The 144,179-nt window shown below is 36.6% G+C and overlaps 4 protein-coding genes across 9 annotated transcripts in view; 3 read left to right on the top strand and 1 right to left on the bottom strand.

Moving 5' to 3' along the window:
* LOC139697655 (uncharacterized) overlaps positions 1-3,703 on the top strand; it is an 18,354-nt gene extending 14,651 nt beyond the window's left edge. For 2 of the 5 annotated variants that reach the window (XM_071596455.1, XM_071596459.1), the window contains exon 7: positions 3,364-3,703. The gene's annotated coding sequence lies outside the window, so the exon portion shown is untranslated. Of the gene's footprint in view, positions 231-2,354 lie in introns of those variants that run through there. The other 3 variants (XM_071596457.1, XM_071596458.1, XM_071596456.1) reach the window with 2 other exon arrangements.
* A 1,322-nt stretch (positions 3,704-5,025) lies between these two features.
* On the top strand, positions 5,026-22,920 carry M6 (neuronal membrane glycoprotein M6). 2 transcript variants are annotated; one of them, XM_071596417.1, is made up of 6 exons: positions 5,026-5,391; positions 11,630-11,789; positions 13,796-13,955; positions 14,322-14,472; positions 16,768-16,916; positions 19,543-22,920. In XM_071596417.1, the coding sequence occupies exons 1-6, from the start codon at positions 5,388-5,390 to the stop codon at positions 19,669-19,671; spliced, it is 753 nt and encodes a 250-aa protein (XP_071452518.1). In that variant the 5' UTR covers positions 5,026-5,387; the 3' UTR covers positions 19,672-22,920. The 2 variants fall into 2 exon arrangements, with proteins under 2 accessions (XP_071452518.1, XP_071452517.1); XM_071596416.1 differs by lacking the exon at positions 5,026-5,391 and adding an exon at positions 6,453-6,583.
* A 3,782-nt stretch (positions 22,921-26,702) lies between these two features.
* SAK (Sak kinase) lies at positions 26,703-39,837 on the bottom strand. The gene is made up of 15 exons (XM_071596631.1): positions 39,701-39,837; positions 39,501-39,596; positions 39,211-39,421; positions 38,925-39,037; positions 35,534-35,626; positions 35,292-35,435; positions 34,507-34,650; positions 34,211-34,428; positions 33,189-34,113; positions 32,217-32,359; positions 32,025-32,140; positions 30,515-30,645; positions 27,517-27,687; positions 27,278-27,442; positions 26,703-27,193 (listed from the first exon to the last, which is right to left on the bottom strand). The coding sequence occupies exons 1-15, from the start codon at positions 39,737-39,739 to the stop codon at positions 26,960-26,962; spliced, it is 2,943 nt and encodes a 980-aa protein (XP_071452732.1). The 5' UTR covers positions 39,740-39,837; the 3' UTR covers positions 26,703-26,959.
* Positions 39,838-40,060: 223 nt separating this feature from the next.
* Hsp110 (heat shock protein 70Cb) lies at positions 40,061-108,803 on the top strand. The gene is made up of 13 exons (XM_071596328.1): positions 40,061-40,313; positions 63,305-63,503; positions 63,593-63,715; positions 68,090-68,323; positions 70,592-70,836; positions 71,818-71,894; positions 73,477-73,732; positions 91,944-92,071; positions 95,107-95,414; positions 100,844-100,978; positions 101,068-101,304; positions 105,054-105,335; positions 107,681-108,803. Exons 1-13 carry the CDS (start codon positions 40,198-40,200, stop codon positions 107,837-107,839), a joined length of 2,499 nt encoding a protein of 832 aa, XP_071452429.1. The 5' UTR covers positions 40,061-40,197; the 3' UTR covers positions 107,840-108,803.
* The last annotated feature ends 35,376 nt before the right edge of the window (positions 108,804-144,179 follow it).

Raw genomic sequence — 144,179 nt, 5'->3', positions numbered from 1 at the left:
TTGGACCAAGACTCAATTTCACTGTAGTGCCCATCATCCAACTCCAGGGGTTGGCCATTGAGGTGGTTTCCCATTTCCTTCCTCAGTTGTGTGTTAATGTGACAACAACACTGATTCCCTCCCCCTCCTCCCTCCCCAGACTAGGGTTTAGATGCATTTGCAGCCACCTCACTGAGGAATAGATACTGCACGAAGTACCTTTTGTCTGGCTTCTAACCTTTTACCTATCTGGCATGAGTGGCAGCATCAAGAGCAAATATCATTGCTCCTGCCAGCATAGGGTTAGGGGTCACCATAACGCATAAGAGCTTTCACCACATCATAGTTGTAGTCCATGGGGAGGTAAAAGTTAAATTACCTAGTGAGGTACTCTTTTTTATACAAATGAAATAAAGAATTTCAGAACAAAAATAAAAGTATTAAGCACAGACAATAAAATTAACAGCAAAAGAATATAATTTAGATTCAATGCATTGAAATAATGAGATCAAGAATTTAGGGATTTGGAAAAATCAATTCTGCCAGCATTGAGTTTGCATTTCTTAGCACTCAGTTGTTAGAAGAATGAGATAAATGATTGTGTTATTGTATTTTACCTGGAATCTTCTCCCGGAGTTCTATTAAGGAAGCTCAATGAATCATATGAGGTCAATAAAGACAACGTCAATATCCATTCTATATTTTATAAATAATATGGCAAGGCAAGGATGGAGGCTTCTTAGAATTTATTGTTAATAAGCAATATCTCATATCAAAGAGGCTCAAGTGTGTGTATGAATCATTTGCATAATGTATCCACTAGAATAATGATTACTGTCACTCCTGACAAAAGAGAGAGTAATGTCAATACTACCAGGTGCAGAAACTCTGCAGTTTCTGAGATTAGCAGTCTTTGTGGTGTTATTAGTAATATTCTAATAATGTTGGTAAATTCAATGAGTGCTCTGTATTTTATGGCGTAATTGCCTGATCACAGCCTACTAGATGAAACTAATTTTACTCTACATTTCTCATTAAAATATTTTGTGCAAAATATGATGATGCAAAGTATGATTTTCAATTGTATGATTGCATTCAGGTTTCACATATGTAGATTCTGCTGCTGCTAACAGTGGAGAATTTTCTGCCTAGGTGTGCATTGGCTTTATCTAAGAACTTTGATTTTTGCTAGAATAATTAATTGACTTCAAATATACAGGTATTCATCCATTTGTTGGACTCAATTGTTTACTCAAATTCAATCATACCACATTTTGAATGGTAAAGCTCATCTGAGCAAAGAAGAGCAAAGACTTAATACTTTAGGTATCCTTGTACACAAAAAAGTATAAAAATGTAAAGGTTTAATATTGTGGTATTATCCTGGAAAAAGTAGGGATCCATGGGTACATATGTATGTGCATCCTTTGAATTACACTGTAACTAGCTGCTTACTTCTAAGGTAGGTAATTGCAATTATTTTAGTTATTGGAATCAGAAAGTGAAGTCACTACTACTAGAATAGCCTTGCATTGAATGTGGTTTTGATTCATCTTTTACATGTTGTGTTAAAGGACTGCAACAATTAGACAATGGGGAATCTGATTTGATTTTGGAAAAAAATTAATTTTTAAAGATTTAATAGATAATTGTTGTAATATACTCAATTGAAGATGAAAAATACACTTAGATGTTGGAGTAACATAAATATCTGAGTAAAAAAATCCAAACAATATTTTAAAACAATATTGGTGCACAAACTTAAGCATTGAGGAAATTGAACAAGAATATTGAAAGAGATTTTCCATAATGGAAAAAGTTAAGCCTATGTGTCCTGTTTTATGCTTGGAGGTTGAATCTGCCATTCCTTCCTTTCCACATTCAAGTAGATAAAATATATTTGAAAACTACTTTTCAATTTTTGCATAGTAAGAGGGGGGACCCAAAAATAACAGGAATGTTGTTATAGACCCTTTAGGTCTCATTAAATTTTGTTCACCTTCAAAGTATTCCCCATTGACCACAATGCACTTCTCCAGATGATGCTTCCATTTTTAAAAACATTTATGAAATTCATTTATTGGGATGTCCTTCAGGCCTTCTAGCAATTTTTGTTTTACCTCCTGCACAGTGTTAAAATGCTTTCCTTTCATGTCCCTTTTGAGTCTGGGGACCAAAAAGAAGTCACAGGGAGCTAAATCCGGTGAGTGAGGGAGGTGAACAATCTATGTCATGCCGTTTTTTATGAAAAACTGCATCCTGGAGAGGGTGGTATGAGCCGGCGCGTTGTCCGCCGGCAATTTCCTCAACAGGAAACAAAATGCTCTTCATAATCTGCCATCATGTTTTTCGCCAGAATGAAAAAGTTGTTTCAGCTCTCAAGGACGGACCGATCCAGTCACAGCGATGGTGCTGCGCATACTGACACAGGAGGCGTGAGCCTGACGTACGACCGGCCGAACAAAGGCTTCCCCTACTTGTGCTCTCCACTGCAGCCCAATTCCCATTACTTTTGGGTCCCCTCTCGTTAAATTTTTTTTTTTGGAGATGTGATTTTTCATCTACCATGCACCGTAGAAAAAAGTGAAATTCTCATTGTTGAATCACTATGGAATCTGCATTTAGTTTTTCATTAGCAGGATGGTGCTTGTATTGGAAAAAGACCAGAAAGGTTTTCTTGATGTAAGATTCATTTAATCTGTATGGAATGAAAATGAATTTTTTTCCTATCGGCTTCCCTAAAAGTCTATTGTAACATTTTTTTAGAAAAATAATAATTGAAGTCAACTTCTATAGGTAGGGTAATTATGATATGTTATATGATATGCAGTTTTGTGTGGTTCAGAAACTCTGTTGTTGAAGCAAGATGACAATTGTACATTAAAGTCTTTTGAAATATAAGTAGAAGGGTAGAAAACGTAAAATACATGGAAAGGAAAACAAATGATGACATAGTAGCAATTGTGGAGGAGGCGAGAGGATTGTTGGGAGAAATCCAAAGTGGACAGGAAAGATGGATGCAGAACATTGTGATTGGTAATGGAATGCTGAAGACTCTTGTGTTATAGAGGAGGATGTAGGCAAGTGAGGTAAGGAAAAGAGTAGACATTCTGAAGGAAAATAAAGGGAGGTAGAATGAATGTGGAATCAAACAGGTTATTTTATAGTGGGGTGTCAGTTTGTGTCTTGTTACATGATGCTATGAAAGGTAGGCATATCATGTCTGCCCACCTTGAATGGCAAACTATTAAATGATAATTATGGTAAAATGTACTTTTGGATTATAGTGTGATTTATTTTGGACATGGAGAGGTAATCAATGTTACCTTCCCATTTATGTAGCATGTAACCAATACACGCATCCCTTTTGTTCTTGCAATTCAGGTTTGGATCCTAACACCCTCTCAGTATTGAAATGGCAGTCATATTGAACATTAAGAGGACTCTCAGCTAATAAACTAACTATCTGAAAAACTGATATAAATCTTTGGCATCACTGTAACTGTATACAGTCTGAAAATTTATGCTGTTGAAACTGTAATAAGGATCCAAAAATTGGGCCCTAGTTATTTATGGTTGGTTGCCTACAAGTAATAACTCTAAAGACTACTTATGAATGCTCCAAAATGTAATGTTAAACCTGTAATATTGTTCATTTTTTTCATTGATAGGACTAGTAAATTTTTCTGCTTAGAGGCAAGATTACAATTGTAATTGCTCACTTTATGTCACCAGCATTTGCCTAAAATTCATTAAATTCCAAATAAAGTTTGAAAAATGTTGTATTTGTATATTATTTATGCATTATTCACTCTGACAATCATATATAGTAGGCAGACAACACATGGTTATGGCTGAGATTTTAGCCCTGGCATGAGAACATTACCTGCAGACCCATCTCTCATTTAAAACTTTGACTGCTTACTGCCCGAAAGAAGATATATTCATGTTAGTGACAAGTTGATTGACCATCTACTTTTTGTCTAGGTTAATGTACAACCCCTCCCATGGATTAAGTCCTTAACAGGCTGGAAGGCCGTACATGTTCCATTGACCCCTAGAGCTGTACTGGCAGTGTCACCCATGTCAAAGAGATCGAAGGGTAGGTGCCAGATGGAAGGTAGTCCATGCAGTGTGTGCGCCTCAATGAGGTGGCTGCAAAGGCATCTGTTCCGTGGAAGGGTGGTCATTTCAGTGATGGTGTAAAGTTAAAAGTATTGAGAGTACAATATCCAATGGCCAGCATGGCGAAGTTACGGGAAATTGAAGGGTGATGGTGGAATCAATTGATTTTTTGCTTTTGAGGCTGCAGTCGATAAATTTGGAGTTTTGACCGAGGGCAATGGCTGCATTTTCTATGCAATTTTGAAAGACTAACCATTATTATCAATTGACCATACCATAATTCATCCCTTTGCCATACTTCTTCGAAGTCCTTTCAATTCAAACTTAATACTTATAAATATATTTTTTGACAAGGGGATAAAGACGCACTACATAAAACATTATTTACTCTGCCAGTAGAGATTTACTAGCTTTGACGTTGAAATGCTAATCCAGTGTGAATTAGGATGTCATATCAAAGTTTTTTCTGGTATGTAATGCCTTGACCTCGCTATATTCTAATTTAAAGAGATTGAACTAAGTAATCTTCCAAAAATAAATATAATACCCGTCATGAAAAAATCAAATAAACTGACTTCAATCAAATTCTTAACTTTTATCGCCTAAAATAATTGAACTGACAAGCTGAAATATCATCTCAAAAACCAGTGGAAGTTATTTTATCTTAAATTAAACTGATTAAAATTCAAACTAGATCATAGGGGACAATGGGAAACGGGAAGCAGGAAGTTTTTATTACGACTAATAAGGCAAACCCCTTAAAATATTGACAATTGAAGATAAAACTACGTCATCTTCGGGTATAATGATGGCATTTCCAGTAAATTTGGTTCTCTATATCATTATTTCGCGTAATAAATCATGACGCATAACGCACGTCTTTTGGACATTTTTATTTTAACTTCCGGAAAGGTACGTGTTTTCGCGATAAGGAGGTTTGCTACCTGTTAGCTTGTTTACTAACATTTAGGGCGTATTTCTGTTCCGCGATTTGCTTTTTGAAGACAATGACATTCGTTTATACGAGCAATCAAATTAAGTTAATTCAGATATGACTTGAATTTGACGAGTTCCAACGGTTAGTGAAAGTGTAAAGTGAAACGGCTCTCAATTAACGTGGATACAAGGTAGTATCATAGTGCTCGTAACTTCTAGTATTGTCGACAGATGTAATCTATCAGTTTTGTAGGAGGATTTAATTTAATGTTGTGGTGCTCGTCTTGACACGGTCGTTGCGGAGGACTTAGCAAAAGGAACTTCGGAAAAAGTGGGCTCTTGCGAAAATGGGTAAGTAAGATCTTTGTCGTAGTTTCTTCATTTGGCGCAAACTAAAGGAAATGCTTATTCAATAGGAAGATGATTCTTCCCTCTAGTTTTAATTAGGTTGTAATTAATAGGTGGAAATTACTCATCGTCATGTCATTTGCGTAAATGTGATGGTCACGCTTTCATGGAAAATGAAAGGGCAACTTTCATCCCCGTATTAAGTCAATACATTGTTTTAAAAAGGTATTATCTGAATGAGTGAGTTACAATGGTAGCTTTTGGAATTAGACCACGAACTGACATATTAATGTCTTGAACATCTTGGAACCTGATTTCCCAATCTTGTGCTCATTAATACACATAAATGTATTAAGAACTGACTTCAAGTTTCTATGAATTCTTTGCGAACAGGCGTGTTCCACACCGCTGTCGTAGCGTTTTAATTCGTACATTTGTAGTATGAATCAAGTTTTGATACAAGGTTTACAATTATTCAAGCCGATATCGTCGAGGGAGAAATGAGTTTTCTCTCATTTAGTCATTCAAATTAGTATTATCAACCCATACATTTTTAGTCGAGTAAGGCGGAGTTGGTGGAAAATGTGCCTCGCCTATCATTCGAACAATATTCGTGGGGATGGCAATTGTAAGTGAAGCATGGATAATGGAAATATATGAGTGTTTGGATCATGTAAACTCAACTGTCAACTGAGCTTGTAATTTTTCAAATAACTCTTTACCTGCTTCCTTACATTTGATCAGAGCGGGTTATTCCGTAATCTTGTTATTTATCCCTATCTTATCTTTCGATGATTATATTAGATCGTGGTGCATGCTATGTGGAAGCGAAGGAACTAAAGCTAACAGTTAAGGCGTTACTCTTATTCTCTCCTTTGAGAAGCAAGGTTTGAGTTTGGCCAAGCGTTGAATGCTCACTTTTAGGGATCCAGTTGCGTGCCAGGGATACCCCTTCTTTTCTTACCCCTTTGTTTCTTTGATGTATTGTGTTCTGAACGCCCGTCAAGGTTTTCTGAACGTAGCATCTTCTCCGTCACTTCCTCTCATTCTGTGCTAACAGTTGTTTGGGCCATGACCCGTGCGAATAGAAGCTCTCGCGCTCTAGATGAGGAGCCTGCGGCGACGCCCCTCCGAGAGGGCGATGCCGATGCGACCTCAGTGGATTATTCACAGAATTCTTCGGCAGACTTACGCGGTGAGTTTCAAGCCATTTGGTTTCGTTGCTCAATGCGATTATAGTGCTTTGCCAAATTTGGCGAGTTATGGGACCCATTGAAAAGGTACGCCGAGAAAACTACGCTACCTTAGTGGCTGACGACTTTCTCATGTAGTTAATGGCCAAAATAATTTCAGAAACTGATGAATTTGATAGCAGCTGTTAATGCCATTTATATTCTTTCATATTCCCAAGTGGATGAATACTTTATTTGTTTTCAAAAATTCATTTCAAGGAGTTGGTAGTAAAAATAGTCTTTCTTCTTCTGTGATGTACATATAGTTTGGTGGACTTCGTCCGTCAGTAAAAACAACTAAATGCAAAAACATGGTAAAAGAAATGAGAGAACACAAAGCAAGCTACGACGAATATTAGTAGCAGTGATTATGGACTGGCAGCTGAGGCAATTTGCTATACAGAAAGATACCAAATAAAAATTTACACCTGAACAAACAAGATGAAAGTACGCATCAAGACAGTAAAGATGTTAAGAGATCATCTGTTTCTCTTAGACAATTCAAAACACCGTTGGTAGTATTGCTAGTGGAATTTGGTATCATGTTATATTTGATAAATTGGCTCAGATTTATATGTAAATTGCAATTACATTAGAGAGTAACCAATCTACTTTCAGAGTCAGCATCATAATTCTGTTTATCAGCCCCTATGGATAAAATGTTTATGTTTTCCTAAACTTGCACTAAAGTATAAAATATGTACCGATGGCACATAAATCATAGACGACAAAGAGTGGCCTAGAATGTTAAAAGAGGGCATCAGTCAGAACTCTTGATTAGGAAGGTTGTATTAACTTTTTTTCATGCAAATTCGTATTTTACATTATTATTAAATGCTTCAGATTGGAAAGATTAATATTGATTTGATAAGTGCTAGTATGTAATTGGTGCGACACTTATGTGTCCATTCCTATAAGAAAACATGCTGTGCACTTAGGGTGATGGCGCATGATACTCTGTGTACAAAAAAAGCTTTAGAACTTATCAGACTGCCCTCTTCTGTTATGCATCTAGTAAATACTAGGCCTCTGAATTCTATTCCTACTTGTGTAATTCTCAGGACAAGGTTTTCTAGATATCTTTAATTTGTATAAGTGTGTCCTTCCACACACTATGCTTAATTATCATAGAGTGAATGAAGGGAATCAGCCATAAAATAATCCAAATTTCTCAGCAGTTTGAATTGATGAAAATGATGCTGTTTAATAGAATGTATTTAATTTTTGAAAGCTTTAGATTCAGCATATTTTAGCATCTTCTAGATCCTCCCATTTTTTCTTTCACCTCCATTTTCTACACAATTGTTTCTAAGTGGGAACAAACTTAGAGTAAATGTCCGTGCCTAACTAGTTGCAAATAAAGTATTCCAAGTAAGATGGAATTTTTTTCTTTTGTACACTGTGAACTGTGCACTATTACAGCATCATTGGTGTGTTTGGTCCCTGGTATAAGTGAGCTAACACACCTAAGTGAGTAGCACGTTTGACTTCACGAAATAAGGAGGTCATTTTCTTTTAGAATTTGTATGCATATTTAAAAGACCAGTTTAATAAATGTAACAGTAATAAAAAAAGCCAAAAATGTAAACATAATAACAGCAATTGAGATACTAATCTTAATTATAATAAACTCAGAAGACGAAAATAAATGGAATGTACTATTAGTTGATGCAAGGAATCCAGATAAAGTAGTTCTAGCATTTACTCCCAATAGTTATAATGCTTCCAATGGTGATCTTAAAGGTAGCTTGAAAATTGATGCCTCTAGAGTTACACAATGTGTGGCAGTAGGCAACACACAAGTAGTCTGTCTAGGTGCCTACAAAGCCTGTGCAGCCAGTTGCCACACCTAATTTATTACACAGAACCTTTGCAGGTGAATGCAGAAGTGTGTTGGCATTTTCTCTTGGGAATTAGTAAGTTGAAGTTTGGGATAAGAACAGATAAGCTTAAAAAATTCCAAGGTGATATTTACATGCTCTATTGGCAATAAAAATAAGTGTTCAGTGAAATTGATATGAATGCTAGGTCATGAGAAGTCCAAACATAACATTAATGACTCCGTTAAAAAAGTTACTGTTGCGGCATCTCCCACAGTTTCTTTGGAATTTGTCTAAGGTATAAACAGCCTAAGTGTTTATAGTTGACTTAAACCTCATGGACTGTGGCGCATCACGCACAACTACAAATGGGTGTGACATTGTATGTACGGTATTTCATCATAACATCTTGTTCCTTTAAAGCCCCCAAAGTTTCAGAGTTTAAGAGGAAGCCCGATAGCTTAACTGGATGTGGGTTCGAATCCTGGTCAAGGCGGATGAGTTTTACTCTCTGAAATTGCTGCATTGAAATTTTAGTGAGGGCTTAGAAGCGGAGTAATGGTAGGGCCTGGGTCCATCAAAAACCTGCTTCAATTATTGCTAATAATAATCACTGTAAATTATGCAGTGAAAGTGAAAATGTAGCTAATGTGTGAAACTTGACTAATTTAAAGTCAGTATTATCGAGTACTCTTGTAAATGAGTACTTGAGAGAAGATCACTTTAGATATAGGAAGATGATGGGTGTAGATCCTCTTCGTCAAACTGATCTGGATGTTTGGGTTTTGAAAGAGGATGGGTATGCGCCATCCCAAAGCAGTAATTAAGCCAGTGGTAGAAAGGAACAGGGTATAACTTGAATGTATATGTATACTTTTTTGGATTTTGGGAAGGCACTTGGCAAGTTAACTGGGTGCAATCAATGAACATTTCACAGAGAATGGGAGTGAACTGGAGAGAGACAAATTCCAGAACCTATACATGTCTCATACTGTACAAATGTGGATGGCAGATGGAGAATGAAAAGAGCCAGTGGTAGGCAGGGGAGTAAGACAGAAATGTCCATGATTGCCTTTCTTTTCAATATGTATGCCAAGGAAATTGAAAGAGCCGTAGGCTGGAGTGAAATTAAGGTGGGGAACCTTCTAATCAGTTAGATTTGCAGATGATCAAGAGCCGAATAGCCAGTCAGCCTAAGGGTTACAATCATCACTTAGAGCATTGCGAAGTCAGCGTGCGACACATTTGGGGTGAGGATTAATTGTAAGAAAAGATGAAGTTCTCAAGAAATAGGAAGGCTAAGATAAATATTAAGTTTGGGGTACATAAACTAGAATGAATAAAAACATAACCTTATTATGGAAGTGTTTTGGATAAGGGTGAGCTAAGTGGTGTAAATGTTAAATGAATAATTACATTAGATGAAAAAGCATTTACAAAGAGGCAGAATTGATGAAAGAATGATGAGATAATAGGGTGGTGGTTTCCCATTCCCAGTACATTAGTTAATACATTATCTTAGCAGAATTGTGTGTGGATAGACAAGTGCTACTGTCCATTATTATTCTTTTGGTATTCTCATTTATTTTACAGCCATAGTTTGAGGCTGGCACACTATGTGTGATTGGTTAGATGCATTTTATACTTCAAGCATAGTGCCAAAACCTGTATAACATTCCGATAAGAAAGTGTTTATATTTTCTGAATTGGATCAATGATTTTTAGCTTTTTATTTCAAGAATCTTAACAATTTTTTTCCGTAATCCCTAACAGCTGTGAAATAGCTGGTGATAAATATTTTCCTGGCCTTGCCAACTTACGTGGAAAATACTCTTCAGTTTATATGACACACTTATAGATATGAAAGAATGTCACGTATACACATCAGGATAATCTCCTAAAGAACCCTTGAACAAAAAATTGATCGTCCATGAAAATTGCTTTTTTCCTGAAAAGCTGACAAACTTTTGATCATACTAACACCAAATACTGGCCACCCCCTTGGGAGATAAAGAGAGTGTGATGGTTACTGTTGTGATATTCAGAAAAATAATCGTTTTCATTGCAGTAGAATAAATAAGTTAAAATGTTAGAGAGCTCAACTGCATGCTATTAATTCAAAAGTAGATTGCTTTTAAGTTATGGAACTTTTAATTACTCCATTTCTAACAAGAAAGTTATAAAATGTCTAATTCATATTAAAGTTGTCCAATATGTAAGCTATTAAACCATTGCAGATTATCTTCTTTACAAGATAAAATCATTAAGCTTAAGTCATATTACATTGCCTGGATTTGGCTTGGTATTGTACAAGAAATTCTCATAATGATAGCATTTGATGGGTGTACATATCTTTAAATGGGTATGGCCACATTTGACTGGGCAGTGCTGGAAATTGTTAAATTTTTTCTTCAGAATCATTGCCAGAACAAACCATGTCTTAATATATTACCAATTTTACACTGATCTGGAGATGCCACGTTTCTAGGAGCCTGAACGATTCTATTGTTACAGAATAATTCCCACTATCCCTCATCCTGAAAATTTGGAATTTCATGTTGACTCCCCTACCATTTTTATTGACACCATCTGTCAAAATTCTTTCATTTTTCTGTTTTACTCTTTATCCAATGGTGAAAACATTACTAAATCTTATTAGAATATAAACTCCTTGGGAAAACTGGCTTTTAATAACATGAAGTAAATGTTGTGAAACAATTGCTATTTCCTGTAGAGTAGTCATGTTTTTTTCAGGATTTTCACTCCATTTTTTCCAAGCTTTGAAGTGCTGTTCAACTCCTTTGTCATTTAAAATATATTCAATAGCTAAAGCTAGTGTTTTCCTATCTTGATTGGCTGGTTGGGAGAAAATTGCATGTTCTCATATGTATTCTTTCGTTCTTGTATGTCAACTAAGTTTGGGATATCAATATGGATTATGCCAAATAGAATTTGAAATTTAGTTGAAATATTCATGGGATTGTATGCTTAATGCATAAAAAAAAATTATCATCATTTGATATTTGTCTGGGATTATGCCTTTGGTCATTTAATTTATATGATCTATATTTGATTTGTGATCTACCTGTTTATGTTGAATTCACAAACATAGAGTAAATTTATTAAAATGTTTGTGAAATTTTTGGTAAATTTATTCATTAATTTGTCTCAAAATATTATATATTTCAGGTGGCCAATGTCGAGATTTCATGGCAAGGATCCCTTATGCAACACTGATTGCTACAATCATGTGTTGTGTTGGAGTGGGGGTCTTTTGTGGCACAATGTATCGTGGCTCTACACTAAGTATTTTAATGTTTGATCAAGTTTTCCACCTAAGAGTAACGTGGTAAGTTATTAGTATGATAGTAATGGATTTAAAGTTAGGAATATGATAAATTTTAGCTTGTGAATGTTATGAAAGACTTGAATATTATGAATATATTTGTTTTAGATTTTCAGTGAACACTCATTCTAACAATTGTTAAATTACCATGTATTTGTTCCAAATTATATGCATATTATCTGGATTATTATATTTAGTTGATTATAGTTCATTTATTACCATGCATTCTTAAATTTAATTATTTATTATCAATAAGTAATGTACTGCTTTTGGTAGTTTTGGATGGACACAACTAACAACTAAAATTTCTTTCAAACTAACCCTTATCCTCGCCTAGCATGCCTAGTACTTCCTCATTTATTTTCCTTTCGGTCCATTTCACCTTCTCCATTCTTCTCCACACCCACATTTCAAAAGCCTCCAATCTACGTCTATCCTCCTGCTTCAATGACCACGTTTCCACGCCATATATAACTATGCTCCATATCAAAGTTTTGACGAGTCTTTTCCTAATATCCTTACTCAATGTCCCTGCCATCAACTCCTTCCTCCTTGTGGAAAACCTCTTTCCCAAGCACAATTCTTCTTACATCCCTACTACTTTGACTATGTTGGTTCAAACACTTCTGAGATATGTAAACTGTTCTACCTGCTCTAGTTTTTGCCCTCTTATTTTAATGTTTAGTTTAGCCTTATTCTTTCTGGAAAATCGCATAACCACTGTTGTATTTACGAGTATATGAGTCGCCCGGCATACCCATGCCTTTTGTGGTGTCTAAACCAATTGTTGGTGATGATTAACCCCTTTTGCTACAGAATTCAATTGCTTTTTCCCTGCGGTCATTCCTCATACCTAAACCTTAGTCTCCCACCTCATCACCATCTCTTCCTTCTCCTACCCTCACATTCCAATCCCCCATAACTATCAAATATTTACCTGCAGGAACACAAGCGATTATGCCCACGACACGGCCTTGCGGTGGCTTGTGGGGTATTATGTAGATGTATGCCCCCTTTACTGATCGTATATTCTATCGACTTCTTCCTCCTTGTGATTGCTTGCTTAAATTAAATACATATAGTGATATTATTTTCTGCTATATCAAATGATATTAATTAGTACATACTTCAAATGAGTTTTAATGTATGCAGTAGACTGTAATTTTTGCCTGAAATATATTGTGAATTAATGTTTTGAGCTATTATTCAAAATTTATGAAAACTGGTACAGAGTCATTTGTCTTTGGAAAAAGGATGACAATGGGAAACGTGCATGAGCCTCCCCCCAAGCCATTAACTTTCATTGTAGCTTCTTGTACTATCCTTCTAGACTATAGGGAGAATGAGAAACATACCTCTTTGATTTTTGTGAGATTTTTTCTACTTCGCTGGGGGTTTTGCCAAACCCACCATGCACAAACATTTCATGAGGCTCAAATTAAGTAGTTTCTGGTGTGATGTGATGGAATTCGAACATAATAAAGAAAAACTAACTACCGTATTTTCCCGTTGATAACGCGCACTGAGAACTTTGTAGTTGTCATTAATTTGTATAGATACCACGTGCCCAGGGCTTCATAGTTATCTTGAACGTGTATAGATGCCGCGCATCTGTATTTAAATATATATACGCACGTAAAAATTACATATAGTGTGTCTAACAAAAGTCTATATGGGATGTGTGTTTGTAAAAATATGTCTATGTTTTGATTTTTTCAATTTTCATTACATAGGGCACATCATCATTTTTTTTGATCATCTGAAAATTTCTAATGCGTGCATTATCGATGGGAAAATACAGTACTATCTTTTCTTTATTATCTCATATGCAGCTTTTCTGTTACCAACATGTTAGTAGCATCCAATAAATTTTATCAATATTTTTGATGGTGGTTGTAATGTTGTATGATGATTTTCTCTCACAATAGAAGAAATGGTGTTAATGTTTACTTCTTTACTGTATTTCTGGGTCTAACTTATTTGGAATTGTCTTCTCCCTTTAATTTTAGGTTGGAAGCAGTGCAGCTTGTCTTTGTCATTATTGGTGCAAGCATGGGGGCCCTTGGCTTGATGATTCTTTTTGTTGGATGTTTAGCAACTGGGGCTACTCGATATAAGGTTTATAAGGCATGGAGAGCAAGGGTTGGAGGTCGTATATCTTGTGCTATTGTGAGTAGGTTTTTGTATTTTTATGTAGCTTACTTTATGATATGCAATGCATATTATGTACTTGCCATATGTATATAGTATACAATTTCCACATATATGATAAACAAGCATAAAGCTTGTCTGAACTCAACATGTTGAAAATTGAAAATTAACAGTGCTATAAGATAGAAAATGATCTCTTTTGTTGTATATTTTATGGTGCTTCATTCCTGATCATATTGTTTCTGAAATAATATTGCTTTAAATGGTGCTTAAAATTATTTTGTTCCCAGTATTTGCCAAAGTTATTTGTAATAGTGCATGCTCTTGGTGTAATATATATTTATTGCCATGGATTATGTATCAATTTTTCTTTTTCTTTTGTAGTTCATGGGCATAACATACGTGTTGCAGCTTGCATGGCTTTTGATGCTCTGCTTTCTCGTAATTGTCACTCTTTTCTACACCATATTTTGGAAAATGTGTTCCAGTAATAGGGTTCAACGAGATCATCAATGTATCGACTTTCAACAATTCGGTAAGATATGTTTCGTGAATGTTTACATCAAAAGTCCATTAATTAGGAGATCATCAATGTATCGACTGTCAACAATTCGTAAAGTATCTATTATGATAAAGAACTATGAATAGCACAGGTGAGTAGGAAAGGTAATGACTGTGATCAACTACCTATTTTTGACCCTGTAGAGACTGTCTTAGTATGAAAAAATTGGTATAAATGTATATCCCATAGTGCATTTTCTTTTACAGTTGCATACAGCATATCATTCTGTAGTACTTTGTTGAAAACTTGGAAGTGATTCCTATGAATTTGGAGAGCTCACTTTACAATATAATAATTTCAGAGTAAAAAATCATTTGCCTTTACCAGGATTTGAACCTGCATCACTTGATGTCCGGCCAAGTGCTTTTGCCAGTTAAGCTACCAAGGTGTCCTCTTACACTCCTTAAGCACTTGGTTGGCCAGAGAGGGAATCGGGTTTGAGTCTCTGTCAAGGTGAATGAATTTTACTCTGAAATTGTTGCATTTATGTGCCCATTTAGCGGATGACCCATTAAAAGTCACTGTTGTAGCATTTACTGCAGTTTCTTGGATGATCTCACTTTATTGACTAAACACACTGATGCCAGCCATTGCATTTGACAAGTGTATAGCTATGAGCACCATCATTTTTGCTGCCTTTAATGAAGTCATTTTTTTATGCTCCATTTAGTGACAGCAACATATTTTCTGATCATTGATTGCCTTTTAAGATCCCTATCTACCTTAACATCTTTTACAACAATTTCCTTGCTCCCAAGCAGGAAAGAAAGAGGAGCATTGCTCCCAAGCAGGAATGAAAGAAATGCACTTCTGTAGGAAGTACATTTCTTTAGATGTTTCTTCAAGGGATTGACTTTAAGATGACGGGTAAGAAAGGGAATAGGATGTGACCATTGCCTGGGAAGACAGCCATGTTGGTCTCTACGCTCTTTAGGAACCATCTTATGTAGTTGTGATTGAGGCTCTAGTAAGGGAGATTGATTGCTGACTGGTACTTTTGCTTTCTGACTGTTTTGGGAATTCTGTTATTTGTTGTGGCAGAAAATGAGATGACGATTGTGTGAGGAAAGGAAGGTGTATGTCTAAGAGTGATGTTAGTTGAAAAAGGGAGTGAATTAAAGGTGTTGGGTGTTAATCGAGTTCAGGTGGGATGAGGGATCTAGGTAATATGGTGGGAGATTCAGGCCAAGGGGGGAGGAGAGTTGGCCAGGTGGAAAATTTGATGGTAGATGAAGGATGATAATGTGTTTGTGGATATTTATTTTCTTTCTTTGACACAGAAATGAGGTGATGGAGGCGAGAAATGATGGAAATTGATTGAATTTTTCCTTAATGTTGAGGTTTCAGAGGAATGAGAATAGAATGTTGTGGTGTTTTTAGAGAGGGAGTAAAATTTTTTGGCATGAGAAACTGGGCATTAATTTATTAAGTAGACACCCAGTTTGCGATGTGGCTGGCCGCAGAAATGGAACCAACTTGCTGCTGTGATTTAGTGAATTAATGTATTTTTAATAATCTGCAGTTTTCTAATTTGAATGGCTGAGAAAGAAGCAGCCCAGATCTTGCTACTAGGCAGTGCCATGGGAGAGATTAGGGCTGTGTGGACAAGACATTTCAAGGAGAGGGGGAGGGTGCTTTTTTGTTTAATGAAGAGTAGATGGAGGACATAGAAATGTTGTATTTTAATGCTATTCTTCTGAAGTTGTGGTTAAAAGGTTATGATTCTTCTATCTTATAGTCTTTATTAAGAGTAATGCCTAAACATTTGGTGTAGACTTTAGTGGAAATTGGGGTGTTATTAATGTGAATTTGAATGGGGGAAAGTAAAGGTGTAAGTGGGAGGGCCAAGGGTTTTGGATTTTTCATTTTCTGGAAAAAGAGGCTCTTTGAACATTTGGCTGGGTTTGTTGAAATGATACCATCCACTGCCTGGCTACGGGATATTGTACAGGCTGGCGTGCCACTTGGTGCCAAAGATGTGAAGCTGAGATAGTGATCTCATCTGCAAATATATAAAAGTTAATGTTAGTGAAGGTAGAAATGTCATTATTGTATATGTTGTAAAGTATATGGAGAGATAATGGCTCCTGGTGGCATGACAGCTGAGATTAATGAAACTTGTATCACATATTTAGAACTAATTAAGCTGATAATAAGACAAAATCAAAAATTATTTCATAAATTATGTAAATAAAAAATGTATCATCATCTTTTGAACAGCTATAATATTATGTGAAATTTGATGTTCTAAATCATTCTTTCTCGTAGACTTCATGTTTCCGAGTGGAACAAGAGCTGATGATATGAAAGTTTGTGAAATGCAAGAAATAAAACTTTTCTGTAAAGATTATGTGGAGAAGGCTGAAGTGATGTTCATATTGGCTACCGTGGCTTGTCTTCTGGTGATTCTTAGTCTTGTGAGTATGCTGTAAATGATCTTGGATAATGTTATACAATAGAATCAATTAATTTTCAAAATGATTTTTGGAATGTGAACTGTATGAAATGGGTATGTGCCGAAACTGTGAACATAAAACATTTAATGGGAATTTTCTTCTTCTGCAAATTAGAGGGAATATATATTTTTCCATTGTCATCTTGATAATTCATTGTCAAGACCAGGTTCCAACTATACAAGGTCTGTATAAAAAATGATGAGACTGGTCTTTCTATGTTCAAAATGCTTGATGGATAAAAATCAGAGAGTTGTCACCTTCTAGCAGCATCTGTGAGAAGTAAAGCACCACCTTGCTCGTGGCCCTATCTTGACTTAACTCCGCACAACAGGGAGTCTTTTCCGAGGCTTGCTGTACAAATTCTTTTGTCAATGTAATGAAGGTGTTAGAGAAGCTGCGCTTGTGCATTGAATTCTATTTTAATCTCAAGAAAAGTGCAACTGAAGCTTATGTAATTAGTCTAGGGGCATTTGGCTATGAATCTGAGTCAGGCACAGTGTTTGCATTGGTATAACCACTTCCAGTCTGGGCAAGCCTTGACTGATGAAGAATGTGGATCACTATCAATCTCAACAAATGATGCCCACATCAGCAGTGCGAATGCAAATCGTAAGTTAAGTGTCAGGGATATTGCTGATGAAGTTGACATTAGTGTTGGATAGTGTTTCACCATTTTGACAGAAAATTTGGGCATGCAGCAATTCGCGTCCAAAGTTGTACCACGAGTGTTGGATGAACAGAGGCATTAAGTCTTGGCATCAGCCAGGAACTGCTCAATTGTTTAAATAACTACTGAAACTTCTTGAAAACAATCGCCACAGATGGCGAAACCTGGGTTTATGGTTATAATATAGTAGAAACCAAAATCCAATTCTTCACAGAAGCAGGGGCCATCTTCTCCAAGACCCAAAAAACCTCGGGTGTTGTGATCAAACATGACGGTGATGTTGATCATTTTTTTCATCAAGGAAGGGATTATTCATTATTAATATGTCCCCAAAGAACAAACAGTGAACAGGCAGCGCTGTATAGAGGTTATGAGAAGATTAAGAACTTGAAGATGTTGTGGAAGAGACCATAAATGTGGAAAAACTAGTCCTGATGCTTTACATGTCATCATCGCAACACACTGTTGCACACATCATTGATTGTTACTGAGTTTTTGGCTAAACAGCACACTAGTGATCCCCCAGCCACCCTACTTTGCAGATCTAGGTCAAGCTGACTTTTTCCTATTTCTTAAGTTGAAATCTGCCTTGAAAGGATGCCGATTTGAAACTATTTAAGACATTCAACAAAAGTATACTGCAGACTTAAAGACTATCCTGAAAGAAGCATTCCAGATGGGATTCAAAAGCTGGGAAAAAATTGGGAGCATTGCATTAGCAGCCAGTCTGTATATTGAAGGCGATATGTATGATCAAAGGGCAACTCTGAAAATCAAGTGTGTATTCATTGCCTCATCTTTTTTTTGAACAGTCCTAGTACACTTCATATTTCCAATAAAAATTTCCACATATTCCACACAAACTTGTTCTCTAACTACTTTTGTGAAGGATATAGTTTTTTCCTACGCATCTACATAATACCATGCAAGTCACCAGGAAGTTGTGTGGCTGGGGGAGTGTCCAAACCAGAAGTGCACAGCACTCTGAAATCATGCACCATGCATGAGAGACAATTACAGTATAAAAATTCAACTTGCAATATGATATATAGGTTTTGCAAATCATGCCCATGGATAGGCATTCATTTTCGCTATTGTTTTACAAAATACTCTGGGTAATTCCTTTATAAGTACTTTGCAAATGTTAAATTGCAAATTCAATTTGAATAGTAATTAAGGTGTAGATGAAACATCAGTTTGACTTTTCTGGACAAATATGGAATCATAAAAAATATTTTTGTAAGTGCAGTTACTTTAAACCTACATATTTTGATATCCAGTTTTTCTCTTTAATTGATTTTGCAAATAATGAGGTTTTTTGTGTATAGTCAAAGTCTTATTGAGTCACATAAATATCAGTGGTTCATTTTGCAGTTACCATTTTATTATATGCATTATTATGGTTTGTTATCTATTATTACATTTAATGCTAAAACAAATGGTATAGTGTAGCATTTGAAATTTTGTGGCCATATCTGAAATATTAGACATCATAATGCTACTTGTTGTGTTGCAGGAAAAAAAATACTTTAACATTAGTGTTCCTGAATCCTGGACCATGCAGTACAAGTTGTCCATATAATTTGAAGTGCACAAATATTGTATGAAGTATATGCCTCCTCAAAAAAGAAGAGTTTTTCATAAATTTATGTTTTAGACATTGATGATGACTATACATGATTATAATTTTCACATGATTGCAAAAATTGTATTAGCTTATTCAAGATCTAAATTATGCTTTTGGCAGGATAGAACTCTTAATGCACTATGAACCCTTATATAAGAGAAAGAAATAAGTCCTCCCAATACTCTCATTTGATTGAGATGTCTTACATTAATACCGTGGTTTAAGCCGTAAGCATGCATAACAGTTTTGGTGTTTGAAACATTCTACAGTGGCATTTGTACAATCTGTTGCAGGTTCACTATCTGATGTGTTTATCAGCTAATTATGCTCACATACGTGATCATGAAAAACTGCAGGAACTCCAAGAACTTCAATATTTACATGATCCAGACATGTCAGCCCATTCAAAGGATCGCTTCTAGGATAAGGCCAAAGAAATTTTCAGTGGGGGAAGTAGTCGACATTTAAATACAAGGTCATCAACAACCTTGCATGAACAGGCTTAATGCTCTGTGAAGGTAAAATGAAGTATTTAATTTTAGAACAATTTCATAGTGCATATGAAGCTAATTGAGATGTTTTAATAAGTGTCATTTATCTAATAGCAATAACTTAATTTGGTCTATTTTTGAAGCTACTTCTTGCAGAGTTTTTGTATTGAGTGGTTTTCTGAATTTAAATTGAGAATCTCATTTATTTCTGTATTTTGGCTTTCATTACCCGTATTTGAGGAACAGATGTAGGAATGCAGTTTTCAGAAAATATTACTCCTTCAACTAAAATATAACTGTTAGGCTTTGACCCAAATTTTACGAGATTTTCTTTGGATCAAAAATGCTGGAAGGGTAGCCGTAAACCCTAACACTACAAATTGTATTTTTGTGAAAAACGTTTTTACAGTACAAGCTGGTAGTGTAACTAAAGTTGTATTGTAAATGGGACTCAAAAATATGAATGGATGCATGTTATCAGCCTAGTGCCCAAGTTTGATGATGTCCTATGAATGTTTTTACCAAGGGAAAGTTTTCTCCTTCTATGGCTGTGTTCATATTTCTACTTGAAATGTCTAAGACTTATTTTAAATTTTAATTCAACATCAGTTATTACCTACTAAATGGAATTACAATTTATTAATTTTTAATAAAACATTTCTATCCCTAAATAATAGCTACTAAAATATTTCTATTGATAACTATTATTCTTCATGCCATTATAAAAGTAATTCTATTTATTTAGACTCTGCAATATATCTTGTTGAACTTCATGTGGCCATGGCTCCAGAATTTGTCCATTATAACAAGGTTTTTATTCCAATTGCAGTAAATCCTTCTGGCATCAGAAGTACAATCACACAGTAAACCTTACATTAACCAATTCTAATTGCTTTGAAGTCATACATCCAAAATGTCTTAATTTTATGAGAATTAATTAATATGATCTATTAGTGCTCTATTCATTGTACAAAAATGATGCATTTTGAAAACTAGGGAAATGCTCAGGAAAATTAAAGGTTAATGACCTTAAGGTTCCAGTAGGCAGTGATTTTTCGTTTCCTTATCATCTATATGAAAATGATAATGTAAAATTAAGTGGTTGTATATGTATGGAAATTTTCCCTGCCATTTTGCATTTAAGGCATACTAGTTGTGATTCCAGTAATTTTCATACTTCATTATGTTTATAAGAAATAAATTTTTAGGTAAGTTTTGCTCTAATATGTTTTAATCATTTTAATGATTAATACTTATATTTATACTTCTCAATGTTATTAAGGTATCAATTTTCATCAATATTTGGGCTTAAATCAATTTCAGATATTATTTGCAGTTTATCATTCACGCAAAATTTTGAAAGCATTGTTTTTTGTAAATATGAGCAGGAATCTACATTTTGGATTTGTTACTGCTGGTAGAAGTATAATTTCTTTGAGATCACATCAATGCAGAGGGAACTTGGAGGAATCTTTTCCTATGTGGGCTCTTTATTCATATTTTTTCATGTAATTTACATTCATTGGCAAAAAATATTTTTAGGTGTTTCAAAACATGTATAGTGCTCTGTAACTGCCAAAAATTGGAGGGCAACTTGTTTATTGCCAATACTAATTTTGGATTAATTTATCCAAAAGTTATAGAGAGAGTTCAAAATGCCATATTGAAACTGATAAATATTTTTGAATGTTCATTGCAATTTAGTTACGTTTCAAAATCACTGCCAGGTGCAAACATCAATGTTATATGACATCTTGTCATCAGGGCAAATGTTGTTTGGCTCACGTATTGTTATCATTTAAATGTTTGTTAGAGAATTCCTTTTATTATTGTGGGTTTTATATTTCCAGGAGTTATAATATTTGAAGGCCTGATATTTAAGTCACCTAATATTTTTTTGAATGCATTCTAATTTGGTTCCATCATTTTTTTATTTTTAGTTTAGAGGGCTATAATCTTTTCTAAGAGTACATTCCTTTTAACATTTCATTTTTAAATGATTAACTATCATAGAAATGTATTAGAAGGACATATATAAGAATTCCTAAAGTATACTATAGCACCTTCCATCTCTCCTTTTACTAATTAAAACTGGGTTTTAGAATTTGTAACTTAAGTGCCTTAATTGGGATTTTAGTGAAAATGAATTAATGCACTACTATCTGTCTCGAATGATTATGTTAGAATAATCAATTGTTGACCAAATAATGAGAATCTTTTTTCTCTATAAAATCATTCTTTAACCATGCACAAACACTGAATATTGAATTGAAATGTGACGACTCTCTCTCATCTGGAAATTTCTTTGGCATCCAAGCACAAACCTAATGTACATAACTATTTTAATCTGGCTTGATTAGGGAAAGATAATGCGAGCAGACCATTAAATATTTTTCTATTGGGCAATGATGCATGAATAGATGTATAAATGAAAAGCTTTAGTAATTTTTAGTTTCCAAGTGGAGGAATTTTTTTTGCTGCAGAGTGAGGGATGGTATTTGCCATTGCAATTGAATTCAAATTGGATATCAGGGCTATTGGACATCTTAGATGAAGTAACAACCCTTGGGTCAATAATAGTGATTATCAAGGCCTTATGATTATAGGAACTTCATATGACATGCACTTAAATCCTGGCAGTAAAGTCAAGAAAAACTTAAGTGCTGTTAGAGAATAGGTAGCTATTAATTTATTTGTAATCATTATTTTGAAATATGGTAATTGGTGAGCACAAATTGTTTACTATGACTAATGGTATTATTATAATTTTGTAGGCTACCTGTGTCTGTATTAATTTCTTAAAGGTCATGTGCTCTTAACCAAGTTTTCTGAGTGAAAGTATAATCTAATTTATTTGAGGACTGTAAAAGCAGCAGTGTTGATTTGTTTTATATGTAATGATGGATAAATGTGATTATTTTGTAAGAAAGTATAGCACAGCTGTCTATTTTGCTCTTACGTTACAAAAATGAATTGCATATCTGTGGTAAAGTTAAAACATTTTTATATGTATTTTACACGTGGTAAACCACAGCATAAAAGTGAAGGTATTTACTTTTGTCTTTATTTGTGTGATTCTACACAAATTGTGAGTTTATTAATGTTTTAAGTTTTGGTGCTTAGTTTTCAATTTTTAGTTTTGTCTTAATGTTTTATATTTATATGACTTTTGTATTAAAATTTTTTAAAAAGGTATATTCTGTGTAATTTAATAGTTGAGAGTAATTTTGAGAACAGCATAAAAATATTTTTAGAAAACATTCCATTTCTCAATTTGACAAAACTTAATCCAATTTCATGCTGGTGAGTGAGATCACCTTGTGAAATTGAGGGAACTATACCATTGAGTCAGCCAATACGAGAAATCATTTTATGATGCACTCGTTGCATTTACAAAAGTAGGAAACATAAAGTATTTAAAGTAATCATTTTCTAAACTTGATCAAATCACCATGGATGTCCAGCTCTAAAATCAGCTGTGCCCCATCCTCATTGACTTTCAGGTTATTATTTAGTGTGTGGTTCATGTGAACATAATTCATGTGAATGATACGCCCAAATGAAATTCATCCTTTGAATGAAAATTCAAATTTTCCATTGAATGCCAACTTGATCACCTCAAAATCTTTGAGTTTAGTACAAGGGTGTGAACACTATCTTGTATGTAATGACGGAAAGGAGACGGGAGTGCGAAGAGCAATGCAGAAGAATATGAATTTTTAGAAGTTCCAAACTTCCAGAAAGAAACGTGAACAGGAAATGGATCACTCCCAAGCCAAGTGTGCCATCCTGGAGGCCATTTGACCATGAAAACTGAGATATAGCAGGAAGAAGTAAGGGACATGCTGCATCATCTTGAGTTGATGCCTGATGTTTCATCATAATATCTTATAAAATGTTTACTCAGTGTTAAGTACAGAAATTGCCCTTGTTTTCGGAAATTTTTCAAAACTGATTACCAATGAATGAGTTAATGTAACAAAATGTGTGTATAGAATATATAGAATGGCCTTTCTTCTTTTGGATAGGGGATGTTGAGTTGCACTCCTTGTACTTGAATCAAACCCTTTTAAACACAATGCAATAATTTTAGAAGGTAAAATTCATCGCTTTAAGGGGATTCGAACCTGGATTTTTGGCCTTTAAAATATTTCTAAACTAATATTTAGATAAATTTACCCTTAAAGCAAGCATGTATTGTTTTCCACTAAATAGAATAATAACTAATTGAATGACACTGTTATGCCACATGATTTCTTTAATATCATTGAATATAAAACTGTAAAATAACATTTATGATCAATAGTGTGAATTGCATTTTACCACTGTGCTGAGTATAACAGTAGATATTCTAATCATTCAGAATAATTTACACTACCTCATTTTTTGTTTTGGATTGAAGTGGATGAGTTATGCATGTTCTTACTACTGTGGGCTAGCAATGCAAACTAGCACATATTTCCCTTCTTTTCTCAAACATTGAGAGGAATATATAATGCCATTGCAGTGATGGGAACTTTGGTAATAAAAAATGTTCATACGAGGCATATTCATAAAGTAAGAGCCGTTTGCTTATATTTAAATATTTGGTGTTTCAGAACACATTTTTACTCCTGCAGCACCATCTACTTATTCATTGAGAATCTATAGCTGCATTTGTTTTGTTCAGAAGTGGTTTGTTTGTCTGTGCATGCAAACAATGTCTGCAACAATCGCTGATCCCACCAGCTGTGAAGTGTGTTCTGTCATACGATTGTTGTATGGAAAAGGATTGTCGGCTGCTGAAATTCATCGAGAGTTATGCCTAGATTATGGACCTACAGTTATGAGTGAAGGAAAGGTTAGACAATGGTGCAATGATTTTAAAAATGGATGAACAAATGTCCATGACGAAGAGCGAAGTGGCAGGCCCAGTATTCTGACTGATGAAATTGCTTCGCAAGTGGAACAAAAACTGCGATGTGATCATCAATTGACAATTAATGACCAGGCTGAACGATTTCCTCAACTTGGACATACTACTGTCTACAATATTATCATGGAAAACCTCGGATACCACAAATTGTGTGCATGGTGGGTACCGAAAATGCTCACGGACCACCACATAGAGAAAAGAATGTCCGTGGGACGAGAGTTTTTGGGGCATTAACAAAAAGATGGAGATGGTTTGTTTTCTCGCATTGTTACCGGAGACGAGACGTGGATATCCTACATCAATCCAGAAAGAAAACAGCAATCGGTGCAGTGGCGACACTCATATTCACCAAAACCAAAAAAGTTTAAGAAAACTCCGTACAAAAGTCGAAAATTGATGGCTACCGTTTTTGGGACATAAACTGTGTTCTTTTAGTGGATTTTATAGAACGTAGGAAAACAATTACAGCTGATAGGATAGGTATGTGACAGACAGGGTAGTGAAACAAGGGTGCCCGTTATTGCTATTATAAGTTACATATATATGCTGAGAAAATGTTGTGGGAGGTATGGGAAGAGCTTGAGCTTAGAATTAAATTGGGTGATGAGATTATCAAGCAATAATTAGCCAACCAAGAGAATGCAGTGATTTTTGAGTGATTTACTGGAAGATGTAAGGGACAAAGATTAATCAAAAGGAAAGAATGAGATTAAGAGAGAGGAGGAATGCTAATGAAAACATTAATGAAGGGGGAAATAAACTAGTTGGTGGAGTAGTTTGTGTTTCAGCAGACTTATAAGAAGACTATCTAAGGGTGCAGTTGCAGGGATATTAGGAAAAGTATTAACAAGAAGAGGATTGATGACAAGTACCCCAAGAAAAGATTAGTTAAGACTTTCATATGGAGTAGTTTTTAGGCATTTGAACTCTGGATATGGAGAAAGTAACTTGGACAGAGGAAGAAGAATGTCGGAAGTTTTAAATTTGGTGGACCAAGAGAAGTAGTTGCTATAGGATATTAAAAATGGCAGAAAAAGTGGGCGGAGGAATTATTGGAAAGTAGTGAATTGCTGAGGGTCATATAGGATAGAAGGGCTCACGTTGGATAAGCAGTGGTATCATAGGGAATCATATAAAACTAAGTGGAATCATGGGAAAAATTCCCTCATATTGCACTTTGCATGAATGCCATGGACAAGATATCTCAGTGAGATAATCTCAAACAATGAGGGCATCAAAGGGTGATAATCCTGTAATTTTCATGGTGTTGACTGTTGTTGCATGCTGTAATCTTGAGATTACTTGTAATATAAGCCTGGTTTTGCTGCTATTATTTTAATATCCCTATTGTCGTGACTATAAGCACAACTTAAATTATATCCTGATTCCATCATTATGAGGGTAAAAATAAACTTAACATTTCCACCATAAAGATTTAATATTTCACAGATTCACTTCGTTTAACTGATTCCATCAGTTGGCCATTCAATATTGAATTTTGAGAGGTTATACAAAAAAGGAAGAATGACATATTTGAGCCATTTAAATATTAAAACTTCAACCTCTACCTGTGTGCAATACAGTAAAAACAGTCAACATCATTTGCATGGACCAAACAAGAAAAAATGTATTTACTAGCACCTGGTACCATTGAAATTCACAAATTAGAATAGGTAATGTAATTCCATCAAGAAAATGTGTGAGGCCGAACCTTGTCAATCTGGATGACTTGGTGAGTGATTTCAATGAATCCTATCTTTTTTTTACTAAATAAGAATCTTTTCCGAGGGCTCTGTTTGTTAAGTCAAGCACCCCAAGTACATCATGCACGACTCATTTAAGTAAATGCATTGAACTTCACTGTTTTAATCAAAAATAGATCACAGCCTTAACAAAATTATATATTTTTAGCAGATGTACATGTAAATTATACATGCTTATTAAAATATTGCAGAAATCATTTCATTTCTTACTCTATAAAGTAAAATGTAATTTATTACAGGGATTTACATTAACAACAAAACAGTCTTAAACCATCAACCTTCCTTGGAAGCTGAATATTAAAATTGCTCATATATACAAATATTTTACCAATCATATTCAGCACCAGTCATTGTAGTCAAAATTCAGAATTAACAATTTCTACTTAATAATTAAATTTGAACACGACAATAAATTTGAATTTCAGCTACTAAGGAGCACTGTACAACAATCATGTATGGACGGATTCAATTACATTTTCCTATTTACAAATATATTTTACAGACATGTCCATCATCCGGCCTTTAAAAAATCCTCAAGCAGTTACCTTATTCCACGCACTTTACAATTAGCTCTTCTTTCTTGCCCATTCATTAGGTGATCAATAACTTTTGGCATTAGAGATAACTTTTCCCTGACATGAGAAGGTAATAAATCCTTTTGTTGGTATAATACTTTCCTACCGTCTTTCCCTACATATTCTGTAGTGGCCTTACTTGAGCTGACTGTGATTTTTGACCCATCTAAATACTCAACCATGAGGTCACCACTGGGCAACTGTAATGGAAAAAAAAAGAGGATTGATTATTAAGGCTAAACTTTTTTACCCTAATCCTTGGAAGTATCCAATTAAATTCTCACCTGAGATACTTGACCAATATTGGGCACAGTGACCTGTCTAATAGGTTCAATTGACTCCAGTTCGTTTACAGCTTTCAAGTGTGATTTGAAAATAGATGCCCCACCATTTACATATGAGGGATTCACCAACATGGAATTCATTGAGGATGCTTCAAATGACTGAAACTAGAATAAAATATTATATAATTATAACAAAAATAATAGTACTCAAGGAAAAATACCATAAAAAATAAACATACGGCAGCATTGGGTGGAGATAGTGTGTGGCCGTTGGATGCAACATTTTCCTTATCACGGAACACATTTTTATTCCTTGGTCTTCTCCCGACAATAATTGGGAAGCAATGATCGCTGTCGAACCTTGTTAATCCAGATAAACTCTTCTCCAATGTTGTGCAATGTTGATAACACTGTAATTAAATCAAGAAATAGTTACAATACTTCAAGCTGGAATGCAAATAGGAGATCGTACTAAGCAAGATCAATGTTATAAATTATAATAATACACATCAAATCACAACATTAAACTCTGAGATATGTTTGCGAGGCAAGGGGTTCTCCTTATACTAAGCCTTAAGACAAGTGAAATACATAGATAAGTGAAGACAGTTTTCCTGTTAAACTGCAAGTCCATATCTGGTGCTAAAATATATTACTACACAGTGCTAATACTGCCCAAGTGAGGAGTCATTCACAATCGAGAGACACTTGGCCCTCGAGAATCATGAATTTTGATGAAACCACACATGGGTGGTCCTGAGATTGTACTCCAAACTTACCCCTAGCAGCTATGTGATTACATTTTTCCAACATGATAAAATTTAAGTGGTATTATTCACAGCTGAATATGGGTGACGGTAAAAAGGTTGGTTGTAACCTTGGAGATGTAAGATTTCCCTGACTAAAATATGAGAGAATGCAATATGCTCCACCTACATGTAATTTTATTTGACATATTGAATAAGGTGAGAATGAATGATGTAGATGAACAGGCTCCATAAATCCTATGACAGAATTGCTTCACTGTTTCAAAAAGTATACAGATAGATGCAAGAAAATAGTGCTAACAGAGAATCTTTACTTTATTGCTTAACTTATTAGGGGGGGAACCTGTGATAAAACTATCCAAAGATTATGGAATAGGAATTCTCAACCAAGCATGACATGAGAACATGACGTAAAAATTCTCCACATGACATAAAAAGGTAAAAATACATCAGTACAATATCAGTACATTCTACACTGAAATAGTGGTTAAGGAGCTTCAAAGCTCAATTTTTTTGGACACACAAATTCAGATTTTATGCCGATTTAGTGTTATCCCTCAGAGAAAAATCAAAGGCATACCCACTTCTAGTCTTTTTTGCAATAATAGCAAATATTTCCAAGGATTAAAGGTAAATGGGAAGAATCAATTCTTTATCTCAGTGACTTCTCAGATATGAAGAAGAAATGGCGAAAGCTGGCAGTACTTTATTGAATACCTTTTGTGAGGATTTTCAAAAATTGTGACAGATGAACATTTTGTTCCTTCAAATGCTGAAAATTCTGGGTGGTATTGGAAATACCCATTGAAATGAACTCTAATGTTCATGTGAGAAAAGCATGCTCACTATCATAAATATTTGAAAGAAATAACCAATGGCAATGCAATGTGGAAATACCTTTTCCTCAGCAACATACTATATAATTTGTCCTTGAGAAATCAAAGAGGCCTGAATCATTACAGAACATCAATACAAATAAAAATGAAAGTAGATGGACAAGAGATTTTTTGTCTGTGCCTGGTTTGTTTACTCCCCTAGTTAATTTTTCTAAGACAGAGTAGTATTACTACAAGGCAATGCCCCTTTTCATTTGAATGAGAGAGCACTGTCATCTCACTGCCAAGTTTAAACCCCCACATGTGACTTTCATACTATAACCTATAGATTGGGTGTCTTTCTATCTATGCAATTGAGATTTGATGAACATCTGCATGGCATTTGAAGCAATTTATGCAGTGTCACAGGTGTGATTCTCAGTCAAATCTATTATTTGTTTGTTTTAGGAATTAACTTGCTTTATTAGAGCTAGAAGGAAAGTGCAATGGATTTTCAGAAGCATTAATGAACAACCCTAAGAACTATTAATCATGCTATTGTGAGTGCCTGCCGCATTTGCAGAGTTAAAGTAAATTTTTTCTATGATTCCTTAAAACCATTAATCTCACCTCCATTGAATGATCAACCATGGAAGGCATGCTCCTTTATAATGTTCCCTGTATTGTGGGCATCAATCATTTTCTATATACACCGCAAAGGATTTAAAATTGTAACCTATGTAAATTTCTCATACCAGCCATTTATTTTGTAATCTAAAAACTTTATTTATACAGGTACAGCTTTCTCACAGGATAGGGAGTATAGCCTACTACCACTGATGAAATGTTTATATTTAAGTGGGTTATTGTTGATCAAAAAGTAAGTCAGATGATTCATCACAACATTAACTATAATGGATCTGGTGACTACATATGGAGACTGCAACAGACTGGAAATTCATAATAAATGCAATGAAAGGTATACATCATGTTAGAAAATATACACATGCTTACATAGCAAGTCATTACCAGAATTCGTTATTCAACGTGTGGACTCATTACATATTAAAAAAAAACTATAAACACAGCAATCAATCCAAAAGTCGTTTTGGTAGGTGATGGTAGAGTTCACCAAGTACTAAGCTCAACGGCCAGTGAAATTCACACGTCAGTGTAGAGGGGAAAGTTCCTTTCCCTGAGCCGGTTATGGTATCCCAGAAAGATCTGGGACCCAAAAAAATCACATAGCTTAAGTGAAGCTGAAAGTGACCAGAGCAATTGAAGGCCTGGGAATCAATCTCTGGACCCTCCGGTCAGAAGTCCAATGCTCTACCTCTGGACTACGGTGACCAACTCATTACATATTATAGTTTCCTAATTTGTGTAAAAATGCTCCATTTTAAGATAAAAAAATTATTTCTATGATCCAAAGGGATTTTTTTTGGTGTTCAGCTTCTATTTGGGCAGATATGGCACCATTTTAAAATCTTTGTTAGGTGAGCAGTGATAATATCATACATCTGAATCACTGCAATATTTTCACATCTAGTGTAGCAGATAACAAGGTTTGTTGAAGGCATTCCACAACAAACCTTGAAACAAATAATACATTCCTACAAATTTGAGTGTTAGTGGGCTTAGACAAAATCAATTACCTGCTCAAAATGTTTCCACATGATGGTAATGTTAGCTGGAAGACTATCTTCGTGGTTGAACTTTGTTGAAATTGTTTTTCCTGAGGAATCAATAACTTTAACCTCATCTGCTGACTTCACAATTTTTCCTCCTGGCAATGTAAAACATCTTTTTTAAGGGGCAATAACAAATTATGACATCATTAGGAAAATTTCTACAAGATACCACTAGGTACTAGTTGTAACGAAAATCCGATACAGGGGAGTTTCCTGCACATTAGAACAACATCATTAGTAGATATAACAGCAGATCAATGTCGTTTGTCTCTATACATTTCTACATGTGAGAAAGTAATCATGGAAAGAAAGGAATAGCTAATGTAATGATTGATGATAAAGAATAAGTGGGAGATGGAAGAGAAAATTTGGAAGTAATGAGATTAGGAAAGCGTATCAATGACTAAAGGAAAAATGGGATTGAGGCAGGGGAGAATGAATCAGGGAAAAGAAATACCCAAATTAGAAAAATATACAAATATGTCCAATATATTATACAGGAGAGTGAATTCTTGAACTAAGTTTTTGAGTGGGTCAATTGAAAAATACAAAATGCTGAGGCCAGAAGAAAATTGTTCACTTTCCGTTATTAAAGTATTTTAAATGTTCATTGTTATGATTTATAAATTGAATATCTCCCAGGATTCTGGCAAAACAGTTAATATAAACACAATTGCTTTGTTAATGTAAATGGCCCACTGAAAAATTTGAAGTACATCACCTCTTACACAAATAATATATATATATATATATATTTAATTTAGGTATAATAGATATACCATTATTTCACAATTAATGTTCTTTATTACCATAATATACATTAATTACCGATTTATTCTAAACCATTGAGATTAAGATTCACAATTAAAGAACGATCATGCAATAATAACCACTGTAACCTTCACTATCATATATGCGAGGATTTAAATGTTCACAAATATTTTTTAATGAATAACTAATTTTAAATTTCAGAAAATTGCAATATTATGTGAACTGCGTCAGTTAAAATTTGGTGAGAGATAGAGGCTAATGTCTGAGTAATAAATTTGAAGCAACTTTCAAACATTCTTACAAAATAATCAGCTTATGTTTGATTAAGTGGTTTAATTTTATTTTGGTCATGTTAAAACAAAATAAAGAAACCTCAAAATCAAATAATATGCTAAGTAAGACCATTGAACAGCTGTTGCATTATTTAGTTGATAAAAACAAGTACTACGGATAATAGTAATAAAATATCTCCAACCTAAGTTTTCTGTACAAATATTTTACAACTATGTATTCACATTGTTATGGGTTGTATTATGTGTAATTTGGAATTTAATTTAGTGTTACAGCTTTGAGTTTTAGAAAGTCACTTTCTGGGCACAGGGGGATTTAGATGGTACAAAAATTACTTGGGATGAATTAGAACAATGGCAGAAAAGTGATATTTGGAAGAAAAATGCCTTCTAGTAAATGACTCAATCCATACCTTCATAGAAGCACACCTCAAAGTCAGGATCAGGGAAGTTTTCCATTAACAAACATTTGGCTTTTTCACTGTAAAAGGTAACTTTTGGAGTTTTTGCCTTGACCAAATTAATAAATCTAGAAGAAAAAAAATACAAGTTATCAGTGATGTCCTTTCAACAATTGATATCTAATCAATAAAACACAGCCATACCTTGCAGCGTACAAATATTTTCTCCAATGCTTTTGAGGTAGACTTTCATAGCTATAAATGGCATCGGTTCCCTGTTTTGGAAGTTCAGGAGGAATATTTTCAAGCAAACAGCCTTTCCCATTGTTGGGATGATATAATATAACCTGAAAATAAAAACATTTCCCTTAAATGTTCTTAAATTTAATGTATTTAAGCATTTAATATGCTCACTAAACTGCACATATACCCACCAATGAATACATTATTTGTAGATTTTAAAGTTAAAAAATTATTCCTAAGGTTCTTTGCAATCTATTTTTGGCCAGGACTCTCAATGCATTTGGTAATAAATTTTCTATCAACAGTTCTACTTGGTTTACCCATTATACTTTTCTGTAGTTCCTCCCATTACAGCCTGAGTATTTTCAACATTAAAAAAAAGCTGGACTACCTGGATCCCTAAATGGAACAATTAATAGATGCAGGCTCAAATCCAAGTTTAAGCAAATTATTTCACGATGGAAATGTCTCATTTCACTGACCAATTTATACATTGGAAATACAAGACTTAAGGACAGATTTTATTTTCTTCCTCAACTGACTGTTAACTTTTACCTCCCATTAAGGCCAAAACTCAAGTTTTATGACTGCTAGTCAAGTTAAAAAACCAATTGTTGAACAGCTTGATTACTGAGATGATGATGCCACAATAGTTATATTGTTCATATTCACTAATGAGCACTGTTATTTGTTTATAGTCAGATTTGTTGGTAAGCTCCATGTTTAGTTGAATTTTAAATTTACTAACAATTGGATTTAACCAGATATGTTTCATAAAACTGGCCTTAAGCCTACTTTTGCAGCAATTGATGAGCAATCAAAAATTGACAATTTTCCAAAAAAATATTTTGTGGAAAATTGTCAATTTTTAATTAATTATGATATTCCACCATAACACGCCTGAAACATCTTTTTTTAGAGATGAGTACTTACTCGCATGCCATCAGCTGAGATTCTGCAAACCTCCACAACCTTTTCTTCACCGTTTCGCTTCTTAACAAACTCAATGCAAACTTCCCCAAATTCCAAAATACTTAAGACTGCATTTTTAGTTCTATGGCGGGTAGGTTGCAGGCGGCAGGTGCTTATTGGAGATATGAGACCATTTAGATGCACTGCCTGTACTGCTTCTTCCTTGTTTTCATTGCAACTGCGCTTTTTTGCACCTTCATTACTCTCCGAAACACTAGCAACTTTATCTTTAGTCTTGTCACTATTGGTAGGAATTGATCCTGTTGGGGGAATAATGGGTCTGACACTAGTGTTGTTGTCATTAATTGATATGGAGGTCAGATCTGGCCACTTGTGATGAAAATGTTCATGAGTCAAAGGAACTTTAAGTTTGTTGCTAATACTTGAATGTATATCGTTATTTGGACAGGAGCAAGAATGACTTGATTTCCATTTTGATTCACTGAATTCGCATTCAGACATTCCTGGTTTCCTGCACAATTTGGTTTGTCTACATGACAGCAAGCCATCTGAATAGCAAGTTCTTGCACAAGTACGAGCATGATGCCTGAATATATTTGCATTTTCAGGATTGATTACATTGGAACTTGTTAAACAATGTGATTGTTCTTGATTAGAGCATCCTTGGCAACTGGAATGGCAAGTATGTCCTCTCTCTATCGGAGTCAGAGTACTTGAAATGCAACACCCCGACTCATGCAATGAATGATGGCTGTGCTGGGAATAGGCATGAGGGTTATGGACACTCAAAACTCCACAATGGCTCATTAAATGGGACTCATGCACACTTGGGACAAAAGGGAGATTTTCTTCCGGTTCATTTGCTTCCTCTATGGCAAAATAGGTTTCTGGACATCTTTGTGTGGCACAACAAATTTGCTTTGATCTGAAACAATAAAGTTTAAATGAAAACACTGGGTAGAACAAATTTTAATGAATATGCAAGCTCTTCTGTCGGAGCAGAATATGTAAGATTTCCAAACCTCTCTTCCTGTTGGAAGTGTGAAACTGACACCCTTGGCTCGTGACAGGAACCAATTTTAATTCTGCCAAGTTGCTGAGAATACAGAGAGATGATTTTATCATGGTCAACATCCAGTTTGGCAATGGACGTATGGCTCTTTATACTTTCTTTTCCAGTACCGGTGTCTGTTGACATTGTACACATCCCACTATCACCGCCACCTTGTGACATCCATTTCTGTAAATTCATAAAACTTTAGCCAAGGTAACAAAAAGTATTGCTGCTTTTCAAATACGATGTATAAAAAAGGTTTACCTTTTGTAAGTACTCATAATTTTTTTGGTTTTTCTTCATGAATGGGTGCTCCAGTATATTCCTTAATTTTATTCTTTCTTTAGGATTTTTCTTAAGCAGCAAATCAATCAAATCCATAGCCTCCAGTGAAAGATTACTTGGTCGCTGAAATTAATTCAAAATAAATTTTAAAGAGAGGTTAGAAAACATGCCATAGTTATGCATAAAATTACAACTATACAAGGTTTGCTTAAAAAGTATCGGTAACAATTATTCCTGATGTGTGCGAGAAATGCTGGATTCAGACTGCCGGTTTAGTGTGCGTATGATCATAGATGGTACTGATAAAATGACAGTGCACATCATTATCACTGGACTTGGTGATCGAATGATAAGTGGCAAACTTGTCCCGAAGGTCTAGACGGACGACCTCGAGCGGCAAGAAAAAAAAGCATCATGACAGTACGCTAACCCCCTCACAGTCCCGGCATGGCACCAGCACACTATTTCATACCCCCAAAAGTGAAATCTTCCCTCAAAGGTCACCATCATGGGACCCTACGTACTGTCAAAGAAGCTTGCCCTCATACCCTTAAGGACCTTCCTGAATCCAACTACCAGGGAGAGTCATGGAAGAGCCACTGACAAAAGTCAAAAATGTATTATTAGAACTTTTGAGGCATTTTAGCAATGTCTAAAATAAATCTGTTATAAATATATTTCTTTAGCTTTTCCCGATACTCTTCATACAAACCATGGACACAAAACCTTGAAAGTTTTGTGCCTGCATCTTGGCAATTTGATACCTGGTAATTATCCATAACCACTCTTGTAAGGGTGCTCTTTACTGCATCTGTGTCAAAAGGTGGTCGCCCGACAAGAAGAGTATAAAGCATGCAGCCTAGACCCCAGACATCAGCTTCCAAGCCATGTGAACTTCTAGTAGCAACCTTTAAAGTTCAAATTTCTATTATAAATACCCACAACAATATACAACAAATTGGAAACACAAAGATGTAAAATGAATTAAAAATAAAACACAATTTACCTCAGGGGAGATATAATTGGGTGTACCACACATTGTCAAATGCTTCTCATCTGGTCGTGTGAGCTGCGTTGCTAAGCCAAAATCTGCTATTTTCTGCAATTAAAGAAAAGCAATGAAATATCTATACATTTTGTACTTGGAAGTTGAAATATCTGCATTGAATGCTGAAAATTAAACTACGTTTTCTATAGGAAAGAAACAAAAACACATAAAGCAGGAGGGATTTGCATAATTCAGCCTAACTGAAATTTAGTAATTATGAAGAGCAGCATCCGATTCAAAATGATAAAGAAGGGGAAGTGGTTTAGGAAATAGAATGTAACTGGAACTGGATTGACAAGGAATGAGTGTCAGTAAGCTGTCCAGAAAATCATGAGTGATGGAAAGGAGCTGAGTACTATCAAGGAGAAATTAGAATATATAAAAAAAGGTGCAAAAGAAACTATAGGAACTGTTAATAGGAAAAGAACATGGATCCATGGATGGTAACCATGGACGAGATGATTCGAAAGACAGATAAGAGAAGGAAATGGAAGAATGTAAAAACACAGTTAGAAAGAAGGAACTTCAAACAAGTAAACAATATTTTGGGACGGGCAACAAATAGGGAAGAAAAGCAGGGTGGAAGAGGCAGTGTGAGAATAGGGTAAATTTGCAAAGGAAGGGTGAAATTGGTGTGCTATACAAGAAAATAAAAACACTATAGAGAAGAAGAGAAGATTTTTGTTAACACTTAGAGTAGAGTTGGGGAAGATAATAGTTGAAACAGAAAATATATAGAAGAACTGTATGGTAAAGAACTTAGACCAACAAAGGTAGACACAGAAAAGGAACATGACTTAGATGAAGATACCTTAGGTCCAGGCATACTCGACGATGAGATACAAAGGGCATTAAGGGAGATGAAACTAAATAAGGCCGCAGGGATGGATGACATTCCTGCGGAACTACTAAAAGGTTAAGGAAAATGTGGGAGGAAGTGGCTATATTGACTGATTTGTAGTATCTATGAGGAAAGAATCTGGCTGGAAGACGGTGAGATCAGTGTTAGTTCCTATTCTGAAAAAGGTTAAGGCTAAATCATCTGAGGACTACAGGACAATGTTTGATATCCCACGCAGCTAAAGTTGTTCTCAGGATCATAAGAAAAAGGATAAAGAGCAGGGCAATGGATTACTTAGGGGATGATCAGTTGGAGTTTAGGAAATGGAGACGCATGCACGATGCCATTGCAGTAATGAGATCACTAATTGAGAGAAATATAGAATACAATCAGGACGTATTTTCCTGTTTCGTTTATTTCAAAAAAGCATTTGGTGGAGTGAATTGGGAAAAACTAATGAGTATATTGCAGATAAGAGGAATAGATTGGAGGGACAGGAGGCTAATCCGCAACCTATACACGTCTCAGACTGCTCAGGTGCGAGTGGGTTATGGAGAGTTCAGTTGGACAGCCTTTTATAGAGTAAATTGGATAGAATTAATGCATATATTGCAGAAAATAAAGAGTACATTGGAGGAATATATGACTTTCTTCAACCTGTACATGCCCCAGATTCCTCGGGTGCACGTGGCCAATTGAGAATCTATAGGGGCAGTGATGTGAAGAGGAGTAAGGCAGGGTTGTCATTATCACCAGTGCTGTTCAATGTATTTGCTGAAGAAATGGGGCATGGGAAGAGCTGTAGATAAGAATAAAAGTTGGTGAGGAATTTATAAAATCAGGTAGGTTTGCTGACGATCAAATTTTAGTTTGTCAGGCAGCCAAGTGATTCCAAGCATTGCTAAGTGATAGAAATTCAGTGCAATTGATAAGGAATGAGAATAAATATCCATGAAAACTAAAGAGACGAATGCTAAATTAAATGTTAAAATAGGAGGGCAGGTAGAATATTTTGTGTATTTTGGAAGTGTTTTGGACCAAAATGGTCAAAAGCAGTAGGGACACAAGGAGAAGAATTGCACAAAGCAAAGAGGCTTTCATAAGGAGGAGAGAATTTACAACAGAGAGTTCCAAGTAAGGATTAAAGGAAAGGCTCATTAAAACTTTGATATGGAGCAGAAACATGGTCACTGAAGTAGGGTGAGAGGCATTGGAAGCTTTTGAAATGTGGGTGTGGAGAAGGATGGAGAAGGTGAAATGGACCGAAAGGAAAAAAATGAGAAAGTGCTAGATATGGTGGGCGAGGAGAGGGGATTGTTGGGAGAAATCATAAGGAGACAGGAAAAATGGATGAAAAGCAAATTGATCGGCAGTGGGATGTTGGGTGGGATGAAGGAAGTACACAGAGATGAAGAAGGACTGGTTGTAGAGTAGGATGCTAGAATTTGTTTTGTTAGGAGAGATAAGAAATTTATTTGGTAGTTGTGTCCATTCAAAACCTACCTTAACCAGTAGATTACCTATAATAATATTACATAGTACAGGGTGAGTTATGAGGAGATGACTGGCAGCAGTCTCTAGGAGGACAAAGAATGTCTAAGAAGTATCGTTTGCTTGGGTTATAACGAGCTGATGACTTCAAATGACAATAGGAAATATGTGCATAAAAGACAGAAGTATAAGCGGTAGCGAGACTTAATGGGCAGTGACTGATAATGGTTAGGGTCTATCCAAGTCAATGCTGACCACTGGGGGGAGGGTGCATTTCAACATGCATGCATAATCATGAAATGGAGGAAATACACCCATCTATCTTACCCAATTCTTTTACTGTCTCATCACGACTTCTGTTCCTTAAGGACCCTCCCTCAAGAAATTATTATCTATTATGCAAGATGGCCTACTCCAACCAGTGCAATAGGCTACTGAGTGTTGGCCACAATATACTGATTGAAATGTAAATGGACACATGACTAAAAACATACTTTCGCAGGGCTGGAAGGATTTATTAACTGATATCTCTGGCCATCAAGTGTCCTCCTCACTACCTTCTCTATCTGAAACATGCACTTCATTTATACAATGCTTTATCCATCCTACGCAGGATTCAGAGGTGGTGAGGTAGGTAGCTTCCAATGAGACATGCAGGATCCTTTAGAGAGTAAATCTTAGAGATCACAATCATTGGCAAATAATTCAATACAATTCTGATTCGTCCTAATACATAGACCTCTAGCAGATCTTACTGGGAAGTCATCACCGGCACCGTGATAGGAACTGGCCACTCTACCCTGGTGTGAGAATTTCCCCACTGGCGAACTTAGTGCCGAGTGAACACTACACTCATCGGGCATATAGTCACATAACACTTAGCCAATAACAATTACTAGGATATAATACAAAAATTGACAATAATACGTATGCAGTGAAAAATATAATGCAAAGTTAACATTGGAATCCCTATTACATTATTTTATGTCAACCAATAAAGGAAAAATACAAACTCACAATTTGCATGTCCTTAGTCAGAAGCAAATTCGCCAACGTCATATCTCGATGCAGTATATTATGAGAGTGCAAATATAGGAGGCCTTCTACCACTTGCCTAATTGTGTGACAAGCTACAAAAGAGAAAAAAGGAATTATATTCATTGAAGAAATTTTAAAATGATTGAACACTTGTTCCTAGGTTAAAAGAAGTAACAGTTGTTATTTAATTAGTCTCCCAGTTCTAATTTTTTAATTGCAATAAGATAATAATTATTCAAGTTTAGCCTTTGTTAAGTATACATACCATCTTCTTCACAAATGATTTTGTTGCTAATTTTCAGGTATCTTTGTAGCTCTCCATTATGACATAATTCAAGGACCAGATACACGTAATTGGAATCCTCAAAAAATGTGTACAACTCAAGAATGGCAGGATGCTTTAGGCGTGAGTGTATAGCAACTTCTTGACGAACTCTATCAACCATTCCTGCTGCCTTCATCAATTTTTTATCAATCTGAAAGCACATTTAAAAATGTACAATATGGACAAAACGCAAATATGTAAATGCAATAGCATATTTCGAATCCACAAACCATTTTAATTGCCACTTCCAGTCCACTTTTGGAGCATTTTGCCCGATAAACGCTAGCAAACCCTCCTTTACCAAGCAAATTAAGAACTTCATACTCCTGCATGAAAAAGAAGTTTCCAACACTCAATCGTAAAGTAATAAAGTACAGCTAAATAAACGAATTTGGACATTATATTAGCATAAATCCTTATTTGATCTTACCTCTATTTGTTCACCAAAACTCGATTGATTTGAGGCCATTTTTGTGCAACTCCTGGGAACTTAGTTACAAAAACTTAAATCATGGCAATGAATAGACGCATGTTTAAAATTTTCAATCTCCAGAAGTGCATTTTGAAAACAAAGTTTATAAATATAAATGTAAACACGTGCAGCAAAAATAATAATATCAGTATTTGAAGTTTACCGGTAAATTTTGTATTGTAATTTACGATTGGTTGTAGCAATTACAAATTAACCAATCAGATTATCCGTTACACTTTTGGTATCCATTAAAAGTAGACTCGCCGTACAGCCTATGCAGTCATACGGTGGAGATCTGTAGAAGTAAAACGAGCTAGCCTCACATGTGCTCTCGAAAGTTCGTCCACTGACCGGTGTGTGATTGGTATCGTGGGGAAGAGTGAGAACTCACCTTTTCGTATAAACTGTGTCGTGTGAACTGTTGTATCAGTGTTAAATCGGATATTTTTCTGGAGATGGCTGCAATGTCTGTAATTGGTATAGATTTTGGAAACGAATCCTGTTATGTTGCTGTGGCTCGTGCTGGTGGCATCGAAACTATTGCCAATGATTACAGTCTTAGGGCCACACCGTAAGTATATCTTTGCATGAGCATTTTATGGTATATTTCATTTTGCATATCAATTTTGAGGTTTGGAATTTTCTGTCAAAGATTTCGTCTGGGTGAAACATAATATGTAGTAATGCGTATGCATCAGTTTCACTGACCTAGATACTTTGTTTTTATTAGTGTTCAGGATTAAAATGTGTAGTGCTGTAGATAATAAAAGCCAAAACCTACTTGGATGATTTAATAATTTGGTTTGTTAAAATATTGCGTCAAGTTAATTTAATGAAAGTCACTGAAATTAGAAATTGTGAGTAATGTTCTAGAACGTTCTGGAACCAACCGGCATGCTCTAAGAACCTCCACCATTTTCATATGCATTTATTATTGCTAATAATGAAAGTTAAGTAGGTTTAAGTAATATAATTTAAGCATTAAAAATAATCCATCCCACTCAACAACTCTTTTTGGTATCGCAATGCAGTCCATTGGGATCTTTTAAGGAATGTGCATACTATATCTGATTTTTGTGTCAGTGTTTATTCCTGGATCGATTAATTCGTGAAATTGAATTTCGATAGCACTAGGAGTGCTGTATTTACTTGTGGTACGTGCGTTGTTCCGAATATGTAGCGAACTATTGTTGCATTTACTCATAACTGAAGAGTTCTGTTAGTGTGCTCTATAACCATTGGGAAATCTGGAGTTATTTTGAGAAATAGTGAATTTCAAGGCTCTTGAGCATTTTGGAGGCTGACTCATAATTTCCTGGTCGATCTCATTTCTTCAAATCGTTGACATTGAATATTTATATTCAAGTAGTATTAAAATGTTTAAGGTTACCGCCGTGTGGTGTGTTTTTAACTTATTTGGTCCTAATAGTCTTTATTCATTAATTGGTTTCTTGCTTTTGAGAAATCGTGCAATTGGTAACGCCCATGCGATTCTCAGTTGTCTTATGTTTCGTAATGGAATAGTGCCAAATGTAAAATGGTCTGGGATTCGCCCAACATCCCGAAAAAGAAGTAATAGCTGTGATTATTAAACCTATTTTATCAACGATTTGTGTTAGACGCTATGTCGACGGTTTTATTCGTTGGCAGCGCTGATATTCAAAACTTTTTATATACGTCACAATGGATTCCTATATATATATATATATATATATATATATATATATATGTATATATATATGTGTATGAGGGTAAATAGAAACAACACGAGTAGTGATATTAAGAACCAGAAGTAGAATTTAGAGTGACCATATAGTAGATCTTAGAATGATACAACTTTCTCTGGCTTTAATTCAACGAAAATGCTACTGCCCATAATTCTATATTATTAGTTCATTATTCTTCTATATATGTCAGCATATGGCCGAAAGCATTAGGATAATTAGCATTCACGTGCACAATCCGTTTCTCATTGGCAATCGGTGTCAAATCTTGCCTTGTTTTTTCTGGTAATTGTTGAATGACGAAGTACTTGTGTTACGTAAATTGATTTGCCAAATATCTGCCATTAGGTCACTCTTCACCTCGATTCTTTAATTGTGCGTATTAATGAAGAAATACTGGAAATAATATCGAACTATGTTTTAAGAATCTTTAGAATGCTGCTGGGCACCGCGTATTACGTCGCAGTGTAGTGATTGCAGGGGTGTAGGCTAAACGTGATGTCGCTTCAGGCCAGATCAATATTTAGCACGACGTAAAACTGCTCTATTGAAGTCGGCGACTTAACATCCTCGTGGTAGGTGCACTGAATGGCACAGCTGCGTCAGTTGCCCAAGGGAGTCGGAAAATGGATAAATATTCCCCAATTAATTGCATTTACGTAGTTAATTCCAAGTTGTGCAATGCAGAACGGGCGTTATGGTTAATATTTAAAATTTCAATTCGTTATTTTTTTGTTTTTGGTCATTGCAGTCAATGCATGCCCCCTAATTAAAAAAAACATTCTCCTTGCGTCGTTTGAGGAGCTACATTAATATCGCTACCATTGGCAAATAATTTCAATCGTCATTAGCATCGTTTATACATTTTTTGCCAGAGCGTACTCTTAGTTAAATTTACACTTAGAGTAGAATTCTTCTTTTCGCCACCTCGATTAGGGATCATCATTAAGTTTGTTATAGGTGCTTTTGGGTGGTCGTTATTCTTATGTTAAGCAACCCGGCTGCACTTTATGCATCTATGATAGTTGTGGTTTTATTGGTCGTGTACTCATTTCCGCCTATCTTTTCGCGGCCACAACACGATGAAGGGAAACCAGTGATATGCCGGCGTCTGTTACTACCACGAGCAAACATCGGGAGGTATACCTTGATTAGTAATAGTTTCGGCTTCTACGAATTCCCCATTTATCAAGCAACCAGGGATGAACTACTTGGGGCTGTAAAAATGGGGTAAGGTGCGATTTAGTAAAAAATTTATAGGTCACAGCCACAAGATGCCTGGTCATGTAATCAAATGAGCAAGTCACGCGGCTACATCACTTTTAGGATATCGATTAATTTCTTCGATTGTATCGTAAACTTTTAATATAAAATAAAATACCTATTATGATAAACTTATTCAATCGAAAGATGCAGTATTTCATGTTGAAAACATAATGTCAGTGAGTTCGACGTTAACGTCGTTAATAACTCCTTTCTTCTCAACTCAAGGCCACAAGAGAATCAATGTGAGGATCACAACCAAGTGCATAAAATTTCCTTCTTGTCATCAGCATTTTACCATGATAACATCTGTTCCCATGCACCCAATCCCAATTAAGTCCAATGTCATTAACACTTCACATACCACATCATCTCGAAATGAGAAGCCGAGTATCTTCATAATTTAGTATTTACCTTGTGAAAGTAATTGTAAGGATTTAATGACCCATTGTGCAGCATATATTAAGAAAATTTTTCTGTCAATCGATTTTGTTTTTTGTTATTTGACAATCCTACTATGGACAAGGTGTACCTATTGCATTAAAATTTGAAATGTTACTCAAATTAATTTTATTCTTTGTAAATTTTTCCTTCTACTCATTGTTTTTAGTTGTCTTCCTACTTCTTTAAATTACTTAACACTTCTTCATCCTAATGTTTTTCTCTATATTAATTCTTATGGAACCTCTCAATGATTCAATGATACTGTCTTGCAATCTTGTCATAAGCATACCTTTAATGAGATATTTCATCATAGCCATTACCATTCTTGCATTTATGTGGTTATCTTGAAACATGAGTAGAAATTTCCATGAACACTTCAGAATTGAAGCATTTTTAGACATTTTGTCTGTGTCTGGTCCAAATTCCTTCCAGTTTTGCTGGTCGAAATTGTCAAAGGAATTTCACTGGATGCAGAGAACTAAACCATTTACTGGGCATTTGTCATTCCAGTCATTTCATCTCTTAAGATTATGTGCTTGGAGAGGAGGACCAAGATTAGACACTGTTGCACAGTTAGAAATATCAAGTTATGCAGGTTCAAAACATAACCAACTTGTTAATGCCCATTTGGATTTATCACCTTCCCCTTAACTACACTTCCCTTAATACATCCTCAGCACCACCCACTGCAATGCCTAAACTAGGCACTCCTCTTCCATCTCCGCCGCTTCTCTCTTGCAGCCCTTACCTACCCCTCCCTCCTGAGCAATCCTCTTCTCTCCTCCTTTCTTTGCATGTATAAATATATCTATTTTATTGTGCTTGTCACTTGAATTTCAATTATATTTCTGTCCAAGCAATGAACTTTGAAAATTGCAATGTTTGTACATAATCAAAATTTGGCAATATCTAAATTAAATGCATAAGTATATCACCACGACTACATGTATGATTTAAAAATTCATTATTTTTGTGTTCCAAAAGTGAAAAACAGTTGGTAAGATATTTCTTACTGAATCTATTTATTTATTTATTTATTCATGTATTTAGCACTGTGGCTAAGCTAGAGACTTGGACTTCCAAAAATAAGGTTAGCATAATGATAGACCATACCTTTAAAAATTATGTATTAGTTGTGCTTCGGGAAGACAACTGACACCTGAAGTAATTTCTACATCTACATAATAGGCTGGCAGCCACCAAGAAGGTGTGTGGCAGGTAGTGTATCCACATAAGGCATGTGCAGAATATGAATGGGCAAAGCTCATGAGCCTCTCTACAGAAAAAAATTTCAACATACAATCAACTAATCAACACCTATCAGACTCGAGAAAAATGTTCGACTGCTATTTCTAGTAAAATCAAGTAACAAGAGTGATATGTTTGTTGTTAAATATATCAACAATGTACTTTTGTATGCACACGTGTTTACATTATATACCTCACAGATACGTATATGCATATTCATGCATTAAAATATGTATACACGATGCATATGTGTACGTATATATATCGCGTGTGTGTGTATAAATATATATATATATATGCATATTCGTGTATATTCGTATTTGTACATATACATATAAGAAAACCATAAGCACAGTAATCAACCAGAAGGTCGGTTTAGTAGGTAATGGTAGAGTTCACTCAATACTAAGCCCGATGGCTTCTGAGGTTCATACATCAGGGAAGGGGGGCCAGTTCCTTTCCCTGTGCCGGTTATGGTTTCCTAGGAAGACCTGGTACCTGAAAAATCATATAGCTTGGGTAGAACTGCAGGTGCCCCGAATGCCTTGCCTGGGAATTGAACCCGGGCCCCTCTGGTCAGCCGCTGGACTACCGTGACCCCCACACATATATATATATATATAAACCATAACCACAGTAATCAACCCGAATGTTGGTTTTGTAGATGATGGTAGAGTTCACCCAGTACTAAGCCCGACTGAGTGTGTATATATATTATATATATAATATATTTTTTATATATTATATATATAATATATATTATATATATAATATAACACATACATACACACACATACTTTAAATTGCCGATTAGGGTATTATTTTCATATCCTTTAATTTAGAGCAGTGCACTTCAAAGTGTTGGCAACACTTGCATGCTAATACTGTTTAACTTAATTCCTTGTATCAAAGAGCTTCTCACCATGCTTGCACTTCTTCTTAAAAACATTTAATCAGTTTATTTCTATGGCATACTTCCCCTAGTCATACTGATTTTGTATCATGTCTTTCTTTAGTGATGTGAGTGAACAAGATTCTAATAATAGTTGATTGTTAACATTGTTGACTAGTATAACAGAGGAGGATATCCTGAATATTTTAATTGTCACTAATTTTGATTCCCTGGTATTCAGTTAACAGTGCTGACTGCTTTCCTTTAGGAACAAGGACTATTGATTAAACAATTGCTTTCCATAGATTTAAAGACAACAAATGTTTGGTCCTTCCATTTTTGAGAAAGAGTGTATATATTGTCCAGAACTTCAGCAATTTATATTCTCTTGTGAGTGCCCCTCCTCTGACCTTCGGATATGGCGATTTTTTCATGTAAATCACATTCAGACTAAATATAATTTTTTTTCGAATCCGTCGATTGGTTTGAAAATATCTAACTTGATCGGAAATTTGGAAGCCAATTTCCAATACAGTATTCCAGAGGAATGTGATGAGTGGCATGTCATTCTCATCTGGGTGGTCGCCGATGCGTTTTTTTCGGTACTTTTTTCTTTCAGTGAATACATTTCATGCGAGAAAAGTAATCCACACATGCTTGTAGACAGCGAACAAAAACAAATATCCAGATCGGGCAACAAGTACACAATTCTTGAGTTTGAAAATTATATATTTATTTTTCAACATAATCACCGTTAAGGCTACCACATTTCTCCCAACGTGTAAGAAGTTTTTTCATTCCGTCACTGAAAAACTCTACCGACTTTTCTCGAATCCAGGACTTGACAGCTGCCTTCACCTCATCGTCCGAGGTGAAATGAATACCCTTGAGGTGTCTCTTGAATTGATGAAAATAATGGCAAGGCGCAAGATCGTGGGAAGAAAGAGTGTGGAATCGGTTCAAATTTCAAGTTTTGCATAGCCTCTCCAGTTGCGCGCGAGGTATTTGGATTAGCGTTGTCATTTTGCAAGATTGTTGGCGCCAGGCTGTCTGGAACAAGACAAATGGTTATGGTCGACGTTGGTGTTATCGAGTCTTAGATATACTGAGAAGAATTGGCCGTTGCCCTTCGTTCCAGGAAATCGGTCACATAAATTCAGTGATCATCCCAAAACACAGTCAAAAGAAGTTTCATAAACTATTATGGCTCTTCCAGGCTCGGAACCGCGAAATTTTAGTATCCATCGATTAACAGTAGACCTATCAACAGCACCGTCACCATAAACAACCTTTAAGCAATGATAAATCTCAGTAGGAGATAGTTCTTAAAGTCATACTTAGGCTTCTCGTAATACACTGGATGAACGCAACGACCTCAAACGTGTGCAGAGTATTGAGGGGGGGATGTTACTTCTACGTGCTACCTGGCGCGCTTCTGAAGGTCATTTCGTTCGCGCTCTACAAGCATGTGTGCATTGCTTTTTAGTCTATCCTCGTAGATAATGTATAGTGAAAATATCAATGTAGATAGTGTTAGAATTATCGATGCAGCATTTCCTGACATTCCTTCAAGTAATGAATGTACCGTTGTATGCGAATTGTGGGTTCTGAAGAATTGGTTTCAAGTTTAAGTTAGAATATTATGTTGTAACACGAGTATTTAGAGGAATGTGTGGGCTACTCTGCAAAAAAACTTTGTAAAGGATAAAAATTCCAAATAAACACCTTTTCACTGAACTTAATGTAATTTAGGTAAATAATTAGTCAACTCTAAGTAGGTAACTCTTAACGCTTGGAATACACTTTTCGATGTGCTGAGTTAATATGAATGTATGAAGAACCCCAGAATTTGAATTGTTCAGTCGGTATTTTGCTGCCAGCAGATTGCACCTGTACTGGTGTGAGAGCTCCCACATGCTGCTGAATCAGGCCTTACGTGTAGGAATTAAGTACTACTTATTGTAACATTCCCCACATTGCGACTAATATTGTATTTAACCTAATTACTTCTTTAGTATTGCTGTGTACCCTAGAAAATATCTGAAGTAGAGAAGCTTCCGTCTTCAAGTTTTACTAAGTATAATTGTGGCATTATATTATCTACCGATTTTGGTGTGGTTCCTTGAACAATTACTGCGCAATGTCTTGAGCATAGAAAGCTTCTGCGCACAACTGGGACATCTTTTGTCATTGGCTCTCCTTCTTCAGCTACTCCAACATTCTTCCCCCTAGCCGTTAGCATTTTATACGCCGCATGCCATGAACAAATCCTTTCCTTCTTCTTCCGGACTTTCCTAGAACTCTTATGTTGAATACGCTCTTTATGATTCTTCTGTCTCTCAAATATCTCTTCCATCCACTATTTTTGCTTTCGATTCTTCGTCTTTTTCCCATTCCTGTTCAACACCTAATGCATCGTCGGCCGTCACCATTTTTTCCCTGTTCGCATTACAAAAGCCTCCAATATACTCCTTTCATCATTTCTCAAAGGCCAACCTTTGAGATAGAGCCCTACTCTCCTTACCAAAGCCTTTACTAATTTGTTCTTTTCGATATACTTTCTTAAACATGGCCCTTGAAATCAATTTTCACTTAGTGGCTGCTTCTTTTGGTCACACCATTTTTCTCTTTTTTTATTGGTATTAATTTACTTAGAAGTGTCGTACATTGGTAATAAATAATTATTGACAACGCGGTGTTGCCACATTGATACGTGGAATGTAGCTTTTATTCTGTGATCCTTAATTATAACACATCAGCCCTCTTTTGTGTGCCTTATTTTGATATCAACGCTATGATTATCTGTGCATAAAGGTCTTTCAAGAAATGGTTTTACATCAGCAGTTGCGACGGTTTCCTTGGAATTATAAATTTTAGGGCCTTTTGCCCCAAAGCAGTCCCATACTTTGATGCGATCTGTCCTTAAATTAATGGAAAAGGAATTTTAATGGATTGTTAAGTGTAAACGTCATATTATTTGCGTAGCATTGACTTGTTGTTGTTATTTTGCCAGTTGTGGACAAAGTATCCGGGCATTCTATTGACTCCTCGGTTCTTACTGGTTTGTCACTGCAGATCCATGCCATGCTTGATCCGACTCAGTTCTATCAGTAGTGTATCCGGGGTGTGACAGTAAAGGGGTGCTCTAGTTGAGTAGTTATTACTTGATGATATTTAATTTTTGCTGAATACTTTTTCCTTTGATGGCTAACTGATCTTTTAACGAGATGGCATTCCAGTATTTTTCGTTTAATCGGATTACGGCTCTGGAGTTAGAATTCTGGTATATTCAATACCACATCTCCGTAAATATTTTTTTCCTGTGGTTAAATTTCTCTCTCATCACCACGCACTGTAACGACAGGCCCAGTGGAGGGTCGTATTGAGTATTTTTAGCAAATATTTTTATTAAAAAATAATGAATAATTTGATAGCTTTCGTAGTCCAGTAGGTAGAGGATTGCTACATACCCGAGTATTAAGCATTCAAATCTTTGGTTTTTCGACATCCTTTTCTATAATCCGAACAGGCCTCCCAGTCTGCATTAATGCATTTTTTGCGTTATTTGGAGTATCCAGCGGGTAGAGGCTGCCGACTGCAGGGATCGGGAATCAGTTCGGGTGATGCCTGTGGGCACCATCAGCTTCTCAAAGCTGTCTGATTTTTGGGCGACAAGTTTGGGAAAAGACGGTTGCCTTCGGGAAAGGGACCTGCGCCCCTTTCTGATGCATGCCATTCGTTTAGTAGTCAATTAGGTCAACCTTCATCGATTACTATGGTTGATTATGGTGTTGTGGTTCGAATCGACTAAATATCATGTCGTTAAGTATAGCAACTTGCGAAGTGGAGTTAGGACAGCTAATGGCCACAAAACTCTTCAACACATATTGGTGAAGGATCGCGATGGTACGGTGGATAACGTTCTGGCTGTGGCGGATGACTCCGTTAAAAGTTGCTGTTGCGGCATCTCCCGCAGTTTCTTTGGGACTTTCTGGCTACCCACCCAGAGGGCCCGGGTTCGAATACTGGGAACGGCAGATATTTTTCTGTGGCATCCCTATTCCTAATTGAGCTGCTTTTTGGAAATCACATTGAGTGAGTACGCCGTCCGTCGGATAGGACGTTACACTACGGACTCCTTGACGCCTTTCGTAAAGGGTAGGCTAATGCCGACGGCGGGTTTCTCTCACCTTTATTTCCCATCTATCCCTAATGGCGCCAATGACCTTAGCTGTCGGTCGCCTCTCCAATAACTAACTACTACCCATTTTGGTTAGTAATAATCGCCCAAGTTACCTGGTTAATCACGCCAGATCTTCCTTGTGTGTTGACCTATTCATGTAGATGATGTTATAATATTAATCTGGGAAACGATTTTCAAAATCAAGTATCAAGTTTCACAAATTCAGAAAATGTATTATTATGTCAAGACGATTATGATGTACGGACCTCAAACATTTATTTGTGCATGGCGAGCTACCTCTGTAATTGATCAAAAGATTGGCTAAGGGTTACAGAGGGAGACCAAGGATGAACTGCGAGAAGGTTGTAGATTAATAGTCGAGGGCGTTTTCTTAACACTTCAAGCTACCTCTAGGGTGTGTGGCAGGGGCTGATTTCACACCATGCATATACAAATGCCAAAAGTCAGTGTTTATTACACATACATATCAGATAGTTCAAATACTTTTATAGCTACATTCTTTGCGGTAACTACTTGTAAAACATTTCTCTTCACAGTGGAGACGAGAAACGCGCTAGTGAGAACATCAGAGTCGAGTTTGATGAAGCAATGACAGCCTAATAATCTATGAATAATTTTTTGCCTAGCGCGGTCAATTGCAGTTCTCTTAACCTTCGCGGAGAAAATGAAATTTTAAATCTATCGTTTGAATGGGTTATTTTCGTGATCTCTTTCTGCGACCAAGCCGACTTCGTGAGGACTCCATGTACTAGCAGTACATTCTAAATGAGTCCTAAATAGGGTAAGATTGCGTAAATTGGTTAGAACTAAATGTGTATGTGAGGGAAATAGGTCCGCTATTGAACAGTTCACCCCTGTCGCCACTCTAAATATTAATGTTATGTTGGCTGTTTTCCAGTCATTGAGTACTATGCGGTCTATTAGAGAACACTTGCATTTGATTTCCAGATAAAGGTGCAATTTTGACGGATGTTTCGTTTTTGTTCAAGCTGTACAGGGTTCGTCCGGAACATAAGTGTACTGAGCTCAGGCAAAAAAATGTATTACACTTTTACATATCTTAAGCTAATATTCCTCAAAATAGGACCCTTGTGAGTCGATACACTTGTTCCAGCGGCGTTCCCATTCCTGGAACGCTCCCGCGAAGGCATCATCGGGAACCTCTCGAAGATTCGTCGTCGACCTCTTCTCTGCCCTCCACGAACATCTTGTGCCACCGAAAGATCATGTTTCTGGACATGGCTGACTCCCCGTAAGCCTGGTTAATCATACCGACAGTTTCGGTAGACGATTTCCCAAGCTTTACCGCAAATTTGATGGAATAACGCTGCTCCAAAAACTTCGGCATCGCGTTCCGTGACGTGGGTCGAAGCGTGGAGGTTCGCGTTAACAGAGCTCCTCACTACACCACAGCTCAGAGCCGACTGCCTTTTTCAGCGTCGCTTGCCAACATACCCCCCTCCAATCGCAGCCCGTCAGAGCGGTGCTGGGCGCGCCTGGAGCGCCCAGCCCAGGAGTCAGTACACTTATTTTCCGGACGAACCCTGTAGATGGGATGTCCGGAGGACCAAACGTATGATGTATATGGGTTCTTGATTTTCAGCAGGCGTTCTTCCTCAATGTGAGTTATGTGGGCATCGTTTGTTGGAAATCATCACAATGGCCATCGGAGATGGGAATTCAGGATAGCGCATACATGCTTATGGATTGTGATCTACGTGTTCAGCCTAATTTTTTCTTTTTAATTATCTTAATGCTTTTCGGTAGGATATCTAGGCGTTTTCCGAGATGTCTTATAATCGTGATTCACCCCTGATGTTGCTTGAGAAATAGGTGCGTGTATTTTTCGACTTAATGATAATACCTGTAGCTTGGTTGTTGAGCTTCCGCCCAATAGGTATGATAGAATGAAGCAATCGGCCCGGATCAGGATTGTTCGGTATGTTGCTATAAGCCAATTCTCAGATTTGTAATCCGTGCCCAAGATGAATTAATGCATTTTAATTTTACTAATAAGACTTATGCGATAGGTCCCCCAACTATTGATGCATGTTCAATAAATTCTACCTACCAACATCGAAATTAGTACTCGCGACCCATGGTCTAGTCTTCCGAGGCAGTTTATCATAATGGTCTCAAATTAGCGGAACATGTTTGCATAACGGATCTATGTGATAAGGTTATCAGAGGATTGACAATGTATGTAAGACACCTCATATACGTGTAATAGTATAGATCTTTTCAGGTAGGGGTTAGTCGGGATCCGCGATCTTAACGCGGAAGGTAAAAGGTACTTAAATTATCAATATTTGCGCTTCCAATAAATTTCGATGATTTCCTTTGTCTTAGATAAAACTAGCTTCAGGTTAAGGGAATGAATATTTATTGTAGTGAATATGTTGTTACCTTGTAATATAATTGATCAAGTATCACCCGTTTCCAATTAATATTTCAGCCATTTCCTCTCGTTAGAGGAAGAAATTGATGTAATGTTTCATATGAACAAGTTTTAAACAGCAGTATTTTATTATACTAATTCAAATTTTCTAGGGTTTTCATTATCATGCTCTCCTGAAAACAGCCCTTATTCTTAATTTATATGTTCTTATACTCTTGATAGCTGCTCTGATCTTTGAGGAAGTGCCATTGTAACTTTGGGTTTTCTTAATTAGCTGCAATTTCTGTACGATGCTCCAGTTTTAATTAAACACGTTATTAAGTCATAACGTTTCCGTGGATTTTGGGCTCCATGTGATTACCCTTCTCTTGAAACCTTTTACTGAAACCATCCGTCTGTTTCCGGGGGAGGCATACTTTTACTTGTAATAAGCTTTATAGCATCACAGGTATCTCGAATGTGATACACTTATTTTTTAGTTCAGAAGACCTTCCTGAAATTTCGATAACGTCCTCATATTAAGGGTTTGCCAATGTATTAATTCGGGATGGCTCCGATCGATCTTTTATCACAAATATATGGTCATTCAAGGCCACGTGTTTTTATTGAGCCATGCATTTGGCGAGTCATTCTTCGGTTATTTATGTAATTGCTTCTAAAAAGGAACGACGACGTCAATAAGTCTCCAGACTTAACATCTACCCTATCCGTCCAATGAAGACGTAGAATAAAAAATTCTATTTCGGGAAATTGACCCTCTTCGTAGTAACTATCCCGTAATAAGTTTCAGTAATAATCGGCTTTAAATTAATCATAAGTCGATGGGCTAATATTGAAATATAGAATCGTGACAGTTGATTCGAGGAGGTAGAAGTACGTTTGGCAGACATAGCGTATAATACACACACAGAAAGTTTTAGTGCGCTTTTTTCCCTTGATTAGTGCCATACTTTGGTCTACCGAATGTTTTGATAGTCTGAAAATTTAGAGTACTATGCCATCCTCTTAGGAGCTTGGCACATCCAAGTATCTGTTTAAAAAATATACCACTAGTTTTGCGCCAAGGAAAGCCATATTTCACATCCTCATAGCGCCCAACCACCTTCGTTTAATTTCAAATGTCAATAACTTCCTGCATCTAACCATTTAACGTTCTCACGTTCTCTCCTAAGTGTCGTAAGTCTAAGAAAGAGCGTAAGGAGGTTCGTAGATTTTTCCTTATATGTGCCCTGACGTTGCTTTGGGTGTATTGACCTAGGCCATTGTTTGGTCGTTGATGATCCCATAGGCTTCAATTCCTTGTGAAGTATTTTAATTCAATTCCTCTCGGAAATAGCGGCCCCTTAGGTGTCAGGCTAGCTAAATAGTGAGCATCGTCTATCAGTCTGGGTGTAATTTTGCCTCCCTGTTTATTGCCATTCCATCTCGGTCATCCCCATGCTACCTATCATACAAGATCTGTTAAAAAGAGATGAGAACATTTGAATAGATACTTGATTTTATTAGTTATCCTTTAATCATGCTTATCGCCTTCAAAATTCAGTCTTGGCCGCCAATACAACGCTTCCAAGGTTTTTCCCAGCCATCGAATGCTGCCTGGAACGCTTACAATTATGAACGGTACAATTTTGTTGAATGTCTTCAATATTTTCAAGCCGGCGTCCTTTCAAGGTGAATTTCCTTTGGAAATTTGAAAAAGTCCATTAGAGCGAGATCGGAAGAGTAGATTGGGTGCTTCGAGGTTGCGTTAAAAAAGTACGCGAGATAAGAGGAAAAACCTTTCCCTCCCCTGGCAATAGGTGGTCTGAAAAGTTTCCGACCGCAAAAAATTCAGAAAGAATGTATTGTATCTTTGTCTGGTCGGAAAATTTTCAGACCACCCATGTAAGTACTATCCTGGTATTCAATAGCCATTCCGTAACCCTTGTGCACTATTGGATACGCATAGTTTTCGAATGGAACACTTATACCTCCAGTACTTTTAAGAACTCCGTCCACCTATTCCGTGAAACGCCTTCCCGGACCCCACTACGCATGCAAGAAGGTCGGGGTTGCATTTTAAGCTCCATTCTGTCAATGTGCTCATCACTTCGTCTGCATTTAGCTAATAATAGTGGTTTAAAGTCTAAATTACTTAATATAAAGTTAATGTTAGCCATATGGTTGTCATCTACTTCCACTCTTCTCCCGCTGTCTTTTCAACTAGATTCTTCCTCGTTGATATTGCGGATAAGCTGAAAATTTATCTTTCCTTATCTTCCTATTTCCTCTGTAAGGGTAATATTTGACTCCTGCTATTCTTTCATGGGTAGTTCCAACTTTTCTCGATGCTCCTCTGGCGCTTAGCTTTCTTTGCAGCATTCATTACAAACTTTTTTGTGTTCTTAATTCTTTTTAACCCTTTTGGGCGTAGTTCCATTTTACAACTACTAAGTTATAGACCCCCTCTGTATCCACTCTGTCGTTCCATTAGGTTATTGTTGCTTTTCCCCCTGTTACTTTCCTTTGGGTCGATGTGTTCAACAAGCTTCTATTGTTAGTTCACTCTTGCAGGAAAAATGTTTTTATCCCCGTGGACATCCTTTCATGTTAAACTACTGTTGTATCGTCCCTCATTACCACTAGCTATCCTTGTTTTACCACTGCACTCCGGGCTCCCGGGAGTGTTTTCCTCCATGAAACTTCCTAATTACGTAATATTGTGTGTGGCAGTGGGTGGTTCTAAATCTGGCATGCGGCTATCACTTATACGAAGCGATCAAGTTTTTCGAATTGTGGAATTAATTAATGGAATTATTCGACGTATACGAGATTTAGCTGATTGTTCGGGCTTCATAAAATAACGGAACATTGGGTGTATAACCTGAGCTACTCATCGCCAGTCCCGGTCAATGTTTAACATGCGTACATGTTTACCGAGCAGGTTAACCGGAGTTCATTGCCATCGTCAAAAAAACCCTATGCGAATGCTTCTCTGTTCTGACCTGTCGGAAGCAGGTTTGCTGTAAAGTGCATCGGATGTGGGCGTTTTCAGGATAATCGTATGTACTGGTCTGGCAGATTAGCTCAAGCCCTGTAAATATGCATTCAACGGGGACATCATTAAGGAAGCCGACCCCATGAGATCCCATAACAAGAGTAGATTGAAGGACATCACACCAGCTGTTATCTGTTTCCCAAATACAGGTTGCCGGATTTCAAGCATGCCCTGCATTTTTTAACGAAGTTCTACTTTCCAGTATAGCGGCAGGGCCCATGCCCATGCTCCCGTCTGAGTGCAAAATACGAAAACCATTTTAAGGTCTCAGTGATGAGGTGTAAGTGTTGAAAATTCCAAGAAAAAATTTGTCGGCCTATGATATTTGCATTAATATTCATGGTTTTGTACGAGGAGGACTTTCAGTGCTCTGAAAAGTAGAGAGCGAAAAGTGCTTTCCTTATTACAGTGCTTTTCGAGTGCAACTTCTGTGATTGTTTTATTTTGCCAGTCACGGGAAATGTCACAATTTCAACATTCCTCGGGGGTTTCGCGCCTTTGATTATACTTAAAGCTTCTGGTGCCAAATTTGTTTACAGCGCACAATGAAGCAGTGAAATTAAGTCTGCAATCACTCTTGCAAATGCGAGAACCATTTATTTTAAGAATGATTTTTGCCAATTGGACAAAATTGAAGCCTATGGAGTGGAACAAAATTTCTTGAAGAGTGAAGTTGCTCATATCATTTGACCTTGTGCGTTACACTTCAATAGACTCAATCGCTTTGTAATGGTCTCTTGCGCTATGATAATTTAGTTTTATTTTCTATACTGATATGAGTCATACTATATACTAGTGTTCCCGTACACGTCAAATCTTATTTGGATTCATGCATCCGTTGCTACGCGTACTGCTTCCAGTTATTGGTAAATAGATAGTCACGACTTCAGATATTAATTTTTTGCTAGTTAGGATTGTTTATCGTGTCTGACGCAACCCAGAAATTATAGGTGTTCGTATCTTCAAAACATTTCCTTACCATAATATTTTGAGTTGGTATTAGCAGACATTTTATAGTAGAAAATTTGATTTTACCTTTTGGACCCGCGATCCATCTTGCTGTATTGCGTCCTTATAATGGTAATGATTGAATCCAAATATGTGGCTAGAGATAATCGAGTTTTTATCGTCCAATATCTCCAAAATGTGAGAAAATATAATTCTGTGAAGGTTGTCGAAGGTGGATAACCTGGGAAATAATAGAATGTGTGCCCTTAAAATTCAATGACAGTGTACGACTTCAGTTGGCATTCACTTATCGAGGTTTGCATTTTGCCTTGATTATGCTTTGTAATGAGAAATATGCGATCCCTCTCAAACATTGCAACCGCACTTTAACCTTTAAAAAAGTCAGCTATGGTCGACTAAGTAATATGCTGGGACAATCACCTGCTAACTTAATTCATGTAATATTTAATTCTTGTACTCTTTCGAAAGCGGATGCGAGTCCGTCGCCGAGAAATGGCATTCATAATTACGCTGCTGAGGAAATTGTGAGGCAAGTCTTTATAGATTGACACGCGCTGAGTTCCTCTCGTGGGTTCACTTGCGAGTGGCACACGACGTATGCTGGGCGTAATAAATGGCACACTGCGTTAAAAGGTTGGCCACCCGACGGTCTGGCATATTCCAAGCGCTGTCCGGATTACTGCGGCGAGTTTCGAGTCGGGATCCTGCGGGGGCTAAGGTTCTCCCAAGGCTGCCTGTTCCCAAACGAGGGTGCGAGTGCGAGAGTTAGTGGGAGGGGTTAGTGACGCAACCGCCGTGATTCACTTCGGGTGGATTCCTGCACACGAGTCCTCCGCGCCGTTACTTTTATATTTCCCATTTTCGTGTCCCTCTCCGCCTCCTATCCATGTTGTGTCCGCGGTGTCGCGGGGATTTATGCGGGGGCGAGCATCTCTCTCTGCTAGCATTTATTTTGCTGGGGAAAGTAGGCTGAGGAAGCAGACCTTATAAGGCCCCGGCATACTCACCGCCTGTAGTAGATTCGATCCATCCTTAATAAGGAATTGATGGCTCGTTCTCGGCTGATGGGGCTGTGAGGGTTCTCTGTCACTTTGAAACAAATATCTTTTTCATTTTCTGACCATGATTGCTAGATGTGTCAATTCACAAATTCGTCATGGGTTATAATGGCGCAATTCATCGATCTCATGTTTTTGGGGCCATAAAAAATGGCCGGAAAAATAACATTGACTTAACGATTCCTCCCGATGAACGGCTTTTCCTTATAGTGAGTTGTGAGTACCATCAGCAGGCGATTTGAGAAAGGAATTACTTTTGAAAGAGGTAAGAAGTGTCAAAAGGCTTTTCGTCATATTCGGAATCAGAATTCCGATACAGAGGTGTAATGCCGTTCGACAGCAATTCTCTTAGTGCTTATAAACAGGTTGTTTAAGTTAAGTTCAGGGCCCTCGACACATTAGGAATCTCGCCACCTATTTGCTGCGTAAATATTTGTTACTGAGGTGATGGCAATTTGACGGTCGAATTTGGAAATTCTATGCCGAGCATTGAATTACTTACTAATAGGTATTATGTAAATTACAAAAATCGGTAAAAGGTGGTTGTCTTCTTAAATGCGGAGGGGACGTACTATATCTCTTGCAGCCGTCCTTTTTGCCGCCTACGCCCCGCTTACAATTTTAATGAGGTCGTGCGATATTTTGATGAAACCCTTGAAATTTTTAGTTAAAATAGGTACTAGTGTAGATGCTACATGAGTATGTGAATCGTCAATATTTTGGTACTAGACTCGGACCCAAGACGTTGTAAAAGGCAAATTTCTCTAATCCGCGAGTTAATTTTGAATTCCTCGGTGAATAATCGTATGCTTACAAAATTACAGCTTGTGATATCTAAATAAGTGAAGGCTATGTATGCTCTGCATACCAAAACCCATGAATTGACAAGTAGCTTTTATATAAGGGTCTCTGTTGAACGTACTTCTATCTAGGCCGTTAAAAATAAAATATTGATCTTTAAAGAATATTTCAAAGAGAGTCCCGAATGCACTACGGTACTGCGGTTTATCTCTTGGAAGGAAAATCGTTTTACTCGTTTTTTGCCTAAAGCTTCAGAATTCATTTGTGCAGGATAGGTCATCATGCCTTTGATACATTTTTGCCTACTTGCTAAAAATGTTAGGTACCTTATGAAACCAGCCGAATACATTCATGAGTTCAGAAGTATACGTGTTTTGCGAGTGGAATTTTAGGGCGACGACCTTATCTCGTTTTTTTCCGGGTTTTACTTGAACGGCATCGCATGGTGGAATAGAACTTGATGGTATTTTGCTCTCAGGTAAGGTTTCTGCATTTGCTCAAATGATTTTTTTATTTGTAGCATACTATATTTTACCCGGTGGAAATTCTGTGCTTTGCGCAATATTCAGTCGCCAAGGTCGATTCTTTCACCGTCGTCGTACGTCGTGCAATCCGTAGACGGTTGACTGCGACCCTTCATTCTTCGCAATCCAATGCTAATTTTCTATACCCTAATAAATGTTCTCTCTTATCTCCCGCTTTATTTCGGTTTAATATATTAACACCCCCTCCTTGGTTTTCCACGTAAGACCTAATAACTTTCTTATTATCTCATTATTTTGTTTCCTAATACGTTTTCCTTGTCTGTAGGTAGATTAGATGTAGGTAGAAGGTATGTCGTAGATTTCTTTTTTCCTTATTCAGCTCTGTATGTTTTCTTTCCTGTTAAATGCGTTCTCATTCGTATTAACTACATGTTTGGGGCGAGGAAATCGTGGCCATAATTGCTCTGTGATTGTTATGGGGATCAAGGGCGAGTGGTCGTCTATGGGCCTCTGTGCCTGCCGTCGAAGAGGGTGTTTTGCTCGCGTCGCTGTTAAATTGCTCACCTCCCTAGTATCAGTAGGGCTGTTTATTTTATTTATATTAGCGTAATCCATAAATCCATGGTTGGAAAAGTAAATTGGATGTAATCAAATAATTGAAAGTGTTGATTTTTATATATCGAATTTGAGAGCGTGCTTAAGGTTTAGTGTTTATTTGACTGACATCAATTGTTGGCTGACGGCGAGTGACAATTGTTATGAATAGGCCTAGAGATAAAGCCTGTTTTGAAAAACGGCATGTAATGCACACATGCTTGTTCCTTGGGCCCAAACATGATTTTCGTGTTGGTTATATAAGTAGGAATTCTAAACCTATTTTCTTAGGCAAGTACATGTGTGTTAATACTACTTTTCTGGCTAATCAGGGATAAAAACCCGTAACTTTTTTATATTCATTTAAATTTCACAAATTCTATGATTGTTCAACAATTTTCACTTTTTTCTTTTTCCACTAGTTATCTGTTTTTTTTATCTGGACGACAATATCTTGCTTGCTGTCGCCGCTCTCACCCAATATTTTCGCATCCTCTGGCCCCTCTGATTTTGCGAATTCGTTACTAAGTCAGCTTCAGGGAGAGATTTTTCTTGGGTTGGGCCCTTTCCCTACGTACCGCGGCGAATTTGAAAATTCCAACAGCTGTTTTCCGCCCACTGCGCGGGATTCATTATCATTTTTTTTGGAATTACTGCAGCGATGTTTTTGTCGAGCGCAAGTACATTGTCTCATGGAAGAGAAAGGTAGCCTCAGATGTTATCGACGTGATCACGAATGGAGCTTGTGGGTGAGTTGGGCCGATTGGGGTTATCACTGTGAGATCACAGATTCCTCGGATCGGAGCCTGTCAACCCCGACAAGGTCTGTGTTTCATCATTATCGGCCCATGACTCTATCATGGTTATGACTTGACTTGAATTATGGTGATTTTTGTTGACTTCATTCCCATATTTTGGCGATCTGTAGCGTGCAAACTTTGGCAACCCTGGTGGAGACACTAGGGGAGGCTCTCTTCTCCAGGGAAGTAGCACGAGTGAATTTTTGCATGCGGAGAGCATGTAACCTAAATGCGTATTATAAATGGTGATGGGAACATTTTTATATATTGGTCAAATAAAATCTATGGAAGAAAAATTCCATGCCATAGACTTAATGGAGACCGCTGTTCGGTACGCTACCTCCCGCAAACAAGTCTTTTCAAAAACCAGCGGAATCCGCTGATTTTACAGTAGAGGCTATTGCAAATGAAATGCTCAAAGAGGTCCAGACGACATTGAATGAAACAAGTTCAAAGTGGGTACAGTGGATAATTACGATCGACAGCAAATAGACAAAATTACTGACAACCCTCTGAAGTACCAAAGGATTATCTGGAAGAAAACTCATATATTTTTTTAGGTTTTTATAGGTTTTCGTTCAGTCTATGTGAATTGTATACGTTTTTATGTTTTGATTCCAGTGTCTTCGGTCGTTCTTTATTTAATCTTCGTGTATTTATACTGGGAACTGTGTGTTACGTCAATACGATAATCTGCATTTTGCGAGTGATTAAACTCGTTTTACCCCCGCGGTTTGTTTCCTTTGCTAATGAGAGTTATTGTATTATTCATATTATTATTATTAAGTAATCTACCGGTTAAGGTAGATGGACACAGCTATCAAATAAATATTTTGTTACTCCTAGCAAAACACAATCCAGCAACCTACTCTACATCGAATTCTTCCTCATGTCCATGTACTTCCTTCTTCCCTTCAATCCGTCCAACATCCATATCCTGTTCGTGCCCTTTCCTCGTTTGCCTGACATTCTCCCCTCTAATAGTCTTCAACATCCCACTGCCGATCAATATGCTTTTAACCCATTCTTCCTGCCTCCTTAGGATTTCTCCCAAACTAACACCCTATCCTCGCCTATCATACCTAGTACTTCATTTGTTTTCCTTTCGGTCCATTTCACCTTCTCCGTCCTTCTCCACACCCATATTTCGAAAGCCTCCAATCTACTTGTATCTGGTATCTATTTGGTAAAGTTTTTACGAGTCTTTTCTCAACATTCTTATTCAATGTCCCTGTCATCAACTCCTTCCTCTTTGAGTAAGCCACTTTTCCTAGCGCAATTCTTCTCCTTACGTCCCTACTACTATGACCGTGTTGGTCCAAAACACTTCCGATATACGTAAACTGTTCTACCTGCTCTTGTTTTTGCCCCCTTATTTTAATGTTTAGCTTAGCCTTTTTCTTTCTGGAAAATCGCATAACCTTTGTTTTATTAGTATTGATTCTCATCCCATGTCTATCGCACTGAGATCTCAACTCACTCAGCAATGATTGCCACCTGTTGGCTGACTGACAAGCTACAGCTTGGTCATCAGCAAACCTATCTCATTTTACAAATTCCCCTCAGACTTTCGTTCCTACCTCCAGTTTTTCCCACGCCTCCACATATGCGTCCGGACTCCCTATTCCCCTATCGTACCTGAGTAATCTGAGACATGTACAGGTTGCGGATTAGCCTCCTTTCCCTCCAATCTATTCCTATTTTCTGCAATATACTCATTACTTTTTCCCAATTCACTCTATCAAACGCTTTTTCGAAATCTACGAAACAGGCAAATACCTCCTGGTTGTGTTCTATATTCCTCTCGATTAATAATCTCATTACTGCAATGGCATCACGCGTACCTCTCCCCTTCCTAAACCCAAACTGATCATCCCCTAAGTAATCATTTGCCCTATTCTCTATCCTTTTGTTTATGATCCTGAGAACAACTTTAGCTGCGTGGGATATCAAACTAATTGTCCTATAGTCCTCGCATGATGTAGCCTTTACCTTTTTCGGAATAGGAACTAAAACTGTTCTCACAAAGTCTTCCGACCAGATTCCTTCCTCATAGATACTACGCATCAGTCCATATAGCCTCTTCCTCCCACATTTTCCTATGCATTGTAAAAGTTCCACGGGAATGTTATCTACCCCCACGGCCTTATTTAGTTTCATCTCCCTTAATGCCCTTTCTATCTCATTGTCGAGTATGCCTGGACCTAAGCTATCTTCCTCTACATCATATTCTCTTTCAAGGCCTAACTTTGTTGGTCTAAGTTCTTTACCATACAGTTCCTCTGTATGTTTCTTCCATCTCTCTTGGATATTTTCTGTTTCGACTATTATCTTCCTCGACTCAACTCGAACTGTTAGCACAGATCTTCCCATCTTACTTCCCGATAGTGATTTAACCTTGCTGTATAATACCCTAATTTCATCCTCCCTCTGCAAACTTTCCATATCCTCGCACTGCGTGTTCCACCATGCTTCTTTTGTTTTATTTATTGCCCGTCTCAATTTATTATTTAACTCTCTGTACTTGCTTCTGCCTAATCCTGTGTGTACATTATTCCATTCCGTGATGCATGGTTTCCTTGGCCTTTCTCTCCTTGACTTGACGCTTCCTCCTTTCTCTTAATGCAATATAACAATCACTGCAGTAATCCCCGCTATCCTTTCATCTCACCTCGCATAAACGTAGAATGCCTATATTTCCTCTTAGCATCTCTCGCTTTATATTCTCCAAGTTTCCTGTCCTCAACTTTGCCCTAACATTCCAAGTTCCTATTCTAACTATTTGGTCTTCTTCTTCTGCGACTTCTGTCTTGCTGCTGTCGGTTTTCCCTAGCAAGGGTTTCGTGAGATGACGTCCGCGGAAGCCTTGCATCTCCCGCTGCCGGGTACGACACACGGCTGATTGGGCCGAGCCCCGTAGTTGCCAGGACTGATTCTTTATTCACGTATCGTCTATCATTATATTCTTTGGAATAATCATTGCGGAGGTTTCCCGTTGCTTTCCTCAATATTGTTTTTAACGTGACACCATCACCCAATGACCGCCCCAGTGGGGTCAGACGCCTTCGCATTCGCCTCACTGAGGAACAGGCGCTGCGTGAACTACCTATCGTCTGGCTCCTTACTTCGACCTATCTGACATGGGCGACCTTACCAGGAGCAATTATCAATAACTCCCGCCAGTGCTGCTCTAGGGGTCATCGGAACGCAGAAGCCCTTCCACCACGTCAAGGTTGTAGTCCATGGGAGGGAATTGTTCATATATTTGAGTTGGAAGCATTCTGAATTTTTCAATTTCTGTATAGAGCTGGTAATGAATAAGAGTTAAGAAAAATAATTAATTCGTTCAAGCTCTTGCAATATTATGAAACTACACTGTTTGTGAACTTAATTTCTTCACTTTGCATCTCTCTTGTGTGCATATCTGTCAGTGTTTCATGCAATTATGTTATTCTTGGCAGTATATAAGTATGCTTTGAGTAATCATAGTATCTTTTTCAATATGTGCAGTGTGTCACTTTTGGCGATGAAAATGTCATTATTGAGGCACTATTTCCGTATGTAGTACTTCTTGGTCACTTTTTTGACCATCAAATCTGTTTTGAACCCTGAATTGTATATTTGGACATTTTGTTTATTTTTTAGATCATGTGTCGCCTTCAGTGGCAAGAACCGTATTTTGGGAGTTGCTGCAAAGAACCAAATGGTGACCAACATGAAAAATACTGTGCATGGGTTTAAAAGGCTGCTTGGTAGAAAGTTCAATGATCCTTTCGTCCAGAAGGAACTCAAACATCTTCCATTTAAAGCAGTGCAACAATCAAATGGTGGCATAGGAATAAAGGTATGCCTGTTTGAGAAACTTAAACATGAACAATTTTCTGTCTTGAAATGTTGATGAACTTGATGTAATGCTGTTACATTTATTTTCAGGTCAATTACCTAAATGAAGAGCACGTGTTCTCTCCGGAACAGATCACGGCTATGCTTTTCACAAAACTTAAAGAGACATCTGAAACAGCTCTTAAGACTAAAGTAAATGACTGTGTAATTTCTGTGAGTATACTATTTTCATTAATATACCCCCTAATATTTGACTGCCTAGCAACATATTTAAAATGTCGTTTTTATTTGAAGATAATTTGTAATTTTTTCTTGATGCATGAACATGACATCTGAAGGAACTGTAAGCGAGTGAGTGGGAGGACGAGATCATGTTATTTGGTCGAAGGAAAGAGGGAAAGAAGTCACGAACTAGTTCCTCCAATCTTCTATTATAATTGTTTCAGTGATTGCGGTGGTGTAAATGAAATGCCAATTGTTCAAAGATATATTAATTACTAAGAAACGTGAAGAATATTTGGTAGATTAGTGTATAATATTCATATATTCTGCTATTATAAAGGCTGCAGTAATTGCGGCGGAGTGAATTTAGCTAATCATTCCTAGAAGAATGAATTGTTAACGAACTTAAGGTAGTTATGTAAATTTTATCATTGTTGTCTAACTTTTGGAATGGCATGTCCAAGTTTACTCTTCTATAAATTAACGTAATTTATATATTTGTTCGCTCATATCTATTTTCTTTGTAAAATTTAACTGATTAGAGTATGCATTTCCTAGATATTTTAATAGCTACAATTCTGTAAATAAACCTTAATTGCTTCAACTCTTAAACGAAATGAAGAGGCCCAAAAATCATCCGTGAATTGGGCCCCAACATTGACCTCGGACCGGCACCAAGGATGTGACTCACGCGGTCGCCTCACAGCTGGTGTTAGCTTCCAGTCCCCGCCCCCATATCTCTTGCTCTTGACCGATTACGGTGCAAACATTATTCCTGCCGGCCTTGTTATGATGGCACTTGGGTTCGGTCGACTTCCACCCATATCGGGATACGTGAGTTTTTTCACAAACGCGTCAACCTTACTATTGATCATGAATCAGGCATGAAAGGCGACTTTCGATTGAATGCTTCTACGTCGGGACATTAGAAAATATTAACAGAATTATATTCACACGCACCATAATCATCATCCTGCTATCTAATCCCGATCATCATTTGAAGTAATAGGGTTTACCGCTCTTTTTTCCTTTTAATAAATTGTACCTCTTGAAATATAATGAGTAGGTCTAACCATAAGAATGTCGTTAGATGACGCTCTTACTAAATATATTTACATACAATTTTGTTCACCTTCAAAGTATTCCCCATTGACTACAATGCACTTCTTCAAACGATGCTTCCACTGTTCGAAACATTTCTGAAATTCATTTATCGGGATGTCCTTTAGGCCTTGTAGCGATTTTTGTTTACCTCATCCACAGTGTCAAAACGCTTTCCTTTCATGTCCATTTTGAGTCTGGGGGACAAAAAGAAGTCACAGGGAGTGAGGGAGGTGAACAATCGATGTCGTGCCGTTTTTTTTGTCAAAAATGCATCACGGAGAGGGCGGTATGAGCCGGCACGTTGGGACCAATTGGGCTGTAACCCTTTTCGAATGCAAATATTCAGATAGAATCCTCTGAATTGAACTCCATGACACTCCAGACATCTCACAGAGTTAATCAATGGTTCTGCGACGGTCTTCACGAATAAGGGCATTGACTTTGTCGGCGTTTTCGTCAGTTCTTCATGTTGAAGGGCGGCCTGAACGGGGTTTGTCTTCAATTGACATTTCACCATTTTTAAAACGCGTAAACCACTCGTAGACTCTGGTTTTACTAAGGGTAGCTTCCCCATAAGCAGTTTTGAGCATTGCAATAGTTTCCGCGGCCGATTTCCCCAACAGGAAACAAAATTTCCCTGCAGCGCGTTGGTCTTGATAATCCGCCACCACGTGTTTCGCCGAAATGAAAAAAGTTGTTTCACTTAAACAGCTCTCATAGACGGACTGACCTAATCACAGCGACGGCGCTGCGCATTCTGACGCAGAAGGCGTGAGCCTGACGTACGACCGGCCGAACAAAAGCTTCCCCCACTCTCGCTCCCCACAGGAGGCCAATTTTCGTTACTTTTGGGTCCCCTCGTATAAGCGACGAATGGAAAACTACCGTAATATATTGCCGGATTACCCATTGAGGTATGTTTCAAAAATTTTAGCAAGTCTTGTGTATTAATAATTCGTGTAATATTTTAAAAAAGTTACTTGGAATGGAAAATGTGTTTATTAAAGTGGAAAACGTTGGATGAATGTTAGAAAAAATTTGTGCTAGTCCAATGTGGAATTGTAATTAAGAATTATGCTTTTGAAATGAACTTGCCATTCATCAATTTTTAAGAGATTTTTGGGAAGATATTTTATTAGTGTTTAAAGTTTGTGTGAATTTAGAATGACAGAAGTGTAGGTTTGAAATCTATATCTACAGAAGACTAGTCTGAATGAAAAAGTTTTATGTTCAGTATATGTAGAAAATATTATTATTATTGGTATACTACTGATTGAGGTGGGCTCTACTACAAATTGAGTGGCTGTTGAATATTTTACTTTCGAAATCGTCCATGTACAGGTCAGCAAGTAGTGGTGATAACGGGGACCCCATGGCTAATCATTCCATTTGTTTGAAGAATTCATTGTTAAATTGGAAATAATTTTGTCCGATGCAATCTCGATAGTGACATGAGCTCAGTGAGGAAGGGTGGTTCGGCCCCAGCACTTTTTCTGTCAATACCAAAGTGTCCAAAACCAGGATATTTGTAGATAGGTTTTTGACATCAAAAAACTCGAGGATATGTTTGGAGGGTGGAAGAATTTAAAAATGGGTCATTTGGTTAACAATTTATTGTTTGAATACCTCTCACCAATCCTGGAAGTACCCCTTTCCTTCACAGAAAGACCAAACCAACCTCCCACTCCACTGTGAACCCACCAATCACCTTTCCTGACGCTTAACACCCCTCTCCCCCCTCCCCATCAATGCCGATTGCAACCCAACTTTTTTCCCCTCCTTCTTCCCCATCTCTCACCCACCTCTCCTCTCCCTCATTAATGGCATATAAATGGACAGCGACTTGATTAATTTGTACCTGATGATGATGCTTGAGCATTGAAACTAGTTGTAAGTAAATAAAAGACATGGGAAAGATACATCGTATTCTTCATTTAATAAATAGAAATAGCTCTCTTTTGTGGAAATGTACTTAACAATGTCACCTTTGTCAGGAAATTTAGGTCGTCAAATTATCTCACAATCTGCCTGGATGTATAAGGTTAGGATATTGCACTGTGATAGTTGACACTTTTTGGTGAAGACTTTTGACATCATGGAATAGGGTAAGTCAATATAGCTCATAGGATCACTTTCAAAGTAACAATTAGGACCGTCCTTCCAATAAGGAAACTTCAATTGATTTAAGGTCTGGATTTATTACAGCTTAAGTGATTTTTTTATACATTTGTTCTACTATTTGGGTAACAAGGCCCTAGAAATAAAGGTTGAATTTTGAAGAAAAGTTTTCATTAATATAGCATTTGAAGTCAGAAATAGCATATGAACGAATAAAGGAAATGTGTTAATAAAAGTGCCACTATACGCAAGAAGAGTGATAGTGAGTGAATGGAAGCACTTTCCCCAAAAAAAAAAGAAAAATTAATCTGGAAGGGAGAAAGGGAAAATAACTCTGAAGCTGATTTGAAAGTTATTCATGATTTGATATCTGGAAGGATAGTTGCTAGTAACCATAACATATTGAACTAGTACATTCAGTGCATATAATTCATTTGTAAATAATTTGAGTACTGTTACAGTACTGCCTTTCTACAGTTTCCCACAAGTGACATTCAACTGCTGTGTAGAGACCCATGCTGAAGAAGCTACGTAATAAGCAGAAACTTTTTATTGATGATACATAATCGATGGTGTAAATTGAGATGTAAATCTCGTAAATCGGAAAGAATGCAGTGTTATTCTTTTAAAACTTGAAAATGGTCATTTAACTGGTTAATAAAGCCTGTATAGTGAAAAATATTTTTGCAGCCCAAGTATCTTTTTCTGTTGTCAGTCTTTTTTTTTTAATGTTGGTGCACTATAAACATAGATTTATTGGTTAAATGCGATATACTAAGGCATAAGTAAAATTCCTCATCATGACCATTGTGACAATATATACATGCCAGTGACAAGATTTGACTTTATTTATTCGGTCCTGAATATCGAGAGACAAAAAAGAAGTTTTTGTTGCATTCATTGCTGTCAGGGCTTTCAGATTCTCAAAGCCTTGATATCTCAAGAATGCAAAATTAAATAGAGCGATTCCACTTGCTGTTGCAATAGTTGTTCAGTCTTGTAAAAAATGGTTGCTCTTACAAGATTTGTAGGTTTAATCCACTGTGATCATCCCCATCTTTAACTTGGTAATTGGTAGTTAATTAACAAGAATTGTTTATTTTGGTATGCAGGCTAATTGTTTTTTGCAATGAATATCTACAGGTCCCATCATTTTACACAAATGCAGAAAGGAAGGCAGTGTTGGACTCAGCAGCTATTGCTGGTTTAAATGTTTTAAGGTTAATGAATGAGACCACTGCTACAGCATTAGCATATGGCATTTACAAACAAGACCTTCCTGCACCTGAGGAGAAGCCAAGAAATGTGATATTTGTGGACTGTGGTCATTCTTCACTTCAAGTTTTTGCTTGTGCTTTCCACAAAGGCAAGCTTAAGGTATGTCACTTATTATTATATGCATGGTCAACATATGAAGAGATTTGAGAAATTTAGAATTTTTAATGACAGAGAGAAAGAATAAAACTTGGCGAGTCTTTTAGAAGTGTTGCCAGCAATTTGTTTTTAGCAGCATTAACATTTTCATGCTGATGTAACCTATAAACCTTAATTTTGAAGAATAATTGCAATGATGCAATCATTACAATTATTTGCTTGGAGCAAATTGTTTTGCTTGGAGCCCAGTGCAGTGAGTCTTAAAGTCTATGTGTTTCTGCTTCCAAACAATTACTTTAATTTATTATTAGGGGCATGTGACGAACTGGCATCTCTGCCCTTGTATGTGAGTTGGAATATTTTCAATTATCATCATGTCTTGGTCTACATGAATTTTTCATTATTGGGTAAATTCAAGTATGCAACCCTAAAATAGACTAATATTTTTTCACCTGTGGGTTTTATTTAATAAATTGATGGTTATCTAAAAGTATTATAATATTTAGTTGAATAAAGCAGGAAATACTTTTTTCAGATTACTGTTACAAACATTTTTTCTGTCCAATATCATGGGAGTAGTAGTTTGCATGCATTTATCAGAGTTCATTCATGGTATTAATGGTCATATTAAGATATCATCATTAATTATCAATGAATGGAAGTTAAAATTGTATAATGAAGGGCATAATTTTAAGTTATGTTAGCTGGGAACAAACTTCTGCTTTTGATTAGATAGCCGCATTAATGCTGAGCCATTGAATTATTGTTTGGGTATTGTAGTCGTTATTTTGTCTGTCATTATTTTTTTGCGCCTTGCTGTTTGCCATAATACCTGTTATTTAATTTTGATAATTGAATTTACATCTGTAAAATATGTATTCTCAAGATCAATTTTTCGTTGGAACATTAATTATATACATACAGGTATGTAGGGTCTTTGGTTCTTTTAGGATTTGTTTCTTTATAGTAGTCCACATTTCACATTCGTACAAAATGAGGCTTTGTATGTGACACCTAGCTAATCTCATTTTTACTCCACCCATTCTTTTAGTTGTCCTTAGTTTCCTTATCAAATCAATGGATGTAGTTGAGCATTATTTTGGGGAATCTTTGTGTTTTAAAAGGGTAGTGAAGATTTTAGTACCAATGTCTGATGATCCTGTAGTAGGTCAAACTGGGTCATGCTACTATCTGATTGAAATTCTGTATGGTATTTTACTAAGTGTACCTTCTTAGTTGCCTTAATAGTTTCCTTGTCCCTCCAATCACTGCCATTCTCTGAGCAATTCTACCTCTGCGATCTCTGAAACTTGAACAAATTCACTCACTCAAATTTCTTTCTCATCTGACTCAATTTTTACTGGATCAACCCTCTTTGAAAATTTCCATTGCCTCCAGTCTATATTTATTTTGTTCCACTGCTTCTCACTATTCCTCTTAATCTTCTTGATCATTTTTTGTAACTCCTTGTTTTTGCAGCCTAGTTTTCCATTTGTCTCATTTCTCCCACTATTATCCTGTAGAACCCTTGTAATGCTTCCTTTTGTATATTTTTCCATATAAGCTGAATAATTTTGGTGACAGAACCCTTGCCTCACACTCCTTCCCTCACATTCCTTTTTTTTTTGAAATCCAAACCCAAGTTTTTCTCTACATTTTCTCAATCAATTTCCTTATGACCATCATCATTACAGTATATGCTATAAAACTAGTGGTGTGAAACTCCTTGAAATATTGAATAGTTCAGAGTACTTTTGTGTTGCATGTTCATCTTGGACCTTCAGTCGCTCATGGGCATTTCGTCACATCCACCTTATTGGTGTCACTCAGGTCTGTTATGTAGGGGTCAACCGCAACCTTTATTACCTATAAACCTCTAGCATTCTTTTCTTATGCCTCTTCATCCTCGTATCTATTCTCCCATAGTCTTCATTGAAAGAGTACAGGTTTTGATCTCTACAGCTCTTTTATATATATTTTTTATGTACCTTAAAACCTTCATCTCCTCATCATCTCTTGTTAATTTAACTTTAGTATGAAGACTCAATGTACCATTATGAAATTATTATGCACAAGGAGTATGAACTGATGATGTGTTAATATTGTATTATACCCAAAAAAGAATTGGGCTGAAATGGTTACAATTCAGAGAACTGTGGGAAATACTGTGTTGCTATAAGGAGTCGAGTTGTAATTATTTAGATTCTAAAGTTAAAAGTTAGTCAAAAAATTAAAATCTAGCTCCTCATTTGGGACTTTTTTTCTTTGCAGATGCTTGCAAGTGCGGCTGATTCTGACCTGGGTGGCAGGGATATAGATGCAATCTTAGCTGAAGAGTTCTCAAATTATTTTCTAAAGCATTATAGAATAGATCCTCGCACAAATCCACGAGCTTATCTCCGCCTGACCACCGAAGTTGAAAAGTTAAAGAAGCAGATGTCAGCTAACTCAACAAAACTTCCTATGAATATTGAGTGCTTTATGGATGATAAAGATGTACATGGGGACATGAAAAGGTAATTCTCTGCATTTAAACGCCCATCATTTTCATGTGGTCATGTCCTTGATAATGGATATGAAAAGGCTGACATGTTCAGTATGACTTGGGCTCACAAATGGGGGCATATATTTCCAGAAGTATTTTTCAACATTTATGTATCTTAATGTTTTTCTTTAATTTAAATAAAGTTAGATATTTTCCTATTCTAGAAAAGATGACACACATTTGACTGTAGAAGTATGTATGAATGTAAGATGAGTGGAGTCGACAGTTTATTTTTAGAATGATTTTCTCTTTTTAAGAATGATGTGTTTGTATATTTGGCTTTTTTCTTTGTTAATAACATTATATTGGAGTTATTGTCTGTAGTTAGCTGGTGTGACAATGCAGGTTACCTGCCACCATTGGGTGTTAGTGCTACTGGAACAAACTATCGTTTGATGTCTTTGCCCACACTGTCGGTATTTCCCCATTTGTAACAAAAAACTTTGTGTTCCTTATGGAACAATGACTTGTCTCTCTTCCCTTGGGGATAGGGGGTTTGGCAAAATTCACTCTTGAATTCACCCAATGGCCATGCTCAAAATATCTAGTGCTATAGTTGAAGTAGAGAATAATGCTAGACTAGCTGCCTCTGCCAACAACAAGCCAAAAGATTTTCGTATGAAAGGGGTTAGCATAAGACAAAACTAATCAAATTTGGATGAAAATGTTAAAATTTCAAATTTTATTTGTGAAAATATGAAGCGATGTCATACACTGAGATGAGATGTGTTGGAGTGAAAATATTCTTACTGGATGTGTCTGCATTTCATTAATTTTCAATACACAGAATCTAGAGTCATTGGTGAAATTAATTAGCTGATTACTTAAAAATAAATACATACAGAAATTCCTCTCTTTGACTATTTCTGTTTTGCATAACCAGTTTTAGATCTAACATTTTTTATGTCATGATATGAAAATTTGAAAACTCATGTGTTTCATTTTAATTTAGGAGTGATATGGAATCTCTGTGTGGTCATCTGTTTGAAAGGGTTGAGAAGACGCTGAGGAAATGCCTTGAGGACTCGAGTAAGTAGTCGATATATTATCATTGCTTGAAAGTACATTGGAATAAGAGCTGATGTTAAAAATTTCAACTTGAGTGGATTCTGAGTTTTGCATATTTCTGCAGCTCGTACTTGTGACTATTTTTTGTTTACAAAATAATCTCTTCTGCAAACATAGGAACTTAAATATTTTGACATTTGTTAAAGACATTTGTGATTAATGAAAATGTGCAGCAGCAGAAATTATAATTTGTCCAGCATCATGCTTATTTCTTCATTCTATTTTGAAACCTGACTAACGTAATTTTTGTTTTTAAGACATGATTTTCAATAACTGTGTAAAGCTGTAGGGTTTGATATTTGCCTAATTATTGAGTATTGGTTTTACTACTGGCTGACCCTTTGGAATGAGGTTTTATCCTAAAAAAGTATACTTTTTTATTGTAAATAGTTTTATTAATAAATTTGCTAAAATTTATAGCATTTGGCATCATTGCTTTTGTTTTCGTGTGAACAAATGTATTCCACAGTTTGTCCATTCAGCTGACTAAATATCCCCTGAAAATAAGAATGTTTTTATTAACAGCATCTTAAATGTGCACTGACAGATTATGTTAATTGAGCTTCTTGGATATATTATTTTCTTGCATTTAATTAAATTTTAAACTTGTTATTCCTCATAATGTGGATGTAGGCGAAGTATTTGCTTCAATACACATCACCCCTGTATTTGGTTTCATTCTTGTTTCTGCTGGCATACACATCATTTCATTGGAGTGGTCCCTATAGTTTCTGTTGCAGTCACTACCATTGAAAAGTGATGTCGTAAAAGGCAAATGCCTCCTCCTCTGGGGAAGTGCCTCTCCTTCATGAAATCCTCCTAAAGCGAAGAAGTTTTCTGAATTTACACCGTTGGTTTTTCTTCCAGTATTCATTTGATACATTGTTGTGTGAGTTCATAACACTCAATTTCTTAAAAAAAGTTATTTCATACCATTTGACTGTTTTTCATGTATATGCTGTGAAATTTATGTCCACATCAGCGTTGTTGTGGAAAGTGGAAAAATACAGGTCAAAAACCTGTATTCTCTTAGTATGTGACAATGCTTAGTGGTTTGATATAGTTTTTTCGCTTGTTCTATTTTGTTTAATGTTCTATTTTTATCAACAAGTCCTCATGAATTGTGGTTAACATGTTGCCCTCTCTTTTGACTTGCCACCTCAGATCTAAGATAGTTTGGATGATATTCTTGAGCAGCCATCTGCTTTTTCTAGATTTTAGGTTCACTTTTGAATTGTTCTAATGGTACCATGAACCTCTTCCATTTTTACATAAATAATCAAACAAATCAGGATGGTTGACAAACTTTGCCATTTTACCACAGCTGTAAAGTAATATTCAATATCTTTCGTGATTTTTTCTGTGCATTGTTGGGGAAGTAGATTTTTGTGCTAAGTAGGATCATATTAGGAAAACGGGGAAGAAACAATTTTTCCTGCTTCAGAGACTCCCCTCAGGTGCCAAATACTGTGCTCCCCTGACCAGCATACACACTTATATACTTCCAGCATGAAAACTTTAGCATAAATTGGTTTATTTACAGAGCTGCATCATGATGAGATTTATGCTGTGGAAATTGTCGGTGGATCTAGCCGTATCCCTGCAATCAAGCATTTATTAGAGGTTGTGTTTGGTAAGACGTCTAGTACGACTCTCAATCAAGATGAGGCTGTTGCCCGTGGCTGTGCCCTCCAGTGTGCCATGCTTTCCCCTGCCGTCCGAGTAAGAGAGTTTAATGTCACTGATGTGCAAGCCTATCCTATAAAACTTCTCTGGGATGCCTCACTTGGTGAAGATGGGTATGTATTCATTTCTCTTTTTAATTGGAATGTCATTTTTGGCATTTTTTTTAGTTTTCTCTGATCATAATTTTTTCACAAAGTGCATACATTTTAATTTATGTTCTTTAAAATAAATGGCATAAATAAAGTGGAATTTTAGGAGCATTTTTTAACCTGAAAATGTGAACAACATAATGGTATGAATGAAGTTAACCATAATATTTTTATCTCTTATGACCCTTAAGCATTGTGAATTTTACTAGGAAGTCAAGGTATACATTGGATGATATTTTGCCTTGTTTATAATTAAAGAAAGTACTGAGGTGGTAATTTTGCTTTCACTTTGTTTTAATGAAGTTTAAGGTGAAGTATGGTTTTTATAAAAAATCACCTGCTAGATTTGTAGGTGGTAAAACCAATACATATTTTTAGGTATTTTTTTTAATGTCTGTACGTGTGTGCGTTAATATGCTTGGGGTTTTTTGGACTCCTTAAATCAATAAATACTCCCCTGCGACACATGGAATTTTATATGCAACTGTTTTACTAAACTTAAGATGGTTTGCCAATTTTATCCAAGGGAAAAGTGGAATTGCTGCTTAATAAGGGTCATCTTTTCCACCATGTTATTCATTTTATTAGTTTTAACTTGTGAATTTTATTAATGAATTTTGGCAATAGAATTGCATGCACCATATCTTCATACCACTTAGTCAGAATATTTTCTTCAAAGAACAAATTTTGTAGGAAATGTTGAAATATCTTTTTCCATCAACAATTTTGGTTCAATGTTTATGAAGCCTTAATTTCATTTTATTTATGAATATGTGATATTTTAAGGGGACCATATGTAGTATAAAAAGTTTGTATCCAGAAGAGCAGAGAAATCTTGCAAATTTGTGAATTATCGCCTTCAAATTAGTGAGTATCATGGAAATGATCCTATCAATCTCCAAAAATTCCAATAGAAGACTTTTCCTGGATAGTTGATACAGTATGATGATCATTTCATTTTGTTAGATTACTTTTTAATTGTTTTCAATGACATTTTATGTTGAAGGATTATTCTTAGATATCAATTAGTTGTCCATCCAATTTTGATGTAGAAAATGTTAAGTACAATCAGTTAATATAAATAAATTCAATGGTATAAATCCTTAAAACCACCCGATTTATCTGTTTACATGGACTACCTGATTGATAATAATTATTAAACTGAATAGCCTTAAAAGTACAAAAAACAATTGTTTTGTTTTGACCTTTTGTTTCTCATGTCAATTTCAATGAGTAGTGAGAATTTGGTGACACTAATTTCAATCTTGGCTGATTTTAGTCTTTCATTAATATACTGGTAAAAGGTAAGCCAACTGGTGTCTTAAAAGTGGAATACTTAAAGAGAATTACTAAAATTAATTCACCGATAAACCTAATAAAATCCAATTTAATGTCAACTTAAAGTATTGCATTTTCTCTAGTAACACAAAAATATCTCCTCTTGCATTTTTCCTTCCATTTTTCCATCAGTCCTGCAATGCATACTAGGCCAGTCAGAACAATAGTAGGACTGAGTCAATTAAAAAAATTGAATTGCCAGAATTGATATATTCACTCATAAGCCTTCAAAGTAACACCCTTGTGCATTCATATACCATTGCTAGTGGGTTTTCCATGCCTTGTATGTCTTCTGGAAGGTGCCACCTGGAGTGGTTATAAGCTCCCTCTCGCCTGTTGTAATGCTTTTACCGAGCTGTAGTGATGTCCTTCCAGCATGGAGTAGAGGTGGGGGAAGAGGAACAAGTCTGATGGGCCATTATCTAAAAAATTTAGATCCTCACTCACATGTTTTAGAAGCTCTTGGCAGATCCATGTGCGAGTTTCCTTTTGTTTGGCTCAGAGCCCATGTGGCGTCAAGTTTGCTCACACCTTTCTCATGCCCATGTCTTCCGTCACAAGTCGATGCACATTGATATTAGGGAGGTTAAGTTCATCAGAAACCATGCAAACACTTAAATTTGCCATCCCTGTCCAGTAAAACTTTCACTTTTGCAAGTTTTTTGTCAGTTTTCTAAGTCGAAAGGCACGCTGAATGTTTGGCATCTTTAATATCTTTTCTAACCTCCCGAAACAACTTCTACCTATCAAAAGCACCCGATCTGCCCATGGTATTGTCACCATAAGCTGCCTTGACCATGTCATAAGTCTCTTTCCTGGTTTAGTGCTGTTCCAATAGCTGGTTCATGATGGAGCATAATGAGGTCATGTTGTAAAGGTTTCGTGTACAACAATCTGCCCTCAAGAAATGCTGGGAGCCAAATGCCTCTGGTGTCCAGCTTTTCCTGAGACTCCCCTCTCTCGAACCCTGCCAGAGAAACCATCGCCCATCCGTCTGCCTATCCGGGAAAAATGTCATGCTACTTCTGGGGTAGACCTTGTACAACTGTAACATAAGTTGAAATTTTGTGTGATTATTGTGAAGATGGCAAATGCCTGGTGAAAGAAATAGTTAATTGGGTGTTACTTGACTCATTTCTGCTCAGGTCAATTCTTGATACTGATATTATTGTTATGCCAAAGGATAGGCTGATGATTACCAAGTCATTGACATAGTTTTGCTTCAAAGGTCCAACATACAAGGGCGATTCAATAAGTACCCGTGTTTGACAACAAAGGGCATTACTGAGGGAAGTTCATGTTATCCTCGTGTGCTGCCATCTATCAAACGACGGTGAAGCAAATTTCAGAATGATTTAAAGGTTAGTTTGGATTTAGCAGCCATTCGAGTAAGATGTGTTTTGTGATTTTCGCTAAGATGGAAAAATAGCAGTATGGTTCGGTAATTTGCTTTTTGTTTTTGGATGGGAAGAAATGCGAGGAGATAAAAGCAAAGTTGGATGCTGTTTATGGGGACACTTCGCCATTTTTGCCCACAGTTAGATATTGGTATAACGGAGTTAAACGTGAGGGAACATGTTTTTGATGAGGAGCGATCAGGACTCCCGGCAGAGGTGGTTACCGAGGAAATCATTCAAAAAGTCCACGCCATGATTCTCGCTGATCGACGAACGAAAGTGGGTGAAGTAGCAGAGGCCGTGGGTGTATTGACTGGAATGGCTATTAATATTTTACATGATAAAGTGGCGATGAGAAAATTGTCGGCCCGATGGGTGCCGTGATTGCTGACGGTGGACAACAAGCTGATCCGGCTGTCAACTTCATGAACCGCATGAACTACATTATGAATGCTGCTGCACCCCTCGTATTCACCCGATCTGGCTCCCTGCGACTTTTTCTTAATCCCCAACATGAAGAAGCGGCTCGCGGGGAAAAAATTTAGCTCAAACAAGGAAGTTATCGGCGAGACAGAGGCGTATCTTGGATAGTTCGATAAATCCTTTTTTTTGGAGGGATTAAAAAAAGGCCGGAATGTTGGAGAAGTGTATCTTTCTAGAAGGGGACTGAGGAAATTTGGAAAAAAACACTGTAAATCAGGGCACTCCAAGGGAATTTTACTCTTCAAATTTTCTTTAATCCATTTTAAGTTGAACTGCTAACTAAGTTGAAAACCATGTACTGATTTCTGCCTCCTCTTTTTCCAGTCAGTTAATTGCAATAAGGCTAATGAACTTAGTTGTTGGTAGCCTCCTATAAAAACTACATCTTATTGCAATAAATGGATGTTCTAACTACAATTGGCTCCCTTCATTGGTGTTAATGGAAAGGTTAATCACCTACTGAAATATTTGTTTTGACTCAAACAACTCGGTTGCCTATCCAATCAGGCCTGAGGCAATAAGTGAGTAAGTGAGGTTGTATTTAGTGGAAATGGTAGCCAAATATATAGAGAGGCAGTCACATTATGTCTTGATAGAGAGAGTGAGGCTATAGCATTTTACTGTACTTAAACCCTTCAATGCCACGTACAGAAGCTGGGGCATCACAATGAGTCTGCCAATTCGAAGTTGCCTCCGGCAAATAATAATTTATCTTTAAGTGTCCCTCGTCCATTCTTAGGTTTTTTTGTATGCGGTCCTTACTTTCACATGATAAATCAGCATTTTGTCTAAACTTATTGAAAATCTGATATTGGGGTACTGTACCAATTGTCACAACTCACTTTTGGATGTCTTGCTTTTCTCAGTTTTCTTGTGTCAAATATGTGTAGATTACTAGGTATGTGATTTTTTTAGCCATGATTAACTGTCCTAGATACTTATATCAAGGTTATTCGTAGAATTTTGTCTTATGAAATCACTGCAGTTGAAGGCCAATAAAGCATATAGCATTCAAGTTTTTTTCTTCAAATCAGGATTCATGCCCCATTGATCAGGCAATTAGCAGTGAGAACCCACCAGAGTATATTTTTCCTGCATGTCTATCATTTCATTTCACTCCCTTTCCTCCCCCACCTTTGCTGAGGCCTAACCGTACATTCCTTTGCTTATTTAAAGGTCTTCTCATGCATTGAAATCCTAAGCTGAGGGTCTACCTTGAATGGGCTATGATCCATGGGTTCCAATTGCTTATGTGATTTTAATGTGGCAATGTCATTCAATTTCTTTGAAACCACAAACTATGGCACACTTGAATGAGTAAAACTAGTTCCATGGATTTTAAACCTCTTTTTATCGTGCTGGAATTCCTTATCTCCATGATATGTTAAACTGTGAATTGGTTCCATAAGTCAAGCGTAACATAATTTATTTACAAACAAGCAGTCCGCTCCTGGGAAAGAAGTTTTTTAATTCACTTCTAGTCATTCTGCATATACTACATGTATAGTTAAATGTATGGGGTTATTTGGATTGTTATTTTCTGTTCCTCATCAGATTAGTTGCAGTTTTTGCGTTGGTCAAACTGATGGAAAAGTTATTGCTGTGTATATTGTTGGAATTGAAATAATTAAGCATTGAAATCCAATGTCACATATTTAGTAAACAGCGGTTGTTAACACTCTTGATCTAACACCTTTTAATGAAATATGCAAATTTAATAGAAAAATATAGTGGTAATTATCAAATGAAAATGCTAGAAATTTATTTTAAATGTAATGAAAGTTTATGTGAACTTCAATGATTCAGACCATAACCCTGAGAAATGATAGAACTTTTACAAGGCTTTGAATTAAATCCATTGGGTGATCTTATATTTATAATTCTGACAAAAATAATTGGCTTATATTTAGGCAAGCATGGCATGTTTTTAATTACAATCATCAGCATACTGATAAAAACAGATTACCCGAGGAATGTAATGAGACTTGTGGTGCTTTATAGTTATTCTGGCACTGATTCACGAAATGTCTATTATTTTTTTAATGAAAAATTTTCATTTATTTTGATGCTATTCCTTTCTGCCTTTCTGTTTCAAACTGAATTATAATCCATTACTCAGAGCTCTTCTTTTGAATTGAAACTAACACCAAAAATGTAAGAACTAATCCTGGCCAATTGTGGACGTGTTTCACAAAGTAATTTAGTTGTTCGGTAAATTGCCACCCCTTTCGTACAATCCCATTGCATAATGAAAATAAAAAGCTTCGGTGCATGTATGACCATGTTAGGTATTATGGCATCTGGAGTATACTAAATTGATGATTTCTTCCATAAATCATCTTCCACTAGTTAATCCTGGCTGACACTTGCACAGAAAAGTGAAGACTGTTTCTTATCCATGGGTTTGGTGATGATTGATTTCTTTAATTGAAAAATTTTGAGCTAGAGCAAAACATTCCTAAACTTTTCACAGAAAGTAATTACACTCAGGACTTCAGTTCCTCCATTTTTAGGGTAAAAATTAAGGAAAAAGTGTACCTTACCAAAAAATGCTGTGTACATAAAGTTAGATGTTAATAAACCATGCTTGAAAAAGAGAAAAACACATTTGCAAAGCTAATGGGCAATACGTTTGGATGAAAAAGTAAATGACCAATGTGTATGATTGCAACAGTGTATATAAACCATTATAATGTACTTGTGGAAGTAGTTTTTAAAATCATTATCTTCATGAATACCTACAATTTACATAATAACTTGCTTCATGGGTAAACAATTTAGTTCAATAAGAAGGTTAAAAGGCTTCTTAGGTTTCTTCTAGTAATAGTAATGGCTTACTTTTGTGACCTCCCTCCTTGGTGATGAATATATAATTTTTATGTTTTCATGAGTGTTATGAATTCAATGGAGATACTGAAGTATAATTACTCCCCATTTTGCATTTAGTTTATATAGTGATCACACTGGGTTGATAATAGTATTATTTGATAAAAATAATACTAGTTACATTAATTCTAAATCTACTGCAACTTGTCGATGCATGCATTATAAAATAGGTTCCATTAATTGTAATTAAACTTAGACCAGAATAGAATTCATGCAAATGCATAACTATTTGTATGCATAATGTCAGGAATAATTAAATGTCAATTATTGGTAAAGAGGTAAAAGTTCATTAAAATTTAAAAGTGGGCAATATTACCTCCATAGTGCCACAATTAAGTGTATTAAATTTTCACTTTCAATATGATTGTAATGTGCTAATTATGATTCTAAAACATTTGTCATAGATCCAAGAATTTTGTCACTTCTTTGTACCCAATAGGCCCAGTATCTTCTTTACCAATGAGCAATGGCCCTCTTCTTTGCCAATGAGCAATAAAAATTATAATGTTGACTACAGGCTACGCAAAACCTCATTATGATGTTTTGTAAATTTATGATGAGTAGATGGATTCAACTGTGGCCCTAAGCTAGAGATCTTTGAAGACTGTACTGTGTAAAACTTAGGATAAGAAATGAAAGGGATGTTGGTTAAGTGAATATAGAATAATCCAAGTGGACTTGTCAAATCATGTATTGTTTTGAGGAAGGAGAAAGAAACTGAACTGAGGGATGCCATGTGCTCAATTTATAAGTTGTTAGTTGCAGACTTTTCACTTTGGGAACATTTTTATTCTATTTTTCTGAAGGCAAGATGGGATTGATGTTTTGAAATATTACAGTTTGTTTGTCCATTATGTAACTTCACTGTTTTCCTTAAGAACAGAAAAAATGAAACTTTTTATGGGGCTTTGAGTGTTGAGGCTTTATTGTTTGTTTAAGTAATTGTTTGGTAGTGATGAAAAAACAGGGAAAATAATGTTAACTTAATAAATCAAGTTTGTCGTGAGATGTTAATAGGTAGTGCAATCAAATAATTGCCTTAATCATTGGCCATCTTTTCAACATAATTTAGAAACTTGCTTTTGCTGGAAATGCTTTTTCGTAGGAAGTTTTTGTTTCTGTTAATCCAAATGATGAAGCACTAGATTAATTCTCTTGGCATGATTTTTTAGTAAGTGACATCTTGCAAAGTGTGAACCTCATTTGAATCTAATAAGCAATTTAATTTTCTGTCATTATAGGGTCACATTAGCTTTGCAATTAATATTTGTGCAAGCTATAGTTATTTAAATATGTATTTCTGTTAAGACATATGCTCATTTATCGGGTAACAATCTGATTTCCAATGGAAAGCATGGAATATTTTTGCCATATTGCATGCAATATAGTCACATCCTTTATGATTTTTTTAGCTTCAAGATTGCATTCTTTTAGGTTTCTACCTTATTATCTTAAATTTAAATTTAGTTTTTATTTTAATTTAATTTTTGCGAATATTCTAATGATTATTCTATTTGTTATGTTAAAATGCAACTGCAATTTCCTTCTCATTATGCTTAAGTATATTCTTAGTAAACAATAAGGGCTGATTGCTCTCTTTCTAGATCCAATTGGCAGCTCTGTTTGTCTCATATCTGCTTTGCTATTCCAAGAAGATTGTTTGAAAAAGCAGTATTTTTCGGTGCCCAAAGGTACATCCGGGCAAGATTCTAGTGGCATTGGGAATGGGTGAAAACAAACTTGATTACTTTACAAACATATGGCAGCATTGGCTTACTAAGGTTACTCTCATTCAGCCTATATTTAGCTTCATCTACTAACTTTACTGACAGTGTGTTATGTGGATTAGATGTTCATGTGGCCTAGAGGGGTCATTAATCTGTCCTCTTATTTGAAAAGAGATTTGTAGTGACTTCCTATCGGGTTTTTCACCATATTTCTTATTTAATATGCATATAATAATAGTATAAAAGTAACGGTGTGACTAAATCCTCCTTCGCAGTTAGTCTCTTTTCTCGTAGATTAATTTTTCTAATGAAAATCTGGTAACTTATTGACTCTGGTGTTGAGTGTTCAGTTGATGGCAGGGTGATAAACAAGAGATAATGGAAAACTCACCTAGGTCCAAGAATTCATTGAAGATGGGGAAAGATTTGATCTCGACTCAAGTATCATTTAAATGCGCACAATAAATAGAGGTTGGTTGTGTTGATGCATACCATGAATTGTGTAAAGATATAAAATAATGAAAACATAAGTAGAGGATTTGTTGTTTTTATGACTTGGGGGTCTGAGGGAAGTGATTGCTGAGAGCCCATTTAATCCAGCCGTTTTGCAACTTCAGCCCATAACCCATTTTCTGTGATGTTGGCTGCTATATGTTAAGGTTCATTAAGTGTACTGTTTTGGCATGAGGTCTTACTAAAGAGTTATTGTGTATAAGTGGATGAAATGGATTATGTGTTACGACACAAGAAATAAATTGATTTTAGTGTCTTAGTTGTTTTGGGAGGCAAAAATAAATTGTCAAATGCAGTAGAACATTATTTACGGTAACTGAAATCAACAGTATTATAAGACTGTATTAAATATTAGTATTTCCCGTCATGTCCAGGTACCTCTTATAGGTTCTCATGAGGGTTATTATTACCAGTAGTCTACCTGCTATGGTTAGGTTTTAGATGGTTCCAGATACTACTCGTTACTGTACTTGTAAGCCCTAACTGAGGTACCACAAAAAATTCTTGAACCCCTCACTTTATTACTGTAACTCATTTTTTTAGCTCGCCATACTAACTACCTCATTCATTCCATCAGCAATTTCTATTCTTTTCCTCTCTTTACTTCACTTTCTTAGAATTTTCTCCTCTTATTACTGCTTTCACCTTGTCTTTACCTCTTAGTATCTCCTGTATCCACTTATAATGCTTATTGTATTTCTCTTAACCGCCATCTCTCTTCGTTCACCATTCCTAAACCTTCATCATTGTAAAATATACCAAAAGTTGTTTGCAAAAAATATCATTGTTCTATAGCCTTCAACAAATTTGAAACATTTTCAGCTTAAAAAAATTGTTTTGGAGCCATACTGTTGAGGTTACCATGGATAGTTGTGAATATAACATCATACCCAATTTTTAATAAAATGACCCATCTATTTGATGCTTCTAAAAGCTCATCTTGGTATTCTGTATATGAGTAGATACACTGTATTCAGGTGCCCTGAAATCAATTCTTTCATTTAAAACTAATAATGCCTGTAGGCGGCAGCTATGAAAAAATTTTTTCGAACATGCTTTATTTAAAATCTGAGCAATCAAACTTTCATGAAAATTAAAATATCCTTATTTCATCAACAGAATTTCTCAGTGTGAGAGCACATCTTTGGTAGTTCAACTGGCCTAAGCACTATCCTGGAAATTTCTCTGTCAAGTCCTGAATCCTGGTGATGGATTTCTGTGCTTTACCTTCTGTACTTTCATGAGTTCGTACCTTGTGTGTCAAATGATTAAATCTGTGATTTCAGTTGAAACATCTCTCCAGTACTATCTCCATTTTTAGTATCTCTTTTTCAAGAAGTTCTTAGCCTTACTAATGGATTAAATAAAAATTAAAAAATTATTATTTTTTTTCTGCCATTTGGATTAGTTAGGTTGGTAAAACTCTTGCCTTCTAGCCAAAAAGTTGCAAGTTTGATTCCGATTTTGAGTATGGATTTCTTGTAAACTCTAATATTTAGTTTGGGGCACCTTATGACTGGACGAAATTGGCTTAGCGGCATCTCAGGGGAATATAGGCTTTGCTAGAGGCACCAGTCTTAGCTTAAAATTATACAGAACTGCTCTTCCTTGTAGTTACCATAGGATACTAGTGAACCATAATTTGGCATGGGATATCCTCTTATTTTGTAGGACCCAAGATATTTAGTGGTCTTGGCTCCATGAAAGGAGTTTTATTAGTGTCTTTAAAAATCTATTTATTAATGTCTTTGAAAACTGAAGTAAGAGGGGAGCATGTTATCATTTCTCTCAACAATCATCAGAGAAGATCAGTATGTCCACAAAATTACGAAAGCCATTCAAAGTGAATGCATTTCATGTTGGATATGAAGGTTGATTACTAAATGAAAGTATCAATAATTAATGCTTTGTTGGGAAAAGCAGTACATGTGATTCGTGTTACTTGGCAAATCTAAAAATTCTTAGACGTGTATGTCAGTATTGTTAGATATTAATATTATATAAATACCAAGTGTGGTAATTTTCAACAATGTACAGCTGTTGATCCTTCCAGGAAGAGAGTTTTGGAATTTTCTTTTTCTTGATTATTTTTTTTAAAATGCATGGTCTTTGAATTCTGTCCTTAGTGGGAAATATTTTGATATTTCTCTAAAAATCTTAAATGTGTAAAATGCATGCCAAACATAATCTAAGTGGTTTAATAATATCCCTTTGTTAGGAAATTACATAACTTAATGCAAAGGAATTTCTAGTAGCTGAGACAGTAAATATTTGTAAATTTGTCAGAAATACAAAATCATCATTTTATATTTCTTTTGCATTGTCTGAAAAGAATGGTGATTTGAAAGCTACAATTTTGATCAGCTATGGGAAAGGCCTGGCTTAGATTTCATTGTACCCGCATTGGTGTGATTCATATAAATGGGCCATTAAAAGTTGATACCTTGATAGGAAATCAGTGTATTTTCGAAGAAAATTTTATTTCCTCGCTTAACTTCATTTCCTTACTTTAAATTTGAACTTCTTTCTCTCTAATTTCCAAATTGGTATAAACAGTGTTCAATGTTCAAAGCAGTTGTTTTGTTTGTAGGCTTTCTTGTCGAAAATAATTATTTTTTGTTGTCTGCTCTGAAGTCTTATATTAAATGTTTGACTATAAAGTGACAGTTTGGATTCACTATAATTGTTATGGCTTCGGGTGTCACCTTGCTCCCTTCTTCAGTTTTTCCATGTTAATGTTCAAGTCAGTGGATGTGCATTATTTTCTGACAGTGCCACCATTTTTCTCCTGTTATTTTAGATAGCAATTCCATTTTTATGCTTTTACCTTCATTCCCTTGTCTGTTGCTCATTTTGGCGATTGTAATGATCTTATGGTGTGTGATTAATTTATATTAGTTCCTATTTTTTTTATATTCTTATTTCATTAATTACATAGTGTATACTGAATTCAAAATGACTCGGAAAAAAGAAGAAAAGTAAAATGTTTTTTTTACAACTATTTGGATGCATAAAAAATACCTGATGACATCATTTATGGAATTAAAGTTATAGCTTTCTATGATGAAAATTTCCTTTATTATCTCATTCTTAGTTGTAAGAAATGATTGCAGTAACAAATAAAACAAAACTTGAATAAAAATTCTTTTAAACATGTGAATGAAAAAGATAAAATATATTTTTTTAATGAGGAATGGAAAATCTTAAGCAAAATTAGAGGATATATTTTTTAGCTATATTTTTAGTTATATCCTCAAGTGCATGTATTCTAAAAAAAAAGCAAAAAGGGACCCTTGACATTGGGTTCCATGTTTTTCTCATGAAGCTTAAATTTGACCTGTGGAAGTTAGCCTGTCTCTTCAAATTACGTGTTTTAATGCTACTTACTGCTGATCAGTTTTGACTAAAGATGTCTAATGCTAAATTTCAATTTTCTTGTTCAACTTAAAAGTTTGAGGACTACAGATGAAGTTCTGAGGAACTTGCTAGAGATGGTGAGGTGGAGAAAGTTTGTTCCATGTAGTTGAAAATCTGGAAAAAAATTTAAATCAGTGTCATATTATAAAGTTATTTAACTCTAACTTTGTTTCCCCATTCAGCCACAGACCTTGTCCTTGTGTATTTTCTAAATTATTTTAAAATTACTCCTTTATAGGGATTAGAGATCCATGGTAAAGAATATTTTCCATAGTCTTGTGACATAATCTCCGGATGTTGATGTCTCCAACCTAATCATCATATCCTTGTAGAGGTCTTATGTGTTTAAGTCAGAAATCCTTTTTCAACCACTTAACCATTTTATTCTATCACGCAAATCATGTGAAAGAGCAATTTAGATTTGAATTTCAAGAAGTATTGAATTCATTCTCTGGTCTTTAATTTTCTCTTCCCACTCAACTGTTCCAGTTCCATAGTTTTTATTTGAGCCAATGAAGCTGCTAACAGAGAACAAAAGGATAGTAATGTACATAAACGTTTCAATTGAGGATTTCAATTTTGATTTATATTGAAAAATAAAACAGATTCTGACGTCAGTTTGTTGGAAATTCTTCATATTGAACTTAAAATTAAACCACTTGGCTTTTCCACATTTTATGTGGAAAAGCTATGTGGTTTAATTTTAAGTTTTATATTCAAAAGTAAATGGACTGAAGTTGGACTGATTTTTGGTTGTCGGAAATGAGACCTTACTAATTCTTAAAATAAATAAATTTGAAAATTATTATTGATTGATATTATTTTAATTTAATCCTGGTTAACAATGTATAATTTGTTGTAACATTAAGTTAAAAAATTGTGGGTACAATATTTTTCCACTAACAAGTTTTTCCTGAAGTGGTTCAGGAAATCTTTTGATCCTCTCAATACCTTGCGACTTACAACCACCTCTCTTAACTTCACATTAAGATATTCTCATAAATAGCATCTCATAAAAAAATGTTTCTAATCTTCTGTGATATTTTTATCATATATTTCCTTTTTCTATCACGTGTCTGCTACTAATTTTTGTGAGACTTTGATTGCCAAAGATAAGTGATCCATTTGTAAAAGTTATATCACCTAATATCTGAATCACAAAAAGCAGTTGATAGGCATGAAATTTAACATTGAATGAAAAAAAAACCACTTTAAGCTAATAATTACACCAAATTAATGGAGTTTACGTAACTCTGTTCTCATACCCTCTTAAACTGTTGACCTATCAACACTGGTATTAGTCAATGATGATAACAGCGCAGGCTGTGCAATTGTATGCAACGTAATGATTCAATAAATTATATTAGATAAATCAAATTATGTAAGGTAAAGGAAATAAGTTCTGCAATTCTAATTAAAAAAATAAATTGGACCAGTACATGTCAAATGGCAATTACAGCTCTTTTGTCAGTGATGCAAATCTTGCCAAAATTTTGTTTGTTTCTGAAATTATAAGAAATTTATAATATACTGGTGCAATTTTGAAAATATAAATTGCTCTGCTAGCCATGTTTTTACAAGAATACTATGTGAAAACTATCAGAGTGAAACATTGATAACTAATATTTCTAAAGATTTAAAGAAATTAATAAAATTGCCAGTATTAATTCCAATGGTAGATTTCACTGTTGAAAGATAATTCTAGTATATCTGTAACTATGCAGGCAGATGGTGAGACTATTGGTGCTAACTCTAGGCCAAGTCCACCTGCGTGTAAATGTGCTTTGTATTAAACTACGGCTTTGAACTCTTTCATATATGTTACAGTTTGAGGTAAATGAGGTTGAAGTAAATGCCAAAATCAATTAATCACCCTATGTCAAGTAAATATTGTAAATCAGTGAATTTCATTTTGAATTCATAATTATAGTAATTTCTCTTCAATAAATATTTAATAGAGTTCATATCTCAATACCAAATTTTCTAGTTATAGATTTCTAGATTTCAATCACGAGGCCTATCAAAAAGGAACCAACCTTGAATTTTTCAGTGTGCATTAGTGATGATGCCACTGTGCTCAGTAGAAGCAAGCCAGTTGCCGCCTGCTGGCCGCTGACTGCGGTGCTGTCATATTTTTTCATCACTTTCAATTTCTTAAGATGACTTGGATGCATTGATGTTATTGGGTTGTACATGAAACCCCATATCTCATCTCCAGCACTGGACCTACTGGTTACTACCAACACTGATCCTGAGTTTCTGAACACTAATAATTGGATGACCCAACTAAATCAACTCATTTATTCATCTTCAGAGAAATTGAAAAACGATGAATACACATGACATCACATCATTCCGTGGCCAGCAGGAAGCAACTGGCTCACTCAAAGGCAGAAAATAATCAAGCATGCACATTAAGCTGCCTCCTTACACTGTACGTGATGCTGCCTGTAGCATCCTTATTGTGCACTGGAAAATTCAATTTCAGAAACTTTTTCAACAGGCCTCGTGAAGGTTTTAAAGCATGTAAGGGCAGCATACAAAAACATCTCTTAGAAATAATGCATATGATTGTGTGATGTATGAATACCTTGAATTGCTCTTCGCATGTATTGTTACTGTAATTCAGTGCTTAAATAATTTTGATGATCTCTGTTTCTATGTAACCAACAAAAATAAAAAAAATATTTTTTCATAAATCCAGTTATGGGCCGCCATGCCTTAGGTAAATGAAGTGATTAAAGGTATCATTGTGATTCCCTTGCCCACTTTCACCTCCTTAATATATTTAGTAGTTTGCACACTTATCAACAAATTGGAATGCTGCTTGCGGTTGGTGACTTCTGTAATATAATTAATAGGGAACAAAGTGAACTTGAATGTGCTTCAGAATATGGCGAAAGTATTTGATGTATGATCTTGGTATAATATGTTAGAGGATGTTTTATATCTGTTTAAACGTATCTGACTGGCAGGTGAATTCTGCTCAGGGTGTCCACCAGGTAAGATATTTGCCACTATACCTATCAAATATCTTCCCTGTTGAACAACTTAAGATGAAATCACGTGCAGCATACACGAGGAAAGCAAATCATTCCCATTTCATTTGCATTTTTTACATTAATCTCGATTGTGCTTATAAATCATACAGCCTATTATATTTTAATCTGGCTTTTATTTTAATTGCTAGGACCAACACAATAGGTTTCAGATGTGATTGTTTTGGGTATTTAGAATCATTTACTGGTATGAAACTATGATTGTTATGAGTAATTATGACTGATTGATAGCTTCGTAGAAACTGCTCTTAGTTATGAAGAATTACCTCCATGGTGTTGCAGTGTAAAATATTGCTCTGCAACCATTTATTCACTTGTTAAGTCCTCCCTGTATTGCTTAGGTTCATGCAGGTCTAGGGAATGGATGAGGCTTGGAATACATTGTTTCTTGTATGAAAGGTGGCTATTGCTTCTGCCATGCAGTCAAGAATGGGAACAATTACTAGAGTATTTTTGGCCTTTTTGGCTTGTTTGTTTCCTACAAATGTAGATTGATTCTACTATGTATTTGACATACCAGCAATCCATCTTCTGAATTGGTAACTGTGAAGACTGAAGGAAAGCCTAGATGAAGACTATGCAAATTGCATGGTTTTGTCATGTGCTGGTTAAGGTTATTATTGGGAATAATGAGTGAGTTTAGAAGTGACTACAGAGCTTCTGTCTCTGATGGCGGCACTATTGTGATTTACAGGGGGAGAAATTAAAAGTTATAAAGATGACTCATGTTTTAATACAGCTGATGCAGTAGGGCCATTGAATTTCAGCATGGTCTCAGGAAATGTAACTCTTGGAGCTATAAGATTTAATGCCTTCAGTTTGAAATCACAGGATGTGGCACAGCAAGCGTGTGCTACAACATAGCACTGAGGGGACCAGAGTGGTAGAGTGGCTAACATACTGGCTTCCCACCGAGAGGTCCCAGGTTCAAATCCTGGAGACCCAACATTTTTCAGTGGTAACCCGATCCCTACTTGTGGTGCTTTGTGCATTCTCATGTTAGATGCTTTGTGAAGAGCACTTGGAGTACGCTGTCTGTTGGGTGGTACTTAAAGACTGCGGCCCCCTTGGCACCTTTCATAAAGAGTAGGCTTATGCTGATGCCGGGTTTCTCTCCACCATTCCTCCTTTCCTGTCCACCCCTAATAGCAGCAAATGACCTTAGCTGTCAGTTGCCTCCCATAAAACTACTACTACCTGATAGTGCTTAGTTCATTGCATATTTTTTTCACCCAATCACTGTGGAATAGCATTGTGCAGGAAACCAACAAGCATACTGTCCATTAACAATCATCACCAGAATTTAGGGTGAAGCAGTAGCTGTCATTGGCTGCTGCTGAATAAATGTTACTAGAAATGGGAATCACAATGAAGGACTGGTGCTGGAAAAATAATTTTTAATCAATGACATGGTTCTGAAGCACAAGGAGTGTGGATAAAACATTAGTTGATACAATAAATCATTCATGGTTCAGTACTTTTCCAATAATCATTGCTAATGGGGTACACAATTTTGGATGCTATATGACTTATGGTGATATGATTAGTGAACTATTGTTTGGCCAACTACTGCTGCAGATGTGTAAAATAAAGAAAATAAGAAAAATCTGCACTAGAGCAAAGAGAAAAATCACAAAAGAATCATGTCCTTCTGTCCACAAAAACAGCAACAACAGTACTGAAGTAGTAATAATGAGAGAAATAGTACCACAGATAATAGACCTTTATGAGGATAACATTGGTGGAATTGACACATTGAGCATATTATGATTACATTCTGAATTGGAAGAAAGTGTTTTGACTTGGCTCACATGGTGCTAAATTTTTATTATACATTATCCAATTAAAAACTGACTGGCGTCAATAGGCCTTAGCATCAAGGATGCTCTAGAGTGAGAATCATTCGGTAAGATAGCGAGTAATGCATCCATTTGTTTGAGTGATTTAAGGAGGGAGACAAAGAATAGAATAAAGCAACTTTCATGCAGGGAAAGAAAAGCACTGCATTATTTGTGGTATTTGTGGTGATAAACATCTAAGTCCTGAATGGTGTGCATAAAGTGTGAAAACGTTCTGCATGTCATTTGTCTGGTGCCATATTACTGTCACATAAATGTTTCACTTTGAAATCATTTGGAATGCCATGTTTGTGTGCAAAATGACTGTGAAGTTTAACCAAAAAAGTTAATTTCAGATTTTTGGATGTTCATTCGTGATTATTTCTAAAAATCTTCCTTGTTCAAATAGTAATTTACTAATATAGCAGTTTTATAAGGATATGCCCAACTTAATATATTATATTTTTGTTACAAAAACGATTTAATGTGTCAGCATTATTTATGCTACAGTAATTCATATCAGCTGCATTTGAGTTTTAATCATTTTCTTACTGATAATTAATTTATACTTCATAAAATTAAACTGCTAATGGGTCTTTATGAACTGAATTGTGTAGTAATTTTTGGGGAGTAAGTTGAAATTTTCTAACAGGAAGAAGGTTAAGAAGTTACCGATCACTATGAAACATTATGCTTTATTGTTGCGAAAAATATCTGAAATTCACATAATATGTCATGAAAATTATTTTTGTAAAACAATCATTTTAAATTGGCAATATATTCTGGTGGATCCAATGCTTCTAATCCTTACAGCAAATAAGTTTAACTTAAGTTTAGATATTATGTGTAAGGCAATTTACAGTAAAACATGAGGTTATATGTGGTATTGAATTAATTATAGAGTTTATTCACAGCTATTTCCCTGTGTCCTGTCTAATTCCCTCAAGTAAAAGTTAGTTAACACTTTTGTTCACTAATATTCACTCTAATGTTATCTTACATTGATGAGGCTCCATTTTTGCTGGAATGATCCATTAATGCTTGAGTTTATTAATTAGTAAAATTTTTTGTGAATTTTCATTAATAATCATTTAAAAGCTATGCTTATTTTATGTCTTCATTATAAGATGTTTAAGTTCTGTAAAAAATGATCCACTAGGGAATTTAAAAAATTTCTTAATACCTGTTTATAATATCAATCGAATTTTGAAAAAATAGTGTACACTCCATATTTATTTCACCGAAGCATCTTTTGCACAAATAATGTTGATGGTAAATAGATTGGCCTGAATATAAATTGATGGAAAGCTTATCATAATTTATAATTGATAGCAGTTTCCAATTTTATTTAATTATGTAACATTAAAGATTTTGCCATGGAATAGAAGCTTATATGTTTGCATTTTTCTCATGCTTTTATATTTCAGGATGATCTTTAACTGGTTTTATTATTTTCATAATGAAAATATGTTATTAAACTGGCAGATATATATTCTTAAAAAAATTCATCTTTTCAGGGAGATGGAGGTGTTTAATAGCAACCATGCAGTGCCGTATACCAAAATGCTGACATTTTATCGAAGAGAGCCTTTCTCACTGAAGGCATTATATAAAGGAAACATTCCATACCCAGATCTTTACATAGGTGAGCAGGAAAAAAAATTTGGTAGAGTGGTGATTTTAAGCCTGTGCATGATAATTAGGTGTTTCTGTATTACATTTGTATCTAATTAATGAACCGGGTAATTATTTTGGTGCAATGGCCGTACTGGCTTCCAAACCTGAACGCCCAGGTTCAAATCCCAGCTGTGGGTGAGTTTTTCAAAGGTATCCTGATGCTTTGTTTTGGCTCGAAGTGGAGAACACTTACAGGTTGATTACACTTATGGAAAATTAAATTTGGGACCCCTATCTACCTAGTTGTGTGTCGTCAAGTGTAGGCTCATGCTGATGCTAGGTTTCTCTCCACCTTCCCCCATTCATTAAAATCCTACCTCCATCAAATAATCCTTCTGCTCCTAATGGCAAAAGTGTACCTTGCAGTTGGTTGCCTCCCTTAATAACTGATACTAATTTAGCTGGGATGTTTTATGTTTGACGTTACTTATCTCTAGGCCATAGCTTGTATTTTGAAGCAAAAATTAGTTTAATCTGGTGCTTTCCTGGCATATTTGCTTAATTAAGTTTTCTCAGGTCTTCCACTGGGTGAGGAGTTATATTGGCCACGTTTCAATGATCGACTTGCACATCGAAAAGTTGGCCAATATGGAACCCCTGACCTGGTGAAAGGCCTGAGAAGACTTCATCAGAAAAAAATTAGTTTGACTGAAACATATATACATAGGTCACTGCTGTGTATGGCATGTTTATGAGAACTTTTTCACTTTACATTAAAAATATTGGGTCTCTCTATCATTCATCAATTAATGAAATTAGCTTTCCTTGAAAAAGAAATAAATGAACTTGTTAATGTCACGAAATTTTGAAGCCAGTCTAGTTTGAAAAGTGACTATTTTTTTAAATTCATGACAATGGCAATGAAAACTTTTTATTAGTGATGCATCATTTTCACTTTAAATGTTCCGATGCAGCACAAATATGAGCATTTCTAAACCCTAGACATTAATAGGTCCAAGAGAGTTTATTTTCTGCTTCAAATTTTTTTCCCAAATCAAATCATTTTTTTAAATTTAGTTTATGAAGTCTCCTTTTTCAAAATTTTGATTTTGTTGACCTGATATGCTTGATTTTTGTCTAATTTAAAGAGTGGAAAAGATCTTTAGGTAGCTAACAGATATTTATCTGAATAGAAGTTAAGCTGTGCAGAAATTGTCAACAATTTCTGTTGATTATTGTGATGCTTGGTATGCTTTAACAAACTTTGATCTGCCATTGTTGATTCTTAATTGCCTATTTAGAAACTATTGATGATTATTTTGTAAGAGCCAAAGGTACAGAAAGCTTTGCATCACCTTTTTAATGATGAATTGATGATTGTTCATTGGAATTGACTCTGGGAAAATTTCATTAGTTTTGTTTCTTTTGCTTATGAATTTAATAACAAGCATTGAAATTAGTGTTAGGTTCCAATTTTTTAAATGTGTTTTTATAAAACATTATTCACACACAGCAGTAGCACCAATTTACAGTGAAAAATATGACAAAAACATGAAAGAGGACAAAATACAAAAACAGCATAACAATAAACAATGAGAACCGAACATGGACAGGGGAAATATTTAGTTTTTTGACAGGTGGAATAAAGCTTGGGCGGTGAAATTGTTTCATGATTAATAAGAAGCATCGACAATGTGAGGGAGTGAATTTAGAAGGGAGGAGAGGCAAAATTATTTACAGCCAAGGAATAGGCAGATGGAATAGGGTTGAGTAGTACTTTATTTATTCCTGTTTGGATCTTAGCTACAGTTATTTTAATTGCAATATTTTTCATGAACAGGTACAGGTATTTAGATACCAGGTATCTTTTAGACATCACAAATTTCATTTTCTTGATATGTTTTTCAGCTTACAAACTAAAATATTTGGGAAACATTTACTGTTACAATTACATTAGTAGAAATTTTTATTGATGCATATCTTATTTAAAAAGAGGTAGATATTTTTTTTTTCTTTCAAATTTTATAGCACTGTTGTCATGTCGAGGCAACTAAATGTGAAAAGTAGTTTCTGATATTTTTCCATTGCAAATTTTTTAAGGCATAATGCGGATCATAAAATCTTTGGTGTGGAATACATTCATAAGTTGTTCTCTACTATGGTAAACTAATTTGAATTAGTTTTACTGGTTGAAGATTTCTATAAAATTTCATATTTAAATTTAGGGGCAGTTTAGGGAATGGAATAACATTATAATTTCATTCGCTGATTGAAATATATCTTGTAACACTTTTTCACTTTGTTAGAAGTCATTAATGTAATTACGAAATAATGAAGATAAGTATTATGATTCCTAATCCTTGTATAAGTACTTAACAAACCCTAGACTTTTAGGTCCCGACTTACATTGAGCTTTGGAAACATCCTGGTTAATAGTCTTCATGTTCAAAGGGTGACAACAGTATGATAATTTGATATATGATTTCATGGGGTCCGATTCTCCACTGTGGATATTAGGATCTTGTATGGATTTACAATGGTGAAAACAGCCTAACTATTTTGGTATATTCACCAATTACACACACCACAGCTTTTTTTTGCATCAATTTTGGTTCCAATGGTAGTCTCAAAAACAGTTGGAACTGAGTACTTAATCAAGCCCTTGCTAAATACACATATCAATTGAATATACATGTTCTAAATGTATTCATTTTTCACCCAATTTTGCAATGAAAACTGGATTCCATTTTAGTCCCCTTTTGAATAATCCAGTCTGAATTGAAAATTTCTTTTTGTCATTTGGTCTACATAGTCTTTTCAAATTACTTACCCATGCTGATCGCTGCTTTAATACTAACCTTGAAAGATATCATTTTCAAAAGTGGTATTTTGGTAAATTTTATTGTGAACTTAGGTTAACCTCAAAACATTCACTGATACATTTAAATACCATTTTTATTTTATCATTTATTGTGCCTAATTGATTCCATTTTTTATCTACTAGCTTAAAATAAGTTGATAATTATTCATTGCTCGTTTTGATACATAAAATATGTATTTCAGGTGAATATGTCATCAAGGACATAAAGCCCACTGCGGAAGGCGAGAGTGCTAAGGTGAAGGTGAAAGTTCGTGTGAATATTCATGGGGTATTTACCGTCAGCAGTGCAACGTTAGTTGAAAAGAAGGATGGGGCAGCTGGAGAGGAATCAAATGAGGAACAGCAAAATCAGCAGAGCACGGGGGAAAGTGAGCCTATGGAGACCAACCCTGCAGCTGCACCCTCAGATGGCAATGCTAAGCAACAGGAATCTCCAGAATCGCCCAGACAAAATCATAATGCCAATGTAAATGACAACCAGAAAGGAGAGGTTAGTAGTTTTCCTAGGATAACCAGGAAAAAAGTTGGAATGAAAAACCTTGAAAAAAATCTGATAAAATACATAATATACAGTAGTAGTATAAATTAAAAATTTATAAATGGCATTCTCATTCTGGTCCTGCTAAGTCAGTCAGTTCTGGCTTAACAGCAGGTGCCAGATAAACAAAAATGATAGCTTAAAGTGTTGCTAAAGCTACTTACAGATAATATTGTATTGTATTGCTACCTGTATGTTGTCAAGTTTTGTTATAAGCAATAATCCATTCCGTATGATAGCCAGTATTTTATTCTCCCTTTCTCAGCATTTACTGACTGTAATTTTCTTAAATCATTCGGTATTTTATTAAAAAGTAGCGGCAGATTAACCTCAAATTTTCTTCTGCCTTTATTTGAATGGAATGTTTTTGTTATGCTCTTAATATTTTCCCTTAATGGCAATTCATTTTTATTTAAATCGGATATTTTATATTTGTCATAAAAATAGTTCCCTATTACAATGACATCTGTACAGCCTGTCTACAGGCAGAATTCTTAATCTTTGAAAGATATTTCTTCCATCTAAAATATTTGTATTTTTTGATGTAGGCTCAGACATTTTCTCCAGGATTTTTTGCTGGTTATTTTTGGTATATTAATTATTGTAGAACCAGTGGATCCCCAGTCAGTTATACCATATCTTAAAATACTCTCTACCAGTGTACAATACACTATCTTGATGACCTTCAAACTTACAGAACTAGCAATGTAGTGATCTTGATTAAGGATGTAAATTAATTTATTTTTAAAATCTGTTCACCAAAGTTAATATTTTGATCAATGATTACTTTCAAGTAATTATATTTATTTACTTTTTCCAGCATGGGGAAATTACGGTTTTTGGTGGGGTATTGTGGGCAGTAATGTGAATTAATTTCTATGATGTCTTAGGTTTTGTGTTTAACAAACATGACTGGATTGTTTTCTAATTGATAACGAGATTATTATTTAAGTCTATGATTTTTGAAATGGCAGGTAGTATTAATATTGGACGATAATTATTCAAGTCTTAATGAGATCTTCCTTTGTAAGTAGGTCTCATAACAGCTTTTTTTTAAACCATTAGGGATTTTTGCATTGCATATTGAATGATTAATAATATTCTTTAATTCTGGTATGATATTAGGGCACCTTTTCAGGTCCATTATTCTATAACCTTAATGCCCCATTGGTTTCATATCCATTTTGTTAATAATGTTATTTATATCCTCTGTTGCTAAATTTATTTATTTGCTATGCTATTTACTTGCTCTGTTCCTGTGGAACGAAGTGGAGTTTTACAACTATCTTTCTGGCAATGCATTTCTTTGGTAAAATTTTTGTAGAATCTGGAAGTAATCTCTTAACCTCCTCTAGCCGGTATAGGTATTTAAATGTTTGGGCCCCACTCATGGTATTTAATTTTTCTAAAATCTTGCCCTGTTGCAGCATTGTTGAAAATAATTTATATTTTTTACGTATTTATTCTAAAATAAAAATAATTAACTTATGTTAAATTGCTTATTCTATTTAGTAAGAATTTTACTTGCGTTCTATGTTATATTTCCACTTCTTTATTCACCTTTGTTGTTGCCTTATTAAGTTTCGAAGTCAGTTAATTTTGTGTGATATAAGTTGAAATAATCCTCTAAAAATAGGCCTGCACTGCAGTCGGGGCACCAGTACTCCTTTTACCTCGTGTGGAGCACACCTGGCATCTTCTTTGAGGCCTAGACTTCTTCCCGGTCGGCTGTATCTTTTCAACAAAGTGCCTCTTAACCAAAATTCCTCACTTAAAATTGCACTAATACTCACTTCTCTTTTTCATCTTGGTGTTCAACTAATTCTCTATGTTATCTTCACTCGAAAAAAGCTTATCCTTTTAGAAATCCATTATGGGAGGTTATATAAAAGGCTTTTTTACTTCTCTTTCTCAAGAAAGAAATCTAACAACTAAGACCATAGATGGTGGCAAGGCCTTAAGCCCTCAACTGTTATGATGAAATAAAAAGAAAGAATGACACATGAATGGTTTCAGAGAAATAAGATAAGGAGAACATATCAAGCAATAAAGATGAACAGAACCTGAAAACCAAGCATAAACGTGAAGAACTCTCTTTTCTCATACAGAAAGTCTTTCTCTGAATTGCACTTGATTTTTCTTCCTGTTAAACTATTTATAGCCCTCCATATTTTCATCACACTACCCTTATTTTTATTAATTTGATCTGTATAAAATCTATTTTTAGCTTTCCTTATTTCATTGTTGACCTACAGTGTGTTCTCAGGTCTCAGTGCTCTCCAAGTTGTGGTATCAGCAACATGTCAGTTATTGTAAACCTCTGCGCTCCGATTGTCTAACAAAAAAAATCGAGCAAAGTTACGAGACTACTAAGTTCTGTGTTAAACTGAAAAAAATCTCTTGAGGATTTTTTTCAGTTTAACATGATGATTTGTGAGGCTTTTGGGGACTCTGCTGTCCTGCTCATATGTTTCGAGGTGGTTAAAGGCCCTTAAGGAGGGGCAGGAAGAGCTTCATGGTTCTGGACGGCCGTCAACCAGCAAAACAAACAATGTGGCTTGTGTTTGACAAATGTTGTACTGGGACCATCTGTTGACTATCAAAATGTTGCCAATGAACTGAATTTGTCGTCTACTGTTGTTTCGCATTGTTACTTTTTATCTAGCGATGAGAAAGTGTGAGCCCAGCCTGTTTCCGAGGTGTTGTCAGATGAGCAAAAGACCAACGGAGAGGAAATTTCAAATGAACTTTTGCAACGCATTGAAAATGGTCCTGATTATTTGGACAGTCATTACTGGTGGTGAAACCTGGGTTTTTGAATTCAACCCAGAAACAAGGGCCAAAGCTCTTGAGTGGAACACCAGTCCCCCAAGCCCAAAAGGCAAGAATTAGCAAAGCAAAAGAGAAAACAATGCTCATTGTCACTGTTGACAATAAAGGAGTGGTCCATAAGGAGTTTGTTCCTCTAGGATTGACAGTTAACGCTGCCTATTACTTGGATGTGCTGGAAATACACCAAAAAAGGGTCATCAGGACAAGAAAAGACATCTCCGTTACCTGGCAACTACATCATGACAACGGGTCTCTAGTCTGAGAGTTCCTGGCCAAATACCGGGTGCCAATGCTGCCCCACCCCTCTTATAGTCCTGACGTCAGCCAAGCAGACTTTTTTACGTTACTGGATGCATTAGATTAGTGTGGTAGTTATGAGAGGAGAAAATATCTCAGCAAAATTGATGATTTCAACTCACATAATTAGCTCAACTAATTATTTCATATGTTTCAAATGATACACTTACCTTATTGCTCTCTCTATCTAGTATTTTTTTTTTTAAGGTAATCTACCGGTTAAGGTAGGTTTTTGGATGGACACAACTAACCACCAAACAGATATTTTATTACTCCTAACAAAACACAAAATCCATCATCCTACTCTATATCAGGTCCCTCTTCATCTCTGAGTACTTTCTTCCTCCCTTCATCCCGTCCAACATCCCTATCCTGTTCCTTCCCTTTCCTCGTTTGCCTAACATTCTCCCCTCAATTACAGTCTTCAACATCCCGCTGCCGGTCAATACCCCCTTCATCCTCTTTTCCTGCCTTCATAGGATTTCTCCCAACAAACCCCTCTCTTCGCCCACCATACCAAGTACTTCCTCATTTGTTTTCTTCTCTGTCCATTTCACCTTCTCCATTCTTCTCCACACCCACATTTCAAAAGCCTCCAATCTACGTTTATCCTCCTGCTTCAATGACCACGTTTCCGCACCGTACATGGCTACGCTCCATATCAAAGTTTTTAAGAGTCTTTTCCTAACATCCTTACTCAATGTCCCCGTCATCAACTCCCTCCTCCTTGTGAAAGCCTCTTTGCCTAGCGCAATTCTTCTCCTTACGTCCCTACTACTTTGACCGTGTTGGTCCAAAACACTACCAAGATACGTAAACTGTTCTACCTGCTCTAGTTTTTGCCCTCCTATTTTAATGTTAAGCTTGGCCTTTTTCTTTCTAGAAAATCGCATAACCTTTGTTTTATTAATATTGATTCTCATCCCATACCTGTCACACTGAATTTCCAATTCACTCAGCAATGCTTGCAGCCCCTTGGCTGACTGACAAACTAAAGCTTGGTCATCAGCAAACCTAACTGATTTTACGAATTCCTCGCCCACTTTCATTCCTACCTCCAGTTGTTCCCATGCCTCTTTGATCATTTCCTCTGCATACAGGTTGAACAGCAACAGTGATAATGGGAAACCCTACCTTACACCTCTTCCTAACACTGCCCAACCGGACTCCCCGTTCCCCACTCGCACCTGAGTAGTCTGAGACATGTACAGGTTGCGGATTAGCCTCCTTTCCCTCCAATCTATTCCTATTTTCTGCAGAATACTCATTAGTTTTTCCCAATTCACTCTATCAAACGCTTTTTCGAAATCTACGAAACAGGCAAATACCTCCTGGTTGTGTTCTATATTCCTCTCGATTAATAATCTCATTACTTCAATGGCATCACGCGTACCTCTCCCCTTCCTAAACCCAAACTGATCATCCCCTAAGTAATCATTTGCCCTACTCTCTATCCTTTTGTTTATGATCCTGAGAACAACTGTAGCTGCGTGGGGTATCAAACTTATCGCCCTGTAGTCCTCACATGATGTAGCCTTTACCTATTTCAGAATAGGAACTAAAACTGATCTCACAAAGTCTTCCGGCCAGATTCCCTCCTCATAAATACTACGGATCAGCCCATATAGCCTCTTCCTCCCACATTTTCCTAAGCATTTTAAAAGTTCCACGGGAATGTTATCTACCCCCACGGCCTTATTTAGTTTCATCTCCCTTAATGCCCTCTCTATCTCATTGTCTAGTATGCCTGGACCTAAGCTGTCTTCCTCTACGTCATTTTCTTTTTCAATGTCTAACTTTGTTGGTCTGAGTTCTTTACTATACAGTTCTTCTATATACTCCTTCCATCTCTCTTGGATCTTTCCTGCGTCAACTATTACCTTACCCGCCTTATCTCTAACTGTTAGCATACTATCTAGTATATGACTGTCCATATTTGGCTTAGTACAAATACTGAAATGTGTTGAATTTTGTCAGTGATAGACTCTTATATTGTGAAAAACTAATTGTATACTTTATTTCAGCCAATGTAATTTAATATTTTTATGCATAGTTGTCCCATTTTAGACTCTGAGAGACATAAAAAACAGATGAATATCATTTTTTGTATCTAAGATCATTAGAGGAAATAATAATGGAAACTATTAATTCTTCTATGTGCAATTTTATCTATGAAAAACATTCATATCCTAGTCTTGTCATTTAATGTGTATTCCATATTTTACTTAGTGTAATTTTATCACGCTTTTCAGGAGTGTGAAGGAGAGGTTGCTGATAAAAAAGATGGGAAGAAGAAGAAGGTGCTTGTGAAAACAATTGAACTTCCAATCGAGGTATTTACCTATGGCTACAATCAATCTGAGATCAATAACTACACTGAGCAGGAGGTAATTTCTATTTCTTTATATGCTGAGGTATCAGTGAAATTGAATCTAATTACAGTACTGTATGTAGCTAACCATACATTTCCTTCTAGTGCAAAATGGTTTCACAAGACAAGATGGAAAAAGAGAGAATTGATGCTAGGAATGCCCTGGAAGAATACCTTTATGATCTCCGAGGGAAGCTCAGTGGAGGAGCTCTTACCCCATTTGTGGCTGAGTCGGATTGTTCATCTATCTTGAGGCAACTTGATGATTTAGAAAACTGGTTGTATGATGAGGGAGAGGATTGCAACCGACAAGTATATGTTGATAAACTTAATGTACTTAAGGTTAGTACTTGTTAGTACTTGTGGGCCGAGTGCATTCCTTTGAAGACAATACTGGCACTGGTGTTATGGGTGGCAATCATTCATGTTTCACACTTATGAAGTTTGAGGATTAATTAGAGTTAAAGTTTGACTCCAATTAATGGGCCATAAAATGCAAAGTTATGTTTTTAGAATTGGTTAATTTTAAGATAAAACAACGTTTTGTGCTTAAAAAGGTAATATTAGGAACCTAAATTTTAAATTCCAATAGAATTGATAGTATAATTTAGATTTCTGAACAAATATAGTAAATAAATTTTATTGAATATATGATTACTTAAGATAATACTCAACATCATCATCATTGGTCGTTCAATCCTAAGATTGGTTGACTACAACCCTCCATTCTACCCTATTTGATGCTAATTTGCTTACTTCCTGGTATTTTTTGCAATGTAATTTCTTCTTTATTTGTCTGATGTATTGATCCCTTGGATTTTCTCTTGGGACTTTTCCCTCTATATTTCCTTCTACAATTATGTTCTTCACGAATCCATTGTGCCTCTGGGTGTGGCCAATGCATCTAGTTCTTCTTTTCTCTATGGTGTTCCCTAAGGTCTGTTCTTTGTCTATTCTTCTTTATACTTCTTCATTTCTTATTTTGTCTGCCCATTTGATCTTAAGAATCCTTATCCAGCGCCAGGTTTCGAAGGCTGCTAGTCTTTTATGGTCTAATTTTCTGATGGTCCATACTTCTGATCCATAGCCACGCTCTATACGAATGTTTTCATGTATTGTTTCCTCATGTGTCCCCAACTATCTTCTTTGAACACAGCAGTTGTGTTTTCATTGTGAATGCTCTCTTAGCTTGAGCTATTCTTTACTTGATGTCTCTACACTCAGCAAGGAAGGTAATTCGGTTTTGTAACTTATGGTATAGAAATGTCAATCTTGCTGGATCTACAATTTATTAATTCCAAACAAGAATCTTGGAAACCTTTATTTAGTTGTAGAAAATCAGCAGTTGAAGTAAAATATTCACTATAGATAATTATTTACGCATTCTGTGAGAATAATTTTTCAATGCGAGACACCCTCTAAATTAAATTGATAAATAGAGTTTTTAGAAAAAAGACAAATTACTCACAACATTTTCGTCATGTCATGTTACTTCTATCTGCTTTTTCTGAAAAGTCATCAAAACGTTTCAATGATGTTTTTGGGTCATTACTCACATTTGCCACTAAATTTGGGCTCCAACCTGGAAATGTCCACCATGTACACTCCACATGGTATTACCATTAGTAAAACAATATGCCTATGTTGCCCATTCAGTCACAGATAACATAAATAAAGTAATTATTACTTATATAAAAATCCATTCATTACAGGAATTGAGAAGTCCTTAACACTCATTTCATGAGAGAATAAATACACCCCAAGTTAAAGCAGTAAGACGAATTTCTTAAGTGTTTTGCAGAAATGTCAGTGTCATTACTTTTAATGGGCATTAATTATGTGTTCACCTATGGGAAAAAATTGGGATTTTTAAAAAGCATGGTGTAAAGAGTGAAAAATCTATCATTTACATCAGAAAAATATGAAAATTCTTTAGTTGCCTGGTATCACTAAAAATGCCCATGGCTTAGCGTTTGAATGAGCCAGGAAAAGTTAAGTCTGTTGGTAATGATGAATATGTTAATATGCTTTTTCTTGCTAATGCTTTTTGCACTTAACAATACATAGTACTACACAAGAGGTAGGCAATGATGCAGTTTTATTGTAATTGGCACTATTTTGGATGTACTCAATGAATCTAATTGACGCATTCGTCATCTGTTTGATAACAGTTGGGTTTTTGATGACTTTTACAACCTGTAAAGTGTGCACCTGGCCTACTACAACCATTAGAAGAGCAGTAATTGAAGAATGAAAGAAACTAATCTACTGGTTAATTACTTAATTTGTCAGAATTTTAAAACATTCAATTTTGCACTTACCAATTGTATCCCACTTAAATTAAAGGAATACATCTTTTCACTACAGAAAACTTAACTTAATTATATGTGGAAAACCAACTGCTGTTCAAAAAAAGATGACTGGTTGAATAAATACTTTGTTATAATAGTTGCCCTTTAATCGTGCATATCGCCTTCAAAATATGTACAGAGTTTGGCTGCCAGTACAATGAGTCTGCTGTACAATTTTGTTGAATTTCTTCAATGCCCAAGGTGGATTTCAATATAGGAAATAGGAAAAAGTCGCCTGGAACAAAATAAGGGGAAAAGGGTGGCTGGGGTATCACCAGTGTGCTGTTTTTGGCTCTGAAATTATCATTAATGTGTACACTAGGGCAGTGTCATGATGAGAGCACCAAGAATTTTTTCCACATTTGTGGTCTCTTGCACAACATAGCATATCTAAACCTTCTTATAACCTCTATGTAGTGCGGCCCATTCACTCTTGGTCCTTAGGGGACATATAGATAATGAATAATCCCTTCCCTATCAAATAAAACTGTCAACTTCACCTCAACATTCGATCGCAACATAAAGAGTTTTGGGTAGTTGGGCAAGAAGTTATATAGCTATTTCCATTGTGAAGACTGGGCCTTGATTTCTATATCATAACCGTAAACCCAGATTTTGTCGCCTGTGACTTTTGTATCTAAAAATTTGGTTGTCATTTGAACAATGGCGCAGTTCCTTGCCAATGTCAAGGCATGTTTGTCTCTGTTCATCCGTTAACCCTCAACAAATGTGGACGTGATGAGCTGCTTGCCCAAAATTTCTCTCTAAATGGTGAAACACAATCCAACACTAATGCCAACTTCATTGGCAATCTCTCTGATTGTTAATTTACCATTTGCATGCACTAAATTATTCACACTATTAACATGGGGTTCATATGTTCACATCGATGTTCGTTCACTTTTCCGCTCTTCATTGGTTGAGGGTTGTCCAGACTGTACCAATGAAAACACCGTACCCGACTGATAGATTCATTGCAAATACCTATTGAATAATTACGCAAGTTTCAGTTGCACTTTTTTCAAGGTTAAAACAAAATTCAATGCAAACTTGCTGCTTCTCTACTACCCTCATTCACACCAATACAAGAATTTGTACTACTAGCATGTGCAAACTAAGACAAGAATCGATGTCGTGCAGAGATAAGTCAAAATAGGACCACGAGCAAGGCATTGTTTTTCTTCCCAAAGACACCTCTCTTAAGGTGACAACTCACTGATTGTGATCCATCAAACAATTTACGCTTAGGAAGACCAGTCTCAAATTTTATCCTGTTCTTTTTACTCCAAGATATGGAATTGTGGTCACTTTAAATATTTGAACTCAATGGATTTAAGTATGTTAATAAATTATCAGAAATAAAAACCAAATCTTAGGATTGAATCTTGATACTCTTAAAATTCAAAACCCCCTTAGGAGTGGGAAAAACTTTTTCCTTGTAGCATTGTACACCAATGAATGTGTAATTGTTAAGTTTTGAAAGTTCTTGGAACCATTTAGACAATCATAATCTTTAATCTTATTTTTTTGTATTTGTGTTTAATTTGCATTAATCTGGCCTAAATTTAAACTTAAGAGGTTTGTCTCCTCACTCGTTCAAGAAGGGAACCTTGGCTTAATAATAATGTTGATTGACTGTCTGACCTTTGGAAATTTGCCTCTTTTATTGTATCGGTATTTGAAATCTCATTTGATCTAGTCCAAACAGTTTTTGTGAAAATATTTTCATTTTTCTTTCAGTCCTCCAGTGACCCGATTTACCATAGATTTACAGAACATGAGGAGAGAAGGGGCGTGATTGAAAACTTTACTAGGTCAATTATCAGAGCACGAAAGGCCGTTGAAATGTTTCAAGGTGGGGATGAGCGGTTCAACCATTTGACGGAAGCGGAAATGAACACTGTCTCCCAAGCAGTTAATGAAAAGCAGAGCTGGCTGGATGAAAAGCAGTCTAATTTAGCATCATGCCCACTATTCCGGGATCCTCCTACCAGAGTGGCAGACATGCGTAAAGAACTTCAGGTCAGTACAGTTTTTTGTAGGTGAATCATTGGGAAGGTCCTTACATTTCTTTATTTCAGGGCCCACAGTAAGTTATATTTTTAGCTAGTATGTAGACAATTTTATGAGCTAGCCGATAAAAGTCAATGTTGTTTAGAAAATGTTTTTTAGTGTTTTACTGTTTTGAACCAGATTTACTCTCTTCCTTCATTTAGCTGTTAAATATGTATTCTGCATGTCAGAGGGTCTGCAGTATGCCTTTGCTTGCCTAATGTTTTATCTGCATTTTCTCCTGCAGGTTGATGGGATGGGTAACATTGTTTAAGTCTGATGTTTTAAAATTATCTGTTGACAAATTCTAATATTCCTAAAGCTTGAAACCCTGATGTATGAATATCACAAAGTGTAGGGATTAGTATTAGGTGAGCTCTGCCTTTCCCAAGTAAGTCAACCTTTTGGTTGATTACTGTGGTTTTCGGTGCCTTAAACAATTGTTTATTTTAACATCTTAGGTTTCACAGAATATAGTAACAACCACCTGATTTCTACATGAAGGGTGTATTTATACATGTCAATCATGTATAAATGTCTCACATCAATAAAGTTTATTTCATCTTTCTGTATCCTATTCTCTGTGATAAAAGGACAAAATTTCTATATCTTAATGGGCACTTGCCTTAAGTCTTCGATTACTTTTCCATCCTTATGTAGATTTTTCTTTCAACAATCTGTAATGCTTGGGTTTTTAACTGATTGTTCTAGTTAACACATTTGTCTACCATTTTCTCTTTTGGTATGGAGACAGTAACATCCTTCCTATGTCTGTCAGTATTTCTCCTCTCATATATGCATTATGGGGACATTATAATCCAGGGGCAGTGCGTTGAACTACTGACCAAAGGGTATTAGTTTGATTCCCGGGCAAGCTGCACCTGAGCTATGTGGTGTTTTGGATCCCAGATCTTGCTGGGAAACCATAGCTGGCACGGGGAAAGAGTTAAGGCCCCTAAACCCTGATGTGTGAATTTCACATTCCATCGGGCGTAGTACTGGGTGAAATCTAACATCACCCACTAAACTGGCATTTGGGTTGATTACTGTATTAATGATTTTTATGCATTATTTAAATATAGCTTTGACAGAATCATTATTGTTTGATTTAAAAAAGTTAGTTCCTAGAATATTTTTTGATTCCTGGTGGCTCCTTAAATCCCAAAAATGGTGAATTGGAACCTAATTTTTTTCCTTATTGGGCCAGCTCTCCTACTGTCTACAGGCTCCATTTTATACTCTTTCATTTGTACAATATGTGTAAATTGTTATTTTCCCATACAATGGGTGTGATGCTGTTGTTGAAATAATGAAAGCATTCAGCAATTGTATTTACAGAATGCATAGGTCAGAGCTGATGAATCAAAGTCAAGAAAATAATTTCAAAATATAAGTATCGAAGCAATGAATGGGAAAAGTTAGTTGAGGAAATTACAGTTGCTATGGATTTGGAAAGAGCTCATATTTTTGGCTCTATGATTGTGGTGTGCGATATAATGTTATGTCGGATAAACAGAAAAAGAAAATCTTGGGTTTGTGATGGTTGTTGTGTGAATATTACCCATTGGTACTCTTGTGCCTGTCAATCACATATCCATGGAATTTATGCGGTCTAATAAGCATTTTGACCCTTGTACAGTAATCAATTTTCCATTCGGTATGGTGTTTTGAATAATTATAGTTAGAAGAGGTCATAGGTGAAAGTGATCGTAATCTTTTATGACTTCACCCGCTCGCTTCTGTCGGAGACACCTTGCCTTTCCCTCTGCAATCGCCTCTATTGGTTCCATCCTGAGAGTTTAGGAGCTGTGAGTCTTCAAACAAGTTCTTATGAAATGAGGATTTTCAGAAAAAGAAAAGTCAAGGCTAAGTTTGAGAGAAAAACTTAGTATTTACTTGCTGTTCATGACTCACCAAATGAGTATTAAATATGATAGTTGAATGCATGAAAAATGGCAGACTTCGTATGTTGTCCTTCAGATTTCTGTTGTGACTGAGAAACTGTTGGCATGAGTAAGAACACTTTCTTGCTCTATTGGTGGACTTTCATTACTCAGCATTAATTGCTTCAGTGGTGTTAACCAGAATGTATAATGTTTTTGTTTATGGAAGATGTTTTCTCTCCCAACCTGCTCCTACATTTTTATATTGTTGTCAAAATTGTGTATAACTGTGATTTAGTTGTAGGTATTGTTCAATTGCCTTATGAAAAGGTATTTTCCTGCCCCTTTACAGTTTAGGAATGGCCAGTTAAAAATGTTGACTCTCGTTATTTCCTTCTTGATTAATAATTGCTCTGCCCACTACTTTTGCAGGCCTTTGAAAATGCAGTAAATGCAGTCATAAATAAACCCAAGCCCAAGGCTGCACCTCCACCAAGCAAAGAGCCAGCTAAAAATGATGGTGATAATTCTAAACCTCCAGAAGAGAATCAGCAACAGGGTAGCTCAGAAGATAAAATGGATGTAGAATAATTAGTAGATGAGTATGAATGACTGTTATGGACTTGTGAAGCCCTGCTAAGTGGTCGGAGAAATAGTTTTTGTGGTTAATTGCATCTCATCAATCCCACTACACTGTCAGCATATTACTATCTAATTAGCCAGAGCCACTTGGTCCTCTGTTCCCTTTCAACTGCAAGATATGTTCAAGAGTTAAATGCTTTAATGCATGCTGTTTGATGCCAGTAGCATTTTGGCTGTTTTGAAGTAAAGTCTTACAATTGGCCCAATGGAATTTTTAATTAATGAATACTACTGCCATTGATAATGCATTCCTATTGAATAGGTTTTGCTTCATGTTTGATGGATTAAACTTGCAACTACATATTTCAATATTTTAAAATCTGGATTTGATGTTGATGGAATTTTACAGATGTTATAATTCACAGTGAGACTTTCAGGGATGAATGTTTTGACCATCATTTGGAAATATAAATCTCTAGAAGGTTCCATATTGTACATAAAGCATTGCTTACCAAAATTTATTTCCCCCCTTTGACCGTAATATTTTAAAATGTGGTATGTTCAGTATATAAATATATATATGATATATATTAGTGAAGTGATAGGCGCTGTCATTGCCTAAGATGTTTATGTTAAGTTCACTTCAATTGTCTCACTGTGTTGTTTCTTGGCTCTTTTCCTGTCATAAGCTTAAAAGAAATATGTGTGAAATGGCGTGACTTCTATAAAACCAGTGATAAATGCTATAATTTCATGATGTTTTTGTTTAAAATTTGGAATTTGTGCGACTGTATCACTGTCTACATATCATTTTCTTTTGTTCTGATTTTGCTTAAGGAAGTGAATTGTTAAATTTGAATTTCTCAGTGCTAAGAAGTCTTCAAAATCAGTTTGTGATCAAGAACAATAACTTAAAATCTTACTGAGTGTAAGAATGAGTTTATTTATTATTAATAAACTTAATGCAAGTTCATTTTAATCAGTAATTTCACTGTGGTGATCTTTTACGTGAGAGATTAGGTAAGTATTAAGTTTCCTTTTCCTCCCTGTGATGTTTTCCTGCTGTATTTAAGGACCCAAATGCAAAATTTTGCGCAGAAAAGCCTTGGTTTGATAATCATTTCTGTAGATCATCTGTTGTCCATGTGGCCATGTAATACATAAGCATGTAATAGGAAACTTCTTGCCCTCTTGTTTAAGTATCAGTATATAATGTAAGCTTCTGAGAAATATATGAAGGCTGTCACAGAAAGTTAATTACATTTTCACGTAGCAGGCAAAGTAGTAGGGGAAGCCGAACGTTTGCCGTTTTGACACACAATCTAGTGAATCTAGTGCAGTAAGCCTTGAGGTGCAGTGTTTGTAGTGCCACGCCGCTTGTCGGTTGTTTACAGTAGTGAGTCAAAATGAATAATGAAATTGGAAATTCCACCAAATGTAAAATCTGTTAAGCGCTAAGGTTTTTACTGGCAATAAGCTTCAAAGCTGCTGACAATAATCGGGAAATTTTTACTGTGCACCAACTAAGTAATGAGCGACAGTGTTGTGCATCTGTGGTGGTGTTAGTTTGAGAGTGAACAAACTAATGTTCATGAAGCCCAAGTATAGCCAAGCCCAAGCCATACTGGTATTGCAGTCCTCACAAACATTAATGTGGTCAATTTTAAACTGTATGCACCACTGCCTCACTCAGCCTTCACTCATAATTCCGTCTCCGTTCACTTAAAGTTACAGATGAATATCTATTTATTGGCTTATGGTTTTTTACAGTAAAAACCAATTCACAGATAGTTTTAGCACTTCCCAACTCAAGGCATTTTCCAATGCAGCGCATATGTTAACAGTTTGCTCTGATCAAAGTAAAAGGACCGTAGTCTGCAAACTATCACAAAAGTATGTGTACTAAGTGTGGGGACATTAAGACACCAAGATTGTGGCTTTATTCCCACCCACCACGACGTTAGGCCAAAACTAAAGTTACTTTCTTGACAGCCCTTGCAGTTCATGATTTTTATGCTTGCATCAACACTGGTAAACCATTAGGGTTCATTTTTTCCATAGACAATCCTTAGTCGATTGTAAACTAAGGATTCATGTTGTGAAATTTTGTTTGTAAAAGGAGTTTATTCTTTGACTGGGAATAGTGTTGCCTGTTTAATGGTATTCATTTGTCAGGAGGATATTCTATTATCATTTTCAAATACTTAAGGACTGGCCCTTTTAGTGTTCAAAACCAATTCGGTGGCTTCACTTTAGTGTTTTGGGCACACTATGGTTATTGATGGTTTCAAGTCAACATTGCCACATGTGCATTTAGTGGCAGAGACTCCACTCCAGGTAATATATGTTGTGACAGCCTGGAAAATCTCTGGGTGGAAGTAAGATGAAAGGAATGGCCCTTTGGTTGTGGTCTTGAGAAAAGTTGCCTGTAGTCATCAGGGGGACACCATGGTCGTGCCCATGGCTGTAAAAAATTTCATGAAATCTAGTTATTCATTAACATCTTAGAAATTGGCATGATTCATCGAGAAACAGGTTTTGTCTGGAAAAATTGACTAATTCTCGAATGGGAATTTGAAATCTGAAGTTATTACTTTTCTCGGTAATACAGTAATTTAAAAAAATATGATCATGTTCATTTCAATAACCTGGTTGCACGTATGCATGAATCGGCTATCACCAATTTATTAGGTATATTATTTGAAGAATATTGATAAGCCCCACAGAAATAACCTTGTGGTAAGGGGATGAAATGAAAAATGTCAGTGAAGGGTACAAGTGGTCGAGAAAGAGGAAAGGTAAGAGAATAAAATGATGGTAATCCATAGATATGGAGGAGCACGCTAAATAGGAAATTGGTAAAGCATCAAAAAGGCACTTGGGGAAATCAAGGCAATGAAGGTTTAGCTTGGAGATTGATGTGAAAAGCATTGGGTTCAACTGAATTTTTGAGAGGCTAGTTTCTGCCAGTTACATCCGAGTAGGTTCCTGCAAAGTTGTGTGTTTCATTTTCCGCACCCAATGTTACACTTGGGCCAGTCCATCATTCCAATGATATTTGAAAATTAAAATAAATGCCTGAAACCTTATGGTGGCAGAGGGAAATTTTTATGGAGGATAGTCCTGGGTTGGATGTAATTGCTTTGATTTTTAACATATTTGTGTTGGTGATCATCGGATTCATTTCAAGAGAATGAAAATGATTTAAATTCCTGAATTCAAGCCTAACTGTTGAGTCCTTCATGCTAGATCTATGTACTTTTGAGGATCTGATTCTCTGACCTATATTTTTGTGAAATAAACAATGATACAGAGTCTGAAAGCCAAAGACCAGAGACATTACTCTCCATTCAACCCTCATGATTATTTATCAGCACCATTCAGGCTGCCTACTAGTTGCTGTTGTTAATGTAGAATGGGCAATTCAAAATAACATTTTGAGAGTGCATGTGGGCACAATTTTTATATTTCCAGTTTTTCACTTCAGTTGATAATCAGGGTTTCTAGCATAGTGAGAATGCCCAGGAATTTATTGTGGCTTTACCAGCCATGCTGGAATTAGGGGTTAAAGGAAATTGTTTTGAGTAAACTAATGTTATCTGTAAATATTACGCCTGTATGCAACTTCTAAATTCATGTATCCCAAATCACTGTATTAATTATAGTTTAACTGGGAGCTCTGCCGAGATGGGCCGTTTACAGCTGAGTGTGGTAAATGGGAGCTCTGAGTTAAGCTGGATGAAGATCCAAGTCTCTTTCTACCTTCAGAGGGAAGAAGCGCGACCTAATCTTTCCCTGAAAAGTTGCAAAAATGAATCCCTTGAACTGTTTGTCCAGGCGGCAGGCAGTGTCTGATGTCACTGATAGTGCTATCTGATGCAGTGCTATTAGTGGGGGTTAAATCGCCAGTTAAAGGCCAAAGCCTTAGTACATCGCAGTCCGCTGGTACTTGCATGCCTGGCGACTGCGTCTCGAGGGCCGACTGCCAAGTTGATACTGGTTCCTGCTAGTGTTGCGCCGGGAGTGCACTTAAGGTTTGTAGATGGTGAGTAAGTTGCTGGGCCTGGATGTCCATGTTATCAGAATCTTTATCGAGCGTGTTTAATGTTTCCCTTATCGTGCACTCGTGTCTTCGTCAATTTCGAAGTTCAAAGTTTCGAAGGGGTCGAGCAGGTACTGAGCATGTTTAGGAACGGAACTGTTGCTTTCCAAACCGTTACCTGGAATAATTATCTCAGGCCATTAAAGGGAAAAGGAGTGAACTAGTGTATGCATCTCTTGCACTGGCCTTGACTTCATGTAAGCTAAATTATTTGGCCAAGAGTATGTTATTTGATCAACACGCAGGCCTACAGTTTATTTAAATACAATACATTTTAAATAAATACAATTTAACATAGCCCTGCAGTGCTCGAATATCATCTCCGCTACACACCTGGCGACCTCACGTTTAGCGAACACCAGAACGATTCCGAGGATTCTTACACGATAGCATCGCCAGCTGAAGGCCTCAATATCCCTACAGAAATGACGCAACCTATGATTAATGTCTTCCATTCGGCTCCAAACCAGTGGTCCACGGTCAATTATCGGGTCAAGTCTGCAGATCGTGAGCGTCATATCAACCCGAACGGTGCCACCGACCCGCTTCACTACAGAGTTCATTTTCGTGGAAGAGTGCAGAATCTCTTCAGATTCGCGGTCCATGGCATCGTTTACACCGACATGAGCCACGACCCGCAACCGCCGCGCTAACCGCTTTCGTCACCTGATAAACGCAGCCACTCGAGATGCACCTGGCCGTAAGACACTGGCGCACTCCCTCATGGTCTACCCTTTCCGGCAATGAGGCCATCACACACCTGGCCTTACTACAGCCTACTGGGTCCATACAATAAGTATCGGGACTGGTGCCAAAAATGTATTGCAGTTATCATTACAATTACTTAATGATCTTCAAAATACATTCCTCCTGCATCGATACACTTAGTTCGGCGTGTCTGCCACTCGTCAAAAGCCCGCTGAAAGTCGGTTTACGGAAAACTGTTGAGAGCCTTTGTCGTCACCGCTTGAACAGCCTCGATGGAAACCGATATCCTTTGAACTCCCTTTTTATTCTCGGAAACAAGAAAAGCACTGAAATGTATCTACCACCTCCAGGATTCAAACCCGGACCCTCTGGGTGAGATGCCATTATGTGGTACCCGATTAGAATATCAAGAATGTCCCATCAACCAGTAAATTCAAGTTTTGATGAAAGAAAGAAGAGCCCTTTCCAAGAATGGAAGATCAAAAAATTTGACATGGCAAAAAGCGGTGAAAAGGCACTTAGTTGTTTGTATTCAGAAGCAGTACTTTTTAGAACTTCATCTGTAAAGCGGCATCATGAAACTGTTCATAAATTGTTTTGTGATAAAAAAGATGATGATCAAATAGAATATATGCCTCACGCATCCTATTCGCCAGATTTAGCCCCCTCGGATTTTTCTGTCCGCAAACTTGAAAAAATGGCTTCGTGGCCAAAGATTTTTCAACCGTGAAGAATTGATGTCGGCAGTTAATGGCTATTTTGAGGAGCAAGACAGTTCATTTTATACAAAGGATATCGAACTCGTTGAACATCGCTGGGAAAAGGTTATAGAGCTGAAAGGAGATTATGTTGAAAAATAAATGCATTTTTTCCAAATTTTGCTTTCTTCGTTGGGTCGGGTACTTCTGGGATTTCCCTCGAATGTATGATGGAGGAGTAACTTCCATTCGGAGAACTGTATGACATTTTGTGGATTTCCTATACAATGCTTTTTTCCATATTTTAATCAGCACTTAAATGATATACCTGTATATACACGTATGAAATTACGAGGACTTTGAAAAAAAAGGTTATGTTTGATGTAATAAGAGTTTTTGAAAGCAAATTAGTAGTAGTAAGATCTGGTGCTTTCCCGGTGTATTTGCCTCATGAAGTTTTCTCGGGTCTTCCATCGGGTCAGGGGTTCCATATTGGCCGACGTTTCGATGCCCGACTCATGCATCGTCCTCAGGGTAAATCTACCCTGAAAGTGTTCTCACAAACATCTAGTGAAAAAGTTATCATAAACATGGCGTACTCAGTAGTGACCTATCTATATATATGTTTCAGTCAAACTAAATTTTTTCTGATGAAGTCGTCTAAGGTCTTTCGCCTGGTCAGGGGGTTCCATATTGGCCAACGTTTCGATGCTCGACCCAGGCATCGTCCTCTGGATAGATCTACTCTGAGGACGATACACGAGTTGGGCATCAAAACGTCGGCCAATATGGAACCCCTGACCCGGTGGAAGACCCGAGAAAACTTCATGAAATTAGGAGTATCTAAACATAATATCAACACTGGCAAGTTAAAATATTTTCCTAGTCTCTAAAAATGCCTGACTAATTTTGTAGATCAAATACCAATACAATTCTTGTCAGTCCTTGATTCGACCCTAGAACAGATCTCTTTAAGATTTACTCGTTTCAGATAATTGGAAAAACGGGAAAAATCGTTGAATTTGCCGACCAGGTAAAACTAAATGAACTGAAGTTGAGTGTGTTCCAATGGATTAATTTGTGATTTTTTAATGCAGTCGATTGACTTAAAGAGTAGTTGCAGTTGGAAGCAAAAATGTATGGAGTATTGACAGAGATAGATTAGTTAGTCTACATGGTTTGAATGAAAAGTATTGGGAAAAGTTCCTTATATTGCTTGTTAGATTTCTAGATATTGCTACATTGCCTCAAAATTTTAAAAATTACTTCCCTTGAGCGTCGACATACTTTTGCCAGAGGCTTTTCCACGACTCGAAGGCTCTGTGGTAGTTTGATTCCGGAAGGTCCTTAAGGGTACGCGTGTAAGCTTCTTTGAAGGCACTTAGGGTCCCATGGTGGTGCTCTTTGAGGTAGGATTTCACTTTTGGAAATAGGGAATAGTCTGCTTTTGCCACGACAGGATTTTATGGGGTTGGGGAATCGTCGCGATTCAATTTTTCGTTAGTTAGACAGCTTGAAGCCTCAAGCGACCAAGATCTTCGGGACGAGTTTATCGCAGACCTTTCGCTTCACCAAATTTTCAGTGATAATGGTGTTCACTGTCATCTTATTAATACCAATCTGCGATAATGCGCATACTTCACCGACAATCTGAATTCAGCACTTCACGCACATGACAGGAAAACATTGCTGCCGATACTCTTTATGAAAACCTAATATTTTGCAATTCTTATGTTGAATTCAGATTATTACGATACTCATTATTAGCTTTTAGGTCTCCTCTCAAATAAATTCTCCTCATTCATTCGCAAGTTTTTGGTAATCATTTCATAATAACATTATTTGAAATTATCTTCAGCCTTGAGGTGTTTATTTCTATCTTTCCATCTGCAGTGCCTTGTTGTGACACACATTTCCTTATTTTTACTAGCAATCCGTATCTTGTCCACAATAATTCAATGTCACCGGCCCTTACCCCTCAGCCGTAGAGTAACGTCAATGCGGTCGGCCATTTGGGAAAAAAATCTCGAATATTCCTCACCGCTATTAACCTCTCAATCCACCCACACTCCTTTCCCAGTTAGCACTCTTGGTGCTTTATTTAACGTGGGCGTTTATGCCTAGCAAAAAATCTCTCCCAGAGATTGGAAAGAGCTTTCGGAGCGGATAAATGGCTGCTGATGCGGTTTGGGACTTCCATTAAACTTTGCTAACAATACGGAATGAGAGCTCTTCAAAGGGCGATGAAGAGTCAGTTGAAGGCTGAGAGCCTTGACTCTCGAGTGACACCCTGCAGAGTTCACGAAGGTCAGCGTGTTTTATCGAATGTTTTCTTCTTGAAAACATCGAATGGCCCATAAGTTGACGTATGAGTATCCTTATGTGCGCCACTGAAAATGTACCCTAACTGTCTCATCAAAATCAGTTAGTAATCAACCTGTTAAAAGAGTTTAGGAATGTTTGATTAATTTCACTGTATGCATTCTCATGCCACTAAAAAACTTCCCATTCTTGGTTGTGAACCTTTTTCAGTACTAATATGTAATGAGTGATAAGTTGTTAAGGTGTTAAGTTAGTAGTGGAAAACGCTGTCGTCAAACCTTGCACCGAACCTATATTTTTATTTTCTTTTTCATGTGCCTGTTACTGATAGTACGAATTATTACTGAAGGTGAGAGTTCATGCCCTATGGGTTCTTGAAGTGCGGAGGGATAGAATATTTGGAAACAGCCATAAATAATTTAACGACGGTCACAAATGTGAATGCAATGTTATTGCATGGGGATGAGTTGTCTGGCCCCGGGAGTAGAGTTATATGTGTATGCAACCTTGCTCATATGAAACATACGCAAGGTAGTGTAATAGCCAGGGAATCGCATTTCAAAGACGAGTTTTTTGTTGTTTCGCTGCTATTATCTGCATTGAATTGCGCCGGGATGCGTGCATTACCATCTCCTTAATACGTCAAAAACTAGTTTTGCACTATGGACAATTCCGCAAATTCGGGAGATTTTTCCTTTCCTGGTCCCAACTTTTCCCCAATTCTTTTGACAAAAGTTGATCCCATATTTAAGTTGCACCCATTTTAAATTATATGATGTATTTATGAGCTATTCAAATCATGGTAGGTCATTTTTTCTGCCGATAGTTTTCTAGGGAGCGGACGGGATGGTTTATCTAAACAGAACAGATACAAAAAGGAGAATTGCCACATGCCATCCATTCAAATAATTGTACAGTGTTCTGTTTGTGCAATTATATAATAATAATACGGCGGCAACAAAAAATTAACCAATTCACTATACAGCCGTTAATGGCTGACACTGTTTCCCCCTTCCTCATAATCCGTGACAACTTCCTTAAAGGAGGGCTGAGGAAAAGTATTACAACAACGCGTCATTCCCTTAAAATGACTTCCATGTCATCAGCGAAAAGTGAAATTTATTTCGGATAATCAATAACTAATATAATAATATTTAGGTGTCTAAATATCAATCCGTAACTAATGACGTCTGCATCAAAACAATCTGGATATGTCCTTTCGTTGTCTAGTCTGCCTGGCTTGTTTTATACCAAATAATTTGAAATATTCCAGTGCTTTGCTGTGCAGTTTTATTGAACAATCTTAGCATAATCCTATGCACTCATAGATTATATATGTCATCTTTGACGGAGGTATGAAGTTAGGAATTAATACTCACATAGTCATGGGTTTCGTTATGTTCTGAAGCTGAAACAGGCATTTCATCTATGCCACTTATCCCCTGAAACGACTTTGGTATAATTCACCCAAAGAGGTTGTCATTTTTTCGTTCCTTTATCATTTGCAGATTAATAAGAATTTTTAGAAAGTTATATAATAAGAAAGGTTGGAGCTACCGAATTGGATAGCGGTTTTTTGTTTATTTCACGGCGTGATCTTTGCACAAGAAAATTCAATGTACGTACTAAGGCGTTTAATTAGAGGCAAACTAAGAATGATCCCCAAGTTCAATCTTTGTATTTATTGCGTGTTTTCTTTTGGCATCAACAATTAAAAGCGTCTCCTTGGACCATCGGTATTATGATAATTCTTATGAGCGCCTCGAGCGCAAATCTGTTGTACTTTGTTTTACAAATAGCGGGCACAAATAATGCTTGAAGCAAACGAAGATTGCGACAACAGTATAGAATAAAAACTTTCGGCTCTGCACCAGTATCGAGTGGTTTTATGAGTTTCTCGTACTGTGCCAGAATAATTACTACATATTTCATCAGTCGATCATGTATTTATAATGTGAGGATTTTGAATCAATCAAGCTGTCTTGTTGCTGTTGCTGCATTTTCAAACTTCGAAATGTTGCGGAAGTACGTTGCCGTTATTTCCATCGATTACATACTCTTCTTGAAGGGTAAGCTAAATAATGTTAACATAGAAGGTAAATCATAATTGAGAAAAAAGAAAAAAAATATTAGAACTTTCTGTTAAGAGTAATCTATCTATTGTTGCCTGCTCATAATTTTTAATTCAGTAGAAAATCGAAATTGAATACTAATTATTCGAACTATATTTCAGCAGTAAGCTATTGTGATATATTCATAATTTTTAATTGAGTATAAAATCGAATTTTAAAACCAAAGTAATGACTAGTTTTTGGTAATGTTTGACTGATTATAAGACTTGTGGGTGTGGGTAAAATGTGCCAGTTACTGATTTTGGAAATATGTTTGCAATGCCTATTTGTTGATTATGTGACCTTGCTTGACCAATTGAGATAACAAAACTTAGCTTATCATAAGAATAAAGCAAAGACATGCACATGTATGTGTGTATTATAATGCCTTTTAATATTTGACTTTAATCAGAATTCTCCATGGCTAACAAGGTTTTGGGCCACATGCATTGACTTAGGGGTGGGTGCTGGGTGGGAAGAAAATCTTTATCGACGAGCATGAAGATCATGTTGTGTTCATAATTTTGATTTGATTTGTGTTCAATTTATTCTCTTTTAAGGTTCATAAATGTGTTATTGAGTGATCTTTTAGCATATTTCTTGGCCATGAGAACCATAATTTTTGGTCATTAGGTCATGAAACATTTGTAAAAACTCAAAAAGAACACTACTCTGTTTTTCTGAATAATAGTTAAAAAACACTAAGATGTTATGTACTAGAAGCTAACAAGAATATGATTTTGATATGTCTTATCTGATGGTTTTGATGATAGTATGCCCTAAATTTGGCCACATCTATTTGATAAAATTTGAAGTCTCAATTTTAGGAAATAAACTGGAGAAAAAGAAAAATAAAGTAAATGATGGTAGCTACCACATCATACTAAATTATAAATATTTGGCAAATTTTTCATGGGTGAAAATTTGCTTAGGTTTGAGAAGTTAAAGTGGCTCTGGTGAGTCAATTGGTTGACTCTTCTAAGGTGGTGGCTTTCAGATGTATTATTTGTGGATGGACATGCTGTTTCTTGGTATTATTCCTGAAAATACTATCTTGGCAGATATGTAAATACCTTCAGACCAATGAAAATGGGCAAGTGATAGCTTGGGCTAAGGGGATTCTAGATTTACCAATTCATATCTCCTTAATTGTTGAGTAATTTCTTCTTATGCAGAAAATCAAGTGCTAGATTCCCAGAAATGAAAATGTTTCATCTGACTGCATGAATTTTGTCATTATATTCATCATTTGTCAATAATGAAGATTGGTTTTACACTTTTCAATGCTCAGTTCTTGTATTGAATTACCTCCAGTGGTGGAGGCATGAGGTGCAATGGAGTCAGATACCCCCACCCTTCAACTCCTTAAGTTAGAACCCATGGATAGATCCAAGAATACTCAATTTAAGCATTAATTTGAGGGGAAGGTGTAAATGCAGTGGCCCAACCAATGTGTCTGGGATTACTGTAATATATTGTTAACTTTTCTAATTTAAAAAGGGAGTGAAGGTTGTATGTGAAGAAACTAAACTCTTATGACCAAATTTACTTCCCAAGCCAGAGGATCTAATCTCTTCATCTCTAGTCCTACATTTCAGTGAACTTTCTTCCTGATGTTTCATTCCAAAGTCATCAAGCCCTAATACATACCATTCCCACCTCTCATTTGTCATCTTATCCTTTCCCCCGTCACAGTCTCTCTTTGTCATAACTGTCACTTCATACATTTGTTCCATAGGCATTCTGTCCCTGTAAAAAATGAACTATATGATTATATGTGGATTGTTCAAACTGGCAATTTAACCATCATCTCAGCTCAAGCCTTTACTGAAGGATTTGATGAAATGAAATATATACTGATAATAATTACTTAAAAAATCTAAAATGCAGTTTGATAGATAATGGAATCATACCCATGTTTTTGTATGTGCCAACTCTATCTTTCTACCTGTGAAAGAAGACATGTGAGAGAATGTGTATCATTATCAAGAAATCTGAAAGAATTACTAATGTGTTAAATATTACCGATTTTAACTGCCATTGTATTAAATTATTTACTTTCTTTAACCCTTTTGCATTTCATTTATTACTGCAATTCTGAAAATATTTTGGCAAAACGATTTCTGAAAGTTAATAATGTTTTTATTCAAATAGCTCCGTTCTTTAATAAATGCAGTTCCATGGCTCCATTCATTTAAAATGTGTCATTAGTTAAATGGATGCCTCAGCTGTCAGGGGGAATTTTTAACAGGAGATAGTTATAGCTTAATGTTGAAGACAGCAATCACTTGTTTCAGGTGTTAGGTATAGGTGTGATCACAACCTTTTCCACTGGTATTATCTACTTATCACTCAAATTACATGTTTGTGCTGAGAAAAAGTACACAGCCATGAGTTACATTTTTTTAGTGGCCTCATAATGCATATAGTGAAATGAATCAAATGAATTTAAACCTTTAAACAGGTTAATAAAACTTAACTAATTTTGACGGTAAGTGAACATTTTCAGTCTGCTCTTTGTCAGTCGGAAATTATTTTTGGTTATCTACCAGTTTTTGTTGGCAATGATTCCCTTGTCTATCTTAGCAAAACATTACATGAGATCCAAAATTACAATAATCCCTTCTTCAATCCCAAATAATTCTTTCTCTCTTCATTCCATCCAACATTCCTATCCTATTCTTACCCCTTTCTTGCTTGCCTAACATCCTCCCTGCTATCTTAGTCTTGAGCCAATCATATGCTTTGTCTGCATCCATCTTTCTGGTCAATTTTTGGTTTCTCCCAAAAATCTCTCTCCTTCCCCACCATGTCACTGCATTTTTTCATTTGTTTTCCTTTTTGTTTACTTCACCTTTTTTCCATCTTTCACCACTCCTGCATTTCAAAAGCCCTGAATCTATATTTATCATCTTGCTTCAATGACCATGTTTCTGCACCATGTATAACTACATTACATATCAAAGTTTTAGCAAGCCTTTTCTTAAGATTCTTACTCAATGTCCCTGTCATCAATTCTCTCCTCCTTGTGGAAGCTTTTTTGCCTAATGCAATTCTTCTCCTTATACCACTATTACTAGACAATTTTGGTCCAAAACACTTCAAGGATACGTAAAATGTTCCACCTGCTCTATTTTTTGCTTTCCTATTTTTATGTTTAACTTAGCCTTTATCGTCCTGGAAAACCGCATGACCTTTTATTTATCTGCAATTATTCTCATCCCATTTCTATTTCACTGAATTTTCAGTTCACTCAACAATGCTTGCCCTCCATGGCTGACCGAAAAACTAAAGCTTGTTAATGTGCAAATCTAACTGCTTTAATCGATTCTCCACCAACTTAAATTCTTATCTCCAGTTTTTTGGAATATGGACTAACATATATGCAACAAAATCTTTCAAAGCCAAATTCCTCCTTCCTACATGCAATGAATTAGTCCATAAAAACTCTTCATCCCACATTTTCATAAACTTTTTCGTAGTGTTGTGGGCATTTTTCCTACTCCCACAGCCTTCTTTGATGTCAATTCCCTTAATGCCTGTTTTATCTTATCATTGATTCAGCGTGGACATCAGCTATTCTCATCTGTGTCACATTCTCTTTCCATGTCTAACCTTTTGGGCTTATGTTTTGACCATAAAGTTCTTATATATATTCCCTCTAACTCTCTCGGGTTTTTTCTGGTTCAACCAATATTTTCCTGATTTTCCTTTGATTGAAAGAGAAGATGTGAAAAATTGGCTGTGAATGTGGAGTTAGGCTAATTCACTTGACATCAAACAGTGCTTAGGTACTGTCGTCTTCTTGATGTCAAGCCCTTTACTCTCCCTTCACCGATAATGGTCACTGTCTGACCGAAATACATAATAATAATACATTTACATTTAAGGACATGTAAAGAGATTAAGATCTTCCATTGCTAATCAATTATTTTTTGATACAATTTAAAACATGGCATAACATCCATCCATCAATGAGAGATTTTGTGATGCAGATTAAATAGTTTGCTGAGAATGCCCATAGAATATGTCTTTTATGTGGTTTAAACTTTGAGGGCCTCAAATTTAACTTGATGCTCATTATTCATTGTATCTTAAATGTAAGTTGTGAGAATGTGTTAACTGTCCTCTAATGGTTCACTTTCATGCTAGACACTTCAAAAAATTAGTAAAATAAAAGTCTTAAATTTTTTAGATCATTACTGGAAAGATAGTTGTTGATATGAGTTTATTCCTTATTGCTCTATTTTCATTTGCCTGTCACATTTATACATTGTTTCATACAGATATCTCTGTTTCTGATCCAATGTATCCAAATTCTTTCATACATACTTATCTGTTACATGTGCAATTAATCCACACTCTAGTATGATCCATTACTCCTCATCTATCTTCATGTTTTTACCACAAACAACCTCAAGTGCCCCATATCCTCTGAATAGAGTAAGGTTCTATACTTATCCTGACATACCGAAATCTCACTCTCATACAATAATGTGGGGTGGAGTGCAATTTTGAAAGGACTTCATTTTCACAGCCTTAGACACATTTTTAAAAATGCTTCTCGTACTTAAACCAAATACTTTTCTGCCAACTTTGGTGCTCCTATTAATATGTCTTTCTACCCTCTCATTTCTCACAAACATTCTAAAGAGCCACAAAAAAGCATCCACTTATCCTATTATTTCACCTTTTTCTTTGTTATGGAATCATTCCTTACTTTTTTGACATATTACTTAAAAAGTACAAATATATTGCCCTTGGAGTAATTTTAATCTCAATGCCAGTTTCTGTAATATTTTGCAGAAGGTATCCAAGATAGCTTGTAGATATTGTGACTCTTAAGCCATCATCAACGCATTGTTTAGAAATTGGTAGAAGTATGCAAAATTTATCCCGTTATGCATGCATCATCTTACACATTATTGATTGACATTGAGCATTTTTTATTGTTGATTCATTTAAAAAATTGTTCAGTCAACTACCTAGGTAAAGAGAAATTAGGGTTAATGGAGGGGAGGGGACTTTTAACCAATTGGAGTTATGAGAAAATTTGTAGAAAGCAGCATTGAAAGTTATCGAGACATCTTTGCATAGAGATGTCATTTGACTGTGTAGAGTGGACAAAGTCAATAAAAATACTGTGAAATGTGGGAGTATATTGGAAATGTGGGTTGACTTATTTGAAACTTGTATATGAATGAGATAGCACCGGTAAGTAAGTGTAGCAGAGGGAGAATCAGGACAAGCAGTGATTTGTCGGGGAATGAGACTGGGTTGCCAATTATTATCATTGCTTTCCAATATTTGTGTAAGCTGAGGAAATTTTAAGAGTAGAATGGAAAGGGCTTGAACTAGGATTAAAAGTGGGCAGCAAGATGACAAATCAATTGCGGATCAGACAGCCAAGGAATAGAAAGTAATAATTGAGTGCTTAGGGGAACAAAGCAAGGGCAATGGGATGGAGATTAACCACAAGAAAACATAACTATTGAAATTCTCAAGATGTAGGAAATAAGATAAACTTTAAAGTAGAAGGATATAAACTAGAGCAAGTGCAGCAGTTTATATATTTGGGAAGTATTTATCTATTTTAGAAGGAAATGGGCATAGTAGAGTGATTTAAATGCTTGAGAATACCTGTAGATTGAAGGCTTTTGAGATTTGACTTGGCAAAGAATGGAGAAAATAACTTATGTAGAGAAAAAACAAAGGCTAAATTTGTTAATAGGATAGCCATAGGGAGAATGTTATTAGGGAAAATCTGTAAACAGCAGAGCAAATAGGTAGACGAATTATTGATAGAATGTGTTTTTGAATGCTGTTATGGAAAGGAGAAAATTAGGTTAGTAGGGCAAAAAAAAGGAAGAGAGGTGGGTTTTTAGACAACATGAAACAGGCAGAAGTGACAAAGAAATAAAGGAAATAATATAGGGCAAAAAAATGATGTTCTAAGAAGAATTGGTGTTCTATCATTTAAGGCCGGTTTTCGATGGACACAGACTGAACAGCAATACATTTCTTTATCTCTCCTAGCAAAACACAACCTGGCACCCAAACATTAACTTCATTAACTCCACATTTATTCTATCTCCCTTTATTTTATCCAACATGCTTGTCCTTTCAACATTCTGTCCTCCATCACAGTCTTCAACATCCCATTGCAAATCAGAATGCTCCACAACCCCCTTTCCTGCCTCTTTTGTATTTATTCTGGTAATCCTTCTCACCTTTTATCATGAACTTGCTCATTTGTTTTCCTTGTTGCCCATTTCACCTTTTCCACTCTTTTCCCACCCACATTTCAAAAGCTTACGATCTATGCTTTTAGTGTTGTTTCAATGTTAATGTTTCCACACTGTAAAAAACCATGTTCCATATCAAAGTTTTAAATATTCTTTTCTTGACATCCTTACTCAAGGTCCCTGTCATCAATTCATTCATCCTTTTGAAAGGTCCTTTGTATAAAACTATGCATCCTTTGTATAAAACTTTGAAAACTACACGCCAACTGTCTCCTCCAATTTTTCCTCTAGCCCCAAAAAATTGTGGTCCCCTATCAATCAGCGCCGTGATCATCCTCAAATTCCCAAAGCACTCTCCTATGGTACCAAAAATGCCGTGGGACGGAGAGACCCAACCTCTTTCTAAAATTCTTTTCTGATTGCCTGCAGCCTGCTTCTAACCTCGGTATTACCTCTGTCCATTCCCTCCTTCACAAAATAAACCATTTTCAATCCCACTTACAGACAGACTCCTTGGAAGTTTTTCAATACCTATGCAAAATATGCCCCCACCACTCACCTGGCCCAGATGCTCTCAGCCCTGAATTTATTTGCAATTGCGCTTCAGCCCTCTCACAACCTTTAGCCATCTTGTTTAATGGCTGTTTTTCCCTGGGAACCTTCCCTTCACAATGGAAATGTGCTAATATCATTCCAATACATAAATAGGTCCCAAGAATGATGTTTCAAACTATCGCCATATCTCACTGCTTCCAATCCTCTCTTGCGTTTGCGAACATATTATTCTCAACAGGATTTATTAGTTGACCTCTCCTTTTTTTATCTTCCCAGCAGCATGGTTTCCTCCCAGGCAGATCATGCTTGACAAATCTCGCTGTCTTTCAGCACCACACTGTCATGGCAATAGACTAATCAAGTCAACTTGATGCCATCTACCTTGACTTCTCCAAGGCTTTTGATGCCCTGCATCATCAACTCCTCCTTCATAAACTCAACCAACAGTTCAGCATTCATGGTATGTTCCAAAGCCTTCTATCTAGCTTTCTCACCCACAGAGCCTAGTGTGTGATACTCTCGGATGCTTCTTCCTCTTGGTCTCCTATGGCATCTGGGGTTCCCCAGGGCAGTGTCCTTGGGCCATATCTTTTCAATTTATTTGTTAATGATCTTCCTTCCCGACTCCTTTCCTCCGAGGTACATATTTCCCTATGGTGTGATGACCCCTGATGTTCAACTACTCAATTAACTCAACTCCCGTAAATAGAGTAACAACCATGAAAGACCTTGGTGTTTTAACTGACCATAAACTAAATTACTCTGACCACATACAGACTGTAAAAAATAAAGCGATGTCCCTATTAGGCCTTCTTTACCACTTCACAGAAATTAAAGATCCAATAGCACTCCATTAGTACTTCTCAATAATTGTTCTCCCCATAGTATCATATTGCTCCCCAATTTGGTCGACCTCATCCCCAACTAATCTTAAATCCCTCGATTGCATCTCTCACTTCTTTGCCAAAAGAGTCAAACACTGAGTCCCACATTTCAGCAATATGTCCTTAAATGCTGTCCTGTCTTCTATATCCATTTTCAGTCCCCAAAATGCAGACTTAAAACTGATTTAAAACTCCTCCACAACACCTTACACTCAACTATTGATTGCCCTGAACTGCTCTCTCTCTTCAACTTCAGGATACCAACTTGATCTACCCGCACCCACTCCCTACTCCATCTGCCTATTCCTGGAATATCTCTCACCAAGCCTTTATTATGCCTCTCCTTCCTTCTAAATTCACTCTCTCACACTGTCGATCCTTTTAATTTCTCATGCAACAATTTCACCACCCAAGCTTTATCTCACCTTTCAATAAATTAAATTTTTCCACGGTCCATGTTCGGTTCTCGTTGTTTATTGTTATGTTGTTATTGTCTTTTGTCCTCCTTCATGTTTGTTATATTTTTCAGTGTAAATTGGCACTACTGCTGTATGTGAATAATGTTTTAAAATATAATAAATACAAATAAAACAATTCTTCTTTTCAAGCCCATATTACTTTGACCATTTTGGTTCAATATATTTTTGAGCCCTCCCCGGACTACAACCTTGACGTGGTGGAAGGGCTTGTGCGTTCCGATGACCCCTAGAGCTGTGCTGGCGGGAGTAATAAAAATTGCTCCTGGTAGGGTCACCCATGCCAGATAGGTCGAAGGTTAGGAGCCAGGCGAAAGGTAGTCCACGCGGCGTCTGTTCCTCAGTGAGGCGGCTGCAATGGCGTCTGACCCCAGTGGGGCGGCCAGTAAGTGATGGTGTCACGTTAAAAACACTATTGAGGAAGGCAACGGGAAACCACCTCAATTATCATTCCCTAGAAAAATATGATGGACAATAGAGATATTTTGAGTCCTGGCAACCACGGGGCCCGGCCCAATCGGCCGTGTGTCGTGCCCGGCAGCGGGGGAGGCAAGGCTTCCGCGGTCATCATCCCACGAAACCCTTGCAAGGGAAAACCAGCAGCAGCAAGACAGAAGACGCAGGAGAAGAAGACCAAATTAGTTAGAATAGGAACGTGGAATGTTAGGACAATGATGAGGACAGGGAAATTGGAGAATGTTAAGCGAGAGATGGAAAGGGGAAATATAGATATTTTAGGTCTATGCGAGGTGAGATGGAAAGATAGCGGGGATTACTGGAGTGATAAGTATAGAATAATATACAGCGGTGGGGACGAGAGCCAACGAGGGGTTGCCATAGTATTAAATGAAGAGGTAGGAAGAAGCGTAGTCAACATAGAGCAGGTAACGGATAGAATACTACTAGTGGAGATAAAAGCAGAACCGACGAACTTAGTTATTATTCAGGTATACATGCCACCGAGCAACCATAAGGAAGAAGAGGTCGATAGGATATACGATCAGTTAGAGGACATGATCGCGTGTGTTCCTGCGGGGAAACATTTGATAGTGATGGGGGATTTGAATGCGACGGTAGGCGAAGGAAGAGATGGTGATGAGGTGGGGGACTACGGTTTAGGCACGAGGAATGACCGCGGGGAGAAAGCAGTTGAGTTCTGCAGGAGACAGGGGTTAGTCATCACCAACACTTGGTTTAGACACCACAAAAGACGCAGGTATACATGGAAAATGCCAGGTGACTCAGGAAGATATCAGCTAGATTATATCCTGGTTAGACACAGGTTTAGGAACAGTGTGATAAATTCCCACAGCTTCCCGGGAGCGGATGCGGACTCAGACCACAATTTAGTTGTTATGAAATGTAGCGTACGTTTCAAAAAGATAAGGCAGGGGCGGCGAGTTAGAAAATGGAATGTAGAAGCATTAAATGGGTTGAAAAGGAAGGAATACAAACAGGCGGTAGAGAAAATCATGGAGGGTGGTAAAGGGCTAAGTACTATCGAAGAAAAATGGGAAATGATCAAGAAAGGGTTGTCTAAAGCCGCAAAAGACACTATTGGAACCGTTAACGCTAAAAGGACTAGGAAACCATGGATCACGGATGAGATGATTACAAAGATGGATGAGCGGCAAAAATGGAAGAATATAAATACAGGATTAGGCAAAATGAAGTACAAAGAATTGAACAATAAATTGAGGCGGGCAACAAATAAAGCAAAAGAAGCATGGTGGAAGACGCAGTGCGAGGATATGGAAAGTCTGCAGAGGAAGGGTGAAATCGGTGCGCTGTACAGCAAAGTTAAATCGTTATCGGGAAGTAAGAAAGGAAGAGCTATGCTAACAGTTAGAGATAAGGCGGGTAAGGTAAAGGTTGACGCAGGAAAGATCCAAGAGAGATGGAAGGAGTATATAGAAGAACTGTATAGTAAAGAACTCAGACCAACAAAGTTAGAAATTGAAAAAGAAAATGACGTAGAGGAAGACAGCTTAGGTCCAGGCATACTAGACAATGAGATAGAAAGGGCATTAAGGGAGATGAAACTAAATAAGGCCGTGGGGGTAGATAACATTCCCGTGGAACTTTTAAAATGCTTAGGAAAATGTGGGAGGAAGAGGCTATATGGGCTGATCCGTAGTATTTATGAGGAGGGAATCTGGCCGGAAGACTTTGTGAGATCAGTTTTAGTTCCTATTCCGGAAAAGGTAAAGGCTACATCATGCGAGGACTACAGGACGATAAGTTCGATATCCCACGCAGCTAGAGTTGTTCTCAGGATCATAAACAAAAGGATAGAGAGTAGGGCAAATGATTACTTAGGGGATGATCAGTTTGGGTTTAGGAAGGGGACAGGTACGCGTGATGCCATTGCAGTAATGAGATTATTAATCGAGAGGAATATAGAACACAACCAGGAGGTATTTGCCTGTTTCGTAGATTTCGAAAAAGCGTTTGATAGAGTGAATTGGGAAAAACTAATGAGTATTCTGCAGAAAATAGGAATAGATTGGAGGGAAAGGAGGCTAATCCGCAACCTGTACATGTCTCAGACTGCTCAGGTGCGAGTGGGGAACGGGGAGTCAGGACGGGCAGTGTTAGGAAGGGGTGTAAGGCAGGGTTGCCCATTATCACCGTTGCTGTTCAACCTGTATGCAGAGGAAATGATCAAAGAGGCATGGGAAGAACTCGAGGTAGGAATGAAAGTGGGCGGGGAATTCGTAAAATCAGTTAGGTTTGCTGATGACCAAGCTTTAGTTTGTCAGTCAGCCAAGGGGCTGCAAGCATTGCTGAGTGAATTGGAAATTCAGTGCGACAGTTATGGGATGAGAATCAATATTAATAAAACAAAGGTTATGCGATTTTCTAGAAAGAAAAAGGCTAAGCTTAACATTAAAATAGGAGGGCGAAAACTAGAGCAGGTAGAACAGTTTACGTATCTCGGTAGTGTTTTGGACCAACACGGTCAAAGTAGTAGGGACGTAAGGAGAAGAATTGCGCTAGGCAAAGAGGCTTTCACAAGGAGGAGGGAGTTGATGACAGTCACTTTGAGTAAGGATGTTAAGAAAAGACTCGTAAAAACTTTGATATGGAGCATAGCCATGTACGGTGCGGAAACGTGGTCATTGAAGCAGGAGGATAAACGTAGATTGGAGGCTTTTGAAATGTGGGTGTGGAGAAGAATGGAGAAGGTGAAATGGACAGAGAAGAAAACAAATGAGGAAGTACTTGGTATGGTGGGCGAAGAGAGGGGTTGGGAGCAATCCTATGGAGGCAGGAAAAGTGGATGAAGGGGGTGTTGACCGGCAGTGGGATGTTGAAGAATGTGATAGAGGGTAGAATGTTGGGCAAAAGAGGAAAGGGAAGGAACAGGATAGGAATGTTGGACGGGATGAAGGGAGGAAGAAAGTACTCAGAGATGAAGAGGGACCTGATATAGAGTAGGATGATGGATTTTGTGTTTTGTTAGGAGTAATAAAATATCTGTTTGGTGGTTAGTTGTGTCCATCCAAAAACCTACCTTAACCGGTAGATTACCTTAAAAAAAAAATATTTTTGAGATAAGTTAACTGTTTCTCCTGCTCTAGTTTTTGTCTTCCTATTTTGATAATTAACTAGGTTTTTCTCTTCCTAAAAAACTAAATAACCTTTCTTTGTTTATATCGATTCTCATCCCATAGTTATCGAATTGACTTTTCAATGTGCTCACCAATGCTTGAAACCTTTTGGCTAACTGGCAAACCTTGCTTTGCCCTAAAATGTTTACATATTCTCTCTTCATCTTCCGCTTTATATTTCCCTGTTCTCAGCATGGTTCTAACATTTAAATTCCTATTCAAACCATTGTTTTATGAGATAATTAATTGAGGTGGTGCCCCATTGCCTTCCCCAATAGTGTTTTTAACATGGCAATATCACTCAAATGGCCACCCCCCTGGCATCAAATGCCTTTGCAAATGTCTCCCAGTGGAAACAATGCTGCTCAACTACCTCTTGTCTGGCTCCTAACCTTTGACCTATCTAGCATGCATGTCCTTGCTAGGAGCAATCATCATTGCAGCCACCTGGCCAGCTGTAGGGGTATTCGGAATGCTTTTAATGCTCTTCTATTATGCCCAGGGTAGTCCATGGGATTGAAGGAGCTATGAGGAAATGAATGAAGAAATCATGTTAGTCAAACAATGCATAGTTCTCATGATACATAGAAGTATATAGTTACAAGGGAGCTAACTTTAATTGGTTTAAGACCTTGAATGGAATCTTTCTTTAACATACTGTTGTTCAGCATTAATTGAGTCATCCAATTACAGATGAGCTTAGCTTACATAGGTGTAGTTTTAAAACCACTAATCATTCACTGAATTCTACATAATCTATCAGATTGCTTTCACTTGGTCCATTTTTCAAAATCAGAATACTGAAGAAAAGCCACTTGTTTTGGTCAGAGTGAAAATATACATACATATTTTATATCTACTCATTTATGAAGCTATATTTCTTGCTCTTCTTTCAATTTATTTGTTATGTTTCAAGGCTGAATGTGCTGGATTTGATGGAAAATGGAAAAATGTAATTAGTTGTGATTAGTACTTAGATGTGATTAGTAATTAATCAAATATTGTTTTCAGAAATAATGAACAAGAAATTTAATAAGCCAATTCCTACACCCTCTGAATTCAAACTGTTAAAATCTTTGTGAAATGTTCTTACTGCAAACTCGAGCAAAATTGTAATAGATTTCATTTTGTGATGCCTATATAATTTTGATTGTGAATAATATACTCTTCATGTGGTAATAGATCTTTGACTGAAGAGTTTTAAAAAATTCAGTAGCATCAGATTGTTAAATAATAGTGTCGAATTTGTTTGCTATTTTATTCAACAAATGGATTTCAGTCCCAAATATTAGCAGCAAAGTTCTGTTTCATGTGATCCTGCAAATAGAGCAGTGCAAGGCATAGGTGAAAGAAGCAGATGTTATTGAGACAGCCCTGAGGAAGGGAGGAAAGGTAAAGGAGGAGATACAGAGTGACAGCTAAATGTAAAAAATGTGGTATAGGAAGCATTTTGGGGTCAGTTAGGAAGAGATAGGGAATATAATAGGCATTTTGGATAGCATGAAACAAGGTAGAAAGTATGAGGAGTAGTAGAAAAATTGTGTATTTCGAATGATTTTCAATCTAGGATTCATCTCTAACCTTCCCTTGACCAGTAGACTACTAATGCATTCAATGATCATATTAATGTCGTGGAATGTTTTTTTAGTTATTCTCATTTCTTGGACATTTTCATGAATTCATTCTAGCCGTTGTTTCCTACCGAAACTTTCATCAAAGGTATCAATTTGAACGTTTAAATTTTTCAGACATTCTTTTCATTATTTTCTATTTCTTAGCGTTATTTCCTCAGCTGATTAAAAATAGGCTATCGTCTAGGCTGCCTGGAGCACTTTTACTTTAGGTTAAGTATTATTTCTTTTTGTCAAAACTCATTCAGTTGTTACAAGGGGAGAAGCAAATACTCGAGACGTCTCGCTGGTTGACTGGAATTTCTCCCATTATGTATTCGAGAGTGTTCAAATTTTATGACGCACACAGGCATTTTTGTGGTACACGCAACTTTACGGTACACGCATGCATAAAAGAGCCATATTTCGGATAATATCCTCGGCTATAAAGAAGAAGCAAAATGCGAGGGGCGTCCTTGACAATTTTTACTGGCCGACCAAAATTCCTCATCCTCTCGCTCGAAGGGGATACCTTCTATGAGGTTGGTGGGTTAGTGCCAAAAGGTTTATTTCCTTGTACTCTCTGCTTTCCACTCGGTTCTGCCATAAGCAGCAGCGGTAAATCCGTCGCTCACGCACAAAATGGCTTTTCTCCAACTTATGGGCTCAACGTGACATCCGACTCTTGGTGGTGAAGTTCTTTGGGGGGCGGATTGATCGTCTAATAACCAGGTGAAGCCTTTCTTTTTGGACACGATTTATGGGTTGAAACGCGAGTTGGCGGAAATGCATTAGCGCAACAGGAGTTTCGGAATAGACATATTGGAATAGCTTCCTACGCCGAAGGCTTTGGTTTGCTCCTCAAAAGTAGCTGGATTTTTCATTGGCATCCCGGGCCTCCACATATGGGTGAATGGGGAGTACCTCGAATGTATTACGCCGCAAGTGAATTTTGACAAGTATCAGAAAGTGCCAAAATTAACATGGACATTTAATCAACTTTTCTCTCTAGTTTATTCTGGAGTTTTCTTTATTCTGAACTTATTAGTGTTTTTAGATCAAATTTTTGATTAATTTTGCAATAGTTCACGGGGATGGGGTAGCTTTTTGATCGACCCTACCACTGCGTACCACTCTACTCGTTATTCATAACTACATGACAAAAATATCCTTAAAGCTCTTATTCTATAACTCATTATTTTGCTTTGCATTCTTTGAATTTCTCACTTCTTACAAAGGAATGATGCAAATGATCAACGTGTTCGCACGTTGTCTACACAAATACTATTAACCATTACCGAACCAAGTACCGAATTGTCTCTCTTTGAGAACGAGATAGGTGGACACCCATAGAGCCAACTTAAAGAAGAGCATACGCTATTCGGAATGCAATGCAATGATGACCCCCTGATTTTCCACGGTGACTGTCTCAAAATATTTCTATGAAGAGGCAGCAATTTTTGTAAAATAGCATTACTTACATCCGTTGGTCAGAAGTTTATGAGCACCCTCTTCCCGTTTCTATGTGCAAAGTTTTCGAATAGCGAAAAGGTGAGGAATTTCAAATCTTGATTGAAAATGTTATTTTTTAACTTTCTCTGCAGTAAATTTAAGAAAGATTGGGGAGAAGGTATTAGTTGAGGAGGCTCTGCTAACTATGGCTTTCGTCTTTGTGAGTCTCTGCGTAATCAGAATTCCGCGCGCACGCTCTGGACGAGGAAGTTGGTAAGGCGGTTTAAGTTGATGATTGTGTCACAACACCAAACCACTCTTCATCTACGCCTGTCTTAAATCAGTGGGGGTGTAGAGGCTCGTCCTAAGGGAAGATTCTTCCTTAAAACGCTAGCCCCCGGTGGTGCCATAACGATTTATTATCTCTCGCATAAGTTTAATTCGAAATTCGGTCGTAAAATTTCTCCCCACGCCTGCATACATTACATTTATTTTTGGCGTAAATTAAATCCACACTTGGAGACTGGTTGCGGGAGAGTTATTGAAATATTTTAGCCTTTACCATTGTATTTATTCTAAAATTTTAAGAACACTTACATACGATCATTTTGAAATTTGCTCGTAAAACCTTTTACCGTATACCTGCTTCATGTTCGTACGAGGCGTAAATAAAATCCATTATGTTGTAGTGCTCCTTGAATTTAACAACTATTTTAACAACCTGACCCGTAATTATTATTCTAAAATTTAGAATCCTTAATGTGGAAACTTTTTTTCTTTCACAGATCACCATAGTTCTCTCCGAACAATAAAACTTCGACAAGAGGAAAGAGGCTTGGCTCATTTTCTACAAATAGGTAGAAAATAGTTTTTTCTGTTAATATATTTAGTTTTTGAAGCTCATTATGATGAAAATATTTATTTTTACGTGAAACTGAATAGTTTTCGTCTTTGTTCACGTGCATTGTATTCATATTTGGAGCATTTATTTAAATCGTTTATTGCGACTATCTGGGAAGCTGTATGTCTACGCGTACCGAATCGGATTCTTTTAAAGACTAGGTATGAAACAGAACCGGAAAATGCTTACAAAATACAATCTCATATCATGAAATTTTAATATTTATCGTACTTGATTGTTTACGAAGCCATTTCTACACCAGTGTGAGGCTTTGTGTTGACACTTTAAATCAGTAAATCCACCTGGTGTGATTTTTATCATAACTTTTGAGGAGATTCTTGGATTCCTTCTGAAATTACATTTTTTTAAAGAACCTCTTCCTATCCTTGATTTTTCATTCCCTGCATTTCGCCTCTAATTTCGTCGAAATGTTTCTCTAATATCTCTTATTAAATATTTTAGGTCCCAAGTGCAGAGAACAATATTCTTTCATGCTATTGAACGGCAGAGGCAGGTTTCAACCAACTTATATAGAAAAGTATTGACACCATATTAATTGCTAGCCTTGCATGATATCATGTTTAGATTAATACGATGGTTTTCTCAACCCTTTATTTTGACTAACATAATTTTTTAACATATTTTCCGCTTACGCGAAGGAACTTAAAAAATGTTTATCAGTGTAATCAGGAGAAAAATACTATGGCTTTGGAAAAATTCTAATGAATTTTATCATATGTTCACCTCATATACAGAATAAATTGAATAACATGTACTTTCAAGGATCAAGATGGTGCGGGGGCTAACGTACTGGCTTCATACCATGAGACCCCGGGTTCAAATCCCGGCGGTGTTGAATATTTTGCAGAGGTATCTCTATCCCTCCTTGAGGTGCTTTGTGGAGGGCACTTAGAGTGAGTAGGCCGTCCGTCGGATGGGACGTTAAGCTGCGGACCCCTTGGCGCCTTTCGTAAAGAGTAGGCTAATGCCGACGCCAGGTTTCTCTCCACCCTTCATCCTTTCCTGTCCATCCCCTATGGCGCAAATGACCTCAGCTGTCGGTCGCCTCCCCTAAATACTACTACCACTATGCACTTTCAAGAAGTACTAGCGAATCTCAGCTCAGTGTAATTTCGGGAACTACGCTAAGGAGCTAGGTGAAGGGAGATGACCGATCACTTTTTTGTTGCATATAATTTTTCAGTCGAGAACGCTAACTTTAATAACAGCTCATGTCATTTTCTAGCCGCGTATCCCAAGTACAGGTATATATTTACCAGAGAGCAAATAGACGCAAAGAGGAATGCTCTTCCAAACCTCTCCGACCCAGAGAGCGTAATTTCCGACAGTATGCCATTGTGAACTCATAACAAGGTCATTAAGGTCGCTCCTCAGCGGAGGTTTCGTCAACCTCATTCCTCCGTAGTCTCTAGTAAGTTGTGCAAATTCAAGATTTCCATCTTTTAGCTCAGATACGCCGCAAGGCGGTTAAGTTTTTTGTATCGTGCCATAGAAGATAACGACGGTTGAGCTCAGCATTCATGAGATGTCGGAATTACGTAAGGTCTATCGTGAATAAAAGAATATTTAAACAACAGCATTAGCACTCTTAATGATTAATAATTTTATTTTGAGTGTTTTATTGCACATGGCGCATTAGCGGCAGTTCTTCCTGGTGGCCCAGATTGTCTTTAGTGTAACTCTCTCCAGAAAATGTCAATTTTTGTGAACTATTACAGTCTATAAAATTGCTGAAAATACGTCCCTCCTTCACTTTTCTTTGCGATCTCATTGAATTCATTACCGGAGCAGATCAGTCTTGTATGGCTCTCAGCTGAACTCTACTTAACCCTTAATGGTGTGACATGGTATAAGATACCAAACGCCCTTGTGTTTGGGTTTGGAGCACTTGTTTGATATGGAGTAAGTATTATCCAGTCAACATTGGGTAAACCTTTGCAGGCGGAAATTATTCTGTAAACACTAATGATTACATTTTGTGTACGCGCTTTGTAAAAAAATATAATCTACATCTACACAATACACCGTAAGCCGCTGTAGGGGCGTGTGGCGGGGAGCGTTAGGGTGGCAGTCTTACATTATGTGTGTTTGAGTTAATCAATAAATTTTGATTTTTGAATAAATATTTTCGGTTTTCGGGCCCAATTTCGTTATGAATGTGTATAATGCGAGGGAGAAACCAGCACTTGAACCTTTTGGTGATGGTGACTCTCTTATTTTATCTCGGTGGTCGAATGTACCAATATATTGTAGTATAATTTTTTATCGCCGTACTACCACCCTTCCAAGTCAACGATTTTTACCACCATAATACCACTCTTCCAAGTCAACAATTGACACCGGAAGATGTAATTCTATTTTCCTCTCAGCTAGATTTGAACCTTTTTACCCCTCCACCCTCCCTTACCCTCCCTCTCTGTCCAAACCCCATCCCTCGATCAGGCGGTACGATATATATACACCAAATTTGCTTCTATGAGGATCATCTGATAATGGCGTTCAACGTCGAAACCTGGGTTGTATTTTTAAACAAAGCATGTGGAATTGCAAAGTCAATAATTTCATTTCAATATACTGGTAATATGGTAATTATTTATTATTATTAGGTTATCTACCGGTTCAGGTAGATTTTTGGATGGACATAATTACTAATTAAATAATTTGTGACCCCTAGCAAAACACAACATCCTACTCTACATCAGATCCCTCTTCATCTCTGAATACTTTCTTCCTCCCTTCATCCCGTCCAACATCCCTATCCTGTTCCTTCCCTTTCCTCGTTTGCCTAACATTCTCCCCTCAATTACAGTCTTCAACATCCCGCTGCCGGTCAATACCCCCTTCATCCTCTTTTCCTGCCTTCATAGGATTTCTCCCAACAAACCCCTCTCTTCGCCCACCATACCAAGTACTTCCTCATTTGTTTTCTTCTCTGTCCATTTCACCTTCTCCATTCTTCTCCACACCCACATTTCAAAAGCCTCCAATCTACGTCAATCCTCCTGCTTCAATGACCACGTTTCCGCACCGTACATAGCTACGCTCCATATCAAAGTTTTTACAAGTCTTTTCCTAACATCCTTACTCAACGTCCCCGTCATCAACCCCCTACTCTTTGTGAAAGCTTCTTTGCCTAGCGCAATTCTTCTCCTTACGTCCCTACTACTTTGACCGTGTTGGTCCAAAACACTACCGAGATACGTAAACTGTTCTACCTGCTCTAGTTTATACCCTCCTATTTTAATGTTAACCGTAGCCTTTTTCTTTCTAGAAAATCGCATAACCTTCGTTTTATTGCAACCCCTTGGCTGACTGACAAACTAAAGCTTGGTCATCAGCAAACCTAACTGATTTTACGAATTCCTCGCCCACTTTCATTCCTACCTCCAGTTGTTCCCATGCCTCTTTGATCATTTCCTCTGCATACAGGTTGAACAGCAACAGTGATAATGGGAAACCCTACCTTACACCTCTTCCTAACACTGCCCAACCGGACTCCCCGTTCCCCACTCGCACCTGAGTAGTCTGAGACATGTACAGGTTGCGGATTAGCCTCCTTTCCCTCCAATCTATTCCTATTTTCTGCAGAATACTCATTAGTTTTTCCCAATTCACTCTATCAAACGCTTTTTCGAAATCTACGAAACAGGCAAATACCTCCTGGTTGTGTTCTATATTCCTCTCGATTAATAATCTCATTACTGCAATGGCATCACGCGTACCTGTCCCCTTCCTAAACCCAAACTGATCATCCCCTAAGTAATCATTTGCCCTACTCTCTATCCTTTTGTTTATGATCCTGAGAACAACTGTAGCTGCGTGGGGTATCAAACTTATCGCCCTGTAGTCCTCACATGATGTAGCCTTTACCTATTTCAGAATAGGAACTAAAACTGATCTCACGAAGTCTTCCGGCCAGATTCCTTCCCAATAAATACTACGAATCAGCCCATGTAGCCTCTTCCTCCCACATTTTCCTAAACATTTCAATAGTTCCGCGGGAAAATTATCCACCATGCCGTAATCATTCTCTCGGTGTTGCAAGAAAACATAGATGTCCCATACCTTTCCATTGCCTCTGATCGTCATGGATCAAGGATGTCCCAATCTACGAGCCTCCAACGTGTTCAGCCTCACGCTTACTCTCTTGTAGCAATTTTTGACAAATAACGCGGATTTTCTCTGAAGCTATCCCAATTCCTCAATGAATTTTTTCTCTCATAAATTCAAAATAATTGCCGTGTGGTTTAAGTATAAGCCGTATATTAAAAATGTGGCCAAATGATAGTAAATTAGTACCCATCTTTTACCTTTTCATTAACTTTGCATATAATTATACCGCAGTTGTGAAAAATAATTAAGTGCTATACAACTTGTGTAATCATGTTTGTATGTCATATTCATACTAGTCCATTATTCCTAGTTAATGGTCGTTTTTGACGGTCTCTTAGGAATATTTGATTCTAATTATCGTGATAATCTCCTCCTTCTTTGCCGCACGTTTTTTATGTCTTCGTAACTTCTGCCTGCCTTCCTGGTGCCTTCTACTCTTTTCCTTCCTCTACCCGGCTAACCCAACGTTCACCTTTCTGTCACGACGTTCAACTATCCAACTCTCTTTAAGCATTTCCTACATCTACGTACTCTCTGCATATTCGGTTATGACTGTCCTAATTTTCATTCTTCATATTTCATTTCTTATTTCTTCAAATTACCCCCATTTTTGCGAGTCTGTTTCATGCGTAACTAGGAGGATTTCAAACGGAAATTGCAAGACTATTAGGAAAGAGGCATTTACTCTTACATGACTGTAAACTTTGCACTGACCTGAAGCATACCTGCAAAGTGGTCTGTAAAAATATGGAAAAAATGGAATGATTTGTAATATTTATAGCATAGTTGTTTTTCTCATTTCGAAAGACATTGTAGCAATGAGTTTCGTATTGTGTGTAGAGAAGTGATTTCTGACACTTCTACAGTTTCTTTTATCTTTTCATGTATCAGCTTAAATTGTAACATACTCCTCATAACTTATCCAAAGATATATTAATGATTGGCCGACGCTTCATGACTTTTAGTCATGACTTTGCTATCGCTTTTAATCGCTGTGTCCCATTTTGTTTCAAGATTTCTAGTATTTCTTGAGTTTTTACGTACACATCTCTCCCTTTTTCTCTCTCATTATTTCTAAATTCTATTCCACGTACATTCTTCTGTTCTTTGTCTTCTACTTTTCTCTCAAATTTACCTCCTTTCCACCTTTGCAACCTCCCGTCAATCCTATCTCTTAATATATATCTTAGTTGTTGTTTTCGTTCACTATCAATGTTATTGGGTAGTTCAAATCTGAAGGCAGATTTTAGATGGCCACAGAATAAATACCGCAACATTTCTATGCCCTGCGTAACAAGGCAAAACCTGATTTCCCTCACTATAAGAGACCCTTATTCATTTCCGCATACCTTCTACGTCCCTTAATTCCGTTCAATGCGCCTATCCATTTACTTCTATTACCTCGCTGGTACTTGCCTCTCTTTCAGTGCCTCTCTATTCCAATTTTCAAGATTCCATCGATTATCAGAATGCTCTGCATTCAATTTTAACGCATTCATTGAATTTCTGCCAACAATCTCTTCTCATCCACATTGCCTCAATATGACTAGTAAATTCAAAAGACTGGCACTTTTCTAAAAGTTCAAGTGTCTTAATAAATTTGTGCATTAAGTCTTAATGTTTTAGGATCCTTTCGCCGAAGATATCCTAATGATTGCGTCGTTTCGTGTTATTTCATAGCGGTTTTATCAAGACCAGGGCGGACTTTCTCCATATTTTATGCGTACATTTTTTCTGAGACGAATCCGAAATGATTGCGGCACATTGCGACGTGGGGTATAGCCGAGAGGAAATAGCGTTTCCTCCATTTTTTTCAACGCTATATATATTTTTTCCGGCAATGGGGGGGCCCTTCCCCATTCATCGGCCTCATCCCTTTCTATTGCGGATTCGTGGAGGCTAATTTCGAAATCGGCGCCGTTGGCACTCCCGTCGTCTCTCCTCCCTTGGATCAGGGCGCCAATGGGAATGGTGTCTCCGGAATGATGCGCCGTCTAAGGGGCGAGTGATTTTCGCGCGTTGTCCCTCCTATATCCCCTACCCCTACTCACCCCACACCACTGTTAGGAGGGAAAGAGAATAAGAGGTTTGTCGAATGAGAGTTCTTTAGTCGTGGGGACGTGATGGGAGTGGTCTCAACGGTGGAGGGGAATGATAATAAAGGACGCAAAGAGATAGAGAGAGATATGGAATGAAGTGGGACTGGAACGTGTGGAGGCTTTCCGTTTCACAGAGAAGTTATTGTCTACCGAGTACAAAAAATCGCCGTAATTTTCTCCCTTTGGGATTCCTTGGAACCAAGGCGAATGAGAATATTACTCGAATTGACGCCGTTCTGCGATTGGAAAGCAAACTGTGATTGTTGAAACTTGCATTATGAGACCAGATCATTTTGTTTCCTCATGCATTTTCGAGGTTGGGTGATTTGTTTCGGACGTATGCTCCCTTTCCCAACAAACTCGTGGGGTTGAGAATAATGGTAGCTAATTTGTAAAGTGATCAGGACCTGGCATCATTTGGGTTGGCAGCTAATTAAATATGATTAGGATTGTACATGCATAATATAGAAAGAATGAAGAAACACGACGTCACATCAGATTCTACCTAATCCTATCTTCATAGCTTAACGTTCGAAGCGTTTTCAAACCCTCCCCTGAAGTGGACCTGCCGGTGAACTTTTACCTCGTCATACCCTTGCGCTCTCCCTAGCTTTTTTCACAAACCTCATACTTTGCTTCGACTTACCTTATTTTATTTTTCTTTTTCTTTCCTGTCATCTACTTTGAGTATGAGTGTATATGTAGGTGTATCCTTAATTTATATATGTATGTATCAGTGGATGTGTGTTTGTGTGTGTGTGTGTGTCTTTTTTCATTTTTGTCTTTTCTTTTTGATGTAAAAATCTGTGGTAAATGAATTTGTCTGTATATATGTATTTATGTGTGCGTATGAATGTAACTATAAGTTTTATGCCTAATATACTTCGATGTACGTCGATGTTTTGTGCCTAATATAGTATACAACGATGGGTTAAATGGAAGAAGGGACCATTAGATCTCAATTTCGCCCGAATAAATACCTCTATCTATCTTTCTATCCTTCGGTTCCAACATTGCAAGCCGAAGAGGTCAGATGATTTCAGACGATTGATTTTGTGACATTAGTTTTACTCGGGAAATTTACTGAATATTATTGATCGAGTCAAGAATCATTTTCTAAATTTATTTTGCGCGTGTACCTAGATTTATCGTTAACCAATAAGTAAAACAGTCCTGATGATGAACAGTGCCTAAAAATTATGCCAATCCTTCATGCTTTGGAAATATTTCTTTTTGATTGGCTTCCCGTACAAAATTTCCACGGCGACCGCGGAACTAAGTAACTGAATTAGCTAAGTGCTTGTCGCTTTATTGTAGGTGATTTTTTCAGCGGCTTCTTTGTGCGAGCCATTAAGTAGTGCTTAGTTGAATCTATATCATAGAGGAATTGAAAATTTCCCACCCCTCGTGGTGAGTGTGGAAAGTTGGTTGATATTTCTCTAAGAGAGATCTGGTTAAATTGGAACCTAACCAACGTGGAATTTACACTTCATAGTAGCGAATGTGAAGCTATATTTGACCCAGGAGCTTAAAAGGTATATTTTTCACACATTTTGGCCATCAAAATAATACCTCCTTTTTGTCAAACACTTGTCAGTTTAAAGATAACTACAGACATTGTCTAATATCACAGTAACTAGGTTCTGGTCGAAGTCGATTTGACGTTTATTTTACTTTGAAAGATTTAGTATAGGGCATCAGATACTCCAGTGTACCTTAAACAGAAACTTTTAATAAAAAAAGCCGAGACCGTAAACTTGAATTTTCATTGCTTCACGACCGTAGGTACGCTCATTTTATATTTACATTGTACCATGGCCTCCATGTCATCTGAACGTAACAGCTATTTCCGGCTTAAGACAAGTATCTATAAAATTTCCCTGGGCAGAAAATTCCTAAGAAACTGTAAAACGCTCGAGGTCCTTCCCAAATTCATCTCAGCTACCACCTTTTTAAAGAATCAATTTTCTCGATACGACAGCAGAATAAAAATGACCATTTTGAATTCCATCAAATTTACGGTCTCGACTATTTCGTTTTTCATTGCTTCACGACCGTAGGTACGTTCATTTTATATTTACAGAAACTTTAAAATTTTGTCGAATCATAATGGTTATTTTTTGATGCATTTTAGGGATTGTTTTAATTTCGACTAAAGGATGTCATTTGGCCATTTTCGTATCTTTTAAATAATTTTTCCATTTCCAGTAGGATAGGAATTTTTTCATGAAAAAAATATCAAGGTTTCATCGGAAATACATGTTTTGAGGTCACTTGAACACGTTTTGGCCATTTCCCCATTGATGCCTGTCCGTTGGAGTGTATGTTTAAGAGCGTGATAACTGAAAAAATATTAAACTCAGTAATATAGTTTTTTATACGAAAACAGTTTTACTATGTTAGTATGAGGTAAATGACGCAATAGATTGAACATTTCGTCTTTTGTTGCGGTAAAAACCTATAATAATACTATTTTGCATTCAATGACAACTTCCTATTTACTTTACATTAGTATGCATGGATGAAGCACATGTGGCTACATCGTTTTTCCTTATTTAGGAAAGGACGGCTTCAATTTACCCATTGAATTAAAGTAACACTTGGCTTAGTTAAATTAACAGTGATCCTTAAGCATAAACTATGGGCCTACTGCATAGTCTAGAAATCAATTTACGAGACGTTTGCCTTATTTCAACACAATAATGATGTAAACGAAAAACCGGGCGCGCAGGTCCTTTGGCCATTCATTAAAACGCGTTAGCCCTAGGACAATTGTGTTTGCAAAATTGTTTTTTTGTGGCTCCACTCATGGCGGAACTAGTTGGTGACCACACACTAAAGTGTGCTAAAAACCAAACCCAATCAAAGGCTTTACCGGAAGTCGATTTGGAGAGTGAGAAATAGGCACTAATCATAAGCACTTCGGAGTGCCGGTTGAGATCCTTCTGCTGCCTAGGCGCGCTTTTGGTTCCACAGTCAGCTCTGGGTATGAGGGAATCATACAGAATGGGTCTAAATTTGTCCAAGGCTTCTCTTTGATATGGACCCAGGACATTTATGAGTAAAGTACATGATGGAGTATAGAAAAGTAACGATATAATAATAAGCCGGGAAATAAAAGAGTGAAGATATAAATTATAAATATCTTCACTCTTTTATATATATATATATATATATATATATATACGAGACTTTATGAAAGTTTTAGAATGAAATAATTAAGAAAATATCTCAAAGATGGTTCGTAACTCTTTCGCTCCTGCGGTAGAGAATTTCAGGGGACAAGTATCCTCGATCCTTCCAAGAAGGAATAGAGACATAGTTACCATGTCTATAGCTAAATAGAGACATAGCTACCATACAAAAAGCGTATGCTGTGAATAACTAATTCAAAAGAAGCATATATGCTCACGACCTGAGTAAACTAGGCGAAGGGATTCTAGTAATTAACACATTAATTTCAATATTATCTCGAAGTCAACTACTCTCACGCGTTAAAACAAATGCCCCAAACCCGAAGAGGCCACGGTAGAAATAATGTGCTTCTGTGTTTACTCTTTCCTTAAATAATTAGAAGTAATGACGTGAACAGCTTTCTTGGAAATAAATGGATTACGAGATTTTCTTTGCTTGAATTTATTAGGAATGAGGTAATATGCTCACTCAAAAAATGCGAGCGTAAGAAAACTCTCCAAAATATTTAACCAGCGTACTTGCTTCTGGGACTGCTACATCCATCTCTTGAAGTACATAAAAATGTTAATATCTTATCCCGTACATACTCGTTCGTATCTTTTCGTAAACTCACTTCTATAGTTAGATAGGCTTGGGATACTAAAGTTTCCTATTCCCTTCGCGTTTGAAGTTTTTATTACACTCAGTCGCTCAAACAGTATTTCCATTGTTTGAAATCAAAGAACGCGTCAAAGGATAAATTGGAAACATCAATTTTTGCTGTTCCAATCCTTTGCTGAGAAATAGCGAAATAGAGCAAGGTATAGCGAGCAGTGAATGACTTTTACAGAACCAGCTAACCATACTTGCTTATGGAGGAGGTCAAGAGTTTTTGAAAAAAGAACTTCACGACCAAACTAGCTCCTAATATGTGGGGTCGAGGGTGGAGTGTGTGGGGGAATCAGGGTTACGGGTCATATAAAGAGAAGTCGAGGCATTTTTTAGAAAGATTCCCTTGGGGATAGAATATTTTCCTTGAAAAATTACTCCCTAAAAGGTGTGGCTCAGCCATTAACATAAAATGATATGCACATTAAGCTGAAGTTAGGAGATGCACTTATTTTAGGACAGCGATTGATCGAAATTCATTTTTCTCTCTTAAACGACGAGGCCGCTTCAAAGGGAGGATTTCTGGCGAGCAAGGGACTTTCTCCACTTGTAGTTTGAAGGGCGATTTCCTCCACTCTAAAAATGTAGCAATAAT

This window comes from Hetaerina americana, unplaced genomic scaffold, assembly GCF_022747635.1.
Source record: "Hetaerina americana unplaced genomic scaffold, ioHetAmer1.1.p SCAF_8, whole genome shotgun sequence".
Lineage (NCBI taxonomy): Eukaryota > Metazoa > Arthropoda > Insecta > Odonata > Calopterygidae > Hetaerina > Hetaerina americana.
This window is presented reverse-complemented; position numbering and strand designations above follow the sequence as displayed.

Bases quoted from the DNA above. Each gene is read 5' to 3' on its own strand.
- SAK (XM_071596631.1), bottom strand. From the start codon at position 39,739: ATGGCCTCAAATCAATCGAGTTTTGGTGAACAAATAGAG. The intron at 39,038-39,210 runs GTATGTATACTT...TCTCTTTTGTAG, and splicing joins AATCATTTGTGAAGAAGATG to CTTGTCACACAATTAGGCAA. The intron at 34,651-35,291 runs GTATCAAATTGC...AATTAATTTCAG, and splicing joins TGGTTATGGATAATTACCAG to CGACCAAGTAATCTTTCACT.
- M6 (XM_071596416.1), top strand. From the start codon at position 6,460: ATGACCCGTGCGAATAGAAGCTCTCGCGCTCTAGATGAGGAGCCTGCG. The intron at 13,956-14,321 runs GTGAGTAGGTTT...TTTCTTTTGTAG, and splicing joins GTCGTATATCTTGTGCTATT to TTCATGGGCATAACATACGT. The intron at 14,473-16,767 runs GTAAGATATGTT...TCTTTCTCGTAG, and splicing joins TATCGACTTTCAACAATTCG to ACTTCATGTTTCCGAGTGGA.
- Hsp110 (XM_071596328.1), top strand. From the start codon at position 40,198: ATGGCTGCAATGTCTGTAATTGGTATAGATTTTGGAAACGAATCCTGT. The intron at 63,716-68,089 runs GTGAGTATACTA...GAATATCTACAG, and splicing joins TAAATGACTGTGTAATTTCT to GTCCCATCATTTTACACAAA. The intron at 95,415-100,843 runs GTTAGTAGTTTT...CACGCTTTTCAG, and splicing joins ATGACAACCAGAAAGGAGAG to GAGTGTGAAGGAGAGGTTGC.